General features: G+C 39.1%; 1 protein-coding gene across 1 annotated transcript; it reads left to right on the top strand.

Moving 5' to 3' along the window:
• The first annotated feature begins 10,201 nt into the window (after positions 1-10,201).
• LOC104000591 (alpha-N-acetylglucosaminidase) lies at positions 10,202-84,914 on the top strand. The gene is made up of 19 exons (XM_065137276.1): positions 10,202-10,468; positions 12,894-12,970; positions 13,900-14,111; positions 16,026-16,147; positions 22,724-22,809; positions 22,972-23,066; positions 37,373-37,453; positions 38,552-38,659; positions 39,624-39,654; positions 75,365-75,482; positions 76,177-76,224; positions 77,276-77,384; positions 77,499-77,602; positions 78,661-78,759; positions 79,972-80,082; positions 82,301-82,545; positions 83,781-84,018; positions 84,117-84,195; positions 84,294-84,914. Exons 1-19 carry the CDS (start codon positions 10,217-10,219, stop codon positions 84,599-84,601), a joined length of 2,523 nt encoding a protein of 840 aa, XP_064993348.1. The 5' UTR covers positions 10,202-10,216; the 3' UTR covers positions 84,602-84,914.
• The last annotated feature ends 59,265 nt before the right edge of the window (positions 84,915-144,179 follow it).

A 144,179-nucleotide genomic window follows, 5' to 3' on the forward strand; every position in this document is an offset into this window, starting at 1 on the left:
GGTACAATACCTTCGGGCGCATCAACTAGGTTTCAAACCTTGTTGTAGTACATAGAATCCATCTCAGAATTCATGGCTTCTTGCCACTTCCCGGAGTCTATACTCATAATAGCCTCCTCGTAGGTCTGAGGATCAATATCCTCAATATCCTCTCCTCTAATATGTCCCACATATCTTTCAGGAGGATGGGATACTCTGTCAGACCTACGTAAAGTTGAAACTTATGTATTAGGTACCTGAACAGACTCGGGCTGTAGAGTGGTGCTTGAGCTTGGTTCTCCAACCTCGCTCAACTCTATCATGCTCCCACTATCTCCGCCAAGAATGTGTTCCTTCTCAAGGAACACTGCTCTCTTAGCTACAAAGACATTTTGGTCATCGAGATGATAGAAATAATATCCATAAGTTTCCTTGGGGTATCCCATAAATTTGCATCGCTCTGTCCTCGATTCTAACTTATCGAGGTTGTATCTTTTAACGTGGGCAGGGCAGCCCCAAATCTTAACAACCTTAAGATCAGGCTTCTTCCCTTTCTATATCTCATATGGTGTAGACACTACCGACTTAGTTGGAACTCTGTTCAGAAAGTAAGCTACGGTTTCTAGGGCATATCCCCAGAATGAGATGGGTAGGTCAGCGAAACTCATCATGGACCGTACCATGTCTAATAGCATACGATTTCTCTTTTCAGAGACATCATTGAGCTAAGGTGTATAAGGAGGTGTCCATTGGGATAATATCTCATGGTCCTTGAGGAATTGAATAAACTCTGTACTTAAGTACTCACCTTCTCGATCTGATCGAAGAGTTTTGATACTCTTTCCAATCTGGTTCTCCACCTCATTCTTATACTCTCTGAATTTCTCAAAGGCCTCGGACTTGTATTTCATTAAGTACACATATCCATATCTTGAGAAATCATCAGTAAAGGTAATGAAGTAGGAGTAACCACCAATGGCATGAGTTGATATGGGTCCACATACATCACTATGTATGAGTTCCAACAGCTCAGTGGCTCTCTCCCCAGTTCCACTAAATGGAGAGTTGGTTAGTTTTCCACGAAGGCAAGGCTCGCAAGTTGCATATGACACATAGTCGAATAGATCTAGATATCCATCATTTAGCAACTTTTGAATCCTTCCTTCATGGATGTGACCTAACCTACAATGCCATAGGTATACATTGTTCATCTCATCTCGTTTCCTCTTGGACATATTTACATTCATGATATGTAGAGTAGTGTCTAGCATAAATAAACCATTATGCAATGTTCCTTTCGTGATGATCTTATCATCTAATAATATCGAATAACCATTGTTTTCAAAAACTAATTTATATCCACTAATTGTCAAACATGAAATGGAGATAATGTTTTTGATAATAGAAGGAACAAAATAACATGCATCTAATGCAATAAAAGCTCTACCAGGCAAATGTAGGGCGACCTCGCCAACAGCTACTATAGCAACTTTTGCTCCATTACCCATCTTGAGGTTCATCTCATCTCTCTCTAGTCTCCTAGGCCTTGCTAGAACCTGCAACGAATTGCATATATGATAAGCACTACCGGTATCCAATACCCATGTGTTATCATAAGAGTCTGACAAATGGAGACTGATCATGAATGTACCTGAAGCTTCACCAAGCTTTTGTTTCGCCTTTTCTGCAAGGTACTCTTTGTAGTTCCTCTTCCAATGCCCATCTTTGCCACAGTGGAAGCACTGGTCTTTGTCCTTTGTTGGGTCTTTCTTAGCAACCTTTGCTTTACCTGGTCTGCCCTTGCCATTTCCCTTCTTAAGGGACCTTTCTGCTTTCCTTTTCTTTCTGGTCTCACCAGTGTAGAGAACTGGCTTCTCTTTCTTAATAGTACTCTTTGCCTCCCTCAATATATTAAGGAGCTACGGGAGAGTCACCTCAAGCTTGTTCATATTAAAATTCATTATGAACTGTGAAAAGGAATCTGGTAGGGACTGAAGCACAATGTCCATACATAAGTTATCCTCTAGGACCATTCCTAGACCTGTGAGTTTCTCTATCCACTTAATCATCTTTAGGACATGGTTATGAACCGGTGTCCCCTCAATCATCCTAGCGTGGAAGAGGCTCTTGGATATCTCATATCGCTGAGTCCTTCCCTGTTCCTCAAACAATTTGCGGACATGTAGGAGAATGGATCTGGCATCCATCTTTTCATGTTGTCTCTGTAACTCAGGAGTCATAGAGCCCAACATATAGCACTGAGCAAGAGTGGAGTCATCAATGTACTTCACGTAGCGAGCGATCTCATCCTCGCTTACCCCTTCTTTGGGCGTAGGCATCACTGTATCAAGGACGTACACGATTTTCTCCGTCGTGAGAACAATTCTCAAGTTACGGAGCCAATTCGTATAATTTGGACCAGTGAGGCGATTGACATCAAGTATGCCACGTAAGGGATTTGAAAGCGACATTTTCTAAAAATAAAGATGTAGCAGAAATAAATAACATGCAAATTTTACAAGAAATAAACTATCAAGATATGGACTTCTATCTTAATATGCTCCCACTATTTTACTAGCGAGTCACGCGACACCCTTAGCACATGAAACGGAAGTCTCCGGTAGACTTCTAGTGGGGATCAGGATCCAATCAGCGTCTTAGTGTAACCTTGAGGGACTCAACCAATCACACTAAGCCTAAAAGGTAGGCAACTCTTGTTGATCACAACTCCTTGTGATTCTCATCCTATTCGGCCTCCGAATCACCATGGTCTCGAGGGACTCGACCAACCATGATGCTCGGTTAAGTCAACACCTTCGTTACAAGATGAGTCTGATTTGATGATATACCCTTGAGGGACTCGACCAAGCATACCATGTCCTCGGGTCACCGATGACATCTCTATGTCATAAGCAAGATAGCGAATTACGATATAGGTGAGTCTCGAGGGACTCGACCAACTCAACCTACACCGGGAATCGGTTCCTACTTATAACGATGGAAGGCCACGTGGGTCAATTTAATTGCCTCATGTTTACCGACTTAATATTATCGAGAGAGATGTTTCTATGATTTGGTCTCCTAATATGACATGTCACATATATACATATTTAATATATATTTACATCGCATGCAAATATATATACATATCTAGTATGTGTATAAGCAATCACACTAGATGATCATGGACCACAACCTAATGTGATTAGGCCCGAGCCAGTAGGCCTAATCACTCACATCAAAATCTATGTGTGCAACGGTGCATCTTAATGCCTTGTGATCGTCCATCTCATCCTCGTTGGTTCCGTCGACATCTCGATGCATCTTCATACATCGTGATCGTCCGTCTCGTGGGTCCCGCTATCGCTTCCATGCTCCCGTTGTGCCTCATCTGATGATTACAACTTAATCATAAGCACGCAGGCTCGACAATAAATGAGAAATATAATGGAGGCTCGCAGACACCAATAATAATAATCACAAGTACACACATCACACGGTCCATGATCATCCGTCCACACATCATACATCACATGTATAAATAATCATCATCATGTAGGACTACTATATAATAATAAAAATAGTAATCAACTAAACTTTTTAATTAATTAATATTTTATGAAATCAGGGACATATAGGGAATTTCTTAATTCCTAGGGGTATTTTCATAATTTAGACAAAAGACAAAAGCTAGAATTTCTCAAAATTCGAGGGGCAAAACTGTCAAACCCTAATTGATCCTCCCCTAGTGGGTATTGGATCTGCATCCAATAGGACAAGGGCTCCGTCGGATATCTCATATCCGAACCTCTACTCATCGCAATACCTACCATATGTGTGTGACCCTCTAGGCCCAATATCGAGCTGGCCGTAAGTCATACCTGTCAGAACTCCTTCTAACTTAATGAATTATTATCTCTATAATAATTCACTCGACTCATCGACTACGGACGTATTAGGCCACTACGCCATAGTCCCCAGACGATAGAGGGGAATCCAATCCATTGGACCTGTTTGTCTTCAGTTACCATGTACCTATAGTCCCTCATCCATCTAATATCCTAGAGACCGTATATCGAGCATGGTGCTATCAGACCCATACGGTTTCTACTCGAGTCTCACTCTGATCGGATTCTCCCAGAGAACTCTTTCTCTCTCAACCCGAATGACCTTGGTCAGGGATTTGTCTGAGCAAGAACACATGGGATATTCCTCTCATGACGCCGAGAGTGAATGATCCTCTATCGATACTCAATAACCCTCGTAAGGTCGACTACCACTCCCAATGACTAGCTATACTAGATATGGGACAGCCAAACCTATAAGTCTGGTATCAAAGAGTGGAGCACTCATACAGGACATCCTTAGTGTCTCAAGTCTAAGGACCAGATACACCACTAGGACTACGGAATCGCTGTCTGACAATAAGGTATCATCAACCATCCAGCATTCCGTAAGCGGATCAATCAGTGAACTCATTATCCAATGAGCACCTATACTGTATCCCTAGTGTCCCTACACGAGCAGCTATGAGACCAACTGCATCCATCATATGGACGGGTATACAACACACCAGTCTGTCCGGTTATCACGATGTCCCTCTCGAGTAACCTATGATCGGGATTATTTAGGATCTGTGTTTAAAGGTGAATTGATCTCATTATCGTGATCTCATCACGATCCGATTCCCATTGCACAAATCCAACGACATCACAATATATATATGCATATATGCAATAGTTATAAAGTGATATATGCCAAAATATAATAAGCAAAAAAGATTCTATATCAAGTCACAGGTGCCATCATTCACGTGATTAGCTTGTTGGGCACCTATGACTAGCAAGTTGTGTCTACTTTCGGAAGTTAACTGATGACTCTTTTGTGTATTTGTTGCTTTATGTTGATGACATGCTTATTGCAGTTAAGAATTTGTCAGAAATTCATACTTTGAAAATGCAGCTGAGTAGTGAATTTGAAATGAAAGATTTGGGAGCAGCTAAGAAAATTCTTGGCATGGAGATCAAAAGAGATCGAGGAGTTGGAAAATTATTTCTGACTTAGAAAAATTACCTCAAGAAAGTCTTGGAAAGGTTTGGCATGAAAAATGCTTAGCCAGTGAGTACTCCTCTTGCTAGCCATTTTCGGCTATCTACTGCTCAATCACCATAGTCAGTTGAAGAGAAAGAATATATGGTGCAAGTTCCATATTCCAGTGCCATCGACAGTATTATGTATGTAATGGTTTGTACTCGTCCAGATATTTCATAAGCAGTCAGTGTGGTTAGTAAATATATGTCTCGCCAGGGTAAAATACATTGGCAGGCTGTGAAGTGGATTCTCAGATACTTGCAAGGGACTTCAGATGCTTTTTTGGAGTTTGGAAAAAATCGTGACACTTTGGTTGGTTTCGTCGACTCTGATTATGCTGTAGATCTTGATAAACGGAGATCTTTAACAGGCTATGCTTTTTGCGTTGGCGGTTGTGCAGTTAGTTGGAAAGCTTCCTTACAACCTATCGTGGCTTTATCTACTACAGAGACAAAATATATGGCAGTGATAAAGGCGATCAAAGAAGTTTTATGGTTAAGAGGTTTGTTCGGCGAATTATATCTGCATCAAGGTGTTACTACAATTTACTATGATAGTCAAAGTGCTATTCATTTGACTAAAGACTAGATGTATCACGAGAGGACGAAACACATCGATGTGAAGTTTCATTTTATTCGAGATATCATTGTTGAGGGAAAGGTCCTTGTTCAGAAAATTCATACGAAGGACAATTCAGCTGATATGCTTACGAAACCTCTTCCGATTTATAAGTTTAAGCAGTGCTTGGACTTGGTTGGTGTTCATTGTTGGTGATTGCTCGTTGGGGCTTTTGTGAAGAAGGTGGAGCAAGTATTGTTGGGACATGCCAAGATAGAGATTTGTTAGTTTGACAAGTCCCACATAGTCCCATATCAGGAAAATCAAGTTTGGTATCTTCTGTTTAAACTATAAATAAGGGCCTGGGCTTTGAAGTCAAAGGCACTACAAGAAAAACCTAAGTGTTTGCTTTGGGTTTAAGTCCACACTTAGTTAAATAGTTTGGGCTTATAGTTTGGGTTTTTCTTGTTTAGTATTTTCGGGTGTTTTATGGCCTAGGAACATCTTCCTAAGGCATTTGTAATTGTCCCTCTTTTATAGTAGTAATTTGCTCCTCCTTCGTCCGTGGATGTAGGTCAATTGACCGAACCACGTAAATTTGGTGTTCTTGTCTCTTTTTATATTTCTGATTTATTATCTTTATTGGGTTGCCAAATTACCCTGTGGTAAATTCTTGGGGCCTGCTCTAACAATCTCTATTGGGACATATGTGATAAGAACAATCCGAATCTAAAATCCATTTATTTTTAGACCTCGTCCTATCATTAGTAGCAAAGAAAATATTTCTAAAATTCTCATCAGCTGCTACACTAGCTTCAGCAGACTTAGTAGTTTTCTCAACAAGTTTTCCCTTTTCCTTTAATTTATTTTTTAATTTAAAGCAATCAGCCTTAATGTGCCCCATTTTTTGACAATATCTACACTCCAAATTTTTATGTCTGGATTTAGATCTAGATTTAGATCTACTACTATCAAATTCTCTTTTATCAATTCTATCCCTGACAACCAGACCCTCAACCTGATTCCCTCTACTTTCCCCAGTGATATCCCTGTCTATATGCTCCTTAGATTTTAGTGCAGATTTAATAATTTCCTGATATGAAATTGTTTCTTTTCCATAAATCATAGTATCACGGAACTACTTAAAGGATTGGGGAAGAGAACACAAAAGTAATAGGGCTTTATCCTCGTCATCAATTTTCGTATCTATATTCTCTAAATCCATAACTAAGGAATCAAAATTATCAAAATGTGAGAGTATAGATGTACCTTCAGTCATTACAAACTCTACTTCAAGTAGAGACGATTCTCCAATATCCTCTTTATATACAAGGCTTTAAGTTTGTCCCACATGCTCTTTGCCGTAGTCTCTGTAGCTACCTCTTGTAAAACCTCATCAAAGAGATTTAAAATAATGCTTGATCCGGCCTTCTTATCCATACCCGCAAGCTCTTCTTTTAACATATCATCTGGAATGTTCTCAGCTCCATGTAGTGCAAAATCAACTCCGTCTTATACCAGAATGGCCTGTATCTTGAGTTGCCACATGCCAAAGTTGATATTTCTATCGAATTTCTCGACAACGATCTTTGTTATTATCATCGTTGCCAAAAGATCCCGAAACCAGGCTCTGATACCAGTTTGTTAAAGCTAACCCTAGGAAATTTACCAAAGGGTACTTTGGCAACAAAAAAAAAATAATAAAGCAGAAAAATAAAAGAGACAAGAATACCAGATTTATATGGTTCGGTCAATTGACCTACATCTACGGATGAAGGAAGAGCAAATCACTACTATAAAAGAGGACTATTACAAATGCCTTAGGAAGATGTTCCTAGGCCATAAAACACCTGAAACTACTAAATAAGAAAACCCAAAGCAAACAATTATGTGTTTCTTGTGGTACATTTGACTTCAAAGCCCAGGCCCTTATTTATAGTTTAAACAAGAGATATCAAACTTGATTTTCCTGATGTGGGACTATATGGGACTTGCCAAACTAACACCAACTAAGTCACGTCCTTGACTCCAGGACTTCATTTTGCTTCATGCCTTGCTATCGTAGTTAATCCTGCATATGTAAAACACACTTCGATCTAGACAATTAATACTAAGCAATAATCATGTTGTCCGGCATGTCATTGGTCCCTTGATGCTTCGTCCGATTCTTCGGCGCATCGACCTCTCTTGCGGCCTATTGCCCAATCGGTCAATTGACTCCGCAACTCCGATATTCTTAGCGCAATATCCGCTCTTATTGGCCCGATTCCTGAATCCACCGCCCGAAGCCTTCTGTCGATACGTCGACCGTTCCTCCGGCCCGACGTCTAATCTTCTGACATGTTTTTCCCCGACCCAACATGATTCTTCCTACTTTAATTATCTCATCTTGATCAAAGCATCTTGCGTCAATCAAAACACAGATTAAATCATAAACACATATCAATTGGTTTCATCATCAAAATCCGGGATTCAACATATGTGACTCTCTAGGCCTAATACCAAGCTAGCCATAAGTTGAACCCGTTAGAACTCCTTCTGACTTAGAACTTCTTCTGACTTAGTGAATTATTATCTCCATAATAATTCACTCAACTCATCGACTATGGATATACTAAGCAACTATGGTATAATCTATAGACGGTACAAGAGAATCTAATCCATTGGACCTATCTGTCCTCAATTACTATATATTTAAAGTCTTCAATCCATCTAATATCCTAGAGACTGTATATTGGGCATGGTGTTGTCAGGCCCATATGGGATCCATCCTAGTCTCTTATTGAATTCTCTCAAAGAACTCCTCTCTCAATCCGAAGTGACCCTAGCTAGGGATTTGCTTGATTGAGAATATAGGAGATATTTCTCTGATGATACTAAGAGTGGATGATCCTTTATTGATACCCAATTGCCTTCTAAGGTTGGCTACTATTCCCAATAACGATTTGTACTATATCTGAAACTTCTAAACCTATAAGTCTGGTATCAAAGAATGAAGTACTTAAACAAGATATCCTTGGTACCTCAAGTCTAAGGACTAGATACACAATTTAGACTACGGAATCATTATTTGACGATAAGGTATCATTAACCATTCAACATTCTGTAAGCGAATCATTTAGTAAATTAAGCACTTGCACTATACTCCTAGTGTTCTCACACAAACAACTATGAGACCAATTATCTCCATCGTATGGATAAGTATATAATATATCAGTTTATTCGATTAGATGTCCATAATCTATGACCATAAATATTTAAAATTTATGTTTAAAGATAAATTGATCTAATTAATTATTATGATCTCTTCGTAATCTAATTCTCATTGCATAGTTTCATAAATATCATAATATATTTATTATATAATATAAAGTAAAAAATATCATAACTAAAAGTAACTATAAGAGATTAAGCAGCAAATTAATTGTGGGCTACATATTGTACATCAAATCATTATCAATATATTTTCTTATATAAGTAGAATCTTTAACACTTGTTCCCACAAGCTAATTGGCCTCGGGAGAGTTCACCAGAGTTTTTTCTTTTAGAAATCAGATTTTTATTCTCCCTTGTTTATGATGTAATTAGTTAAATTAATAAATAAATATTTACTTTTTCAAAAAAAATAATTGCAACAAGAAATTGTTTACATTGTCTTCTTGAGGACTTGATGGACTCCTCATGGCTGTTGTTGAGTATTGTAAACATCCTGAGCTTCCTTGAGTCACACAAGGCATGTCAGAATTTTAATACCTCATCTCCTTCGAATGTGTTTACATGCCATGCATTTAGTATTCATTATCGTCAAGAATTTTTATCCTAATATGTGCAATGTTGTCTCTTTTATAATCCTTGTTGTACGTATCCTATCGATGATAATGTAATAATCTAATTATACTCGAATATCAAATTATTCTATTGTAAAAATTAACTTGCTACCATCAATTAAGGGTAAAAAACTTGATATCAGTAGTATTCTGACAAATCCATTATACATATTCAAAGTTTCATAATGAAATATTTGCTCCTATAAAATTTTAATATAATGTATATGTTTACCGTCCCTCCGAACAGGTGGATGAGTGAATTCTATAATTTTAGGGTTTCATCGAATATAGGAAACAATTTGGGCTAACATGATGGATATTAGTGTAATTTTTGAAATGTATTGATTAGATTGGATAAAGTCTTGATAGATCAGTATATGGATAGATCGGATAAAGTCTTGATAGATCAAATCTCATTTTCTGACGTTTATGTTAACAAGAATAAATAAGAATTATGGATATTAAATTATACTTAAATGTAGAGGATGATACAAAAATCCCGAAAACCCTTGCCGGCCTGCGCGGTTCTCTTCTCCTGGCTTATGTAAGCACCGCCTCATCCTACATCCGTATCCAGTGTGAGCCCGGGATACCAAAAGGCAACTTCCGATTGGTTGTTTTTGTGTGGGTCCAACAAAGAGAGTTATGAGGACCTTTCTGGTAGCGCATTCTTTCGTGCATGGTGACTGGGACGGGACACAGGTGACACACCCCTTCCCCACTCACCCACTTAAAAATGCTCCGACCGGCCGGCCATTCCCATGGCTTCTCCTCGCCCGCTACCCCGAGTCCGTCCCCTCTGCGCTCTCTTCCTCTCTCTTCTCTTTCTCGTTTTCCTCCTCCCATGGGCGGCCGGCTCTTCTCCGCTGGAGTTATCCCACCTATATCGAGTCCTCCACGTCCAAGAACGGGAGCGCTTACCGCCCGCCGTCCAGGTGGCCGCCGCCCGTGGCCTTCTCGCCCGCCTCCTCCCATTCCACGTTTCCAGCTTCGAATTCGAGATCGTTTCCAAGGTCGGCAAGTTCTTGATAATGTCTCTTACTAAGACAGACGATCAAATAATATGAATACGTAGAATTTATTTCCTAAACTTGTTGCAGGACTACGCGTTTCTGCAATTCTTGAAAGGTTTGTGTTGAATCGAGGCTTTATGGGTTTGATTCTTGATGTGCTCTGTATGTGCTAGATCGTTGGTTCTTGGATTTCTTTAGGAGGGTTAAATTATCTGGTTTCTGCTGAATTGGTTTCCTTCTTCGTCCGTTTCCCCGAGTCTTGGGTTCCTTCCTCTCTCTCTTGTCTTTCTCCTAGGCCTCGTCGCATGGACGAATGGCTCTTCTCCGCTGGAGTCCTCCAATCTATATAGAGTCTTGTCGACATCCAAGAACGGAGGCCCTCGCCGCCGTCATCCAGGTGGCCGCCGCCCGTGGCCTCCTCGCCCGCCTCCCCCTTTTTCACGTTTCCAACTTCGAGTTTGAGATGGTTTCCAAGGTCGCCGACGTCTTTATTGCTAATTTCTCTTACCTTAGACAGACGATCAAATAATATGATTCCGTAGAATTTATTGCCCAAACTTGTTATAGGACTACGCGGTTCTGCATTTCTTGAAAGGTTTCTGCTGAATTGGGCTTTTATGGATTTGATTCTTGATGTGCTCTAGTGTGCTAGACCGTTGGTTCTTGGATTACTTTAGGAGAGTTGAATTACCTGAATCTTCAAAGGAGGAAAAAATTGACAAGTGGAAGTATTGGCATCATTGTATAGAGGATCATGGTATGTTATTCAAGAAATTCTTGCATTTCCATGCACTTTGGCAACATCTTCCACATTCAAACATGTACAGAAAATTATTACAAATGTTTGACCACCTTGCTTATTTGCCACTTATTGTTAAGGGTGGATTACAGGCAGGAATTTGTATCAACAGTTGATCTCCTGTGTAAGAATAGTAACTAGTGGCTACATAGTATCTAACAGTGACACTTCTGAATATTACAGTGGATTCAGTTAATAGTTAGATTACTTGGAAGCAAGAATGATGTAGGTCATGTAGCACAATTGTTTGTGTCTACAAGGAAAATTCTATGCATCAGTTTAGAACCTGATGACTGTTGATCATTTTAGTTTAGAACCTGATGACTGTTGATCATTTTAGTTTTCGTGATTGACATTAGGATGCATTAACATTTTCCAAGAACTAATTGCAAATAACAGAAAATAATTGCAAATAACATAACTGAAGCTGTTGGATTGTTTCCAAGAACTCTCAGGAACCATTTTTGGTAAGTGCAGAGTCGTTCTTATGATGAACTAAGTAATACATCTAAAATCAACCAACACTATATTGTGTTAAATTGAAAATTTGGACTAGCGACAAGATAGACTGATCAATGAAGCAGCAAATGGTATAGATGCATGAAGAACAAAACAAGCCATCGTCTCATCGAAACATCTGAGAATGCAAAATCTAGGACAGATAATGTGCAGATAACCTGAAAAATTCAGGACTCAGTTCGAAGGTTAAATCGGCTCTAGCATCAAGGTCATAAAGACAAAAATTAGAAGGATAGAGATTTAAGTAACTGTTGTATATGGTTGGGTTATTTTGGTGCTTAGGTCTTCAAATATTCTTTTAGTAATTGATGAGGAACTTTGTTATTTCAAGTGGATGTAGCTACCATGACCTCGTTGATGCAATTGGAAGAAATAGAAAATTAGTAGCAAATGGTCATATCGAAAAACAATCTTGTTGATGTTAAAGTGCTACTGTTAACTTAATTAAAGGAGTCTACAAGTTAGTAAATATTTTGTGGAGAAAAGCAAAAAAGACAATTGTTCAATTTCCATAAGGGAATTGATTTATAGGAGGTTTTTCAGCAAGATACAAAGGACTGGCTTTTGGCTGATAATTAAATTGGATCTGCACTCTTCATTAGTGTATTTTACTAACTCCTTCGTGATTAGACTATATTAAAAGATCTAACATTTTCTGATGTGTCATGGACAATTGAATCTTGCTAATACTCAATGATTATGCCTTTTAAGTGTTCTGCAAACTCATTTATCTTTAGAAAGAAAATTGGGATATGGGTAAGGGAACTTAACATGTGTAACAAGTTCAAGTAGTTAATTCATGTTTAATATATTCTATTCAGTAATAGGTTCAAACAAGTATAAAAACTTTTGCTAGATGAAGGCGAATATAATATCCAATAGAGATACGTGGTAGATGAATACTTGAAATTTTAGAACGTTTAGTTGCATCTATTTGTTGATTGGAGTATTGTGTCAATCCTCTTTCAAAGTTTTATATTAATCAAGATATCTTTTGTATCTATATGATTGTAGTAATTGTCAACATCCAGATCATTTAAATGTTCAATTTTTTCATCACTGTATTCTCTGCTAAGTGGATAACACTTCACTGGACTTATTTTTAAGGAAACATGTGGTGGAGCAGCATGCTTCATTATTAGCAACCATCCATCATTAAGTACAAAAGGATTCCCAGAAATACTGTAAGTACCATTAATTGTTTTTCATATTTATATTGATTCATTCTTTTGTTCATTGATGGTATAGGTTGGTGATTTTGTAAATTGAAGATTAAAGTGCTTATTTGCTTTGTTCTTTTATCAGATTGAACTTCACCGACAAAATATAGAAAAATCCATGAAGACTATGGTCCTCAATGAAATTGCTAAAGTATAAGATTAGTAAAACAAGGCTAGATTGGTAATATTGTTAATTGGCTACTACATTATTGTTTTGTTCTTCCTCAGAAGATGTATGATGGCAACCTCCTTATTTTTGATGGATGCTAATTTTTACTACATTATTATTTTGTTTTTCCTCATAAGATGTGGGAGGGTGACCTTCTTATTCTTGTTGAATGCTAATTTGGCACCAAGTCATCAACCAGGGTGAATAAGTTGGGAGCCAAATTACTTAAATGTAGCTTGGTTGTGTTTTCTGTATGTTCTGTCATTTGTTGTGTTGGATACAGTATGCAGAGGTATTCTTTTGTACTTTGACATTTTTTATTCATTGGGTAAAGATGAAAGGGAGCTTGATTCTTCTATATCTGATTGGTTTTACTTACTGCTTTCCTTAGTCGATGCTGAAAATCCATCTAGTTGGCTTTCTTTCTTCCTTCTAATGGTTCTGTTTGTTAGATTGTGTCCATCAAGATATTGTGTGGGACAACATCTGGATGTCTTGGCCAATAAATTTGTTTCTAATTTATGGAACTACTTTCCATCAAGATTTATGGATATCAGAATTTTGGTACAGAATTATGCTACTATAAGTTTTTGTATATGGTTTTTCATTTTTTTTCTGTTAGTGAAATATGAAAGTATTTAAAAAATACTTCAGATGCTTATCCTGTAATTGTGCCTCCTGGTTTGTGTTCCAATGTTGAAATACTCTGTCAATGTTTTAACAGAATCCAGGGGACAAGTGGTGTTGAACTTTCTGCTGGTCTCCATTGGTACTTAAAACACTGGTGTCTGATACACATATCTTGGGAGAAGACCGGTGGTCTACAGTTGTCATCTGTACCAAAAGTGGGCTCCCTTCCGCATGTTCCTTCGGCTGGTATTTTGGTACAAAGACCTGTTCCGTTGAGTTACTACCAGAATGCTGTTACATCCAGTTGTAAGTTACTTTATTATTTATTTTTTAAGTTGATTTGGCGCTCAATAGCCCCTTTAGTTTGGTCTAGAAGTCTATTAATGTGAGACTGAAGTATCTATTTTCATCTTGATAGCTATTATTTGAAATTCACTTTCTAGTTTTTATATTACTTAAAAGCTACACATAAAGTTGAAACGAGTTTAATCTAGTCTGAAAATCCAAGAAACCAACTTTGATCATGTGTATGTATGAGAGCTAGCATAATGGACATTTTTTCTTTTAGTTTCGTAAATTTTAGTGAATACTACTACAAATTATTTGAGCATCTTATGTACTTCGGTACATTATTTATCCTCAAAAGAAGGGAAATAAATGGATAGTTTCACTGTTTTTACTATGATAATAATTAAGAAAATGGTTCTTAACATTGCTTAGACACCAACTCAAACTACAGTGCAGCAATGGCACAGCTGCCTGATTGTTATTTGAACAACATAGCTATTAGTTAAAATAAAATATGAAAGATGGAACAAAGAGGTAAAATTAACGTGATTATAACCTCCATGAAGTTCCATTCTTTATACCATTCACTTCAGAGCATATAATGGAGGTTCACATTTAAAAATGAAATAGATTTTTTTGTTTGATTTTTTTGGATTAAATTTGCTGAACTGAGTGTTAATTTGCTCCACTTTCTGCTTTATACATGGTTGCTTGTCACCATCTATAAGCATATCAGACTCCATAATTTGTTATAATCTGGCCTCATGATATTTGTGCTTTCTATATGTTTCTAACTGAAATTTGGATGGGCCAGAAAATGTTTGTACTAGATGTGGATTCAGCAGCTACATAGGTGCAGATGTTACATGTACAATCATGGTGGTTGCCTCCAAGTTCTAACTAACATTTTACAATCATAAAAGTTAAACCGACTGAAACATGTGCTAAGAGATAGTCAATCTGTTAGAATGTCATAGTCCTTAAGTCCATCTAGGTCAATTAGCTATTTTTAGTGATTACATTATCTAGAATGTTTCTTCATTATGCATCTAGTAAAAAATTGTTTCGCAAAAGAAATGAGGATATGTTTAATAAATCATTAATTTCATGAATAGATTTCTCTCCACTATTAGTTGGGCAGCAGGAAGTGACATTTTCCAAGAATGGCAAGTTTGAGCCATTTGATTTATAGTCATTTCAGTGTCTTTGGACCATGGAGAGTCATCATCTGTTGTATGCTTAAACTCATCTAAAATATATAGTCAGTTACCATGACATATGTTTGTTGCCATTTAGTTCCATTGCTGGTGACCTCTTGACTGCTGACTACCTGGTTATTGACCCCTCCAGCAACTAGCTACCAAGTTGTCGGTCATCAATAAATAACTATCCATAACTGTTTGGCCATCAACACGTTGTTAGATCAGTGTTGTCAATCCATTTAAATTGTCAGTTAACTTTTTTTAATGCAAATGGTGCAATTTACTTTAAACACTGAATTCTGTCATATAACAACAAGTTCAATTAGTTTATGGTTATATTTTGTAAATGCTTTCACTTCTCCAGCACTTCCTTGGTGCATTGAATGTGTGTGCATGGTGCATTTTAACTGACACATTGCATGAGCTTTTTACTACTTTGCGCTGCCCTTGTACTCGTTTTACATAATGTTGGCATGCCCTTGTGCTAATATTTGTCCATGATGGTAACATTCTAGTGTGAGTTTGTGTTGCTTGTACTTTCGATCCTTGATTTTGCTAGAACCTTTACGGTGTTTGGATAAATTGGCTAAGATATTGATGCATAGTTTATGATGTGAAATGCCAGCCGTTGGAACTGCCTCGGGTGGCATTCTAGGGGATGACACCCCAGTTGTATGCTATTTATATTTGTTTCTTCCGTGTTGTGAACTTTGTTTTTTACTGTGTTAAGATTCATATGCATGGTGGAGTTGGGAAAGATGGGAGAAGGAAATTGATTGGATGGTTCTCCAAGGGGTCAACTTACCACTTGCTTTCAATGGGCAAGAAGCCATTTGGCAGAAAGTTTTTGAGGTACAATACTTTTCTTTTTCTTCTATCAGTGTCCTTTGCTATTAGTTTGTCAAGGTATAATACCTCAATATATGTACCTTTTCTATCAAACATAGAGCAACAAATGATGTTTTGCCTGGACTGGTATGTACATAACAGTCCTGGTGTGTGAACCAGTATGTGGACTGCCCCCGTTTTGGACCAGTTCAACCTGCCCATATAAAATGTAAAAAATATGTTTGCACCTTTGCCCTAATCGTGCACGTCATGACCTCGTACACTGTTGCTTTGCACCACCTTTGCCCTAATCGCATCTCAATCACAAAGGATACATCATGTGATGTCGCCACTCACCATCTCTGCGCACAGCCACCAAGCACATACACCTCTTCTCCTCTTCCTCCACTGCCTCCTATTCTTCCTTCCTTTACTGTGCCTTCTCCTTCATCTTCACTCATACATACCAGTGTACTGGTACCGACCGGTATAGGTCTGGCTAGGGAATGATATGCATCCAGTATGCACTAGATGACGATCCTTTTTATATAGTTTGAGATGTTAGTTCCTTACGGATGCAACTTTGCATGCTGCTTTTTTGTACAAAACAATATTTTACTTCTCATCCTTATACCATAATTTTTAGCTCTCTCATCAGTCCATTGACCATTCAAGACTCTACCAACAATAGGTCAACTATGGAATACAACTCACAATGAGGAGGTTCCTTTGGTGATTTGACAGTATTTGATACTGGCTGTCAATCTAATGTCAATACCCTGAAGCAAGGTTTTAAATACCGGTCCGTACCGACGTATTGAGCTCCGCTCGGTACGGCACGTACCGGTATGTACCGTCGGTACACCAGGGTATACCGATGGTACATCCTAAAACCTTAAAAATACCTGGTATTAGTCTGTACGCCTCGGTACCGGCCTGTCACGGACAAAACTGTAAACAGGGCTTTTAATGTAAGCTTATGTATGTCCGTGTCTTTTGGCTTGTTCATGCGTTGCACAACATGCAGAGGGACAGTCGAAGGCTTAACAATCCCATTTTAGTTGAGTTTGGTGGCTGTTTTAGGCTTGTAAATAAATGTTGTGTCATGTGGACACTTGTGAGAGATATTCGGTATGTAGTGGACCATTTTGGATCCTTTGTTGTGCGACCGTTTAGAGCTTATAAAGTCTGTTTGTAATTTGCATTGGCTATGAAGTGTTTTTCGAAATGTTTGCTTGTGGATCCCGAGTGAGGCGTTTTCTTTGACCCATTTTCTTTTTTATAGGTCCTAAGGGACCATGAGAGGTTTCGGGGAGGCTGACTTTTGCGGATGGACACACAACGATGCTGCACGACTTTGACAAAACCAGCTAAGTCCATGACAGATGGTATCAGAGCGGGACAAGCACTCATAGAAACACTTGGTATGCAAACGTGGGGGTCAATGCAGCCCGCACGCGCGATCGTTTAGGGGAAAGCGGGCATGGAAATGTAGGGAAAATGAGTCACTCAGAGGAGCGGACATCTGAGATTGACATTCAGAGGAATGACCAACCCTTCGCGCAAGAGGCATTACGAGGATAAGCAAGTTGGGAAGAATGTGTAGCGCACAAAGGCTGAGATGGTTGAGTTTGAGCTACGACTCAATGTTGGCAACCATACTTGATGGTGATTAAGGCAAGCGAGACACTTGGTAAAGGATGAGACTATGTAAGGTGGAATGGGTTGTTCAGTGACCGAAAGAGTTGTGCAAAGCTCGAAAAATTCGATACTCATTTAAAGGCTTGTATGCGAACGATGGAGTGTTCGTAGCCATCCTAATGTGATCGAAACTCGGCGCTATGGAGCATTGAAACTTTCTCTTCAGCATGAGAATGATACGTCTGTAGGAGGCTAAAGTGTGCAGCCAGTTCAGCATGTTGCTAGGCCTTGAGGGGTGCAGCGGGGATTGTATTGACGTGGAGTCGCAATCTAGCAAGTGCGTTTACGGGAGGTAGAACAATGCACAATTTGTTCAACAAGGTGGAGTAGTCCAAGGGGATGGTGGTCTCCGAAACTTTCAAAGAGAAGGAAGCGAAAAGAGAAGTTGCTCCAACGGGAGAGATATTTAGGAGGGATAAGTCCCGGCTCTCCAAAGGGAGAACCATGTGTAACGGACCGGACATGTTGAGGAGTACCTCAAAAACAACTTCACAAAGCTCAACGGACCAAGCAAGCGACGAGGAGTCGTTGCATGATCTCGCTTGAAATAATGCATTGGGGAGATGCTTGCGAGATCAAGTGGGGGAGCAATCCAAGGCAACGCAAATGAAGGCACACTTGGAGTCGATATGGAGATCAGACTCAATGGAGGGCTGGCTCGTGGAATGGTGGGCGTGAGGACTATCATCAACTCAATGCAAATCGAGGAGCGGAGCAACTTGGGTGTAGCTTGGCGAAGTACCTAAGCCACATGAAGGGAGCCGACATAGAAGATGAAATATGGAGCGGAGGCACAGAGCTTTCTTTGGATAGAGGACATGAACTCTTGCAGAGGCAAGGGCGGGATTATGTCGTTCCATGGATCCCTCATTCTGATGGAGCAGGCTCATCCTACATGGTGCCAAAGACGAAGGGAGTTTTGAGGCACATACACCTTACCTCAGAGAAGCATTTGATGGAGGCGACTCAACTTGCAAATACGAAGTTGGGTTCAAAAGGCCTTAGCACGGGGCAAGAGGATGCGGTGTACAGCGGAGATTGTGCTAGTAGGGGCAGAGGCCCAGGATCTAAACAATAGTGCACCAATTTTAGCGAAGTCGGTGGACTTCGGAAGCTACTAGGCGATGGACTGTCATAGAGCGGTGCTTCGTCTAGGTGTGACTCGAGAGCGGTGGACGAAGGTTGATTGCCAAATGAGCGAACACAATCGAAGGTGGAAAAGCTTTGCGATGTGTTGGCAAAGGCCACACATGGAGGGATCACAATTCGAGTTCTTCCCACAAGGATCAGAATGCAATGGAGATGTCACCGGGAGGCGACATGGTGCAGCGGATCGTGGTGGAACAATTCGTGGCAATGCGATTCACACGATATAATCCCGTGAGAGACTATCTCATATGGAGGTATGATCGGGAGCTATTGGGAGCTCCACTTCGGTGAACAACACGATGACAAGAAGGGCTATGGATTCAAGGAGTGAAGGCTATGGTACTGTAGAGGCGGGTCTTCCGTGCGTGTATCGAATTTTATATCGGATGAAAGCCTTGGTCATTAGCATATGGGGCTGTGTACTACCGAGAGAAAAGTTCGAATGTAAGTACCAGTGAGTCCCATGGGAGGGACTTGATCATGCAGAGGTATGATCGGAGCGGTTGGAGAGTTGGACTGCTCTAGAGCTCATATTCGCTTAAGGGAGCCCGGCAAGTTAGAGGACAAGGCTGAGTAAGCGAACATTGCTATCAAGGAAGCTAAAGAAAATAGAATCGGTGCGAACCCTGCAACATGATGGCAGAGGCCATGAATGAGAGTTGTAGTCTGTCTTTCCATCGACCAAGGGGAACTACTTGAAGAACACAGAGGTGTTGAAGCAAGGGGTCGAAAGGGGCGAGGAAGCGACGACGAGTTCAAAGAGACTTAGCTACCTAAAACCAAGTATCAGTTAGAATGAAGGTGAACTCGGAGGAATGCCACAGAGGTAGATCTATCGATCGTGAAGAAAGAGATGTAGATGTAAGGCGACGGATAGTAGGGCCATGGGCATGACAGCGCCATGGTACCGTAGCAGCTGGACTTCCGTGAAGTTCTCGATCTCTTGCTCTCATGGAGGGAGAGCGTATGGTCGTGAAAGGGGCCGAGGAGGTGGAGCATGCGGAGGCAAACTCCAAGTACCAAGATAAGGTTGAAGGGCAAAGGCCAAGGAACTTTGTAAGACCGGTGTCAACGAGCTTCTCATCAAGATAGCTGAAAGTGGAGGACTTCGGGTCGATACAAGAGTAGACGACGAAGGAACGAAGCAGGCAGTACACGGTGCTGTACCTTTGCTACTCAGTGGAGTAGGCGACTGTTGATGGAGAAGACGGTACAATCCCAGAGGCGACCAATACTATTAAAGACTTACTCCAAGTTGGGGTGTAAACTTCCTGCATTCCAGAAGTTCGATGGCATTGAGAAGGTGAATCATAGTAACTAACTCAACGCAAGGAGTGCAAACACTTCAAGTGCTTCAGAAGTGTGAGCAAAGAGCAGGTGAAGGTCAGTAACCAGCTCGATGCATGGAGTACAACCCTTGAGGAGCCGGGCGAAGTCAAATAACCTTTGCCTTCTCAACTCTTAAGAGAATGGCCGAAACCGAGTACCCCAATTCTCTTAGCTATCGAGCAGAGGAGCTCTGCATATGTTCAAAGCCCCTTCGAAGAAACAAAATGGAAGACAATAGTTGTCAAATCCTCACCAATAGTGATCAGTGCTACTGAGAGTAGATTATCCGTTTCATTTCCCAAGAGAGTGCCAATCGAAAGCAGAAGTGATGCGAACCTACTTGGAAGTGACAACTAAGTGAAAGAAGAGTCGATGGGCAAAATTTGTAGAGGAAGGACCCGAAAACTTTAAAAGTTTGCGAGGCGATGCTCGTTAAAGCTTCAACAAGCATCCACCCAGTTTAACCAACATGAGGCATTTGAGAGACTGAAGCATAGTAAGGATGGTCTTTTCCTTCATATGAAGGATCCGCAAGAACCAACAGGGATCGACACAACTCAGCCAACCACACACTAGAGTTAGAGTCATTGGCGAGTTGAAGCAGCATGGCGGATCAAAAGTTCGACTACTTAGCAACAACAGCGGAGAGCAGCTGGGAGCCAAGAGATGCATTGCTGTTGGAGCAGAAAATTAAAGACTCAGTAAAGGCAAGGAGTTGTACTGTGTTAGGACTCTAGCTAGGAGAGTCCTAATTGAGAGGGACATTCATGTAAAACCTACCTAAGCCGACCCCTATTAAAGAGGTGAAGAGGCCGGCTAGGGTTAGGAGGTTGTTTCTTAGAGAAGAATTAGGAGTTGTAAAGGAATAGGAGTTTTGAGTAGAAGTCCTATTAGGAATTGGTTAGAAGTAGGAGTCTTGAGTAGGAGTCCTATTAGGAGTTAGGGTTTAAAAACCCTATAAATAGCTATGTATTCCTCATCTTTTGATAAGCAATGGATGAACCTTTTCTGCAGCCTTTGAGCAGCAACTTGGAGGGAGGAACCCGTATAGAGTTCCAAGGAGGCCGATCCCCTAAAGAGATCAATCCCAAGTTTAGAATCTGCAAGGGTTCTAACATAGTGTCGGCAAAGGCTTCGACGAGGACGTCGAAGGAATAAGTGGGGGAGAATGTCACGGACAAAACTGTAAACAAGACTTTTAATGTAATGCTTATGTATGTCCGTGTCTTTTGGTTTGTTCATGCGTTGCACAATATGTAGAGGGACAATCGAAGGCTTAACAGCCCCATTTTAGTTGGGTTTGGTAGTCGTTTTAGGCTTGTAAATAAAGGTTGTGTAATGTGGACACTTATGAGATATGTTCGGTCTGTAGTGGACTATTTTGGATCCTTTATTGTGGGACCGTTCAGAGCTTGTAAAGTCTGTTTGTAATTTGCATTAACTATGAAGTGTTTTCCGAAATGTTTGCTTGTGGATCCCGAGTGAGGCGCTTTCTCTAACCCGTTTTCTCTTTTGTAGGTCCTAAGGGACCATGGGAGGTTTCGGGGAGATTGACCTTTGCGGACGGACACGCAACGGTGCCGCACGACTTAGGCAAAACCAGCTAAGTCCGTGACAGGTCGGTATGCCTCGGTACCGATCAAAACATTGGTACCGCCCGGTAGAGGGTGGTCTGCATACCGATATCTTCTTGGACCGGTATATACCGCCTGTATCGGGCGGTACATATTGAAATTGAGAACCCTGCTCTGAAGTTAGTTTTCCCATTCTACCTATAATACTTCTAGGAAAGAGATTTTCCCTAAAACCTAATAAGCTAGTTAGCATGAAAAAGTAATTATCACACTGATTGTCATTTATCAATTCTTTTCTTGTGCGATCACTGAGCAAGAAGCTGAAACTCTAGATATTAGAGTCTAGAAGTTTACATAGGGAGCAGTTTTGACAAAATAGTGAACAGAAAATCCCTGAATGTGAACCTCTTGTTGTTTTAATAATTATATGCTTGGTGATCTTACTACATGGTATATAGGCAACTCCCTTATAATTTCACAAGCTTCATATGGTTTAATACTTAAAAAAAAAATAAAAACTTCATTGCAAATAATTTCTCCTTGTGATATTCAGCTTGACATGGATAGGATGATATCAATTATTCTTTAATCTCTTCATGTGCTTTTTATTTTGTTATTTTGCTACTTGGTTATTGATGACATGTGATCATCTCTAATCATTTAACCACAAAAGGATACATTTACAATTTATGTTACCATGAATTCCATTAGATGATATTACCTACTTAAGTTTTGTACGAGTTCTTTGTTGTTTGTCTGCATAGTGATTATCAAGATTTGTCACATTGCTCTAGCAGGTAATTGGAATTATTATTAATTTTTAAACAGTCTTCCTACTATTTTTTAGAGGTATAATATCAGCCGTAGAGATCTGGATGATTTTTTCGGGGGGCCTGCATTTCTTTCATGGTCACGTATGGGAAACTTGCATGGGTGAGTTTACTATTTTGTTTAATTTTAGTTTCAGTACATAGTAGAAATGGATTATATACATGGTTTTGATTGGTAATCAAATGTTGTGCAAAATTTATAAGCTTGACCACATACTAATTTAAATTCCTTTATTTTGTATTCTTTTGCTGTGCTTGATACTAGATGGGGTGGACCCTTGCCTCAAAGTTGGCTTGATGATCAACTTGTTCTTCAGAAGAAAATTCTTGCTAGGATGTACTCGTTTGGAATGACTCCGGGTATTTTTAGAAGAAGATTTAAATTCAATCCTCTATATTTGTAGGCATCCTTAAGATCATATTCTTGCATGATAAATAGATACATTTTGAATCTTAGTAAGTTCTCTTAATATAATATTTTAGGTTGGTAACGTCCTTAAGATCACAATCTTGCACAATTAACGGATACATTTTGATTCTAAAAAGTTATATATCTATTTATTGAGAAAAAATTGTTTGCATCACATCTTCGATTATTTTTCATTGTAATGTGAAGTTTATATGTTTAGATTACTTTGTGGTTGATGCTTGTAAATAGCTAAGGTTTTATAACATATTGCGTGATACATGTGACAGACTGCATTAGTTGAGGTTTGGAAACTGAGTGTATGCCCTTCTCTCATATACACGAGGCTGTTTCTCATGACTGTTCAATAATTCTTAACATTGGAATAAATGAGATTAATGTCATGCCCTGCTGCAACTTTACTCACAAAGCCAAGCTGTATTGGACAGGTTAATGTCCATATAATTTTATACAAACAAGTAAACAAATAAAAAATTTATTTATTTTCATTTATTGTCTCAAAATATTTGAGGATAACACTTAATTTGAGTTCAAAACCAATCATATGAACTAAACAAAGTACTATTGTATGACATAAATTCTATTGTATCCTGTCTCAGTTAATTTTACTAAGTCTGTAGCAGAATGAAATGGTATTATAAACAGCATAATTAGCATAGTAATTTGGTACGGAATGTACCAATTGCAAAATTACATAAAGACAAGGGGAATAGATTTGAAGGTATATTTTGAGAATTGCGACAACAAATATAACGTTGTTTTCACTTGTTCATATTACTTATGCCTTCTTACATGCTAGTGGGATTGACAACATAAGTTGATTACTGGAGTCATCAATGGTGTAATGTTGACACCCAGGAATGAACAACAATAAGACAAGGGAAGAGGACATAATTCAAACTCTCTATTTGGTTAACACAAAGTGCTATAGGAACAATCCTTAAATTGGTTTTTTACTAACTAAGGATTGGTTATTGGAAATAACTAGTAATAATGGATATAATAAAATCGTGACTATCTTGATGGTGTTGAGATGTGCCTTGGTGAATGGATATTTAAATTATACAAATATATTAATGATTCAATGGTTCAATGATGATATTGCCACTACTGACTATTTTAACAGAATAGTTAGTGACTAAATTCTAATATTTATTTAATAAGTAATTTGTTTATGATATAGAGTTTATTGATTTGTCTTATCTTAATTTTGTTAATTTTTATAAGAAGATTAGGAAGAAATTTAAAATTTACATTATATTAAATGACGTTCAAGATACTTACACATAGAGTCGAACCGGAGATCCATCAATTGTGCAACAATGCACTAACCATTAGGATGTCAAATCGGAGATCTATCAATTGTGCAATAACGCACTAACCATTAGGATGTCTCAATAGAGCCTCTTGGTCTGAGCTCATGAAGAAAACAAGTCAGTGTGTTGATAACTTTCAATAAAATAATTTGTGCTTTGGACAATCTTTTTCATTTGAAATATCAGGTAAATTTGCATTTGATCACTATTTGATTCAGGTTTTAGAAATCCTCTTATGTGCTAGTGATGGGCTGAAGCAACCTCAAGAATTTTGGCTAGTACTATTACATATTTATATGAAAATGAAGGCCAAACAAGCCTTTATGTTTGGATACCATCTTGATTTAAGCTGTACAACTTTTTTCTTTCTACCATTCCTTCTTTATCCTTTTGCCTAATAGTAAAGCATTGGTGAGCATGGTTTGATGTACTGCCTAAAAGCGTACTAAATGAGCGGTACATATTGCTGATTGGTACGTGGACCAACCATTTTCGGATGGTACAAGATGAGCATTGGTGAGATGGTTTGACATACCAGCTGAAAGGGTACAAGATGAGTGGTATGTATCAGTTCGCCTATTGATTGATACACTGACCAACCATTTTTGGATGGTACACTACAAGGGGGGTGTACCGGATGGTATGCCTCATGTATCACCTGATATGGTCACCATTACTGATCAATACGGGTTGGTAACAGTTGGATTTCAATGGTACCAATTAACATTTGGGTTAAATCAGTTCCAATAGTTAGTTCGATCGTTGTGTCACGAACGATCATCGCGCACTTGAAACAACTTCGTTCAACGAACCGTCCGTCGTTTTTGCATACTTGTACAGAGACATGGCAGCCTGTTTTGCCTTGGTTTTGTGTGTTTTTCTTGTAAAAAAATACATGTTCGAACAGGTTGCAGTGCTACAGTGCAACTGCTCACTGCGCCGGGCCAAAAAGCCCCAAAATGGCTCCGTTTTCGTGTGCCACGGGCTGTTTTCTGCAGCCCGCTGCAGCGCTAAAAAACGTTAGCCATCTCAGCACCCTGGAACCCCTCGGGTGGCATAGGGCTGGATGGGGCTTCGATATATTGTCGAGCGTTGAAAAATCTTCACAAGTTCGCACATTAACTTGACGGGAACTTGCCTTCGCGCTCGGCACCCGGTGAACAGTTGTTTGTGGACTTGCAACTGTTCGTTCTACCTTCTAAAGTCCTTGTTTTCTCCTTCCTCTCTTTTCTCTCTTGCACTCAAGGTGCTTGCTGAATTGCTTGTAAAGCGTCCCTCTTCGCGAGACGCCGGGACTTGTCCGTTGCTCATTTTCAATCTAATCAACTTTCTGTTTTACAGGTCCTTCGGGACTTGTACGAGGTTGCAACTAGGCTGAACCTTTGTGGACGCATGTGTCGTGAGGGCGCCTCATGACTTAGGCAATCCCAGCTAAGTTCGAGAAGTTGGTGCAAGGGTATGTCGCGACTTAGGTAACTCAAGCTAAGTTCGCGACTTGGTCACAAGGGTGCCTCACGACTTAGGCAATTCCAGCTAAGTCCGTGACATTGTGGTATCAGAGCGGGCAAGCAATTCGAGCAAGCAGCGAAGGAACTTCACAATTTCTCCATGACAAAGCATCGTGGCGAATCAAGCAAGACGGGGCAAGCCGGACCCTTGCCCCAAGTAGCCGTAGGTGGGCTGTAAGTGCATACTCTCTCTTATGCTGTTGGAGCTGTTCAGGAGGAGCGTGACAACGAACATGATGAGCGAGAAGTTGGCTACTCTCCGCGAGCGGAGGAGGCGCAATCTGGAGCGCCAACTAGGAAAAAGAGCCATAATGTCACGAACGGTCATCGCGCACTCTCAATAACTTCGTTTAACGAATCGTTCGTCGCCTTTGCATACTTGAACAAAGACATGGCAGCCTGTTTTGTCTTGGTTTTGTGTGTTTTTGCTTGTAAAAATACATGTTCGAACAGGTTGCAGCGCAGAGTGCGATCGCTCACCGTGCTGGGTCAAAAAGCCCTAAAATGGCTCCGTTTTCGCATGCCACAAGCTGTTTTCTGCAGCTCGTTGTAGCGCGCAAAATGTCAGCCATCTTAGCACCCTGGAACCCCCCGGGTGGCATAGGGCTGGATGGGGCTTCGGTATATTGTCGGGCATTGAAAAATCTTCACAAGTTCGCACGTTGACTTGACGGGAACTTGCCTTCGCACTCGGCACCTGGTGAGCAGTTGTTTGTGGACTTGCGACTGTTCGTTCTACCTTCTAAAGTCCTTGGTTTCCTCCTTTCTCTCTTTTCTTCTGTGCACACAAGGTGCTTGCTGAATTGCTTGTAAAGCTTCCCTCTTTACGAGACGTCGGGACTTGTCCGTCGCTCGTTTTCAATCTAATCAACTTTTTGTTTTACAGGTCCTTTGAGACCTGTACGAGGTTGCAACTAGGCTGAACCTTTGCGGATGCATATGTCGCAAGGATGCCTCAAGACTTAGGCAATCCCAGCTAAGTCCGAGAAGTTGCTGCAAGGGTGTGTCGTGACTTATGCAACTCAAGCTAAGTTCGCGTCTTGGCCGCAAGGGTGCCTCACGACTTAGGCAATTCTAGCTAAGTCCGTGACATTGTGGTATCAGAGCAGGCAAGCAATTCGAGCAAGCAGCGAAGGAACTTTGCAATTTCGCCATGGCAAAGCATCGGGGCGAATCAAGCAAGGTGGGGCAAGCCGGACCTTTACCCCAAGCAGCTGCAGGTGGGCTACAAATGCAAACTCGCTCTCATGTCGTTGGAGCCACTTTGGAGGATCGTGGCAGCGAACATGATGAGCGAGAAATTGGCTACTCTCCGCGAGCGGAGGAGGCGCAATCTAGAGCGCCAACCGGGAAGAAGAGCCATAAGGAGAGACTCACAACGGTGGAAACCCTCTTGGATGTTCTTGAAGCGAGCTTGGAGGAACTCTACCAAGGCCAGCGAAGGCTTCTTGGGGTAGAGAGCTCACAAGAAGAAGCTGAATCCTGAATCGACAAGGTTGAGGCCCTAGTCGATCGATTGACGGATGATACTAAAGACTCCATGCAACATTTGTATGAAGTCGTGGCGGATCTCACTTCTAAAGTGACAGCACTCACTAGGGCACTAAATGTGGGAGGGAGAAACACTCGCGTTGCACCACCACAAAATCTAAGGGCACCTGAGCCTCATTGCTATGGAGGTACTAGGGATGCAAAAGAGCTCGAGAATTTCTTCTTTGACATAGAATAGTATTTTCGAGCTACAAGGCCTGATTTTGAAGATACCAAAGTTTCAAAAACAACCATGTATCTGAACGAGGATGCAAAACTTTGGTGGCGAACCCGCTAGGAGGAGATCTAACATAGGTCGGTGTCAGGTGGACACATGGGAGGACTTAAAGCAGGAATTGAGAATTCTGTTTCTATCTGAAAACACAGAGTTCGTCGCAAGGAGGAAACTAAGACAACTCCGTCAAAGTACTTCCATTCGAGACTACGTGAAGTAATTTTCTGCACAAATGCTGGACATACAGGACATGTTTGAAAAGCAAGGTTCGCAATACCGTACCGTACCGGTATTTCGACCTGGGCTAGGTACCGGTACGGTACGGTGTACCGAGCACTGTAGCACTACTACAATGCAGTGCTACAGTGTACTGGTGCACTGTAGCACTGTACACTGTACTACTACAGTGCACTGTATTGCTACAGTGCACTGTATTGCTACAGTGCACTGTACTGCTACAGTGCACTGTACTGCTACAGTGCACTGTACTGCTACAGTGCGAACCGGTACCGGGCGGTCCGTGTACCGCTGGCCTGTCGGACCGGTACGTACCGCCCGTACCGGGCGGTACGATTCGGTACGACAGACATTGTTGAAAAGGATAAACTGTTCAGCTTCCTCGATGGTTTGAAGCCTTGGGCTCAACAAGAACTGCATCGAAGGAATGTCACTGATATGATCGGGGCAATTGCTGTCGCAGAAAGGCTCACCGATTTTGTTACCTCTGAGGACCCGGGAAAAAGGAAACAATCTTCAGGAAATCGCCCTTCAAAATATTCTCAAGGGAAAGAGCCCAAGGGCGAACAAAGGAAGAAGAGTTCCCGCAAAGGGCCAAGCTCAAAAGGCAAGCCCCTGAAGATTGGCGAATGCTTCTTGTGCGGAGGGCCGTACATGGTGAGGGAGTGCCCACAGAAACAGGCACTCAATGCTTTAACAGCTTTCATCCATCCCCCCAAATCGGACAAGGGCAAAGTCGTCGCCCTCAGTTCAAGTAGTTCAGAATCTAGTAGCGACGATGAGGAGTCGCAAGGTCCCCGAATGGGAGCAATGCATTTGTTGAATGCATTACGGGGTCAAGTGGGGGTGAACATGAAGTCAAAGCCATTGAAAGCAGGGAATAACGAGCTGATGTATGTGGACATTAAGCTCAATGGCCAAACAACCCGTGCAATGGTGGACACGGGCGCTACCCATAACTTTATTGCTGATCGAGAAGCAAAGCGACTTGGACTGATCTTGGAGAAAAACCTAAGTCGGATGAAGGCGGTGAACTCGAAGGCTAAGCGGATCTCCGGGTTGGCAAAGGGAGTTCCCATTAAGATCGGAACATGGAGCGGGAGCACAAACATGATGGTGGTGCCACTGGACGACTTCCAAGTGATTCTTCGGATGGAGTTTATGCACGCAGCAAAGTTAGTGCCAATGCCATTCCTAAACTCTCTATGTATGATGGGAGGTAACGACCCCTGTATGGTTACCGTCTCTCGGAGAGGAACCAAGGAACCCCACTAGATTTCGGCATTACAACTGAAGAAAGGGGTACGAAAAGGTGAATTAACATTCGTGGCCGCTATGAAGCTAGAGACACTCGATGAGAAGGCTATTCATGAACCTGCTATGGTGGCTAACGTCCTGAAGGAGTTCACAGACGTTATGCCACCTGAGTTGGCGAAGACTCTACCGCCACGCAGAGGTGTGGATCATTATATCGAGTTGGAGCCAGGAGTGAAGCCTCCAGCGAGACCACCCTACCGCATACCCCCTCTAGAGTTGGCAGAGCTCAGAAAGCAGTTAGGTGAACTGCTAAGCGGTGGTCTCATCCGCAATTCTAAAGCACCATTCGGAGCTCCAGTTCTCTTCCAAAAGAAAAAAGATGGGAGCTTTCGACTATGCGTCGATTATCGAGCCCTCAATAAAGTGATGGTGAAGAACAAGTATCCCATCCCACTCATTGCGGACTTTTTCGATCAATTAGGCAAAGCCAAGTATTTCTATAAACTCGACCTCCGGTCGGGGTACTGGCAGGTGCGCATTGCTGTAGGCGACAAAGCGAAGACTACCTGCGTGACCAGGTATGGAGCGTTTGAGTTCTTGGTGATGCCTTTTGGCTTAACCAACGGTCCGGCCACGTTCTGCACTCTTATGAACCAACTATTCAAAGAGTATTTGGATAAGTTCGTGGTCGTCTACTTGGACGATATCGTCGTCTACAGCCAAACGCTGGCGGAGTATGTCGAGCACCTTCGGATAATTTTCAAGGTTCTTAGGGAAAATACTTTGTTTGTGAAAATGAAGAAGTGCTACTTTGCTCAAACATAGATCTTATTCTTGGGGCATCAAATCGGTGATGGCTCCATTCAAATGGACAAATCGAAGGTGCAAGCTGTTGCGGAATGGTGAACTGTAAAGAAGGTGTCAGATTTAAGATCCATCCTTGGATTCGTTAACTGCTATCGACGCTTCTTAGTGGGGTATGTGAAGCATGCAACTCCATTGACGGAGTTGCTGAAGAAGGAGCAGCCTTGGAGGTGGTCTGATAAATGTGAAGCTGCGTTCCAAGATCTGAAGGCTGTTGTGTTGGAAGAACCGGTGCTCAAATTGCCGGACTATGGGGAGCCCTTCGAAGTCCATACAAATGCTTCAGACTTTGCTATTGGGGGAGTACTCATGCAGGAGGGTCATCTGGTGGCCTATGAGAGCCGTAAGCTCAACGAGACCGAGCAGCGGTATCCGGTGCACGAGAAGGAGATGACAGCGGTGGTCCGCTGTCTATGAGTTTGGCGACACTACCTTCTTGGATCACGATTTGTGCTGAGGACAAACAACATCGCTTTGAGCTATTTCCAAACTCAGAAGAAACTCTCCCTAAAGCAAGCACGATGGTAGGACTTCCTGGTTGAGTTTGATATGGCAATGAAGTACAAGACCGGAAAGGCAAATGTCGTGGTCGATGCATTGAGTCGGAAAGTGGAGCATGTGAATGCCGTACAATTGGAGGGCAGAGGCCAAGTATGTCAGTTGCATTCCAACTTCCTTTCCAGGATCATGGATGGACTGTACAGTGATCCCCAAGCAGTAACCTTGATGCAGCTCATCAAAGAAGGCAAGGCACGACGATTTTAGGTCCAGGAGGGACTCGTTTACAAAAAAGGGAATCGGGTTTATGTCCCTCGAGTGGACAATTTGAGGCGTGAGCTCTTAAGGGAGTGTCACGATTCTCTTTGGGCTGGACATCTGGGTATTCACAGAACCTTGGCTCTCGTAGAGAGGGCCTTCTACTGGCCGAAGATGGGGACTGATGTGGAGGAATATGTTTGAACGTGCCTCACTTGCCAACAAGATAAGATGGAGTAACGGAAGCCTGTAGGACTTTTGGAGCTGTTGACCGTACCAAAAAGACTGTGGTGTCACGGACTTAGTTGTTTTTGCCTAAGTTGTGCGGCACCCTTGCATGTCCGTCCGCAAAGGTCAGCCTCCCCGAAGCCTCCCATGGTCCCTTAGGACCTACAAATGAGAAAACGCATTAGAGAAAACGCCTCACTCGGGATCCACAAGCAAACATTTCCGAAAACACTTTATAGACAATGCAAATTACAAATAGGCTTTACAAGCTCTAAACAGTTGCACAACAAAGGGTCAAAATGGTCAATTACAGATCGAAAATCTCTCACAAGTGTCCACATGACACAACCTTTATTTACAAGCCTAAAGCGGCCACGAAACCCAACTAAAATGGGACTATTAAACCTTCGACCGTCCCTCTACATGCTGTTCAAAGCATGAATAAACAGAAAGACACGAACATACACAAGTATTACATCAAACATTCTATTTAGAACTTTGTTCGTGACATTCTCTCCCATTTATTCTTTCGACGTCCTCGTCGAAGCCTTTGCTGACACTGCAACTGCTCGCTTTTGCTGAGTCTTCAATCTTCTGCTCCAGCTGCAATGTGCCTCTTGGCTCCCAACTGCTCTCCGCTGCTGTTTTTGAGTAGTCGAACCTTTGATCCGCCATATTGCTTCAACTCGCCAATGACTCTAACTCTAGTGTGGGGTTGGTTGAGTTATGTTGATCCCTGTTGGTTCTTGCGGATCCTTCAGATGAAGGAAAAGACTATACTTACTATGCGTCAGTCTCTCAAATGCCTCATGCTGCTTGAACTGGGGGGATGCTTGTTGGAGCTTTAACGAGCATCGCCTCGCAAACTTCTGAAGTTTTGGGTCCTTCCTCCACAAAATTTGTCCATTGACTCTTCTTTCACTTAGTTGTCACTTCCAAGTAGGTTCGCATCACTTCTGCTTTCAATTGGCATTTCGTTGGGAAATGAAGCGGACAATCTACTCTCAGTAGCATTGATCACCGTTGGTGAGGATTTGACAACTATTATCTTCCATTATCTTCGAAGGGTCTTTGAACCTGTGCAGAGCTCCTCTGCTGGATAGATAAGAGAATTGGGGTACTCGGTTTCGCCCTTTCTCTTAAGAGTTGAGAAGGCAAAAGTTACTTGACTTCGCCCGCCTCCTCGAGGTTGTACTCAATGCATCTAGCTGGTTACTGGCTTTTGCCTGCTCTTTGCTCACACTTCTGAAGCACTTGAAGTGTTTGCACTCCTTGCATTGACTTAGTTACTGTGATTCACCTTCTCAATGCCATCGAACTTCCGGAATGCAGGAAGTTTTCACCCCAACTTGGAGTAAGTCTCTAGTAGTTTTAGTTACCTATGGGATTGTACTGTCTTCTCCATCAACCCGGCCGCCTACTCCACTGAGTAGCAAAGGTACAACACCGCGTACTGCCTGCTTCGTTCCTTGGTCGTGCACTCTTGCATGACCCAAAGTCCTTCACTTTCGGCTATCTTGATGAGAAGCTTGTTGACACCGGTCTTACGAAGTTCCTTGACCTCCGCCCTTCAACCTTATCTCGGTACTTAGAGTTTGCCTCTGCATGCTCCACCTCCCAGGCCCCTTTCATGACCAAGCGCTCTCCTTCCATGAGAGCAAGGGATTAATGACTTTCATGGAAGTCCCGCCTCTACGGTACCATGGCGCTGCCATGCCCATAGCCCTACTATCCGTTGCCTCGCATCTACATCCCTTTTCTTCACGATCAGTAGATATGTCTATGTGGCACTCCTCCGAGTCCACCTCCATTCTAACTGATGCTTGATTTTGGGTAGCTAAGTCCCTCTGGACTCGTCGTCGCTTCCTCACCCCTTTCGACCCTCTGTTTTAACACCTCTGTGTTTTCCAAGCAGCTTCCTTTGGTCGATGGAAAGATAGACTGCAACTCCCATGCATGGCCTCTGCCATCACGTTGTAGGATTTGCACCGATTCTGTTCTCCTTAGCTTCCTTGGTAGCAACGTTCGCTTACTCGACCTTGTCCTCTGACTTGCCGGGCTCCGTTAAGCGAATATGGGCTCTGGAGTAGTCCAGCTCTCCAACTGCTTCGATCATACCTCTGCATTATCAAGTCCCTCCCATGGGACTCACTGGTACTTGCATTAGAACTTTTTCCTTGGTGTAACACAGCCCCCATATGCTGATGACCAAGGCTTTCATCCGATGCAAAATTCGATACACGCACGGAAGATCCGCCTCTGCGGTACCATGACCTTCACTCCTTGAATCCATAGCCCTTCTTGCCGTCGTGTTGTTCACTGAAGTGGAGCTTCCAGTAGCTCCCGATCATACCTCCGTATGATCTAGTCCCTCACGGGACTATGTCGTGTGTATCGCATTGTCACAAACTATTCCACCACGATTCGCTGCACCATGTCGTCTCCTGGTGACATCTCCATTGCATTCTGATCCTTGTGGGATGAACTCGAATTGTGATCCCTCCATGTGTGGCCTCTGCCAATACATCGTAGGGTCTCCTTCAACTTTGATTTTGTTCGCTCCTTTGGCAATCGACCTTCATCCACCCACTCTTGGGTCGCACCTAGATGAAGCACTGCTCTAGGACAGTCCGTCGCCTAGTAGCTCCCGAAGTCTATCGACTTCGCTGAAAATGGTGCACCATTGTTTGGATCCTGGGCCTCTGCCCCTACCAGCACAATCTTCGCTGCGCACCGCTTCCTTTATGACAACTTGAATGGCAACACTGTGGCATATTCTTCAAGAGTACCCGCCTCCGCGTCCTCTTGCCCTGTGCCAAGTTTTTCTGAACCCAACTTCACCTACGCAAGTTGAGTCGTCTTAGTTCCTCTAATAAATGCTTCTCCGAGATAAGGTGCATGTGCCCAGAAGCTCCCTTCGTCTTTGGCACCTTGCAAGATGAGTCCACTTCGTCAGAATGAAGGACCCATGGAACAACATGATCTTGCTCTTGTCTCTGCAAGAGTTCATGTCCTTAACCTCTGTCCAAGGAAAGCACTATGCCTTCGCTCCATGCTCCATCTTCTACGCCGGCTCCCTTCATGCGGCTTGGGTACTTTGACAAGTTACACCCAAGTTGCTTCGCTTCTCATTTTTGCATTGAGTTGATGGTGGCCCTCGTGCCCACCATTCCACGGGTCAGCCCTCCCTTGAGTCCGATATCTATATCGATTTCAAGTGTGCCTTCATTTGTGTTGCTTTGAGTTGCTCCCCCACTTGATCTCGCAATGCATCCACCAATGCATTCTCTCAAGCGAGATCATGCGACGACTCCTCGCCGCTTGCTCGGTCCATTAAGCTTCGTGGAGTTGTTGTTTGTTGAGGTACTCTTCCTCAACATGTGCAGTCTGTTGCACATGATTCTCCCTCTGGAGAGCCGAGAATTATCCCTCTTGGATATCTATCCCATTGGAGCAACATCTCTCTTCGTTTCGGAGACCACCATCCCCTTGGACTACTCCGATTTGCTGAACAAACTGCGCATTGTTCTGCCTCCTGCAAACGCACTTGCTAGATTGCGACTCCACGTCAATACAGCCCCCGTTGCACCACTCAAGGCCTAGCAACATGTTGAACTCGCTGCATAATTCAGCCTCCTACGGACGTATCCTTCACATGCCGAAGAGAAAGTTTCAATGCTCCATGGCGCCGAGTTTCAATCGCCTTGGGATGGCCACGAACATTCTATCGTCCGCATACAAGCCCTTGCATGAGAACCGAATTCTTTGAGTTAGCAATTCTCCTCACCTCTGTGAGCTTTGCACAACTCTTTCGGTCGTTGAGCAATTCATTCCACCTTGCATGGTCTCATCCTTTACCAAGCGCCTCGCTTGCCTTGAGCACCATCAAGTATAGTTGTCAACGTTGAGCCGTAGCTCAAACTAAGCCATCCTAACCTTTGTGTGCTCTGCATTCTTCCCAGCTTGCTTGTCCTCGTGGTGCCTCTTGCACAAAGGGTTGGCTATTCGTCTGAATGTCACTCTCAGATGCCCGCTCTTCCGAGCGACTCCTTTTTCCTACATCTCCATGCTCGTTTTCCCCCAAACGATCGCGTGTGTGCTGACTGCCCTCAACGCAGCCCCGCTAGGTCCCTCACGTTTGCATGCCAAGTGTTTCTATGAGTGCTTGTCCCACTCTGATACCATGTGTCACGGACTTAGCTGGTTTTGCCTAAGTCGTGCGGCACCCTTGCGTGTCCGTCCGCAAAGGTCAGCTTCCCCGAAGCCTCCCATGGTCCCTTAGGACCTACAAACGAGAAAACGGTTTAGAGAAAACGCCTCACTCGGGATCCACAAGCAAACATTTCCGAAAACACTTCATAGACAATGCAAATTACAAACAGACTTTACAAGCTCTGAACAGTTGCATAACAAAGGGTCAAAAGTTCGACTACTCAACAACAGCAGCGTAGAGCAACTGGGAGCCAAGAGGTCTATTGCAGCTGGAGCAGAAGATTGAAGACTTAGCAAAGGTGATAAGTTACAGTGTCGGCAAAGGCTTCGACTATGACGTTGAAGGAATGGGTGGGGGAGAATGTTACGGATAAACTTCTAAACAGGATGTTTGATGTAATGCTTATGTATGTTCGTATCTTTTGTTTTGTTAATGCTTTGCACAGTATGTAGAGGGACGGTCGAAGGTTTAACAACCCCAGTTTAGTTGGGATTGGTGGCTGTTTTATGTTTGTAAATGAAGGTTGTGTCATGTGGACGGATACGCAAGGGTGCCGCACGACTTAGGCAAAACCAGCTAAGTCCGTGACAATAGTGATAAATTTGGCTGGTTGACACGAGAGGACATTCCTTGCTAGCAAGAAAGTTTTATATTGAAATCAAAATTGGTAATGAACTTAAAGGATTGTATGGGCTTCATTATCAACTAAACGACAACTAAATGAGTGATGTTTTACTTGCCGAGAATTGAGTACCTTAGTGCTTAATTATCCTTTTCATTCTCACTAGTAATATTTTTCTCTTATGCTTTTGTGATGCAATCTTGTACAACTCAAGCTAATTTGGTATTTCAGATCTGAACTTCAGGTTAGTGTGGGTTCCACGTTTGGCGTACTGCCTGAAACAATATGAAAAGGGTCAAGTTTGACCCCAATGGTCAATTTGACCGTTGGGCCCTCTTTTGGGGCTTTAAATCCCCCCTCCTTCGCCCTTCTTTCACTCACTCTCATTAGCTCTCTCATTCTCACTCTCTTTCAGACTCTTTCTCACACTCTCGCTTGTGATTAAAGCTTCTAATCGATGATTTGTAGTAATTAAGCTATTGATTTAGATAAAAGAGGGATTCAAATTTGGGATCTGATGGAGTTCCTCTCTAATTTTAAGGTATTTAGCTTCTTTTTATGTTTTCTTTATCATTTCATATAATTAGAGGCATATCATTGCATATTTATAAAGATTAAAGATGGTTAAGGTCATTCTCTTGCGGTAGTCCCAATTAGGTCTACTGTCTTACATTTAGGCCCAAATTTGGGGCATTTAGACTTAATCACAGCCTTATACATTATTTATGGCTCATACACACAATATTCTTTGTTAAATACGATAAAATTGCCATTAATTTAGGATAAAAAACCTAAAAAGAGATTTTTTGAATTTATAAAAAATTTCAGTTTTTTTCTAAAATCGATATATCCCAATGTACGATATGCTGGTACCAATCGGTATGTACTGGTCTACCCATGACCAATACCATCAGTCAGCACGATACGATGGACCTAGCTTTTGTATGAGAAATCCTTTTTATATACATAATTTTTTATTTTTTAGAAAAAGGATTTAAGACAAGAGTCCTCAATCCAATTAATGATTTATTATGCTGTATGAAAATAGGTGAACTGTTAAAATTGAGTCAAATTGTTTCAGCAATGGTCAGAGAAGGTCTTAATCTCGATGCGCCACCATCTTATTTGACATGCAGTTGTCTGTTCACTTTACTTTTTTAAACTGGACATTTGTTCTTCCTTCCCTACTTAATGGTAAAATGTTGTAGCAATTGTTATTAATTATCAGCCATTTTTGGGTCCTAAACATAGAGAATCATTGGACTTGTGCAGAAACAATTGAAGCTAGTTTATAATTTCGGTAAAGTTTCTTCTCGTGGTTACCTTATGCATTCATGTTGGGCCATTTATGAACTTGTTTATAAAAATATCATGACTTAATTTATAATGTGCCTTTGTATTGGTTTATATATTTTTCTTATTCTGCAGTTTAAAGTTTTCAATACTGTAAGTTTGCAACAATTTTACTTGCAGTTCTTCCTGCCTTTTCTGGGAATGTTCCTTCGGTGTTGAAATCCAAATTTCCTTCAGCTAAAATTACTCACCTTGGAAATTGGTATGATTTATGACCTAAATACTGTTTTACCTATTATCCGAGATATGGTTTTAGATTGCAATTTGATCATTGTTAATCTTCGTAATTTGAGAAGTACCATGTCATTCCTTTTTTTTGGTACAATGGCAGCTTGTCATTTTCTCTTTTTTTTTTTTCCTATATGATCTTGATATTTATCAGACAGTATTTTGTTGGGTGTCTGCACTACTGTATCATTCATCTCCGTCCACTTTCTATGATGAACCTATTTATGTTGATGATGTATTAGATAAATCAAAATTTTGAAATGCTCTTTCTGCTTTTCTATGAAGTTGTTGTGATCAGTAATTAGATTGTTGCCTAAAATTGTGTAATCTAATGATCAACCTATGATCAATAAGCAGCTAGCCTAGACTTGCTAGCAAAATAATTAAACCTTTCAGATTTACCAAGTCTAAAAGAATATAAAGTTTTTGCTAACAGTTATTTATGCAAAACAAAACCAATGATGAATCATATAAAAGAAAACACTGGGTATTAATGCATTATCATTCCTTATTATTTGTATGATACGAAAGAAAAAATGTAAATATTGGTCTAATGTCAGTTTTTGTAACCAATAAATCTGATATGGTACCAGCACACTGGGTGATATACTGACCTGTACCTTTCAGTCTCATGATAAAAAATAAATAAAGACATTGGTACTGATCAATAAGATCTGGAATTGGTCCTCGGTCAGACTGATAATACTGGAGGTCTATATCAACTGTTATAACCAAAATTTTGTTCCATCTCTAATAGTAGTTTGGATCTTAAAGATTAATTTCTTCGCATTCAACCACTACTTCAGAAACTCAAGTAAAAGAACTGCTGTGAATGGATATAGATTATTTAAGAAACTATGTTATGAGAATTTTTAACCTTAAGTAAAATGTAATCTTTTCCTTGCAGTATGTCTTAATTGTCGTTTTTCTTCTAAGTAGGTTTCAATAATGCAACTTATGCATCTTTTTTTGTTTGCAGTGTTGTATCAGTTGCTTCATACAAAGAATTTTTGTTCATAACATTTTTGCATTTGATTGTAGGGTGATATTTTGTTTTCTTCTTTGGCTACGGGTTTACAGTTCATAGTGATCCAAGGTGGTGTTGTACATATCTTTTAGATGCAACTGATCCTTTGTTTATAGAAATTGGAAAGGCATTTATGGAACAACAACTTAAAGGTACTACTTTATATTCGTATCTTGATTGGTGGGATAGAAATATGGATGTTAGTCATCGATAATCTCAATAGTATAGACTTTGAGGGCCTTGTAAGCTTTAAAAAATTGGACCATGTAATTCTTTGCACTTGAATTAGGTTTGCGATGCTCTGTTTATCAGCATCATCATTTTTTTCATTTAGCAAAGCCTATATTTTTCTGTGTCAGTATCAATACTGTCAGAAAAATCTTCCATTTAAATAGCGTTTTAGTATGAATTCTGAAATATACACATTTGGTGTTAAGGAACTTCTCCTTTGTAGTTTTATCTAAAGATCAGCGTAAAATAAATGCTTTATCTTGACAGAATTAGTGTGGGGCTATCGCACCAATTCCATAAGGCTTTTTTATCGTGGTTCTAATCACATTATTTTTATATATTAGGGAGATTATCAATACGATTTAAAAGTAGGTATTCACTAATCTATTTTGGCAGCGAGTAATTGGCACATCCTGGCATCTTATTGGCTTAAATAAGGTTTTTTTAATTTGTGCAACTGAGATGTTGTTTTCTTGGTTTGCTTGTTCTTTTGTTGGGTTGACTTGGTGTTAGTGATATTTTTTAGCTTACTCTTCATGTTGCTCTTTTACGTGAACTATTTCTTCCAGATTTGGCTGGATCTCTTTTTTCTATTCCATCTCATAAATGAAAGAGAAGTAGTCATTCACTTTTATTAAAATAATGTAAATTAGCAACTGTCAATTATTTAATATCTTTTCTGGTATACTTGCTTTTTCTTTTTCGTAAGGGTTGCATCCACCACTGTCATATTTTAATGTTTTCTGAGAAATTATGTACCCTTTCATGTCATCGCAGAAGATAATATTATAATCCATAAATTGATTAAATTTAATTGTGACCTTCCTCCAGTAATGCAACAAATTACTCATTTAAGATTTGAAACAATGTTCACTTATTCTGCAGAATATGGCAGGAGAAGTCACATATACAATTGGTACATTTCTCTTTCCATCTTCTGAGAAACCTTTATTCATGCTGCTAGTAATTTCTTTTATATGCAAGCTCTTATGTTAATTCCAAGGACTGAGCATATCCATGGGTAATGCAGATACTGCTAATACAATTCTTATAATCAAGCCTTACTAACAAAGAAAATATAACATAGCACAAATATTCCTACTGGAGAACTTAGTGTTAGCTCTTCAACAGCAGAAGTGGTCCTTTTCTTTACCAGGTGTTTTTTGTCTTCGTAACTTAATTTGATGTTATTCTTCTCATATATAAATATAAATAAATAAATAAATAAATATACAACGATTGAAATTTTGTATCGTATCGGAATTTCGAGATTTGCTCGATACGGTACAGTACTGTATACCAAGCGATATATTTCGGTATATCGCTCGGTATATATATATATATATATATATATATATATATATATATATATATATATATATATATATATATATATATATATATATATATATATATATATATATATAAAAGAGGTAAACTACTCGGTATACCTCTCTTCTCCCCACGCGGGGCACCATCGCCGAGGCGATGTCACCTCTCTTCTCGGGCGACATCGTAGGAAAAAAAAAGTTTTGCGACGTTGCCTCTCTTAGGCAGCGTCGTAGAAAAAAAAAAAATTTTTTTTTGCGATGTTGCTGAGGTGACGTCGCAGAAAAAAAGAAATTTCGCTGAGGTATCGCCTCGCTTTGCCTCGCGATGTCGATACTCTTCTCCCCGTGCGCGGATGAGAAGTCACCGTAGATGAGGATAGCGACGTCGATCTCAGATTCTCCTTTTTTTTCTTGTTTTTCCTATTTCTTTCTTCCCCTTTTGCCTCTTCTTCTCCCTCTTTCTTCTCCCTCGGTCACCGTCGACTCCCTCTTTCTTCTCCTTTGGTCACCGTCGATGATAATAGCCTTAATCGACACTACCGCTTGGTAAAGGATGGTTCGTGTACCGGTCTGTTGATGGACCGATACATACCGCCCAGTACCGGCGGTATCATTCGGTGTTGCAAACCTTGTATATATATACATATATATATATATATCTATATGTGTATATGTATATATCTATATATTAATATGTATATATATACACATATATCTCTGTATATATATGTATATGCATATATATACATATATACATATCGTGGGTTATGAGGTTGCATCTTTTTCCTGGATCCCTAAAACAGTCAGATTCTACTACAGAAATTAGGCTTTTCTTTTTCATATATACATATACATATACATATACATGTATATGTATATATGTATATATGGATATACATATATATACATATATATATACATATATACATATATGCATATATGTATATATATGTATATACGTATATGTATATATGTATATGTGTATATGTATTTAAATACATATAATACATTTACACATATACATATATATATATATATACATATATATATAAATATATGTATATACATACATATATATAAATATACATATATATATGTGTGTGTATATATATATATATTTATATTATATGCAAGGTTCGTAATTTCGTACCGTACTAGAGTATCGAGTTCAGTTCGGTACGGTACGTTATGTTTATACATGTATACACATATATTTACACATATATACATATATACATATATATATACAAATATATATATATATATACACATATATATACATATATATTTATATTTGTGTGTATATATATACATATTAATATGTATACATATGTGTGTGTGTATATATATGTATGCACATACATATATATTTACATATATATACATATACATAAACACACACACACACACACATATATACATATATACACATATACACACACACACATATATATATATATATATATGTGTGTGTGTGTGTATATATATATGTACATATACATACATATATATCAATATAAATCACATTGATATATGTATGTGTATACACATACTTATACATACATACACTCACCTATATATCAATATAAATCACATTGATATATGTGATGAGTTATTTTTATATAACCAAAGATGTTCTTGTTTGCAATATGCGTTGTAACCAACATTAGGGTGATCAAATTTATGTAACCAATCTTTTATAGATATAGAAAATTTCAAGGTCTTCAATTTCATACACTCACCTATATATCAATATAAATCACATTGATATATGTGATGCGTTATTTTTATGTAACCAAAGATGTTCTTGTTTGCAATATGAGTTGTAACCGACATTAGGGTGATCAAATTTATGTAACCAATCTTTTATAGATATAGAAAATTTCAAGGTCTTCAATTTCAAATAATTCCACCCAGTACGATCGGTACGTACCGGTTCGTCAACAGACCAATACACGGACCGCCCGTTACTAGGCGATATATATATATATATATATATATATATATATATATATATATATATATATATATATATATATTATAAAAGGCGATGTCGCGTTGCGTTTCCCTTCTCCAATGCGGGGCGACGTCGCCTCGCCTAGGGAGAAGAGAGAGGCAATATCGTTGAATTTTTATTTTGTTATATATACACACACACACACCGAACGGTATATCACTCGGTATACAGTATCGTACCGTACCGAGTGAATGTCGAAACTCTGGTACGGTACGATATTTCAATCTTTGGAAAATTTAGTAAGAAGCATAGGAGCATACATCATGTAACCAATCATTTTACATATAAAGGCTATCGGTGCTTTGTCATCATTTGATTTAAACTTAGTAGCTCTATTATAGATTCTCCTTTTGTCATTTTCATGAATAATTAATTACAATTGTAATGTATTATCTTTTCATTTGTTGCATGAAATAACAATTATAATTGTTTATTGTACTTACTTTTATATGCTTATTTTATAGTTTTTATTGTTCTTTTATCAAAATGTCTAGTTTTAAGAGGGAAAAAAATGCTCCTAGAAATCAATCAAATATTTGAAGAGTATGCTATAAAACTTGAAAACAATAGAAGTAAAATCATATGTAACTTATGTGAAAAGACCATCTCAGTTGGGATATGGTACAAGCAAGGTTCGTTGTATCGATCTGTACTAGTGTATCGATTATGCATCGATATGGTACACATATATACACATATATATACATACATACATATATAAAAAGTAATTTCTTGCTCGCGTTGGTACAAGAAACCGAGGTTTCCTTCTCCCCATGAAAAAAAGGGTGACGAGGCGATGTCGCCGCCTCATCGCCTCGTTTCTTCTGCCCATGTGGGGAGAAGAAATGTTGCCTCCACGATGCTCGGTTTTTTCTCCCCACGACGTCGTTGAGGCTTCTTCTCCCCGCACGGATGAGGAGTTATTGCCGATGATGCCGATGCCTCTTCGCCTTAGATGAGGAGGAGGTGACATCTCATCTGCGGCGTCCGACGAGGGAGGGCTGCGATGGATCGGGATCATCGAGGGAGAGCGGCATCGGATCTCTAGGTTCTCCCTTTTCTTCTCCCCCTTCTTTCTTCTACCTCAGCTAATACCACCCGATAGCAGGCGGCGACAGTCGAAATCGATCGTCATCGATTGATTTAGGGTGGTAGCAGAAACAGCCCCAATCGACGATATTGGCTGGTAGCGGTTGGTCAACGTACCAGTACGTACCACCCGGTACGGGTGGTATTATTCAAAATTAAAATCCTTGATGGTATGTATGGTACATGTATTGATACTGTAGTGATGCACGAGTACTAGTGCCAAGATCCGTATTGATATCATCGCTATGACCCTCGTATTCATCATAAAACTGTTCCTACGTAGCATGTATGTATTCTTCCTATTCCTTGGCTTTTTTTTGAATTGTATCATTGCTTACCTATTGTAGCTTATTTTTAAATAATTAATGGATCTTCGTTGAAAACTTTTTGCATTTTACAATATTGGGATAGCTATAGGTCAAATGTTGCTTCAACCGAGTGATTCCTCTATCCCGACCAGTGTAGTCACAATGTTCGCACCGCTAATGATGACGGTTGTTGTCCAAACAGTAGGCATGATCCTAAGCATTATCATATACCTATTCCTTTGGTGTAATGTTCCTATAAAAATTTATTAAATTAATAAGCTACGATTAGCCCTAATTTCCATCGAATTTAAAATAACAAGCTGTGATTATTTGTAATGAATCTCACCTTGCCATTATAAATATGTTAATCATCTTAATATTGGATTAAATACATAAAATTGACCCAATATTGGTTAAATTACAATGAAATCATTATTAAGCCAATCAATAAAGTCATCAACATTAATTTTACCTTCAAACTCTGGAATATCCAATCTTGGGTTGTATTTGTTCTTCCACTCGTTTTGGACACCATGTCTTGCTCGGAATCTTCTCGACTCCCTTGGATGAGGAGGTGTATTATTATCAGAAGTAAATTCATGGACATCATTTTCATGCTGGTTGTGTCTACTTTGAAGTTCTTCGATTATTTCATTTTTTTCTTGTAGACTACGCAGCAATCTTCGTAGTTGTAGCCTCAATGACTCAGCATCATCTTCATGGCAATCACCTTCACCAATTATATCTTTTTCATTCCGCCTTGCATTATCTTTAACCTTTAGCTCTGATACCAAACTGATACCGAGGGTGATGCAGAATAGGGTGATAAAGCAGAATAGATTTTGATAGAAAACCGATAGCAGAGCTATATTTGCTTGAATGAGTATTTTGATTAGAAAAGTCACTGTAGATGAGGAATGAACTCTCGAAGAAAAGTCGCAGTACAGTTGTATTTGCTAGAATGAGTGTTTTGGATAGAAAAAGAACGAACTCACGATAAAACTTAAATAAGATCGAAAAATAGCTCACCACTAAGTTAAAATCACAAAGGGATATAGAAAGTTCACCACCCTAAGGATTATAAACGAGGATATAGAACTGAAATAAAAAACTCAACACTTAAGGATGCATCCAAGAGATACAGTTTTTGTGAGTACTTCAAGAGAGCTTCTGCCATAATATTATCAGTTTTAAAAGTCCTTTCTAAGCTCTAAACACCAAAATAAGTACTAGTGCATGAAACAACCATTCATGCATAAGGAATTTCAAAAATTAAGTGTTTTACCACTGCAAACCAACTCCTTAAATGCATTCCTTGGTCATGAATAAAAGCACCATGAAACAACTTTATCTTTATGTAGGGAATATGCTGATGAGCTATCATATTTGAGTGGGCTGAGTTTAAGGTTATGAGGCAACATTGTTGGCTTAAAAAAATACCATTTCATCAGTAAGGTCCATATGATTAGATTGTAGCAAATTAGACAATCCCGTGTTAATGTTCGATTGGTTTTTTGCGCACCATCTCGAAAGTTTAAAATATTGGCCATTTACAAAAAAAAATGTGACGGTTATAAAGTTTGCGCAAAGTCGAGGTTCGATCAGTTTTTTATGCAACGTCTCGATTTATTTGAAATATTGACCATTCCAAACATATTAGCTCTAGGGAAGTTGTTTAAGCTAAGTTTTGCCAAAAGACATGATGGTGATCAGGTTTGCAAAGAGTCAAGGTTCGATAGGGTTTTTGCCCTTCCTCTCAAAAATTTAAAATATTGACCATTCCCAATATATTTGCCTTCAGGAAGTCGTATATGCTGGGCTTCGTAAAAATACGTGGCAGTCATAAATTTTACACAAAGTCATGGTTTGATAGGTTCTTTGTTAACAATCTCAAAAATTCAAAAAATTAATCATTCCCAATGTATTTGCCCTAGGGAAGTCCTATGAGAATGGTTTCACGGAAAAACATGACGGTCATAAAGATTGCGGAAAGTCGTGGTTCAATCGGTATTTTACGCACCATCTCCAAATTATAAAATATTGACTATTCCTAACATATTAGCCTTAAGGAAGTTGTATAAGCTTAGTTTTGCAAAAAAAATGTGAAGGTTATAAACTTTGCGCAAAGTTGAGGTTCGAATAATTTTTTTCGCACCATCTCGAAAAGTTAAAATATTGACCATTCCCAACATATTAGCTCAAGAAAATTTGTACAAGCCAAGTAGGTAGCCCTAGGGAGAAGCAACCATTACCCCTGCCCTAAGTCGCCCTCGCACTAGCCATTGAGGGCATGGGAGCATGTGTTGCCCGTGAGGTGCCCTTTGCCCTTAGTCGCTTCTCGTCGCCTATTGTAAGGGTCGCCTCCCGGCCTCTTCTCTGGCAGAGAACTATCGATCATTGGGATATTAGCCTTGGGGAAGTTGTATAAGCTTGGATTCACGGAAAAAATATGACCGTTAGAAAGTTTCTGCAAAGTCGAGGTTCGATTGGTTTTTTGTGCACCATCTCGAATATTTAAAATATTGACCATTCCTAACATATTTGCCTAAAGGAATTTGTATAAGCTTAGTTTCGCAAAAAAAAAATAACTATCATAAAGATCGCCCAAAGTTGAGATTCAATTGTTTTCTTATGGGCCCTCTAAAAAATTTACAATATTGACCATTCCTCATATATTAGCTTTCGAGAAGTTGTATAAGCTTACTTTCGTAAGAAAACATGGTCGTCATAAAGTTTGTGCAAAGTCGGGGTTTGATCGGTTTTTTGCGTAGTCTCAAAAATTCAAAAAATTGATCATTATCAACTTATTTGCCCTAGCGAAGTCGTTTGTGCATGGTTTCACAAAAAATTATGTAAGTCATAAAGTTTGCACAAAGTTAAGGTTCAATTGGTTTCTGCGCCCCATCTCAAAAATTCAAAATGTTGACCATTCCCAGCATATTAGCATTATAGAAGTTGTATGAGCCTAGTTTCGTAAAAAAACATTACGATCATAAAGTGTGTGCAAAGTCAAGGTTCGGTAGGTTTTTTTAGCTCCATCTCAAAAATTCAAAATATTGATCATGCATAATGTATTAGACTTATGGAAGTTGTATAAGTCAGTTTTCGCAAAAAAAATAATGGTCATAACATTTGTGTAAAGTCGAGGTTCGAATAGTTTTTGCGCACCATCTTGAAAATTCAAAATATTAACCATTCTTAACATATTAGCCCTAAGGAAGTTGTATAAGCTTGGTTTTAGAGACAAACTTACAGTCATAAATTTTGCGTAAAGTTGATGTTGGATCGGTTTTCTACGCACCGTCTCGAAAATTCAAAAAATTGATCATTCCAAACATATTTGTCCATGAGCTGTTGTACGAGCATAGTTTAAAAAAAAAAAACGTGGTATTTATTAAGTGTTTGCAATGTCGAGATTCGATCGGTTTTTTGCACACCATCTTAAAAATTCAAAAAATTGATCACTCCAAACATATTTTCCCTACGGTAGTCTGTATAAGCATAGTTTTGGAAAAATCGTGACAGTCATAAACTTTGCAAAAAATCGAAGTTCGATTGGTTTTTTGTGCACCATCTCGAAAATTCAAAATATTGACCATTCCCAACATATTAGCTCCATGGAAGTTGTTTAAGCTTGGTTTTGTAAAAAAATGTGACGGTTATAAAGTTTGCGCAAAGTCAAGGTTCGATCAGTTTTTTGTGCACCGTCTCGAATATTTGAAATATTGACCATTCCAAACATATTACCTGTAGGGAAGTTGTTTAAACTGGGTTTTGCTATAAGACGTGACGGTCATAGGTTTGCAAAGCTTCAAGGTTCGATCGGTTTTTTGTGCTCCCTCTAAAAAATTTAAAATATTGACCATTCCCAATATATTTGTCTCCGTGAAATCGTATAAATTGGGCTTTGTAAAAAAACGTGGTAGCCATGAATTTTGCGCATAGTCAAGGTTTGATAGGTTTTAGAAACAAACTTATAGTTATAAATTTTGCATAAAGTTGATTACTCCCAACATATTTGCACTAGGGTAGTCAGTATAAGCATAGTTCCGGAAAAAAACGTGACAGTCATAAACTTTACGGAATATCGAAGTTTGATTGGTCGAAAATTCAAAATATTGACCATTCCCAACATATTAGCTCCATGGAAGTTGGTTTAGCTTGGTTTTGCAAAAAAAATGTGACGGTGATAAAGTTTGTGCAAAGCCGAGGTTCGATCAGTTTTTTGTGCACCGACTCAAATATTCGAAATGTTGACCATTCTAAACGTATTCGAAATATTCGAAATGTTGACCATTCTAAAAATATCATCAGGTTTGCAAAGCTTCAAGGTTCGATCGGTTTTTTGTGCTCCCTCTTAAAAATTTAAAATACTAACCATTCCCAGTTTATTTGCCTTGGGAAGTCGTATATGCTGGGCTTCGTAAGAAAACGTGGCAGTCATGAATTTTATGTAAAGTCAAGGTTTGATAAGTTCTTTGTTCACCATCTCAAAAATTCAAAAAATTGATCATTCCCAACATATTTACGCTAGGAAAATCCTATTAGAATGGTTTCATGGAAAAACATGATGGTCATAAAGCTTGCACAAAGTCAAGGTTCAATCGATTTTTTATGCATTGTCTCCAAATTTTACTGACCATTCCTAACATATTAGTCATAGGGAAGTTGTATAAGTCTGGTTTCGTAAAAAAATGTGACGGTTATAAAGTTTACGCAAAGTTGAGATTCGAATGATTTTTTGCGCACCATCTCGAAATATCAAAATATTAACCATTCCCAACATATTAGCCCAAGAAAATTTGTATGAGCCAAGTAGGTAGCCCTAGGGAGAAGCAACCATCGCCCCTGCCCCAGGTCGCCCTCGCAATAGCCATTGAGGGTACAGGAGTGCGTGCTGCCCGCGAGGTGCCCTTGCCCTTAGTCGTTTCTCGTTGCCTATCACAAGGGTCACCTCCTTGCCTCTTCTCTGGTGGAGAACTATTGATCATTAGGATATTAGCCCTAGGGAAGTTGTATAAGCCTGGATTCACGAAAAAAATATGACGGTTATAAAGACTGCCCAAAGCCGAGATTCGATTAGTTTTTTGTGCACTATCTCGAAAATTTAAAATATTGACCATTCCCAACACATTTATCCAAGGGAAGTTTTATAAGCTTAGTTTCGCAAAAACAAATGACGGTTATAAAGACTGCTCAAAGCCGAGATTCGATTGTTTTCTAGTGGACTCTCTAAAAAATTTACAATATTGACCATTCCACATATATTAGCTTTTGGGAAGTTGTATAAGCTTAGTTTTACACGAAAACATGGCCGTTATAAAGTTTGTGGAAAGTCGGGGTCTGATCGGTTTTTTACGCAGTCTCAAAAATGCAAAAAATTGATCATTATCAACTTATTTGCCTTGGCGAAGTCGTTTGTGCATGGTTTCAAAAAAAATTATGTCAGTCATAAAGTTTGCGCAAAGTAAAGGTTCAATTGGTTTTCTACGCACCATCTCAAAAATTCAAAATATTGATCATTCCCTGCATATTAGCATTATAGAAGTTGTAAGGGCCTGGTTTCGCAAAAAAACAAGACAATCATAAAGTTTGTGCAAAGTCGAGGTTCGATCTTTTTTTTTTAGCACAATCTCAAAAATTCAAAATATTAATAATGCCCAACATATTAGACCTATGGAAGTTGTATAAGCCAATTTTCGTAAAAAAAGTAACGGTCATAAAGTTACGCAAAATCGAGGTTCGAACAGTTTTTGTGCATCATCTTGAAAATTCAAAATACCCAAGACAGTTTTTGTGTATAAGCTTGGTTTTATAAACAAACTTACAGTCATAAATTTTGCATAAAGTCGATGTTGGATCAGTTTTCTATGCACCGTCTCGAAAATTCAAAAAATTGATCATTCCAAACATATTTGTCCATGAGATGTCGTGCTAGCATAGTTTCAAAAAAAAAAAAAACATGATAGTTTTAAAGTTTTTGCAATGTTGAGGTTCGATCAGTTTCTACGCACCATATCAAAAATTCAAAAAATTAATCACTCTCAACATATTTACCCTAGGTTAGTAAGTATAAGCATAGTTTCGGAAAAAGCATGACATTCATAAACTTTGCAGAAAATAGAAGTTCGATTGGTTTTTTGCGGACCATCTAGAAAATTCAAAATATTGACCATTCCCAACATATTAGCTCCATGGAAGTTGTTTAAGCTTGGTTTTGCAAAAAAAATATGATAGTTACAAAGTTTGCGCAAAGTCGAGGTTCGATAATTTTTTGTGCACCATCTCGAATATTCGAAATATTGATCATTCCAAACATATTAGCTCTAGGGAAGTTGTTTAAGCTAAGTTTTACCAAAAGATATGACGGTCATCAGGTTTGAAAAGCGTCAAGGTTCGATCGGTTTTTTGAGCTCCCTATCAAAAATTCAAAATATTGACCATTCCCAATATATTTGCCTTCGAGAAGTCGTATATGATGGGCTTCGTAAAAAAACACGGTAGTCATAAATTTTGTGCAAATCAAGGTTCGATAGGTTCTTTGTGCACCATCTCAAAAATTCAAAAAATTGATCATTTCCAACATATTTGCTCTACGGATGTTCTATGAGAATGGTTTCGCAAAAAAAAAGACAATCATAAAGTTTGTGTAAAGTCGTGGTTCGGTCGAATTTTTGAGCACCATCTAAAAAATTTAAAATATTGATTATGCTCAACATATTAGACCTATGAAAGTTGTATAAGCCAGTTTTTGCAAAAAAAGTAACGGTCATAAAATTTTCGTTTACAAAGTTTGCACAAAGTCAAGGTTCGATTAGTTTTTTGTGCATCGTCTCGAATATTCGAAATATTGACCATTCAAAACATACTAACTCTAGGGAAGTTGTTTAAGCTGGGTTTTGCCAAAAGATTATTGTATCTGGGATTTTGATAATGAAATCAATTGATAGTGTTTATGATATTGATTTGCGTTTTGAGTGACGCAAGAAGCTTCGATCAAGGAGAGATAATTAAAGCAGGAAGAATCATGTTGGGCCAGAGAGAAACATGTCAGAAGATTGGATGTCGAACCGAAGGATCGGTTGACATATCGATAGAAAGCTTCGAGCCATGAGTTCGGGCATCGGACCAAGAAGAGCGGAATTTGTACCAACGAAATTGGAGTTGCGGAGGTCAATTGGCCGATTGGACAAAAGGCCATAAGAGAGGATGATGCATCGAAGAATCGGACGAAGCGTCGATAAACCAATGACATGCCGGACAATATGATTCAAGCTTTGTAATAATTATCTAGATCAAAGTAGGTTTTATTTGTGCAGGATTAACTACGATAGTGATCAAGGCATAAAGCAAAATAAAGTATCGGAGTCAAGAACGAGATTTCGTTAGGAGTTCGAGAGTTCGTAGGAAGTTCGAACGTTCGTCGGAAGTTCTGCCGGAATTGACAGAGAAGTCCAGGAGCTTGTGAAAGAAGCTCATCGGAACTTGCCAAGAAGATCGTCATGAAGTCCATGAGCTTGCTGGGAGTCCGCTAGAATATTACCGAGAGATCATCGGAAGTTCGCCGGAAGATCGCCGGAAGCTTGTCGAAAGAAACCTAGACTAATTGGATCTGATATGCTTAGTGTATGCCTTAAATGTCGAAAGAAACCAAGTTTGGCTTGTGTTGGGCCAAGTGAAAGGCCAAATAGTGACCCAACGGGTGAAACCGTCGTGGCACAGTCTCCGAGACTCGGTGGTACCACCCAGACACAGTCTTCCAAGCAGTAGTATCGCCAGATTAGGCGATGGTACCACCTAGTGTCAGTGTTGCAGGCGGTGGTACCGCCTAGCACAGGCAGTGGTACCGTCGGTACCCGGGAAACCCGGGATGAGATATTTTTAGGCTCAAAGTTTGAATCCACTTGAGGCCTATAAATACCTCTCTCATCCCTAGTTAACATACACAAGCACAAAGAGTTTAAAAGTGAGAAAATGTTGTAGTAATCACTTGAGAAAAACCCTCCTATAGTTCTAACTTTAGAATTCTGTTTAGGGAGGAGGGTGTGCTTGTAAAGGCTGTCTCCTAAACCAGTGAAAAGGAGAATAGGGGTGTAAAAGGGTAGTTGATCTTTGCCTATTGAAAGATCGGTAGTGGAAGCCGGTGGCCTCGATAGAAGAGGAATCTGGAGTGGATGTAGGTCACGATGACCGAACCACTATAAAAATCTTGTTTGCATTTCGTTTTGAGTAATTTACCTTTACTGCAAACTGCTTTACCTTCTTATTGCTTTCACTATGCTCCTATACGCTTTCAAGTTAATATCTTTACGAAACGGTTTTCGTCAGAATTGGGTTTAAACGAAACGAAGGTTTTTGAAATCGGTAATTTTTCCGCTGCACTAATTCACCCCCCCCCCCCCCCCCCCCTCTTAGTGCCTACTTGATCCTAACAAAGATGTGACGGTCATCAGATTTGCAAAAAGTCAAGGTTCGATCAGTTTTTTGTTTTCACTTTCAAAATTTTAACATATTGACCATTCCCAATATATTTGCTTTCGGGAAGTCGTAAATACTAGGCTTCGTAAAAAAACATGGCAATTATAAATTTTGCACAAAGTCAAGGTTTGATAGGTTCTTTGTCCACTATCTCAAAAATTCAAAAAATTGATCATTCCCAACTTATTTGCCATAGGGAAATCCTATGAGAATGGTTTTACGGAAAAACATAACGGTCATAAAGATTGTGCAAAGTCGAGGTTCAATCGGTTTTTTATATACCATCTCTAAATTTTATTGACCATTCCCAACATATTAACCTTAAGGTAGTTGTATAAGCTTGGTTTCGTAAAAAAAATGTGACGGTTATAAAGTTTGCACAAAGTTGAGGTTTGAATGATTTTTTGCGCACATCTCAAAAAGTCAATATATTGACCATTCCCAACATATTAGCCCAAGAAAATTTGTACGAGCCAAGTAGGTAGCCCTAGGAAGAAGCAACCATCGCCCATGCCCCAAGTCGCCCTCACACTCGCCATTGAGGGCACGGGAGTGTGTGCTGCCCGCGAGGTGCCCTTGTTCTTAGTCGCTTCTCGCCACCTATCGCAAGGGTCGCCTCCCTACCTCTTTTCTAGCAGAGAACTATCGATCATTAGGATATTAGCCCTAGGGAAGTTGTATAAGCCTGGATTCAAGGAAAAAATAAGACGGTCATAAAGTTTATGCAAAGGCGAGGTTCGATTGGTTTGTTGTGCACCATCTCAAAAATTTAAAATATTGACCATTCCCAACATATTTGCCCAAGGGAAGTTGTATAAGTTTAGTTTTGCAAAAAAATATGACGCTCATAAAGTTTTTCCAAAGCCGAGATTCGATTGTTTTCTTGTGGGCCCTCTAAAAAATTTATAATATTGACTATTCCCCTTATATTTGCTTTCGGAAAGTTGTATAAGCTTAGTTTCACAAGAAAACATGGTCGTCATAAAATTTGTACAAAGTCGGGGTTTAATCGATTTTTTGCGCAGTCTCGAAATTCAAAAAATTGATGATTATCAACTTATTTGCCCTGGCATAGTCGGTTGTGCATGGTTTCACAAAAACTTATGTAAATAAAGTTTGCGCAAAGTCAAGGTTCAATAGGTTTTTTGCGCACCATCTTAAAAATTCAAAATTTTGACCATTCCCTGTATATTAGCATTATGGAAGTTGTATGAGCCTGGTTTCACAAAAAAACTTACGATCATAAAGTTTGCGTAAAGTCTAGGTTCGATCAGTTTTTTTAGCACCATCTCAAAAATTCAAAATATTGATCATGCCTAACATATTAGACCTATGGAAGTTGTATAAGCAAGTTTTCGCAAAAAAAAGTAACGGTCATAAAGTTTGCGCAAAGTCAAGATTCAAATAGTTTTTACGCATAATCTTGAAAATTCAGAATATTAACCATTTTCAACATATTAGACCTAAGGAAGTTGTATAAGCTTGGTTTCAGAAACAAACTTACAATCATAAATTTTGCATAAAGTCAATGTTGGAACGGTTTTTTACGCACTGTCTCGAAAATTCAAAAAATTGATCATTCCAAACATATTTGTCTATGGGATATCGTACGAGCATAGCTAAAAAAAAACAACGTGATAGTTATAAAGTTTTTGCAATGTCAAGGTTCGATCGTTTTTTTGCGCACCGTGCCACGAGAGTATCTAATTTACTACAATCTGATCATATGGATCTTGCTAATGATATGGGAATTTTTTTAGCCAACAATGTTGCCTCACAATCTTAAACTCAGCCCACTCAAATATGACAGCTCATCAGCATATTCCCTACACAAAGTTAAAACTGTTTCAAGGTGCTTTTCTTCATGACCAAGGAATGCATTAAAGGAGTTGGTTAGCAGTTGTAAAACACTTAATTTCGAAATTCCCTATACATGAAGGGTTGTTTCATGCACTAGTACTTATTTTTGTGTTTAGGGCTTAGAAAGGACTTTAGAAATTAATAATATTTTGGCAGAAGCTCTCTCGGAATACTCCCTTAAACTCTGTATCTCTTGGATGCATCCTTGAGTGGTGAGTCTTTTGTTTTCATTTTTGTATTCGCGTTTATAATCCTTGGGGTGGTGAACTTTCTGTATCCCTTTGTGATTTTAACTTGGTGGTGAGCTATTTTTCGATCTTATTTAAGTTTTACAGTGAGTTCGTGCCTTTTCTATTTAAAACACTCATTCCAGCAAATACAACTGTACTGCGACTTTTCTTCGAGAGTTCGTTCCTTATTTATTGTGACTTTTCTTTTCGAAATTCTCATTCTAGCAAATACAGCTCTACTATCGATTTTTTGTCAAAATCTATTCAACTTTATCTCCCCATTCTGCATCACCCCCGGTATTAGTTTGGTATCAGAGCTAAAGTTTAGAGATCATTACAAGGCGGAATGGAAAAGATATAGTTGGAGAAGGTAGTTGCCATGAAGATGATACTGAGTCATTGAGGCTGCAGCTACGAAGATTGCTGCGTAGTCTACAAGAAAAAATAAAATAATCGAAGAACTTCAAAGTAAACACAACCAGCTTGAAAATGATGTTCATGAATTTACTTCTATTGATGATATATCTCCTCATCAAAGGGAGTTGAGAAGATTTCGGGCAAGACATAGAGTCCAAGATGAGTGGCAGAACAAATACAACCCAAGATTGGATATTCCAAAGTTTGAAGGTAAAATTAATGTTAATGATTTATTGATTGGCTTAATATAGTGGAAAGAATTTTCGATTTTCATGAACCACTAGAACAAAGGAAGGTAAAACTTGTGGCACTTAAACTTAGACGAAATGCATCTTTTTGGTGGAAAAATCTAAAGAAACAGAACGTTATGTCACGTACAAACTTCTAAATAGGATGTTTGATGTAATGCAACTGTTCAGAGCTTGTAAAGTCTGTTTGTAATTTATATTGTCTATGAAGTGTTTCCTGGAATGTTTGCTTGTGGATCCCAAGTGAGACGTTCTCTCTAACATGTTTTCAATTTTGTGGGTCCTGAGGGACCATGGGAGGCTTCGGGGAAGCTGACTTTTGCGGACGGACACGCAAGGGTGCCGCACGACTTAGGCAAAACCAGCTAAGTCCGTGATAGATGGTATCAGAGCGGGACAAGCACTTATTGAAACACTTAGCATGCAAACGTGGGGGACCTAGCTGGGCTGCGTTGAGGGCAATCAGCACACGTGCGATCGTTTGGGGGAAAACGAGCATAGAGATATAAGGAAATGGAGTCGCTCGGAGGAGTGAGCATCTGAGATTGGCATTCAGAGGAATGGCCAACCCTTCGCGTAAGAGGCACCACGAGAACAGACAAGCTTGGAAGAATGTGGATCACACAAAGGTTGGGATGGCTGAGTTTGAGCTATGGCTCAACGTTGACAACTATACTTGATGGTGCTCAAGGCAAGCGAGGCGCTTGGTAAAGGATGAGACCATGCAAGGTGGAATGAGTTGCTCAGCGACTGAAAGAGTTGTGCAAAGCTCGCAGAGGTGAGGGGAATTACTAACTCAAAGAATTCAGTACTCATACATGGGCTAGTATGCGGACGATGGAATGTTTGCGGCTATCCCAAGGCGATCGAAACTCGGCGCCATGGAGCATTGAAACTTTCTCTTCGGCATATAAAGGATACGTCCGTAGGAGGCTGAAGTGTGCAATAAGTTCAGTATGTTGCTAGGCTTTGAGTGGTGCAGCGGGGGTTGTATTGACATGGAGTCGCAATCTAGCAAGTGTGTTTGCAGGAGGCAGAACAATGCATAGTTTGTTCAGCAAATCGGAGTAGTCCAACGGGATGGTAGTCTCCGAAACGAAGAGAGATGTTGCTCCAACGGGATAGTTATCCAGGAGGGATAAGTCCCGGCTCTCCAAAGGGAGAATCATGTGGGACGGACCTCACATGTTGAGGAGTACCTCAACAAATAACTCCACGAAGCTCAATGGACTGAGTAAGCGGCGAGGAGTCGTCGTATGATCTCGCTCGAGAGAATGCATTGGTGGATGCATTGCGAGATCAAGTGGGGAAGCGACCCAACGCAACACAAATGAAGGGACACTTGGAGTCGATATGGAGATCGGACTCAAGGGAGGGTTGACCCGTGGAATGGTGGGCGTGAGGGCCACCATCAACTCAATGCAAAAACGAGGAGCGGAGCAACTTGGGTGTAACTTGGTGAAGTACCCAAGCCGCATGAAGGGAGCCAGCATAAAAGATGAAATATGGAGCAGAGGCATAGTGCTTTCCTTGGACAGAGGTCAAGGATATGAACTCTTGCAGAGGCAAGAGCAGGATCATGTTGTTCCATGGGTCCTTCATTCTGATGGAGCAGACTCATCTTGCATGGTGCCAAAGACGAAGGGAGCTTCTGGGAACAAGCACCTTATCTCGGAAAAGCATTTAATGGAGGATCTAAGGCGACTCAATTTGCGGAGGCGAAGTTGGGTTTAGAAGGCCTTGGCACGGGGCAAGAGGACACGGAGGCGGGTACTCTTGAAGAATATGCCACAATGTTGCCATTCAAGTTGTCATAAAGGAAGCGGTGCGCAGCAGAAATTGTGCTGGTAGGGGCAGAGGCCCAGGATCCAGATAATGGTGCACTAATTGCAGCGAAGTCGGGGGATTTCGGGAGCTACTAGGCGACGGACTGTCCTAGAGCGGTGCTTCATCTAAGTGTGACCCAAGAGTGGGTGGATGAAGGTCGATTGGCAAAGGAACGAACAAAATCGAAGGTGGAAGAGACCCTGTGATGTATTGGCAGAGGCCACACATGGAGGGATCACAATTCGAGTTCATCCCACAAGGATCAGAATGCAATGAAGATGTCACCAGGAGGTGACATGGTGCAGCAGATCGTGGTGGAACAGTTCGTGGCAATGCGATACACATGAATGTGTCCCGTGAGGGACTAGATCATATGGAGGTATGATCGGGAGCTACTGGAAGCTCCACTTCGGTGAACAACACGACGGTAAGAAGGGCTATGGATTCATGGAGTGAAGGCCATGGTACTGCAGAGGCGGGTCTTCCGTGCGTGCATCGAATTTTGCATCGGATGAAAGTTTTGTTCATCAGCATATAGGGGCTGTGTTCCACCAAGGGAAAAGTTCGAATGCAAGTACCAGTGAGTCCTATGAGAGAGACTTGATCATACAGAGGTATGATCGAAGCAGCTGGAGAGTTAGACTGCTCCAGAGTTCATATTCGCTTAAGGGAGCCCGGCAAGTCAGAGGACAAGGTCGAGTAAGCAAACGTTGCTACCAAGGAAGCTAAGGAGAACAAAATTGGTGCAAACCCTATAACGTGATGGCAGAGGCCATGCATGGGAGTTGCAATCTGCCTTTCCATCGACCAAAGGGAGCTGCTTGGAGAACACGGAGGTGTCGAAGCAGGGGGTCGAAAGGGGCGAGGAAGCGACGATGAGTCCAGAGGGACTTACCTACCTAAAATCAAGCATCAGTTAGAATGAAGGTGGACTCGGAGGAGTGCCACAGAGACATATCTACTGATTGTGACAAAAAGGGATGCAGATGCGTGGCGACGGATAGTAGGGCCATGGGCATGGCAATGCTATGGTACCGTAGAGGCGGGACTTCCGCGAAAGTCATTGATTCCTTGCTCTAATGGAGGGAGAGCGTTTGGTCATGAAAGGCGCCGAAAAGGTGGAGCATGCAGAGGCAAACTCCAAGTACCGAGACAAGGCTGAAGGGCAGAGGCCAAGGGACTTCGTAAGATTGGTGTTAATAAGCTTCTCATCAAGATAGCCGAAAGTGAAGGACTTCGGGTTATGCAAGAGTGCATGACTAAGGAACGAAGCAGGCAGTACGCGGTGCTGTACCTTTGCTACTCAAGGGAGTAGGAGGTAGGGTTGATGGAGAAGACGGTACAATCCCAGAGGCAACCAAATCTATTAGAGAATTACTCCAAGTTGGGGTGAAAACTTCTTGCATTCTAGAAGTTCGATGGCATTGAGAAGGTTAATCACAGTAGCTAACTCAACGCAAGGAGTGCAAACACTTCAAGTGCTTCAGAAGTGTGAGCAAAGAGCAGGCGAAGGCCAGTAACCAACTCGATGCATGGAGTACAACCTCGAGGAGGCGGGCGAAGTCAAGTAACCTTTGCCTTCTCAACCCTTAAGAGAATTGACGAAATCAAGTACCCCAATTCTCTTATCTATTCAGTAGAGGAGCTCTGCACAAGTTCAAAGACCCTTCGAAGATAATGGAAGACAATAGTTGTCAAATCCTCACCAACGGTGATCAGTGCTACTGAGAGTAGATTGTCCGCTTCATTCCCCAACGAAATACCAATCGAAAGTGGAAGTGATGCGAACCTACTTGGAAGTGACAACTAAGTGAAAGAAGAGTCAATGGGCAAATTTTGTGGAGGAAGGACCCAAAACTTCAGAAGTTTTCGAGACGATGCTCGTTAAAGCTCCAACAAGCATCCACCCAGTCTAAGCAGCATGAGGCATTTGAGAGACTAGCGCAGTAAGGATGGTCTTTTCATTCATCTGGAGGATCCGCAGGAACTAACAGGGATCAAGACAACTCAGTCAACCCCACACTAGAGTCAGAGTCATTGGCCAGTTGAAGCAGCATGGCGGATCAAAGGTTCGACTACTCAAAAACAGCAGCGGAGAGCAGTTGGGAGCTAGGAGGCGCATTGTAGTTGGAGCAGAAGATTGAAGACTCAGCAAAGGCAAGGAGTTGCAGTGTCGGCAAAGGCTTCGACGAGGACGTCGTAGGAATAAGTGGGGGAGAATGTCATTGACAAACTTCTAAACAGGATGTTTGATGTAATGCTTATGTATGTCCGTGTCTTTTGGTATGTTTATGCTTTGCACAGCATGTAGAGGGACGACCGAAGGCTTAATAGTCCCATTTTAGTTGGGTTGGTGGCCGCTTTAGGCTTGTAAATAAAGGTTGTGTCATGTGGACACTTGTGAGAGATTTTCGGTCTGTAATGGACCATTTTGACCCTTTGTTGTGCAACTGTTCAGAGCTTGTAAAGTCTATTTGTAATTTATATTGTCTATGAAGTGTTTCCTGGAATGTTTGCTTGTGGATCCCGAGTGAGACGTTCTCTCTAACCCGTTTTCTCTTTTGTGGGTCCTGAGGGACCATGTGAGGCTTCGGGGAGGCTGATCTTTGCGGACGTACACGCAAGGGTGCCGCACGACTTAGACAAACCAGCTAAGTCCGTGACAGTTAGGGGAAGAGTAAGATCGTGACATGGGAAAAAATGAAAAGGGAGTTGAAGAGAAAATATTTACCTGACAATTATCGGCAAGAGATTTTTATCAAAATCCATGATTTTAAGCAAAAATATCTTAGTATGGAAGAGTAATAGCAGAATTCGATAATCTAATGTTAAAAAGAGAGCTTATGGAACCGGAAGAGCAAACCATTGAAAGATTCTTAGGTGGTCTGAAGTATGAGATTGCTAAAATTGTTTAACTGCAGCCATATTAGTTTTTAAATAATGTGAGCAAGTTGGCATTAAAAGTTGAAAAGCAATAGAAGTTTGAAAAGAGTTCTCAGTATGGTTCAAAAGAAGGCTATATAAAAGGAGGAAGTTCTAAGCCTACTGTCCAAAGCAAGGTGATATCGAAGGTACAAGAAAAAGGTGAAGAATCTACTAGCAGCAAAAAAACACCTAATTCTGCTACCCCAAGTGGTCGAAAATGCTTCAAATGTCATGGTTTTGAGCATAATGCTTCAGATTGTCCAAATAGGAGGATTGTAAATTTGATTGAAGATCATAGTGATGGAGGAGAAGATAAAGCCGACAACGAACCAAAATATGATGAAGATGAGGAAGAGGTTACTTATGCAGATCATGGTTTGTCTATTGTATTGCAAAGTAGCTGACAAGTGTCTTATGTGGCCGAGGATGAAAGTTGGGTGAGAAAAAACGTGTTTCACACTAAATGCACTTCTCTTGGCAAGGTGTGCTTGGTGATCATCGACAGCGGCTACTTTGAGAATGTGGTATCTTTTGAGAAGGTGCAGAAGCTAAAGTTGGACACAATCCCTCATCTACATCCGTACCAATTATGTTGGTTGCAAAAAGGAAATGACATCAAGGTAAATAAAAGATGTTTAGTTTAATTTTCTATTGGCAAGTATTATAAAGACGAAGTATGGTGTGATGTTGCTTTAATCGACGCTTGTCATTTGTTGTTGGGAAGACCTTGGCATTATGAAAGAAGGGTGTTGTATGACGGCTACAAACATACTTATTCTTTTAAAGTGAATGAAAAGAAGATTATCTTAGCTCATTACAACCTTCCGAAATCAGTGCACCAAAGAAGGAAGTTAGCGCTTTTATATCCTATGGTGAATGCAAAGTTGAATTAGACAAGGGTGGTCATGTTATGGCTCTAGTAGTAGTAAAGAAAAAAGAACAACACAAGGAGACACTAGCAATCATAAAATAAATCCTGGAGGAGTTTAAAGATGTTATACCAGAAGAGATTCCACATGGCCTTTCACCTTTGAGAGACATCCAACATCATATTGATCTTATTCCGGGGGCTATTCTACCTAACAAGGCAACCTACAGAATGAGTCCCAAGGAGCATGGAGAACTTCAAAGACAAGTGGATGAGTTGATAAAAAATGTGTTAATTCGGGAGAGCACGAGTCCTTGAGCGGTTCCAGCTTTGTTGGTGCCTAAGAAGGATGGTTCTTGGAGAATGTGTATGGACTATCGCACTATCAACAAAATCATAGTGGACTATCATTTTCCTATTCCAAGGTTAGCTGATTTACTTGATCAATCGTGTGGTTCTTATATTTTCTCTAAAATTGATTTGAGGAATGACTATCACCAAATAAGAATGAGGCCCGGAGACGAGTGGAAAACAACATTTAAAACTAGAGAAGGCTTATATGAATGGTTGGTTATGTCATTTGGGCTATCTAATGCTCTTAGCACTTTCATGATATTTATGAATCACATACTTAAGCCATGCATTGGAATATTTGTTGTAGATTACTTTGACGATATATCAGTGTACAACAAGAGTGAAGAGGAATATATGAATCATCTAAAATAGATATTTCTTATTTTGAGACAGCAAAAGCTTTATGCTAATATAAAGAAGTGTGATTTCTTTACTTCTAGTGTTGTGTTTTTGGGGTCTATTGTTTCAAAAGATGGAATCATGATGGATCAAAGTAAGGCAGAAGCTATTCTCAATTGGCCAACACCTGCTTCATTGCATGATGTGAGGAGTTTCCATGGCTTAACCTCCTTTTACAGAAGATTCAACAAGGGTTTCAGCTCTATTGTCGCTCCAATTATCGCATGTCTGAAATGTGATAAATTCAAATGGACTAGTGAGGTTAATGATGCTTTTGAGCTTTTAAAAAGAAAGGTGACTGAAGCTCCTATCTTAGTTCTACCAAATTTTGACATTGTGTTTGAGGTTTAATGTGATGCATCTAACGTGAGATGGTGCTATTTTTAGTCAAGATGGAAAGCCCATTGCATTTTTTAGTGAAAAGCTGAATGATACAGGAAAAAATATTCTACTTATGACAAGGAGTTTTATATCATTTATCGAGCTTTATCTCATTGGAATCAATATCTTTTTGCCAAGCCATTTGTCCTATATTTTGATCATATGGCATTAAAGTTCATTAATCACTAGCACAAGCTAAACAAGAGGCATGCAGCTTGGGTGGAGTTTTTACAATCTTATAACTTTATAATCAAGCACAAATCTGGTGTTCAAAATGTAGTTGCTGACGTATTTGGCAGAAAACATTCGTTATTATCAACAATGGAAGTCAAAGTGGTTGGATTTGAAACATTCCAAGATCTCTATGAGAATGATGTGGATTTCAGCTCAATATGGCAGAATTGCAAATCAAGTTCCTTTCAACAATTTTTTATCTTTAATGGTTTTCTTTTTCGAGCTAATGCTTTATATGTTCTATCTTGTTCTTCGAGACAAGTAATTCTAGCTGAAGCTCACAGTGGTATTTTATGTGGACATTTCAGTAGAGACAAGACTCTAACTCTTATTCAATCAAACTTCTATTGGGCCTAAGATGTTTAGAGATGTGGAGAGACATGTAAAGCAATGTCGAGTGTGTCATTTGGCAAAAACAAGAAGTCAAAATTCTGGATTGTACACTCCATTGCCTGTGCCAAATGCTCCATGAGAGGATGTGAGTCTTGATTTCGTTTTGGGACTGCCAAGAACTCAAAGGAACTAGGATTCTATCATGGTCATTGTTGACAGATTTTCAAAAATGTCTCATTATGTTCCCTGTAATAAATCGAATGATGCATCTCATATTGTTGATTTGTATTTTAAGGAGATTGCTAAATTGTATGGTATTCCAAAAACTAAAGTGTATGATCGAGATTCAAAATTTTTTAGTCATTTTTGGAGAACTCTTTGGAGGAAGCTGGGTACTTCTTTGAATTTCAGTAGCTCGCATCATCCACAAACCGATGGGCAAATTGAGGTAACGAATAGAAGCTTGGGAAATTTGCTTAGATGTTATGTTGGCAAGAATATTAAGCAGTAGGATCTCATTATTCCACAAATTGAGTTTGCCTACAATCATTCTATGCATCATAGTATTGGTAAGAGTCCTTTGAGGTTGCTTATGGTGCTAATCCTACTAGTCCTTTGGACATCGTCCTACATTCGACAACTAAGCAATTTAGTGGAGATGCTGATGAGAGCGTAAAGCAGATAAAGAAGCTACATGAGGGGGTTAAATCAAATATAGAAAAGCAAAATAAGAGGTACATAGAAGCTGCCAACAAACACAAAAAACATATAGAGTTTAATGTTGGTGATTTGGTTTGGATTCATCAAAGGAAGGAGAGGTTTCCACCTGGCAAATTTGGAAAATTGAAACCAAAGGCTGATGGTCCATTCAAAGTGTTTAAGAGAATTGGCAAAAATACTTATAAGGTCAAGCTACCTGAAGATTACGGAGTGTCCCCAACATTTAATGTTGTTAATTTAAGTCATTTTCACAATCATATTGACGAAACAAACAAGGACTTGAGGACAAGTCTTTTTCAACCAGGGGAGATTGACACGAGAGTGTCTAATTTGCTATAATCTAATCATATGGACCTTGCTAATGATATTGTATTTTTTTCAGCCAACAATGTTGCCTCATAATCTTCTACTCAGCCCACGCAAATATGACAGCTCATTAGTATATTTCCTCCATAAAGTTTAAACTGTTTCAAGGTGATTTTCTTCGAGACTAAGGAATGCATTAAAAGAATTGGTTAGCAGTTGTAAAATACTTAATTTCGAAATTCCATATGCATGAAGGGTTTTTTTCATGCACTAGTACTTATTTTGGTGTTTAAGTCTTAGGAAAGAGTTTAGAAATTGTTGATATTTTGGCAGAAGCACTCTTGGAGTACTCCCTTAAACTCTGTATCTCTTAGATGCGTCCTTGAGTGGTAGGTCTTTTGTTTTCAGTTTTGTATCCTCGTTTATAATCCTTTGGGTGGTAAACTTTCTGTATCCCTTTATGATTTTAACTTGGTGGTGAGCTATTTTTTAATCTTATTTAAGTTTTATCGTGAGTTCATGCCTTTTCTATTCAAAACACTTATTCCAGCAAATACAAATTCTCATTCCTTCGAGAGTTCGTTCCTTGTCTACTATGATTTTTCTATCTTAAATTCTCATTCCAGCAAATATAGCTATACTATCGGTTTTGTGTCAAAATCTATTCTGCTTTATCCCCCCATTCTGCATCACCCCCGGTATCACACCGTCTCAAAATTTTAAAAAATTGATCACTCCCAACATATTTGCCCTAGGGTAGTCAGTATAAGCATAGTTTCGGAAAAAAACGTGATAGTCATAAACTTTGCGGAAAATCAAAGTTTGATTGGTTTTTTGGGCACTATATCAAAAATTCAAAATATTGATCATTCCCAACATATTAGCTCTATGGAAGTTGTTTAAGCTTGGATTTGCAAAAAAATATGACAATTATAAAGTTTGCGCAAAGTCGAGGTTCGATCAGTTTTTTGTGCACTGTCTCGAATATTCGAAATATTGACTATTCCAAACATATTAGCTCTTGGGAAGTTGTTTAAAATTCGTTTTGTCAAAAGACGCGATGGTCATCAGGTTTGCAAAGAGTCAAGGTTCGATCGATTTTTTGTGCTCCCACTAAAAAATTTAAAATATTGATCATTCCCAATATATTTATCTTCGGGAAGTCATATATGTTGGGTTTCGTAAAAAAACGTGGCAGTCATAAATTTTACGTAAAGTCAAGGTTTGATAGGTTCTTTGTGCACCATCTAAAAAATCTAAAAAATTGATCATTCCCAACATATTTGCCCTAGGGAAGTCCTATGAGAATGGTTTTACGGAAAAACATGACGGTAAAAATGATTGTACAAAGTCGTGGTTCAATCGGTTTTTTATGCATCATATCTAAATTTTATTGATTATTCCCAAGATATTAGCCTTAGTGAAGTTGTATAAGCCTGATTTTACAAAACAAATGTGACGGTTATAAAGTTTACGCAAAGTTGAGATTCGAATGATTTTTTGTGCACCATCTTAAAAAGTCAATATTGACCATTCCCAACATATTAGACCAAGAAAATTTCTACGAGCCAAGTAGGTAGCACTATGGAGAAGCAATCGTCGCCCCTACCCTACGTCGCCCTTCACTCACCATTGAGGGCACGGGAGCGCGTGCTGCTGCGAGGTGCCCTTGCCCTCAGTCGCTTCTCGCTGCCTATCGCAAGGGTCGCCTCCCTGCCTCTTCTATGGCATAGAACTATTGATCATTGGGATATTAGCCCTAGGAAAGTTGTATAAGCCTAGATTCACAAAAAAAATATGACGGTTATAAAGTTTCTACAACGTCGAGGTTCGATTAGATTTTTGTACACATTCGCCTATGGGAAGTTGTATAAGCTTAGTTTCGTAAAAACAAATGACGATTATAAAGATTGCCCAAAGCCGAGATTCAATTGTTTTTGGTGGACCATCTAAAAAAATTACAATATTGACCATTACCCATATATTAGCTTTCGGGAAGTTGTATAAGCTTAGTTTCGCAAGAAATATGGCCGTCATAAAGTTTGTGCAATGTCGGGGTTTGATCGGTTTTTTGCACAGTCTCGAAAATTCAAAAAATTTATCATTATTAACTTATTTGCCCTAGCAAAATTGTTTGTGCATTGTTTCACTAAAAATTATGTCAGTCATTAAGTTTGCGGAAAGTCAAGGTTCAATTGGTTTTCTACGCACCATCTCAAAAATTCAAAATATTGACCATTCCCATCATATTAGCATTATGGAAGTTGTATGAGCCTGGTTTCACAAAAAAAACATGATGATCATAAAGTTTACGCATAGTCCAGGTTCGGTCGGTTTTTTTAGCACCATCTCAAAAATTCAAAATATTGATCACGCTTAACATATTAAACCTATGGAAGTTGTATAAGCCAGTTTTCGCAAAAATAAGTACGGTCATAAAGTTTGCGTAAAGTCGAGGTTCGAACAGTTTTTCCACACCGTCTTGAAAATTCAAAATATTAATCATTCCAAACATATTAGCCCTAAGGAAATTGTAAAAGCTTGGTTTTAGAAACAAACTTATAGTCATAAATTTTGCATAAAGTCGATGTTGGAAAGGTTTTCTATTCACCATCTCGAAAATTCTAAAAAATGATCATTCCAAACATATTTGTCCATGAGATGTCGTACGAGCAAAGTTTCAGAAAAAAAATGTGATAGATATAATGTTTTTGCAATGTTTAGGTTCGATCGGTTTTTTGCGTATCGTCTCAAAAATTCAAAATATTGATCACTCCCAACATATTTGCCCTAGGGTAGTCAGTATAAGCTTAGTTTGGGAAAAAAATATGACAGTCATAAACTTTGCGAAAACTCGAAGTTCGATTGGTTTTTTGCATACCATCTCGAAAATTCAAAATATTAACCATTCCCAAGATATTAGCTCCATGGAAGTTGTTTAAGCCTGGTTATGCAACAAAATTTGGCGGTTATAAAGTTTACGCAGAGTTGAGGTTCGATCAGTTTTTTGTGCATCGTCTCGAATATTCGAAATATTGATCATTCCAAACATATTAGCTCTAGGGAAATTGTTTAAGCTGGGTTTTGCCAAAAGACGTGACGGTCATCAAGTTTGCAAAGAGTGAAGGTTCGATCGGTTTTTTGTACTCCCTCTCAAAAATTTAAAATATTGATAATTCCTAATATATTTGCCTTCGGGAAGTTGTATATATTGGGCTTCGTAAAAAAACGTAGCAGTCATAAATTTTATGTAAAGTCAAAGTTTTATAGGTTCTTTGTGCACCATATCAAAAATTCAAAAAAATGATCATTCCCAACATATTTACCCTAGGGAAGTCCTATGAGAATGGTTTTATAGTAAAGCGGGTCATAAAGATTATGCAAAGTCAAGGTTCAATCGATTTTTTATGCACCGTCTACAAATTTTATTGACCATTCCCAATATTTTTGCCTTAGGGAAGTTGTATAAGCCTGGTTTCGCAAAAAAAATATGACGGTTATAAAGTTTGCACAAAGTTGAGGTTCGAATGTTTTATTTGCACTATCTCGAAAAGTCAAAATATTGACCATTCCCAATATATTAGCCCAAGAAAATTCGCACGAGCCAAGTAGGTAGCCCTAGGGAGAAGCAACCATCGTCCCTGCCACAAGTAACCCTCGCACTCGCCATTGAGGGCACGGGAACGCGTGCTGCCCATGAGGTGCCCTTACCCTCAGTCGGTTCTCGCCGCCTATCGCGAGGGTCACCTCCCTACCTCTTCTCTGGCAGAGAACTATCAATCATTGGGATATTAGCCCTAGGGAAGTTGTAAAAGCTTGGATTCACAAAAAAAATATGACGATCATAAAGTTTCTGCAAAGTCGAAGCTCGATTGGTTTTTTGTGCACCATCTCGAAAATTTAAAATATAGACTATTCCCAACACATTTTCCCAAGGGAAGTTGTATAAGCTTAGTTTCATAAAAACAAAATGACGGTCATAAAGATTGCCCGAAGCTGAGATTTGGTTGTTTTTTGTGGACCCTTGAAAAAATTTACAATATTGACAATTTCCTTTATATTAGCTTTCGGGAAGTTGTATAAGCTTGGTTTCGCAAGAAAACATGGCCATCATAAAGTTTGAGCAAAGTCGGGGTTTGATCGATTTTTTATGCAATCTCAAAAATTCAAAAAATTGATCATTATCAACTTATTTGCTTTAGCGAAGTCGTTTGTGCATGGTTTCAAAAAAAATTATATCAGTCAAAAAGTTTGCACAAAGTCAAGGTTCAATTGGCTTTCTATGCACCATCTCAAAAATTCAAAATATTAACCATTCCCTACATATTAGCATTATGGAAGTTGTATGAGCCTGATTTCACAAAAAAACATGATGATCATAATGTTTGTGCAAAGTCAAGGTTTGATCGTTTTTTTTAGCACCATCTAAAAATTTAAAAATATTGATCATGCCCAAAATATTAGACCTACGAAAGTTGTATAAGCCAGTTTTCATAAAAAAAGTAACGGTCATAAAGTTTTCGCAAAGTCGAGGTTCGAATAGTTTTTCCACACCATCTTGAACGTTCAAAATATTAATAATTCCCAACATATTAGCCCTAAGGAAGTTGTATAAGCTTGGTTTCAGAAACAAACATACAGTCATAAATTTTGCATAAAGTCGATGTTGGATCGGTTTTCTACGCACTATCATGAAAATTCAAAAAATTGATCATTCTAAACATATTTGTCCAAGAGATGTCGTACGAGCATAGTTTCAGAAAAAAAACATGATAGCTATAAAGTTTTTGCAATGTCGAGGTTCGATCGGTTTTTTGTGCACCGTCTCAAAAATTCAAAAAATTGATCACTCCCAACATATTTGCCCAAGGGGAGTCAGTATAAGCATAGTTTCGGAAAAAAAACGTGGTAGTCTTAAAATTTACAAAAAATCAAAGTTCGATTGGTTTTTTGCACACCATCTCGAAAATTTAAAATATTAACCATTTCCAACATATTAACTCCAATGGAAGTTGTTTAAGATTGGTTTTTCAAAAAAATGTGGTAGTTATAAAGTTTGCGCAAAGTCGAGATTCGATTAGATTTTTGTGCATCGTCTCGAATATTCGAAATATTGACCATTCCAAACATATTAGCTCTAGGGAAGTTGTTTAAGCTGGTTTTGCCGAAAGACGCGATGGCCATCAAGTTTGCAAAGTCGATCAATTTTTTGCGCTCCCTCTCAAAAATTTTAAATATTGACCATTCCCAATATATTTGCCTTCGGGAGGTTATATATGCTAGGCTTCGTAAAAAAACGTGGCAGTCATAAATTTTGCGCAAAGTCATGGTTTGATATGTTTTTTGTGCATCATCTCAAAAATTCAAAAAATTGATCATTCCAACATATTTGCCCTAGGGAAGTCCTATGAGAATGATTTCACAGAAAAAACATGACGGTCATAAAAACTACGCAAAGTTGAGGCTCAATCGGTTTTTTATGCACCGCCTCCAAATTTTAAAATCTTGACCATTCCCAACATATTAGCCTTAGGGAAGTTGTATAAGCCTGGTTTCGTAAAAAAAATGTGATGGTTATAAAGTTTCCGCAAAGTTATGTTTCGAATGATTTTTTGCACACAATCTCGAAAAGTCAAAATATTGACCATTCCCAACATATTAGCCCAAGAAAATCTGTACGAGCCAAGTAGCCTAAAGGAGAAGCAACCGTCGCCCCTGCCCCAAGTCGCCCTTGCACTCGCCATTAAGGGCACGGGAGCGCGTGCTGCCTACGAGGTGCCCTTGCCCTCAGTCGCTTCTCGCTGCCTATCACAAGGGTCGCCTCCCTACCTCTTCTCTGGCAGAGAACTATCGATTATTGGGATATTATTCCTAGGGAAGTTGTATAAGCCTGGATTCACGTAAAAAATATTACGGTCATAATGTTTCTACAAAGTCGATGTTCAATTATTTTTTTGTGCATAATCTCGAAAATTTAAAATATTGACCATTCCCAACACATTTGCTCAAGGAAAGTTGTATAAGCTTTGTTTTACAAAAAAAAAAGACGGTCATAAAGATTGCCCAAAGCCGAGATTCGATTGTTTTCTTGTGGACCTTATCAAAAATTTACAATATTGACCATTCCCCATATATTAGCTTTCGGGAAGCTTTATAAGCTTAGTTTCACAAGAAAACATGGCCGTCATAAATTTTGAGCAAAGTCGGTGTTTGATCGATTTTTTGCGTAGTCTCAAAAATTTTAAAAATTGATCATTATCAAATTATTTGCCCTAGCAAAGTCGGTTGTGCATGGTTTTACAAAAAATTATATCAGTCAAAAAAGTTTACGCAAAGTCAAGGTTCAATTGGTTTTCTGCACACCATCTCAAAAATTTAAAATATTAACCATTCCCTACATATTAGCATTATGGAAGTTGTATGAGCCTGCTTTCGCAAAAAAACATGATGATAATAAAGTTTGTGCAAAGTCACGGTTTGATCGATTTTTTTAGAACCATCTCAAAATTTCAAAATATTGATCATGCCCAACATTTTAAACCTACGGAAGTTTTATAAGCCAATTTTCATAAAAAAAGGAACGGTCATAAAGTTTGCGTAAAGTCGAGGTTCGAATAGTTTTGGCACACCATCTTGAAAATTCAAAATATTAACCATTACAAACATATTAACCCTAAGGAAGTTGTATAAGCTTAGTTTCAGAAACAAATTTACTATCATAAATTGTGCATAAAGTCGATGTTTGATCGGTTTTCTACACACCATCATGAAAATTCAAAAAATTGATCATTCCAAACATATTTGTCCATGAGATGTCGTACGAGCATAGTTTGAGAAAAAAACGTGATAGTTATAAAGTTTTTGCAATGTCGAGGTTCGATCAGTTTTTTACGCACCATCTCAAAAATTCAAAAAATTGATCACACCCAACATATTTGTCGTAGGGTAGTCAGTATAAGCATTGTTTCGGAAAAAAAATGTGATAGTCATAAACTATGCGAAAAATCAAAGTTCGATTGCTCTTGTGCGCACCATCTCGAAAATTCAAAATTTTGACCATTCCCAACATATTAGCTCAATAGAAGATGTTTAAGCTTGGTTTTTCAAAAAAATGTGACGATTATAAAGTTTGCGCAAAGTCGAGGTTCGATCAAGTTTTTGTGCACCTTCTCGAATATTCGAAATATTGACCATTCCAAACATATTAGCTCTAGGGAAGTTGTTCAAGCTGGTTTTGCAAAAAGACATGACGGTCATCAGATTTGCAAAGCGGCAAGGTTCGATCGGTTTTTTACGATCCCTCAAAAATTTAAAATATTGACCGTTCCCAATATATTTGCCTTCGGGAAGTCATATATGCTAGGCTTCGTAAAAAAACGTGGCAGTCATAAATTTTGTGCAAAGTCATGGTTTGATAGGTTCGTTGTGCACCATCTCAAAAATTCAAAAAATTAATCATTCCTAACGTATTTGCCCTAGGGAATTCCTATGAGATTGGTTTCACGGAAAAACATGATGGTCATAAAGATTGCGCAAAGTCGAGGTTCAATCAGTTTTTTATGCACCGTCTCCAAATTTTAAAATATTGACCATTCCTAACATATTAGCCTTAGGGAAGTTGTATAAGCCTGGTTTCGCAAAAAAAATGTGATGGTTATAAAGTTTGTGCAAAGTTAAGTTTCGAATGATTTTTTTGCGCACAATCTCGAAAAGTCAAAATATTGATCATTCCTAACATATTAGCCCAATAAAATTTGTATGAGCCAAGTAGCCCAAGGAAGAAGCAACCGTCGTCCCTACCCTAAGCTGCCCTCGCACTCGCCATTGAGGGCACAGGAGCGCGTGCTGCCCGCGAGGTGCCCTTGCCCTCAGTCGCTTCTCACCGCCTATCTCAAGGGTCGCCTCCCTACCTCTTCTCTGGAAGAGAATTATCGATCTTTGGGATATTAGCCCTAGAGAAGTTGTATAAGCTTAGATTCACGTAAAAAATATGACGGTCATAAAATTTCTGCAAAGTCGAGGTTCTATTGTTTTTTTGTACACCATCTCAAAATTTTAAAATATTTGACTATTCCCAACACATTTGCCCAATGGAAGTTGTAAAACCTTAGTTTCGCAAAAAAAAAAAAATGATGGTCATAAAGATTGTCTAAAGCCGAGATTCGATTGTTTTCTTGTGGACCCTCTCAAAAATTTACAATATTGACCATTCCCCATATATTAGCTTTTGGGAAGTTGTATGAGCTTAGTTTCGTAAGAAAACATGATCGTCATAAAGTTTGAGCAAAGTCGAGGTTTGATCGATTTTTTGCGCAATCACAAAAATTCAAAAATTTGATCATTATCAACTTATTTACCCTAGCGAAGTCGTTTGTGCATGGTTTTACACAAAAATATGTCAATCAAAAAGTTTGCGCAAAGTCAAGGTTCAATTGGTTTTCTACGCACCATCTCAAAAATTCAAAATATTGATAATTCCCTACATATTTGCATTATGGAAGTTGTATGAGCCTAGTTTCACAAAAAAACATAACGATCATAAAGTTTGTGCAAAGTGAAGGTTAGATCGGTTTTTTAAGCATCATCTAAAAAATTCAAAATATTGATCATGCCCAACATATTAAACCTACGAAAGTTGTATAAGCCAGTTTTCATAAAAAAAGTAACGATCATAAAGTTTGTGCAAAGTCGAGGTTCGAATAGTTTTTGCACACCATCTTGAAAATTCAAAATATTTACCATTCTCAACATATTAGCCCTAAGATAGTTGTATAAGCTTGGTTTCAGAAACAAACTTACAGTCATAAATTTTGCATAAAGTCGATGTTGGATCAGTTTTCTACGCACTATCATGAAAATTCAAAAAATTGATCATTCCAAACATATTTGTCCATGAGATGCCGTACGAGCATAGTTTCAGAAAAAAAACATGATAGTTATAAAGTTTTTGCAATGTCAAGGTTCGATCGGTTTTTTGCGCATCGTCTCAAAAATTCAAAAAATTGATCACTCCCAACATATTTACCCTAGGATAGTCATTATAAGTATAGTTTCAAAAAAAAACGTGACAGTCATAAACTTTGCGGAAAATCGAAGTTTCAGACCAAGGGTGATGTAGAATAGGTGGACAAAGCAGAATACATTTTGACGAAAAACCAATAGTAGAGCTGTATTTGCTGGAATGAGTATTTCGGATAGAAAGTCACAATAGATAAGGAATGAACTCTCGAAGAAAAGTCACAATACAGTTGTATTTGTTGGAATGAGTGTTTTGGATAGAAAAGACACGAATTCGCGATAAAACTTAAATAAGATCGAAAAATAGCTCACCACTAAGTTAAAATCACAAAGAGATACAGAAAGTTCGTCACCCCAAGGATTATAAATGAGGATACAGGACTGAAATCAAAAGACTCACCACTCAAGGACACATCCAAGAGATACAGAGTTTAAGGGAGTACTCAAAGAGAGCTTCTACCAAAATATCATATGTTTCTAAAGTCCTTTCTAAGCCCTAAATACCAAAATAAGTACTAGTGCATGAAATAACACTTCATGCATAGGGAATTTCGAAATTAAGTGTTTTACAACTACTAACAAACTCCTTGATAAGACCCTAGGGTCTTATCATCAAAGAAAAGAAGGGAAAAGGGATGATCACTTCGAGGGGATCGGCCTCCGAGGGTTTGTCAAAAGACTAAATAATATTTCCCTGATTGCCAAAAGAAACAGCTACATCTCTATTTATAGAGTTCTGATTCTAACTGAACTAAAACGACTCAATAAATATTATTTAAAAGCTCAGAAAATAAAAGGACCCTAACATTTCCTCTTTCAATTCAGCCTTGTCCTCAAGGCTGAGCAACATCAAATTATGGAAACTTCTCTTTTAGTGCTCTGTAGGACTCCCTAGCGGCATCTTCCTTTGGTAAATTAGCCCATTGCACCAGCACTTCACTCACGGGATGTCTGCGGTACATTACAACTCGTCGATCAAGTATGGCTTGTGGTTGAGCTTGAACTTTCCTAGTAGTAGAGGTATCTGGCAAATGGTGCTGCACTATCTCATCTTCACCCAACTTCCTCTTAAGGTATGAAACATAAAAAACTGAATGTATTTTAGAGCTAGCAGGCAAATCCAAACGGTAGGCAACTGGTCCAATATGTTCTAATACCTTATAAGGTCCAAAAAATCGAGGAGACAGCTTCATGGAAGATCAGACCGAAAGCTAAATCGTCACCGCCCGCTACTAGGTGGATTTAATCGAGGGAGAAGAAAGAAGAGGTGAACCTAGAGATCGGCGTCGATACCAAGGTCTCATCTGAGGCGATGAGACCTTGGTATCGTCGGCGACTTCTCATCCGCGAGAGGAGAAGAATCCTCGGCATCGCGTGGAGAAGAAACTGAGCATCGAGGCGGCGTTTCTTCTCCCCATGCAAGTAGAAGAAATGAGGCGACGAGGCAGAAGGAAATGGTTTCTTCTCCCCACCTTTTTCACACGGGCAGAAAAGAGGTAACGTCACAGAAAATGGTTTTCTTTTATATATATATACCGAGTAGGGAGAAGAAATCGAGGTTTCTTCTCCCCACGTGCCAAAAAGGGTGACGAGGCAGTCACCCCTTTTTTTTAAAACTTATATACATATATATATATATATATATATATATATATATATATATATATATATATATATATATATATATATATATATATATATATATACAAGGTATGCAATTTCGTACCGTACCGGAGTTTCGACGTTCGCTCGGTACGGTATAAAACTGTATATCGAGCGATATATCGTTCGGTATATCGCTCGGTATATATATATATATATATATATATATATATAATTTTTTTTATTTTTTATAAAAGGCGATGTCGCATCGCCTCAGCGACGTCGTCGAGGCAACACGACGACGCCTCGTTTTTATATATATATTTATATATAAAATATTTTTATAAAAGGTGATGTCGCATCGCCGAGGCGACGTCGCCTCGTTTATATATATATATTTATATATATATATATATATTTATTTATATATATATATATATATTTATTTATATATAAATATTCTTATATATAAGGCGACATCGCGTCGCCTCGGCGACGTCGCCAATAAAGGCGACGCGACGTCACCTTTTATAAAATATTTATATATTAATTTATATATATATATATATATATATTTCGTTCCGTTCGGTAATCGGCGGTCCGTGTACCGGTAAACTGACGGACCGGTACGTACCACCCGTACCGGGCGGTATTATTCGAAATTGCATACCTTGTACATATACATATACATATACATATATGCACATATATAAAACGAGGTGACGTCGCCTCGGTTTTCTATCCACGTGGGGAGAAGAAATCGAGGTGTCTTCTCTCCACGCACCAAAAAAGGTGACAAGGCACTCGTCCCTTTTTTTTTTAGCGGTATACCGAAATCTACCGCTCAGTATACAGTATTGTATCGTATTAAGCGAATCTCGAAACTCCGGTATGGTACGAAATTTTAATCCTTGCGTTGAATAGTGTTTTCCAACTTAAAACCCGTAATATAATTTTATTTTATTTTTCAGAAATTTTTGGAGCTATTTTTTATCATTTTCCTATGTCGTTGGTATGCCCCGCCGTATCTACACATGGTACACTAGTATAGGGCAGTACATATCGTATTGCTGGTCAGTTGGTACACTGGTTTGGACCAAGAAGGTGAACCCTGGTTTGAATAATGTCTACCTTTGCACTTTGGTGAAGATGTTTGAGATGTGTGCAAAGAGCATTGCAATTCTACAATTTGCAGATTATGTTGTAGAAAAGAGGAAAAAAAAAGATCAGACATAGTATTGTTCTTTTTTTTAGATTTGTTCTTTCCCTAATTGCAAAAGATATACCGAAAGCTCTTTTGGTTCATTGAACAAAATATGACAGCTTTAATACCTTAACAAGAAATCTAAAAATCCAATAGAGTGATAGACTAATAGTAGAGTTGAACTATTTTGTGAAACATGACACCACCCAGAAAGATGATCAATCAAGAATGCAAAGTTCTATTTGTGTTCTCCTTTTTCTTATTGTTGCTAGGAGAGACTAATTAAAGTTGTTAATTCTTCTAATTTATAAAAAAATAAAAAAATATGCACACCTAGTTATGTGCTCTTATTGTTGATAGATAATTTATAAATTGTGCAAAAATGTATTAGTTTCAAAGATATCAATATACTTATTTTTTTTACTTCAAAAGAAGTTCTGATCTTAATTACCTTCTGTTTCTTTTTGGTCTCTACAGTGATACATTTGATGAGAACACTCCACCTGTAGATGATCCAAAGTATATATCTTCCTTGGGTTCTGCAATATATAAAGGAATGCAAAGTGGTGATGATGATGCAATATGGCTCATGCAGGTATCATAAATTAGTTATTTCATAGGCACCATAGGTTGATATTATTCATCCTTTAATTACTCCAACACATGAATGAGGAGTTGACATCTTGAAGAGGGTTCTTTTTAAGTGTAGATATTGGTGGTCAATTTTTACAATTTAACAATTGATTAGTTTGGCAAACTTGGAAACTTGGTTTTAGATTTAATACATGTTAGCTAAAGCTGGGTTTCAGAACAAATAGATAGTTTTCTTAATTTTTATCCCTGTTTCGATTGATCCAATTTGAACACTAGGAACTTATGTATCATGTAATAGATATTTTGTCATTAGAAAGAATTTCAAGGTTATTGTTGAAGATGCATGCTATTGTACCATATTGGTTGCCAATGAATATTAAGCATTAAACAATCCTAGAGTAGGAAGCTTTTCCTATTTCAGTTAGATGATGCCTAGTGATTATTTGAGTTTCTTGTGGTTTTATAATAAACAGATATCAACATTTTATGAGGCATGATACCCTCATTATCATGTGTGCGCACCTTGTTGGGGTGATACATACTACTTTGCATTAGCCAACATGTACAATATGCCAGTTCCTTTAATTTTTTTTTCCATGAATTAATAGATTTTAGGGCTTCTTTCAAGGTCAAGCGTGATGCTCTTGGTTTCACAGTAACATCAAATAATCTTTTTGTGTTCTAAACTTCTACAGGGTTGGTTATTTTCATATGACCCGTTCTGGAAACCACCTCAGATGAAGGTAGTGTTTTTGTTGACCTGCTAGTTTAGATTTTATTAATACTTATCTCCGTCATTATCTTATTATTTACTTGAAATTCTGTGTTCATGTCCATTTTATACCAAATACGTTTGATACCTATGTTAATCCTTATAATAAAGTTTTCCTTGATTTGCAATTATGTTGCAAATGTTCTTGTATATGGAGGTTGGCAAAATCATGGGATCAATTTAGAAATATCATGTGTGCTTATTTAATATACTATGACAACAAATAAAATGGCATATGATTTGAGAATTTGTTTTATGATGATCATTTGTATAAATTTTAGTAGGCCATCTTTTGAACTGATTTATAGGTTTATAACTAGGATGAGATTGTAAATAAGATGTTCTCAAGAAGTGAGAGATCGGCATTGAAGAATGCTTATCAAGTATCTCTGGATTGATTTAATTGAAGGCAAACAAGAAAAGAAAGCATATGGTCCTATCAACTGCAAAACTGCATCACACAATGTAATATTGAATAACTATTTGGGATTGAATTTGTCGATCATTTCATGTCACTTGACTATATAGAGTTTTCTTTAACTACATCAACGCTATTGTTTCTGGCAAGGTTCGCAATACCGTACCGTACCGGTGTTTCGACCGGCGCTCGGTACCGGTACGGTACGGTATACCGCTCGGTACACCTGGGTGTACCGAGCGGTATAATCAGGTGTGCCGAGTACTGTAGCTGCTACAGTACTCGGCACGGTAACAGGTGGTCCGCGTACCGGCAACGTATCGGACCGGTACGTACCGCCCGTACCGGGCGGTACGGGTCGGTACTGCAAACCTTGGTTTCTGGTGCATCAAAACTTTTTTTTCTCGATATTGGCACAATTTTTTATAGTTATCTGCACCACATTTTGACAGTAGAAGTGATGTTAAACTTATACTATCATCAGAACTAGTTACTTCTAAGTTGTTAGCATTGTTAGGCTTATACCATCATAAGATGTTAAACTTATAAATTGTTGCCACAATTTGGTTCAGAACCTGCGATTTAACTTTTCTTTTATTGTTAGGCTCTCTTGCATTCAGTTCCAATTGGGCGGATGGTAGTTCTTGATCTATTCGCTGAAGTAAAACCAATATGGATTACATCAAAACAGTTTTACGGTGTTCCATACATCTGGAAAGTTCTCTGTTTCTCAAAATGTTGGTTTTCGTTAATTTTCTTGTAGCAATATGTAAAGATTCCTTTTTTCCATAATCTTGATCAGCAGCAACTTATATTAATTTTCTACAGGTGCATGCTACACAATTTTGCTGGAAATATTGAGATGTATGGTATTCTCGATGCAATTGCACTTGGACCTATTGAAGCTCGTACAAGTGAAAATTCAACCATGGTTAGTTGCCTTTTTGTGGTACTTAAAATATAATTTATTATGTGCAGCTTATTTTGTGATACATGGTACCTAGTCCCAGGGTTTTTAATTTCAAATAATACTGCCTGGTACGGACGATACGTACCGGTCTGATAGCATACCGGTACATGGACCGTCCGCTATCGGGCGGAACACTCAATATGGCCCGTATCGGGTGATACAGGGGCATATCAAACGGTAACAATTGAAATTTCAATCATTATCGCCCGACACAGTTACTGCTCGACATAGCACGATAACGGTTGATTTCGACAGTTACCTACATTTTTTTTTCCTTTCTAACCATTATTTGGGCTAGTTCCACATTGTGAATTTGCTGGTTGTGCCAAATGTCATCAAGGTTCAACAACATAAAACATATCGTTACAGTGGTTAGTGTTGTGCTTCTGACCAGTGATATAGGATTGTTGGAATTTGTTATTTTAGTTCACTAGTGAGTTAAAATTATTCCTTAATCTAGGTGTGGTAGTCATAATTTATTTATATAGTTTATTATATTATTTCTTGCATCTCTAGAAAATTATTAGGAAATGTTTGAATATATAAACACCATTTTATGACAGTGTTCACAATTTTAATTTTGTACAATCTGTAGTGAATCACATTTCACGTTTTCACTATGAAAATGATTGGTGAAGCACGAACAAAATCTGTGCTATCTGTTAAAGGAACTCTTATAAACTGGTAGTGTCAATCTTTTTCTCAAACGTATCTTTATTATTCAAAAAATATATTTTTCGGTGTTGAAGCCTTTTTGTGAGCATCAAAGGATATGAGTTTGACTACTTGGATAAAGTAAGTTTGTTTTTGCGGATTTAAAATTTTTATTTTTAGCTAAAAAAATGTTCCCTGTCTCTTTCACAACAAGTAAAAGTTGTAGCAAAATTTGTTGTGATTTCTGTTATAAGTTATGGAATTTAGAAGGAGCTATATATTAATATCATCTCTTAATCCATATATATCCTTGAGGAATATCATTGGTATGTTTTATGTTTGTCTAATATTTCGTTGGTCTAAAGGTTAGCGTTGGAATGTCTATGGAAGGCATCGAGCAAAATCCTGTTGTTTATGATCTGATGTCTGAAATGGCATTTCATCATAAACCAGTAGATGTCAAGGTAATATTTACTTTTGTGTACCCATCTCTTTACCTTATTGAATACCATCCACATGTTTTAAGCTATAATTTCCCTTTCTCGCCTCCTATATGGTGTAATATATAAATTGAAGATATCCTATAGGTTAGTTACATAGAATAAGTTCAAATAGTTTTCCCAAACAGGTACATATATAATTTAAGATTCTTTTTTCGGTTCAGCGGTTAAGTAGTTCCTGCTTCAATGGCAGATTAAGTCTAGTAATCTATAAACTAGAATAGTAGCACTAGAAAAGAAATTTAATTAAAATTTGGAACTTTGTGAAGGACAGTATCAAGTTAAATGCATTTTTGTTGTATTGGGCAAATAGGAATTTAATTTTGATTTGTTTATTGTAGGTCAAATTGCATTAGCTGTAGATTAAACCTTGCCTTGTGAACAAAATTTTGGCCAAATGTGATCTCAGATGGAGCATGTTTCTTTTCTTTGTGCATGTGTTTTGATTATACAAATGTGATTTGCGTATCTGTTTATGGGTTTTCACTTCTTCACTTTGCCTACTTTCTTTTTTATCCTTCATTTAACCTTTGTTAGGTCGGATACATTTAAATATGTTCAGCTGGCAAGGTACTTGACCTATTTCTGGGTTTTTATGCATCATTTTAATATTGAGGAGCTTAGGTGGTCAGTTTTTGGTAGAACAAAATGTAGCATTTTCTTTCTGTTCTAGGATATATAATCCGCTTATTGCCATTCTTCCAATTATGTAGCAAGATATAGTTTCTTAGTCATCATGCAAACTCAGCAAAATAGTTTGTTCCATCAATTCAGGACAGCTTAGTAATTGGATTTCAGAATCTGATAATAGTTAAAAGCATGCCTATTTTTACTTGTGGAAAAAGAATAATGGAACTAGAAGCTCAATGAGGAGGAATCACAATGTGAAAAAAGATTCATATTTCACTTTTAGCAGATTTATTTGGTAGAAATAATTAGATCATCTAGTTTGATTGTTGCCTAAATTTCCTACAACTAACATTCTCTTTTGTTCTTTGTCAATAAACAATTTTAGTTGAGAAGTAAATTTGATGGAATTTTAATGATGTAGAATTCATTATATACATTGTTAAGTGATAAACATATGAAAGCTTGATTTACTGACTGATTATTTCAAAATTTAGATCAGACCCATCAAGAAATGTTTTGGCTTTTCTTTTATCATTTTCTTTTCAGATCTGGGTTGACTTATATGCAACAAGGAGATATGGAAGGTTTGTTCCAGCACTACAAGACGCCTGGCAGATACTATATCATACTCTATATAATTGCACAGATGGTGCCTATGTGAGTTTAATCTTTGTTTTCTCTATTGTAGGCTAATTTATGACTCATAGTGGATCCTCATTATCCACATATAAACTTCATATTCATCTAAAGGTTTTCAGAGTCGAATCTTCTTGCTTGAAATGTGGTGCATTGTGGCTTTAGAAAATTAACCATTCTGAGTGTTCACCAAAAATAGGGTTTAGTTAAGTCTTCATGACCAAAGTTGACGGCTTTGGGAGGGATATAATTGTTCATAGGAGGTTACAATCTAGGATTGCAAAAAGAGAGTTCAAATACAAATAATTCTTCTTCCATAATTTTGTCAATTGCCAATAGAAGTCACAGTCTATGAATGCCAAAGATCATTTGTATGCATGCAACCAAGAAAGTAAATGTCCATAAGGACTCCATATTTCTTTTACTTTCTTTAAAATTAGGATCAGGAAAAGCAAATACAATTGTCTTCTTTTGATAATAAGAAACTTGACAGTTGACACAATAACACCAAATAAGTCAAAAGACGAAGATATTGTGAAAGCTTGCCACCATTGGTGGTGATCACATTGAAGTGATCAAGAACCATAAAGGTACCAGTAAGAAAAATCTTTTAATATTTGATCACTTGAATTAATCATTACTCTGTCAATTGGTTCAATAATAGCACAATTAGATATTACCCTATATTGACTTTTTAGTTCAAAAGATCATGATGTTTTAAGCTGCTTTAGTTGCAGCATCACTACTGGTAACTTCAATGTTTTCTATCCTTATTGGGTTTGGTATTCAGAGAAACACTTGGATTTTAGTAAAAAAGGAGATCTACACTCTTCCTCTCTTACAACAGCAGAAAGAGTGCTGCAACTTAAGTCCGAGGAATCAAAGAGATTTTACCATTGATGTTGATAATACATCAATGATGGTACTTACAAACCTGGCTTTAGATTAATTACTTTCTAGATAAAGGTTGATGAGCAAATTATAACGAAAACTATTTTCATTTGGAAAGCAAATATCAAAGGCATGAAAAAAAAAGAACCAGCTTTTGGATGTTTTATATAATTATGCGAAGGTTATTCAGTTTTTGAGGTAATGGTAGCTTTCATTTACGAAATTATTTCTTGATTTGTACAAAACCTAGTACTCTAGAATTTTCTTATTGAAGAACAAAATAAAAGAAACATAAAATCCTATTTTCCTAATCGTAGTTGTCTCATTTGATAATCTTTGAATTACTTCTACTCAAGGATCACCGTTTGGGTACTGGACCCATTTTGGTAATATGCTCAGACTAGTACATATCAATCAGTACTGGTGTACTGTGTGTATCGGTGTTCTGAAGAAGAAAAAGGAGAAGAAGGGGTGGTAGAGGAAGAGGAGGGAGGAGGAAGGAGGTAGGAGGAAAGAAGAAGAGGAGATGGTGAAGAGGAGGAAGAGGAAGAGGAAAATGGGCATTCCTATGAGAAGCAATTAGGCCAAAGGTGGTGTTTGGTGGTGGTATACAGTGAGGCCATGGTGTGCCTGAGAAGTGGAGGTCACATTGAGAAGCAAAGGTTGCGCTGTGCGTGAGAAACAATTAGGGTAGTTTCCTTATATATGGATGAACTGAATCGCCGTAAACAGGGGCGGTCTACATACCACATACCAGTTGATGTCTGAACCAGTATGTACTGCCTGTTTCGTATCAGTCTAAGTGAAACACGTCATTTGCTTCTACATCTTTTCATCTGTTTTCTTATTCTCTTTATTATCATTTTACTTTTCTTCCTTATCTTCTTTGTTACGGCCTTCATCTGTACTATCGGTCATGATGGTTAATGTCCCAGCAGAGCATTAGAAATCTTTGGCCGCTTTTATGGCTTCAAGACTATGAATTAAGTCCCAGATAAAAATAGTTTGATAAGCAGAGGCAAAGAAAGAGGTGCTGAGAGCTAAAAGACCAAAGAGAGAGAATTTCATGATCAAGGGCATTAGAAACTTAAAGTTTGCTTGTGATTGGATTGCGCAACTAGACCATAGTCCAAATTGAAGTGGTTCAAGCTAAGCTTTCTTCCAGATTCTAATGGGTAAACCATTGCTTGAATTGGTTTAAATTTCCACATGAAATTACAGTTTTACCTCTTTGAGATTATTATCAATAATTAAGTGCATCACTTTTGGTGCTTTCATGCATTTACTTACCAGTTATTAGTTCTAATGCTTTTTGATGTATCTATATGTCTCAACCGCTCAACAACAGGACAAAAATCGAGATGTAATTGTTGCATTTCCAGATGTTGATCCATCTGTCATATTGATACCAGAGATATCTGAAGAGAGAAAGCTTGTGCATTTTAGTCGACAATTATCAGAAAGAGAGCCACTGAAGGAAACAGCTAATTCTTATGATCAACCACATTTATGGTATTCAACTGCTGATGTCACACGCGCATTAGTTCTTTTCCTAGAAAATGGGTATGATGTATCAGATAGCCAGACTTTCAGGTGATTTGCGATTCATTTGTTTTTGCGTAAAGCTTGCCATGACTAGAGCAAGGAATTGAAACACACACTGATAGTTATCTGCTTATATGTTAGACTTGCATAATGCTGGTATCTATCTCTTCCATCCACATCTCTGACATATTACTGGTATTTATATGCTAGACTGCATAAAGCTTGCCATGACTAGAGCAAGGAATTCAAACACACTGTGTTAGTTATTTGCTTATATGTTAGACTTGCATATTGTTGGTATTCATCGCTTCCATCTAAATCAGCATATTTGCATCTTAATATTAGTTTCAAAAGCAGCTGAAATTTGACTGATGGTAGTGGCAAAATCCAAGTAGAGTTCTGATTTGACAGGTTTAAGCAATGTACATTGGTAGACGGTTGTGGTTCTGTAACTGCAAAATTATGATGAGTCAATTGCTCAGTGAAACTTTTGGATGAAGTCAGTATATTTTCCTTTCCTTCTTATTCCCCCTCTTTTTGTCTTTTTATCTCTTATTTGTTCTATTTTTCCAATTACTAAGTGACTAAGATGTCTTTGTTTCTAAAACAAGATCTTGTACATGTTGCTAGAGAATGAGGTTTTGCATGTGAATTTGGTCTTTGGTCCTTAGCAGGTGTGAAACTGGCATGATATGCAACATTGAGGCTTAGATCGTCCCAACCACTTACTAAATCATTGTCCAATGACCAATTTTCTTTTATGGTTAAAGATACTTCCTTTCCCATGTAAATTTACATTGTTCATACTTCATATTGCTCTCAATGTCCATGATTGCAAGTTCTTTATCCAGTTGTATATTATTTTATGACAATGAAAGCTTATCAAGTTATAACCCATATAAAGCAGTCTAGACTACAGCTCCATGACTAGAATTGGCTTGTGTTTGTTATGATACATGTAAATTTTTGCTGCTTCAATGGGTATGACTCTTTCTATCAATTCTTGTTGTTCTCATGTGATAAACTAAACGGATAATTATATAAAATGATAAATATTGTAAATTATCTGCATCCTTATCCATTTTTTCTCCCTTTCTTCCACATAAAAATATTATACAGTTCAATATTATCTTAAAGTCAGCTACAAACAATATTATACAGTTCAAATATTTAATCCCATCAAGAATAATTTTTTATAAATCATGTCAATATTAGGAGCTTTTAACATGCTGCTATATTTTGATAATGGATCTTATATAAATCTCGTGGATCTATTATTCCAGATATGATCTTGTGGATCTCACCCGTCAGGCATTAGCAAAGTATGCAAACAAAGTATTCTTGAAGATTATAGAAGGGTACAAACTTAGTAATTTAAAACAAGCGACCATATATAGCCAGCACTTTCTTGACCTTGTGAAAGATCTGGACATGCTTTTGTCATGCCATGATGGTTTTCTGCTTGGCCCCTGGTTGGAAAGTGCCAAGCGCCTTGCAAGAGACCCAGAACAGGAGCAACAGGTAAGATTCTTGTTGTCACCTGTTTGCCCTCCTCAAATTTGAATACTTGTATGCCTATTTAAGTAGGATTCTGTCATTGTCATGCTTCTATGGTGCAGTTTGAATGGAATGCAAGGACTCAAGTAACCATGTGGTTTGATAACACTGAGACTGAAGCTAGTTTGCTTCGTGATTATGGTACATACCAATGCAGAAGCAATTTGCTTTATACCCTTTACTTTGGTGTCATCAATCTGTTTTAATGTAATACTCTTGCGACAATCTCAATTGTGCAGGAAACAAGTACTGGAGTGGTCTTCTACTAGACTACTATGGGCCAAGAGCATCTATATATTTCAAGTACATGATAGACAGCTTGGTGAAGGGGGAGAGTTTCCCATTAGAAGACTGGAGGAGGGACTGGATAGGCCTTACCAACAAGTGGCAAAGCAGTAGAAATTTGTTTCCAGTAAAAGCTTCTGGTGATGCTCTAAATATATCTCGATGGCTATATGACAAGTATTTATGTAGTGATAACTTGCAATCACTTTATATGGGTTCAAACTATGATGAAGCTGCTAATTTTGTGAGCTTCTATGTTTGACACAATCTCCTGATGATAATTTCGTTCCCGAAGTTCAAAAGAATCTTATTGCCTTGGGCTTTTTATCAAAACAATTATGTTATGAGTTGTTTGTTCCATAATGGATTCCTAATTTATTTGTCAAGAAGGCATTGTCTAGGCAATGATATGTCAATTTGCCACAAATTGAGTTTCTTATTACTCTGTAACACCAGAGTCAACTTAGTACTTAATATGTTTGGTGTTCCCACTGTTTATGGACTATGGATATTTCAAAATATATTAATGGGAACTTTTAGTACCAAACAAGAAGATCATCATTTTTGACGATAAATGCTATTGTTGACTACTGTAATAATTTTAATTTCTTTGAGTTTCCTGACACCTGAACCGACATTGACCAAACTTACCAGAATTGTCATGGGCACTGTCAAGCTACAGCACTTTTAATTCAGTTTTCAAAGCATACTTGTGACTTCTGGGCATAAATATTACGATTTACACGTGAAAATATTAAGTTCAAGTCGGCTTCTAGGGTAGTGCCTTCTCAAGCTGGAAATTTATCTAAGCATCGTCTAGTTCCTGGCAGAAATCCTTGTGAACTTAATTAGCTAGTGATTGTAGTTTTGTAGCCACCTCAAATTTAATCTTTCGAGCCATAATTTAACCTTTTCTTGGTTCTCTCCAGTCCTGACTCAAAATGCAAGAGAAAGTATCAAACCATGACAAGTCAGCTTGGTTACAAGGTCACTGAGTACGTATTTCAATGATTTCCAAAAGATGCTGATTTCAATACTGCCTGACGGCTTTGTTTGGACATACTCTTCAGGTTCAACTTTTTGAGTTCGATGCAAGGGTCAACTCAGAAGATTTCCGATTCCTCAATTCTCGAAAGGTAACATTTTTATTATTCACATTCTTCACAAGGCAAAAAGAAATTAAAATATAATATGCTCAACATATTGTCAGATGAAGAGTGGTGACAAGAAACCCCTAGAGACTAGAAAAGTAGGGTATGATGGTTTCTATATTATTACATGAAACATGCCTTGAATCATGTTAGCTTCTTAGTTTCCTCTCACTATCTTGTCATAATTAACGATCATAGATGGACTAAGTAGCCCTAATTAACACAAACAGGTAGCAGCAACAAGGAAAAGCTTAGGTTATCTTCCATCCATACGATACCATCTCTTGAATGAAAATTTTTGACAGAGGAGTTAAACTTATTTTGCAATAAAAATAACTTAGAATGAAAAATTAATCCACTCTTACTATGAACTTAAAAGCACCTAAAATAAATAAAAAAAAAAAATAAAAATAAAAACTAAAGCAAAGAGTTTTCAAGCGATAATCGCTCGAAAGTTCTGTTCCACATATGTAGATAGATCATAACAGAATGCTTCCTATCCGTTCTTCTTTTCTTTCCTCCTCTCACCAATCCAACAGCATCTCTAATAGGGGCTGTAAAAGGGATGTCCTCTATCAAGGTTGCTTTTGCGTCTTCGGACATCAAAGTTGCTTTTGTGTCTTTGGACGTTGAGGATGAAGATGAAATAGTACTAAATAAAGTATCTCTTGATAGAATCGATTATTGCTGGCCTGGGTGCTACTTTGCTAGGATCTTCGTTATCAAGACCTCCTCTTGAGGCTAGGATAGAGGGGTAGAAAGATGTTTAGATCGTAGACTTACTAAAAGAGTCATAGATGAGGGCCTCCAATAGTTCACAGCGAAATAGGTGTTAGGATCTCAATGGCACTTGCGGGGGGAGTGGTGAATTAGTGTTATAGAAATTTTTAACCGATTTAAAGCTTGATCGTAAAATCTATATCGAAAATATAATTAACCAAATACTGAGAGCAAGTAAGGTTTGCAAGTAAAGTGAATAATAATAAGTAAGCAATCACAAACAAAATAATTGATGAGTTTATGGACTAATATGCTTTTAAGATAAGTAACATAGAAAATACTTTCGATCACAAACTCGAACCATTGAAGGACAAATTATTGAAGCAATAGAATCGGATGTTATGTCGAGAAAGGTATCATATTGGAAATTGGATATCGAGCCAAATGATTAGTCGATGTGCCAAAGATTAGACTTCGTATTATAAGTTCAAGTATCGTGTTAGAAGATCGAATATTGCACTAAAAGATCGAATGTCATGGAAAAGTCGAAATGTCAATAGATTGGGTGATATACTGAAGGAAAGGACAATGTGCCGGAGGTTTGGATAAAATATCGAAAGATCAAACGACATGCTAAAATGGCATACAATATGCTGAAAGCTTCATAATTATGCCAGATATGTGGTTGGATTGTTAAAGTTTTGATCAAAGTCTTTTTGGATCAAATTGTGTTGGTGTGAAAACCATCCCAACTTATCGAGAAAGCTAATAGGCTTGGACTAGGGTTGAACTAGGTCCGTTAGAAGGCCAAAATAGTGGCCTTGAGTAGGCTTAGACAGTGGTACTGCCTGAGTCAACCGACAGACAATATCAGCATTATCGATAGTGGTACCACCTAGGGCGATGGTGGTACCACCCAGAAATTAAATTTTGCTGTGGTGGTACCACCCAAAAGTTCAAAATTATGACGTCAAAAGTTGTGGTTGCAGTATCACCCATATCCCAAAATTTTCAATGATTTAAATTATTTGGCTCTATTTTGAATCCTTTTGGGGCCTATAAATACCCCACTAAGACTTGGTTGAGGCGTGAATCAAGTTGTGAAGTTTATGAAGGGTTAGAGCATTATTTGTCTCTTCCTCCTCATTGAGTTTAGAGGTGATTTTGAGTTATAGGAGATAAAATCTCTTATAAAAGAGTGAGTGTAGAGGTTTTCTCCTAAGCTTATTAAAAGAAAAAAAGTTAAAATAAGGGTAGTTGATCTTCACCCATTGGAAAGAAGATCGGTAGTGAAAGCCGATGGCCTCAAGGGAAGAAGAATCGAGAGTGGACATAGATCAGGAAAATCGAACCACTATAAATCGATTTGCATCCTTTCTTTTACCTTTGATTTGTTATTGCTTACTCATTTAATTTACTTGTAACCCTTACTTGTAGTTTTTGTTAATCGTATTTTCAATATGAATTTATCGATCGAACTTTAAAATTGGATAAAATTTGTTATAACACTAATTCACCCTCCCTCTTAGTGCCATAACGATTCTAATAATTAATATCAGGGCTTAGTTCTCTTAGTTGGATTAACACTTAAGAGAGATCTAATGACTTTTTCAAGTAACCAAGAGGGTTACTCCATTATTCATCCTCCTATGTTCAATGGGACGGACTACACCTATTGGAAAACGTGAATATAGATTTTCTTGCTCTATATGGATTTTGATCTATGGAACATTATCAAGTTTAGTTTTCAAAAATCTTCTAAACCGATGAGTGAATAAAATGATTTTGAAAAGAAAATATTTTCTTTAAATGCTAAAGCTATGAATGCTTTATTTTGTGCTTTAGATAAAAATGAGTTTAATTAAGTTTCTACTTGTGACATCGCATATGATATTTTACACATACTTGAAGTTACTCATAAAGGCACAAATAGAGTAAAAGTATCTAAAATTAATTTTTTGATACATAGTTATGAATAATTTAAAATAAACCAAGTAAATTCATTGGTGATGGGTTGAATCAATGTCTATCCAAATGAACAATAACCAGATATACTGATGTACTAAATACCCATCCATATGATGTAGGTAGCTATTCTCATAACTGCTTGTGTGGGAATACTAGGGACATAGTGCAGGTACTCATTAGAGAATGAGTTCACTGAATGATTCGCTTACGGAATGCTAGTTGATTAATAATACCTTATCGTCAAACAACAATTTCGTAGTCCAAATTATGCATCTGGTCCTTAGACTTAAGATACTAAGGATGCCATGTATGAGTACTCCACTCTTTGAAAACAAAACTTATAGGTTTGGAGGTTCCAGATCTAGCATAGTCAGTTGTAGCCAACCTTATGATGACAATTGAGGGTCAATAGAAGATTATCCACTCTCAATATCATGAGAGAAATATCTCATATACTCTCACTCAGGCAAATCCCTAGCTAGAGTCGATCATATCATGATAAATCTAATAAGCATGAAATTCGAATTGAGAAAGAAGTTCTTCGGAAGAATCCAATTAGAGTGAGACTCAAATAAATTTTATATAGGCCTGACAATGCCATGTCTAGTATACGATCTCTGAGATATTAGATGAATAAGGGACTATAGACATACGGTAACTAAGGGTAGACAAGTTCAATGGATTAGATCCGCGTATATTGTCTAGGAACTATGGCATAGTGGCCTAATACGTCCATAATCGATGAGTTGAGTGAATTATTATGGGGATAATAATTCACTAAATTAAAAAGAGTTATGATAGGTGCAACTCATAGCCAACTCGGTATTGAGCCTAGAGGGTCACACACATATAGTGAATGACGCAACAAAAAGAGGATTGAATATGTGATATCCAATAAGCCCCTGGTTTATTGGATTTATTGGGTGAAACCCAATAAGAGCTTATAGTGGATATTTGGATAGAGATCTAATTTTCATTAAGCTAGGGATAATTGGATAGAGATCCAGTATCCAATATGCCAGGGTAATTGGATGAAAATCCAACACTCAATAAGGCAGAATCTATTAGGGTCAAGTTAAGAGGGCTCTCTATAAATAGGATATGAACAAGATGTTTAAGTATCATACCATTATTGTTACTGAAAAATATAAGGGTGGCATACCAAAGAATGTGAACAAGATGTTTGAGTATTAGATTACGAGGAATATTGAAGTGTCTATAGATGACATGATAGTCGGTTTCAATTTAATCACACCGTCTAACTCTTCTATTTCAATCACATAAGAAAAATTAGCACCAAAAAACCTAGCTTTGATACCACTTTGTTGGGAAAAACTATTATAGTGGAATAATTCTTTTCCCTCTATGTATCAAAATGGATTCCTCACCAAAATATCAATTTATTACCAAAAGAAATATTAACTAAAGTACCATAAATAATAGAACAATGAATCAATCACAAAGTGAGATAAATTTTTATATGAAAAATCCAATGTGGGAAAAACTACGGGAACATAGTCCACTTCAAACCTCTACTATCACCAATAATGATAATAGGTTTATAATAAGTCTTCTCCAGAATAAATAAAGGATCACAATAACATCAAGAACATAAATCTTAGCTCAACAATAACATATCATCATCACCATAGATTTCATCAAAGAAAAGGTTTAGGTCTCACTAAGTGAGTATATCATAAAAACACCTTAGAGAGGACAAATCATAGATTAGCAATTGTAGAGCTTGTTGTAAGGATTCTCCACATAAAATTTGGGCTAAACCTGATGAAATTTAGCTGCTTGATCATCTAGTAAAAACCTCAAAACCCTAGCTTTCTCTCTCCTCACTCACTCACTCTCTCTCTCTCTCTCTCTCTCTCTTTGTTTTGTTTTCTATATCGTTCTTTTTCCGTTCGCCCACCTTTGATGTCGCACATGACCTTACTTTTTTTCTTCCTTTTCTTTTTTTAAATAATTGATCAGATTTGGGCTCAATGCCCCTATTGTCCAGTCAAAGCCCACCTAGGGCTAGACCTAAACATTCTCCCCCTCTAGCTCATATGGTGGGCTGTACTAAACTTGCTCGTCGCCTGCATGCTTTAAGCTTCTCCTTAAGCAAAGATTTTATCAACATATCTGACTCATTCTCATCGGTATGCATATTTTCTAAATACAATTCTTTTATCTCAAGTACATTATGAATCCAATGATATCTTATGTCAATATGCTTGGATCTAAAATGGTATGTTGAATTCTTGAATATGTGAATGACACTCTGACTGTCATAGTAAATAATATATCCTTTCTGTTTCAAGTCCAATTCCTATAGAAACTTTTTAATCCATAAAGCTTCCTTGCATACTTCAGTAATTGCTATGTATTCTGCTTCTGTGGATGATAGAGCAACACAATTATGTAACTTAGACTACTCCCCCTGCAAACGTCATCAAGAACCCCAAAGTGGACTTCTTAGAATTAGTATTACTTGCCATGTCTGTATTTGTGTACCCCTCTAGCATAGGTTCACCATTGCCAAAACATAAACACAACTTGGAAGCATATTTTATATATCTTAATATCTATTTCACTACTGCCCAATGTTTCTTACCAGGATTAAAGAGAAATCAATTGACAACTCCAACTGCATGAGCTATATCTTACCTAATACAAACTATAGTACACATCAAACTGCCTACTACATATGAGTAAGGCATTCTGGATATTTCTTCTTTTTCTTTCTCACTTATAGGATATTGTTTTGAACTAAGTTTGAAATAATCTGTAAGTGGAGAACAAACTACTTTGGCTTTACTCATATGGAATCTTCTAAGAACCTTTTCAATATAGGTCTCCCACGATAGCCAAATCTTCTCATTATTCCTATCATAGAATTTCCATGCCAAGTATTTATTTTATCGATCCCAAGCCTTTCATGGCAAAAGACTCACTTAACTATTTTTTAAGCTTCTTAATTTTATTATCATCATGGCTAACAATCAGCATATCATCAACATATAGTAGGAGAATAATGAAATCATTATCTGAAAACTTCTTTGTAAACTCACAATGATCAAATTGTTGGGAAATCATGGGGGCGACATCACATGCGCAGCGGAAGAACAAGAAAACAAAAATCTCCGATTCCCAAAAAGATGTTCGTCGTCATGCGAAGATTGGTGCGCAAAAATTCGCGAAACTCAAAACTGCGTATAGAGTAGATTGTGTTACCTAGGGAGATCGTATATCCCTGTTTCCTTGCAGATCCTTAGGAGAGGGTGAAGGAGGTCAAGCGTCCTCCTCTCTAGCGGTGATCCACACAGCAGGGTTGCGACGATGCTCCTCAAAACTCCAGGCCTGCTCTGAGGTGGAGAGGGAGAGAAGAATAGGAAAGGCAAGCAAAGACTCTAGCCTATGAGGCTGTGAATCCCTCCTATTTATAGAGGTCCCGTGTCAAACCCTAATGGGTCCTCCCCTAATGGGTATTGGATCTGCATCCAATAAGACAAGGGCTCCATCAGATATCTCATATCTGAATCTCTACTCATCGCAATGCCTACCATATGTGTGTGACCCTCTAGGCCCAATATCTAGCTGGCCGTGAGTCATACCTGTCAGAACTCCTTCTAACTCAGTGAATTATTATCTCTGTAATAATTCACTCGACTCATCGACTACAGACGTACTAGGCCACTACACCGTAGTCCCCAAACGATACAGGGGAATCCAATCCATTGGACCTGTCTGTCCTCAGTTACCGTGTACCTATAGTCCCTCATCCATCTAATATCCCAGAGACCGTATATCGAGCATGGTGCTGTCAGACCCATATGGTTTCTACTCGAGTCTCGCTCTAATCGGATTCTCCCGGAGAACTCTTTCTCTCTCAACCCGAATGACCCTGGCCAGGGATTTGTCTGAGCAATAACACATGGGATATTCCTCTCATGACGCCGAGAGTGGATGATCCTCTATCGACACTCAATAGCCCTCGTAAGGTCGACTACCACTCCCAATGACCAGCTGTACTAGATCTGGGACAGCCAAACCTATAAGTCTGGTATCAAAGAGTGGAGCACTCATACAGGACATCCTTGGTGTCTCAAGTATAAGGACCAGATACACCACTAGGACTACGGAATCGCTGTCTAACAATAAGGCATCATCAACCATCCAGTATTCCGTAAGCGGATTAATCAGTGAACTCATTCTCCAATGAGCACCTGTACTGTATCCCTAGTGTCCCTACACGAGCAGCTATGAGACCAACTGCATCCATCATATGGACGGGTATACAGCACTCCAGTCTATCCGATTATCACGATTTCCCTCTCGAGTAACCTATGACCGAGATTATTTAGGATATGTGTTTAAAGGTGAATCGATCTCATTATCGTGATCTCATCACGATCCGATTCCCATTGCACAAATCCAAGGACATCACAATATATATATGCATTTATGCAATAGTTATAAAGTGATATATGCCAAAATATAATAAACAAAAAGATTCTGTATCAAGTCACACGTGCCATCACTCACGTGATTGGCTTGCCGGGCATCTATGACTAGCAATCTCCCACTTGACCTAAAGCCAATCACCTATGTGTCTGATCCCCATCAGACCCCTGTGACGCTCAAAGACAATCTGAGACAACGGCTTTGTCAGTGGATCTACAATGTTATCTTCGGATGGAACTCTTTCCACTGCTACATCTCCTCGGGTTACGATCTCTCTGATAAGCTGGAACCTACTCAGAACACTTCTGATGAGACCCGGGTTCCCTTATTTGAGTAATCGCCCCATAATTGGCGCAATATAAGGAAGTCGACTTCTCGCTATCCGAAACGACTCCCAAATCTGTGATGAACATCTTCAACCAGACTCCCTCCTTTGCTGCATCTGATGCAGCAATGTACTCCGCCTCTGTGGTCGAGTCAGTAGTGGTATCTTGCTTGGAACTCTTCCAGCACACTGCTCCTCCATTCAAGGTATACACATACCCTGAATTCAACTTGTTATCATCGACATCAGACTGAAAACTTGAGTCAGTGAAGCCTTCAACCTTAAGGCTATTTCCTCCATATACTACTAAAAGATCCTTAGTCCTTCTCAAGTACTTAAGGATACACTTTACTGCTTTCCAGTGCTCCAAGCCTGGATCCGCCTGATACCTGCTCGTGACACTCAGAGCATGCGCTATATCAGGCCTAGTACATAGCATGACATACATGATAGACCCTATTGCTGAGGCATAAGGTATCATATTCATGTTCGCCCTTTCTTCTGGAGTCTTTGGGGACATACTCGTAGAAAGCGATATCCCATGTCTCATCGGTATGAGACCTCTCTTGGAATTTTCCATGCCAAACCTTTTGACAATGGTTTCTATGTACCTGGACTGGGACAAGCCAAGCATCCTCTTGGATCTATCTCTATAGATTCTAATCCCCAAGATATAAGATGCTTCCCCCAAGTCCTTCATGGAGAATTGTCTAGATAACCAAGCCTTTATTGTGGATAGCATTCCTACGTCATTCCCAATGATGAGGATGTCATCCACATATAATACCAAAAAGGTGATAACGCTCCCACTTACCTTTCTGTATACACAAGGCTCATCTTCGTTCTTAACGAAGTCATAAGATCTGATTGCCTCATCAAATCTTATGTTCCAACTTCGGGAAGCTTGCTTTAGTCCATAAATGGATCTAAGCAACCTACACACCTTATCTGGGCAGTTCTTGGACACGAATCCCTCAGGTTGCATCATATACACCTCCTCCTCGAGGTTCCCATTGAGGAATGCGGTTTTCACATCCATCTGCCAGATCTCATAATCATAGTGTGCTGCAATAGCCAATAGAATTCTGATGGATTTTAGCATTGCTATGGGTGAGAAGGTTTCCTCATAATCAACATCTTGCCTTTGACGATACCCCTTAGCCACTAGCCTTGCTTTATAGGTCTCTACCTTTCCATCTACTCCGATCTTTTTCTTAAAGATCCACTTGCAACCGATGGGTACAATACCTTCAGGCGCATCAACTAGGTTCCAAACCTTATTGGAGTACATAGAATCCATCTCAGAATTCATGGCTTCTTACCACTTCCCGGAGTCTATACTCATAATAGCCTCCTCGTAGGTCTGAGGATCAATATCCTCAACATCCTCTCCTCTAATATGTCCCACATATCTCTCAGGAGGATGGGATACTCTATCAGACCTGCGTAAAGTTGAAACTTGTGTATTAGGTACCTGAACAGACTCGGGCTGTAGAGTGGTGCTTAAGCTTGATTCTCCAACCTCGCTCAACTCTATCATTCTCCCACTATCTCCGCCAAGAATGTGTTCCTTCTCAAGGAACACTACTCTCTTAGCTACAAAGACCTTTTGGTCCTCGAGATGATAGAAATAATACCCACAAGTTTCCTTGGGGTGTCCCACAAATTTGCATCGCTCTGTCCTTGATTCTAACTTATCGGGGTTGTGTCTTTTAATGTGGGCAGGGCAGCCCCAAATCTTAACAACCTTAAGATCAGGCTTCTTCCCTTTCCATATCTCATATGGTGTAGACACTATCGACTTGGTTGGAACTCTGTTCAGAAGGTAAGCTGCGGTCTCTATGGCATATCCCTAGAATAAGATGGGTAGGTCAGCGAAACTCATCATGGACCGTACCATATCTACTAACGTACGTTTTCTCCTTTCAGAGACACCATTGAGCTGAGGTGTATAAAGAGGTGTCCATTGGGATAATATCACATGGTCCTTGAGGAACTGAGTAAACTCTGTACTTAAGTACTCACCTCCATCTGATCGAAGAGTTTTGATACTCTTTCCAGTCTGGTTCTCCACCTCATTCTTATACTCTCTGAATTTCTCAAAGGCCTCAGACTTGTACTTCATTAAGTACACATATTCATACCTTGAGAAATCATCTGTAAATATAATGAAGTAGGAGTAACCACCAATTGCATGAGTTGACATGGGTCCACATACATCACTATGTATGAATTCCAACAACTCAGTGGCTCTCTCTCCAGTTCCACTAAATGGAGAGTTGGTCAATTTTCCATGAAGGCAAAGCTCGCAAGTTGCATATGACACATAGTCAAATGGATCTAGATATCCATCATTTAACAACTTTTGAATCATTCCCTCATGGATATGACCTAGCCTGCAATGTCATAGGTATGCACTGTTCACCTCATCTCGTTTCCTCTTAGACACTTACATTCATGATATGTGGAGTAGTGTCTTGCATAAACAAACCTTTATGTAATATTCCTCTCGTCAATCTCCCCTTGGCTTTGCTAGAATTTACAATAAATTGTAGATGTAATAAGCAATACTAGTATCCAATACCAATGCACTATCACAAAAATCTGACAATTGGAGATTGATCATGAATGTACCTGAAGCTTCTCCAAGCTTCTATTTCGCCTTTTCTACAAGGTACTCTTTGCAGTTCCTCTTCCAGTGCCCATCTTTACCACAGTGGAAGCATTGGCCTTTATCCTTTGTTGGGTCTTTCTTAGCAACCTTTGCTTTACCTGGTTTGCCCTTGCCCTTTCCCTTCTTAAGGGACCTTTCTGTTTTCCTTTTCTTTCTGGTCTCACCAGTGTAGAGAACTGGCTTCTCTTTCTTAATAGTACTCTCTGCCTCCCTCAACATATTGAGGAGCTCTGGGAGAGTCACCTCAAGCTTGTTCATATTAAAATTCATTATGAACTGTGAAAAGGAATCTGGTAGGGACTGAAGCACAATGTCCACACACAAGTTATCCTCTAGGAGCATTCCTAGACCTGTGAGTTTCTCTATCCACTCAATCATCTTTAGGACATGGTTCTGAACCGATGTCCCCTCAGTCATCCTAGCACGGAAAAGGCTCTTGGATATCTCATATCGTTGAGTCCTTCCCTGTTCCTCAAACAATTTGCGGACATGTAGGAGAATGGATCTGGCATCCATCTTTTTATGTTGTCTCTGTAACTCAGGAGTCATAGAGCCCAACATATAGCACTGAGTAAGAGTGGAGTCATCAATGTACTTCACGTAGCGAGCGATCTCATCCTCGTTTGCCCCTTCTTCGGGCGTAGGCATCACTGTATCAAGGACGTACACGATTTTCTCCGCTGTGAGAACAATTCTCAAGTTACGGAGCCAATCCGTATAATTTGGACCAGTGAGGCGGTTGACATCAAGTATGCCACATAAGGGATTTAAAAGCGACATTTTTTGAAAATAAAGATGCAGCAGAAATGAATAACATACAGATTTTGCAAGAAATAAACTATCAAGATATGGACTTCTATCTTAATATGCTCCCACTATTTTATTAACGAGTCACGGGACACCCTCAGCACGTGAAACGGAAGTCTCCGGCAGACTTCTAGTGGGGATCAGGATCCAATCAGCGTCTTAGTGTAACCTCGAGGGACTCGACCAATCACACTAAGCCTAAAAGGTAGGCAACTCTTGCCGATCACAACTCCTTGTGATTCCTGTCCTGTTCGGCCTCCGAATCACCATGGCCTCGAGGGACTCGACCAACCATGATGCTCGGTTAAGTCAACACCTTCGTTACAAGATGAGTATGATTTGATGATATACCCTCGAGGGACTCGACCAAGCATACCATGCCCTCAGGTCACCGGTGACATCTCTATGTCGTAAGCAAGATAGCGAATCGCGATATAGGTGAGTCTCGAGGGACTCGACCAACTCAACCTACACCGGGAATCGATTCCTACTTATAACGATGGAAGGCCACGTGGGTCAATCTAATTGCCTCACGTTTACCGACTTAATATTATCGAGAGATGTTTCTATGACATGTCACACATATACATATTTAATATATATCTACATCGCATGCAAATATATATACATATCTAGTATGTGTATAAGCAATCACACTAGATGATCATGGACCACAACCTAATATGATTAGGCCCGAGCCAGTAGGCCTAATCACTCACATCAAGATCTATGTGTGCAACGGTGCATCTCCATGCCCTGTGATCGTCCATCTCGTCCTCGTCGGTTCCGTCGACATCTTGATGCATCTCCATGCATCACGATCGTCTGTCTCGTGGGTCCCGTTATCGCATCCACGCTCCCGCTGCACCTCCTCATGTGATTACAACTTAATCATAGGCACGCAGGCCCGACAATAAACGAGAAATATAATGGAGGTTCGCAGACCTCAATAATAATAATCACAAGTACACACATCACACGGTCAATGATCATCCGTCCACACATCATACATCACATGTATAAATAATCATCATCATGTAGGACTACTAGATAATAATAAAAATAATAATCAACTAAACCTTTTAATTAATTAATATTTTCTGAAATCAGGGATATATAGGGAATTTCTCAATGCCTAAGGGTATTTTCATAATTTTGATAAAAGACAGAAACTGGAATTTCTTAAATTCACAAGGGCAAAACTGTCTTTTTGCCCAAAACCCTAATTCACTCTTACTGCTGCCGCTGCCGCCGCCGCCACCCTGCTGGCAGCGGCCTGTGCGGCGGGGCAAGGGCGCTGCCCTCGCCTGCAGGCGGCACGCCCGCTGGCGGCGCTGCCGCTGCAGGTGGGCTCCCCCTTCGGGCGCCGCTGCCTCCGCAGGCGGTGCTGTCCCGCCGGGCGATCGCCCCTGTGGGGGGGGTTTCGCCTGCGGGAGCAGCGGCGGCAGGCGCCGTTGCCCTGCGGCGCCTCTGCCCGTGGGCTGCCAGCCCCGCCGGCAGCAAGCCTGCTGCAAGCAGGCCGCCGGCCGGCTGCTGCAGACGCAGCCCCTGTGCTGCCCGCCTTCGGCTGCGCTTCACGTACGCAGATCGAGGGCAGCAACTGTTGCTGCCCTTTCTCGCTTTTGCGTCAACGATTTTGATGTCAATATTCTTCCTAAACACAACTCACGCAATTCAAAACCAATCATTCGCACGAACAACCTGGCTCTGATACCACTGTTGGGAAATCATGGGGGCGACATCACATGCGCAGCGGAAGAACAAGAAAACAAAAATCCCCGATTCCCAAAAAGATGTTCGTCGTCGTGCGAAGATTGGTGCGCAAAAATCCGCGAAACTCAAAACTGCGTATAGAGTAGATTGTGTTACCTAGGGAGATCGTATATCCCTGTTTCCTTGCAGATCCTTAGGAGAGGGTGAAGGAGGTCAAGCGTCCTCCTCTCTAGCGGTGATCCACACAGCAGGGTTGCGACGATGCTCCTCAAAACTCCAGGCCTGCTCTGAGGTGGAGAGGGAGAGAAGAATAGGAAAGGCAAGCAAAGACTCTAGCCTATGAGGCTGTAAATCCCTCCTATTTATAGAGGTCCCGTGTCAAACCCTAATAGGTCCTCCCCTAATGGGTATTGGATCTGCATCCAATAAGACAAGGGCTCCATCAGATATCTCATATCTGAATCTCTACTCATCGCAATGCCTACCATATGTGTGTGACCCTCTAGGCCCAATATCGAGCTGGCCGTGAGTCATACCTGTTAGAACTCCTTCTAACTCAGTGAATTATTATCTCTGTAATAATTCACTCGACTCATCGACTACAGACGTACTAGGCCACTACGCCGTAGTCCCCAGACGATACAGGGGAATCCAATCTATTGGACCTGTCTGTCCTCAGTTACCGTGTACCTATAGTCCCTCATCCATCTAATATCCCAGAGACCGTATATCGAGCATGGTGCTGTCAGACCCATACGGTTTCTACTCGAGTCTCGCTCTAATCGGATTCTCCCGGAGAACTCTTTCTCTCTCAACCCGAATGACCCTGGCCAGGGATTTGTCTGAGCAATAACACATGGGATATTCCTCTCATGACGCCGAGAGTGGATGATCCTCTATCGACACTCAATAGCCCTCGTAAGGTCGACTACCACTCCCAATGACCAGCTGTACTAGAAATGGGACAGCCAAACCTATAAGTTTGGTATCAAAGAGTGGAGCACTCATATAGGACATCCTTGGTGTCTCAAGTCTAAGGACCAGATACACCACTAGGACTACGGAATCGCTGTCTGACAATAAGGCATCATCAACCATCCAGCATTCCGTAAGCGGATCAATCAGTGAACTCATTCTCCAATGAGCACCTGTACTGTATCCCTAGTGTCCCTACACGAGCAGCTATGAGACCAGCTACATCCATCATATGGACGGGTATACAGCACACCAGTCTATCCGGTTATCACGATTTCCCTCTCGAGTAACCTATGACCGAGATTATTTAGGATATGTGTTTAAATGTGAATCGATCTCATTATCGTGATCTCATCACGATCCGATTCCCATTGCACAAATCCAAGGACATCACAATATATATATATATGCATTTATGCAATAGTTATAAAGTGATATACGCCAAAATATAATAAGCAAAAAGATTCTGTATCAAGTCACACATGCCATCACTCACGTGATTGGCTTGCCGGGCATCTATGACTAGCACAAATATGGTTCTATTGTACCCTTAGCTTGTCATAAAGAAATCAGACTTCATGTACCACTGTCTAGATGCTTGTTTGAGTCCATATAAGCTTTTCCTAAGCTTCACACTATATTTTCTTTTCTCTTGACCCTAAAACCTTCTTATTGCTCCATGTAAATTTCTTCTTCTAAGTCACCATAAAGAAATACAGTTTTCACATCAAGTTACTCAACTTCTAAGTTCAAGTAGGTAGCCACACCAAGAAAAACTCAGATAAAGGATATTTACACCACATAAGAAAATATTTCTTCAAAGTCAATATATTTCTTCTAATTGAACCCTTTCATAACTAGTCATGCCTTGTATCTTTTTTGTGAGCTATTATTTTCAGTCTTTAATTTATAAACTCATTTATTCTTGAGAGTTTTCTTCCCTTTAGGCAACTTTACTAAGTCATAGGTTTTCAAGCAAGAATCTTATTTTATTTTGTATAGTTTTAACCCACTAATTCTTGTGCTGATATATAATTTCTTGGTAAGTTTTTGGGGCTCCCCCATTAGTAAGCATAATATACTCATGTGGAGGATATCTTGTAAATGGTTGTCGCTCTCTTATGGATCTTCTCAATGGAATCTCAATTGGTGGTGGAGGTGCTTACTCAAATTATTCAATTGGTTCAACATTATCAATTATAGGAGCATCATCACTGATATTCTCACCACAATCTTCTACTGGTCATAGGTGCCCTGCAAGCTAATCACATAAGTGATGGCACGTGTGACATGATATGCATTCTTTCTACTTATTATTATCTGACATTTTATTACTTTATATTGCCTGTTTCATGAATATATTCTGATGTCCATGGATCTGTGCAATAGGAATCGGATCATAATGAGATCACGATAATGAGATCGATTCACCTTTAAACACAGATCCTAAATAATCCTAGTCATAGGTTACTCGAGAGGGATATCGAGATAACCAGACATACTGGTGTACTGTATACCCGTACATATGATGGAGGCGGTTGATCATAATAGCAGATAAGATTTTTTAGGATCCGTGTTGAGGGAAATCCTCCCTGCTAACATGTATAAATATGGAGAACATATCAATGAGGAATACAACTTCTTCTATCTTTAATTTCTATCATCTATCTTCTATCATGGTATCAGAGCAATTCTTGCATTAGAAATTCATCTTCTTCTCGATCCGCGACACTATTCTTTTCCTCTTCAATCGCGAACCTCACTCCACCGTGACTCCCCACTGTTGCTGCCATTGTAACCCTGAAGTCTTTCGCTCTGTCAAGTTCTCCTGTGGTCTCAGGCTCGTCGTCGCACTCGCTGGCACCCCCGATCAGCACTATAGTCGGTTGACAACCCTCTCATCAGCCACAAAAGTCGCTGCCGACTTTGCTGGTGTCCTCGGATACCTCCTAAGATGCAGATCCCAGATCTACAGATCTAAGATCTCCTGAAGCTAGAGTGTTCCCCACAACTTACCGGAGATGATTTCTCAGTGCCCCCGTAAGCATGACACTATCTTTATTATCTTCTTTTGATGTTCCAATTACCGTTTCTATAGGGAATCATAGTACTTCTCTACATGCAGGACTTATCTCCATTAATGTTGCCACGCTAATCCCTTTTCAAGTTATCAAATGGTGACAACTATGCATCCTGGCGAGCCTAGTTTTCTAATCTCATATTTGGATATGACTTATTAGGCTACGTTAATAGCTCTCTTAGTTGTCCACTAGACATGATCAACATCCCCGAAGAACCCAGTCCAGCACCAAATCCAACTTACAAACTATGGTTACGTCAAGATCATCTCACCCTCCAAGCTATTCAAGCCTTAATTGCTGGATCCGTCGCCCCATTGATATCTTCATATGCGACTGCTGCAGAAGCATGGTATACTACAAATAACCTTAGCGAATCATTTGCATACTCGTAAGCTCAATCTTCTATCCAGTCTAATGAAAATAAAATAAGAGGAAAGTATTATTACTAATTATCTACAAAATATCAAAGTTATCATTGATAACTTGGCTTTGATAGGTCGTTCCGTATATGACGAAGAAGTCATCATCTATACCCTTAATGACCTCGGAGATGAGTACAAGGAATTGGCAACCGCAATCCGGGCACGTGACTCACCAATATCATTTGAAGAACTCTATGACAAGTTGACTGGCTATGAGATGTATTTGAAGCGCTAGGACAAATTGCCCGGACCAACCATCACAGCTCAAGTCAGTCAAAAGTCCAAGAGGAAGAGCAACCAGTACATAAACACGTCAACAAATATTTGGCCAAGATATCTCTTGACCCTATGGGTCCCAAGCAAACCCCCCCTTATCCTCATCATCAATATTTCTCGCAAAGTGGTAACTCCAATAACCATCAGCCTTGGCATCTACTAGTCATAGGTGCCCTACAAGCCAATCACATGAGTGATGGCACGTGTGACTTGACATGCAGTCTTTTTGCTTATTATATTTTGGCATTTATTACTTTATATTACTTGTTGCATATATGTATATATATATTGTGATATCCTTGGATTTGTGCAATGAGAATCGGATCATGATGAGATCACGATAATGAAACCGATTCACCATTAAACACAGATCCTAAATAATCCCGGTCATAAGTTACTCGAGAGGGACATCGAGATAACTGGACAGACTAGTGTGTTATATACCCATCCATATGATAGATGTAGCTGGTCTCATAGCTGCTCATGTGGGGACACTAGGGATTCAATACATATGCTCATTGAAGAATGAGTTCACTAATTGATCCGCTTATGAAATCCTAAATAGTTGATGATGCCTTATTGTCAAACAGTAATTTCGTAGTCCCAGTGGTGTATCTGATCCTTAGACTTGAGACACCAAGGATGTCTTGTATGAGTGCTCCACTCTTTGATACCGGACTTATAGGTTTGGGTGCCCCAGATCTAGCACAACCGGTCATCGGGAGTGGTAGTCAACTTTACGAGGGCTATTGAGTGCCGATAGAGGATTATCCACTCTTGGTGTCATGAGAGGAATGTCCTATGTGTTCTTGCTCAGACAAATCCCTAGCCAGGGTCATTCTATTGAGAGAGAAAGAGTTCTCTAGGAGAATTTGATTAGAGCAAGACTCGAGTTGAAACCATATGGGTCTGACAACATCATGCCCGGTATACGGTCTCTGGGATATTAGATGGATGAGGGACTATAGGTACATGGTAACTGAGGACAAACAGGTCCAATGTATTGAATTCCCTTGTAACGTCTAGGGACTGCGGCGTAGTAGCCTAGTACGTCCGCAATCGATGAATCGACTGAATTATTATGGAGATAATAATTCACTGAGCCAGAATGAGTTCTGACAGATATGACTCACGGCCAGCTCAATATTGGGCCTAGAGGGTCACACACATATGGTAGGCATTGTGATGAGTAGAGGTTCAGATATGAGATATCCGTCGGAGCTCCTATCTTATTGGATATCCAATAAGCCCCTAAATTATTGGATCCTATGGATGAGATCCAATAAGAGCCCATGAGAGATTATTGGAAAGAGATCAACTAATCTAAGAGGCTTAGGTAGTTGGATGGAGATCCAATACCTAATAGGGGAGGATCCATTAGGGTTAAGTTGATAGGGTACCTCTAAAAATAGGAGGGATTCAATAGTTTATAGGTTAGAACCTTTTGCTTCCTCTCTTATTCTCCTCCCCCTCTCCACCTTAGAGCAGGCCTGGAGTTTTGAGGAGCGTCATCGCAGCCCTGTTGTGTGGATCACCGCTAGAGATGAGGGCGCTTGACCTCCTTCACCCTCTCCTAAAGATCTGCAGGAATTCAAGGATATACGATCTCCTTAGGAAACATAATCTATCTCACACGTGGTTTTCTATTTCACAGATTTTTACGCACCAATCTTCGCACGACGACAAACATATCTTTGGGAATTAGGGATTTTGTTTTATGTTCATCCGTTGCGCATGTGATGTCGCCCCCAAGATTTTCCAACAATGGTATCAAAGCTAGGTTGTTCGTATGAAAATTGGTTTTGAACTATGTGTTATGTTTTGGAGAAGGATTTGATGTCAAAATCGTTGACGCAAAAGCGAGAAAGGACATCAACTGTTGCTGCCCTTGTTACCCTCGCATATGGTAGCTTGTTGCCACCTGCGTGCGTGCAGCCGTTGCAGTGGTGGCCGTAGGCAAGCAGCACAGCGCCAGCACATGCGCAGGCGCTATGCTTGCAGCAAGCCTGTGGCCGACGACAGGGAGGGGGCTGGCAGCCCGCAGGTGCCCCACCCGCGGGTAGAACCTGTGGGCACAGCGCTTACAGGAGCGATGCCGCCTGCGGACGCACCTTGCAAGAATAGCACTTGCAGGGGCGACCTGCTCACAAGGACGGCTCCTGCGAGTGGCACAGCGCCCGCAAGAGGGGGGCTCCGCCCGTAGGGGCGCCACCCACAGGGGTGCCCACCCACGAGGGTGCCGCCTACGGGCACTACACCCATGGGCACAGTGCTCGCGAGGTGCAGTACCACCCATAGTGGCGTCCACCCATGGGGGCGCCCATCTATAGGGGCGGCACCGCCCGAGGGCAAGCCACCCGTAAGTAGGGGCGGCGCCCTCGCCCCCCATCGCAGAGGGCTGCCACTAGTAGGGTGGTGGTGACCACAGCAGTAGGGGAGAGGGAGAAGGGCTTAGGGCTTTTTTCGAATAAAAGATAGTTTTGCCCCTCGAAATTTCAGAAATTCCAGATTCTGTCCTTTATCCAAATTATGAAAATGCCCCTCAGAATTTAAAACATTTCCTACATGTCCTTGATTTCAGAAAATATTAATTAATTAAAAAGATTAATTGATTATTATTTTTTTATTATTATCTAGTAGTCCTACATGATGATGATTTATACATGTGATGTATGATATGTGGATGGATGATCATGGACCGTGTGATTTGTGTACTTGTGATTATTATTATTGGGGCCTACGAGCCTCCATTTTATTTCTCATTTATTGTTGGGCTTGCGTGCCTATGATTAAGTTGTAATCACACGAGGAGGCGTAGCTTGAGCGTGAAAGCGATAGCGAGACCCATGAGACGGACGATCGCGATGCATGGAGATGTGTCGAGATGTCGACGGAACCGACGAGGATGAGATGGACGATCATATGGTATGGAGATACACCGATGCACACATAAATCTTGATGTAAGTGATTAGGCCCACTGGCTCGGGCCTGATGACATTAGACTGTGGTCCATGATCATCTGGTGTAATTGCTCATGTGATATATGATTATTTATATACCTACTATATACGTATATATATATTTACATGTGATGTAGATATATATTAAATATGTATATGTGTGACATGCCGAGACCAAATCAAAGAAACCTCTCTCTTGACAATATTAAATCAGTAAACATGAGGCAATTAGATTGACCCATGTGGCCTTCCATCATTATAGGAATGGATCGATTCTCGGTGTAGGTTGAGTTGGTCGAGTCCCTCGATGCTTACCTATGTCGCGATTCACTATCTTGCATATGACATAGAGATGTCACCAGTGACCTAAGGACATGGTATGCTTGGTCGAGTCCCTCGAGGGTATATTATCGAATTATACCATATTGTAACGATGGTGTTGACTTAACTAAACATCATGGTTGGTCGAGTCCCTCGAGACCATGATGATTCAGAGGCTGAATAGGATGGAAATCATAAGTTGTGATTAGCAAGAGTTGCTTACCTTTCGGGCTTAGTGTGATTGGTCGAGTCCCTCGAAGTTACACTAAGACGCTGATTGGATCCCGATCCTCACTAGAAGTCTGTCGGAGACTTCCGTTTCACATGCTGAGGGTGTTGCGTGACTTGCCAGTAAAATAGTGATAACATATTAAGATAGAAGTCCATATCTTGATTGTTAATTTTGTAAAATCTGCATGTTATTTATTTTTGCTGCATCTTTATTTTCAGAAAATGTCGCTTTCAAATCCCTTACGTGACATACTTTATGTTAACCACCTCACTTGTCCAAATTATACAGATTGGCTCCGTAATTTAAGAATTGTTCTCACGGCGAAAAAAATCGCATATGTCCTTGATACAGTGATGTCAACGCCCGAGGAAAGGGCAAGTGATGATGAGATCGCTCACTACATAAAGTACATTGATGACTCCACTCTTACTCAATGTTATATGTTGGGCTCTATGACTCCTAAGTTACAGAGACAACATGAAAAGATGGATGTCAGATTCATTCTCCTACATGTCCACAAACTGTTTGAGGAATAGAGAATGACTCAACGATATGAGATTGGAAGAAAACTATTGAAGCCAACTTGTGTTTCTAAATCATTATAATAGAAACACAATAAAATTAATGCGGAAATAAAATAGCATACCTCCAGCCATTGTTGTCAAGAATTTTTGCGGAGGTTTCTTCTTGAACTTTGGCACTTCTCGGCTTAGAACTCTCGCTTTAAATGGTGTAGGAAAGCCTTTTTTGCTTCAAAGAGATGATTGAGCCCACGGACCAAAATCCTCATATATATAGATGTTCTCCCATCAAGAACATTTATCATCACCAATTCATAACGTTCAAGAATTAATTCAAATTTTAACGTTTGGACCATAATGAAGAACTTTAATGATATTAAATATTTAATTTAATAATAACGGTTTCATGTATAAAGAATAAAAAATTAAAATCATTTAAATCTTAATTAATAAAGAAATTCATGATAATGAATTATGAATCTTAATGAGAACGGTTACATTATTATTAAATATAATATTTAATAATAACGGTTACATTCTCCCACTTGGTCCATACGTTTAGCTTAATAATTTGAATTAATATTTCTCGATTAACTTTCTTAAGAAATAAATACACAAATCATAGCGATAAGTCCTCTATGAGTGAGTATTATCATCCATGTATCACGATGTATTTAGTTTCTTAATCTCAATGTGGTAATATTACTTAATGAATAAACCTTATGTTTATTCTTGGTCCAGTAACAATATATTTTCTCAAAATAATGTGCACATGAATGAGAAAATTTCATAATATATAAGAGTTTCAATATCATTACAAAGTGAAACCAAGTCTCATTTTCTCTACATGATCCTTGAATATCAGAGGTGGCATGCCTTTAGTCAAAGGATCAACAATCATCAATTCAGTGCTAATATGCTCAATGACCACTTTCTTTTCTTTTATACGTTCTCTTATGGCTAAATACTTAATATCGATGTGTTTACTTCGACTTCGACTTTTATTATTTTTAGCCATAAAGACAGCAGCTGAATTGTCACAGAAAATTCTTAATGGCCTAGAAATAGAATCCATGATTCTAAGCCCAGAAATGAAACTCTTAATCCATACACCATGTGAAGTAGCCTCAAAACAGGAGACAAACTCAACTTTCATGGTAGAAGTAGCAATCAAGGTCTGCTTAGCGCTTCTCCAAGAAATAGCTCCACCAGCCATTATAAAAATATATCCTGATGTTGATTTACGAGAATCAACATAACCGGCGAAGTCTGAATTTGAGTAACCAATCACATCCAGATTGTTTGTATGTCTATACATAAGCATATAAACTTTGGCTCCTTGTAGATACCACATCACTTTCTTTACAGTTCTCCAGTGGTCCGGATAAGACCCTAAAGTCTTATCATAAAAAAGAAGAAGAGAAAGGGGATGATCACTTCGAGGGGATCGGCCTCCTAGGGTTTGCCAAAAGACAGAATAGTATTTTTCATAGATAACTGAAAAGAAGTAGTTACATCCCTATTTATAGAGTTCCACCTAGAGTCCATCAGGACTTGAACTTTAATAATAAATAAATATTAAATAAACCTCTACTTGACTCTAATTAAACTAAACCGACTCAATAAACAACTGGACTAAACAGACTCAATAAACATTATTCAAAAGCTCAGAAAAATGGTCCTAATAGTTCCTCCCTCTTCAAATCAGCCTTATCCTCAAGGCTGAGCAGCATCAATCTCGGGGAGCTTCTCTTTCAACACTTTAGCCATAGACTATCTGCAACGCATTACAACCCGTTGATCAAGTAAGTATGGTCTCCACTTTTTGATAGTGTAAGCAACGGGTCGATCTTTCAGTGTAGTAATCATTGCATAAAATTTCTGGCCCTGTATAATCAATTTTATCTTTGAACATTTGCTATCACAAGTGAAAATCCATCCATCAACGATCTTTACTTCGAATCTGTCATAGTCTTCAATGTGGTGGGCCAATCGATCAATAGTCTCACTGTCCATAAAATTATTAGTGCTGCACGTATCAATCAAAATAGTGACAGGCTGATGCTTCAAAGTTCCTCTGATTTTCATAGTTTGTGAGTTAGTATAGTCGGCCAATGCATGCACTGTATATGTGATGGGTTCAATATCTTCATTAGTTTTCACACCTTCATAATCGGAGTCTAACTCTTCTGCTTTCGGTTCCTCTCTAATTGGCTGAATCATTAGATGTTGCCCTTGGTTACATTGGTGCTCCATACTCCACTTTTCATTATAGTGCAAACCCCTTGCTGATCTTTCCTTACTAATTTTTTTCTCATGTAGATGTGCAAATGAGATCACAGCTATCATAGTGCGGGGTTGACGAGCCTTAACTTCACACTGGATCTCCGGATTAAGCCCTTCAATAAATGTATTCAGAAGTTATCGTTCTGACCAATCTCTAGCTTGATTTGACAATCTTTCAAACCTACTCTGATATTCCAACACTATAGAAGTTTGAAAAATTTTGGTGAGCTAGCCATCAACATTCTCATATTCGGATGGGCCAAATCGAACAAGAAGCCCTCTTTTGAACTTCTCCCATGAAGGAACTCCGTAAACAGATTCATACCAATCGTACCACTGGAGTGCATCTTCATCGAGCTGGATTGAGGCTATTTCCACCTTGGATTCTTCTAGAGTTCTATGAAAATGGAAAAAAATTTCTGCCCTAGAGATCCAACTAGTCAGATCTCCATCTTTCCATCTCAAAAATTCCACCTTCATGTATAAGTAGTTTGTGTCACAATCTTGGGGCCTTTTTCCTGTATTTTCATATCTGTGCAACATAGAACTTGAGCCCCCATTTTGTTGAAATTTACTAAGACTCTCCAGTAGGCTCTTTTTGAAATCATTAAGTGTTTCTCGCAATCGGTTCTCAATTCTGATTTCTAATACTTCCATTTGTGCTTTCACCGAGTTATCAGTAGCCATTGTGTAAGACTGCAAATCTATAATCTCAACTCCTGTTTTTGGTGTCGATCAAGGGCATCAACACTGTCGATGCAAAGTTGCCGAGGAGGTGGACACCAAGGGCAGTGCTGTAGTCGCTGTGTTGGAGGAAGAGTAGCTGCCCTATTTCTATCGCTACGTAGGGTGAGAGCGGTGGGGTTGGAAGGCGACTGCGTTGATGTGGCTGCAGTTGCTGCGACCCAAGGGGCGATCGCTGAGCAATGGGGTTGAGGCTGCGGTGATTGCAACCTGTGGTGATGGCAACCTATGGTTGTGGTAGAATATACTAAGCAAGGGGGAGGCGGCGTTGATGCGACCGAGGTTGAGAAGAGGAATCGGTGTTGCGTGCGCTGTTGGGGTTGAGGCAAGGCAGCGTACTTGCTGCGGTTGCTGCGTTCGCTGTTGGAGGGCGGCTGCTGCAGAACGAGGGGTTGGTCGTTGGCCAGGAGCGATGACGGTGGTTACAATCGATGGCTGCGGCAGCAGAGGGTGCCACTGTTTTTGTTACTGCGTGGTGGTTGCTGCATACTCTATTTTTGTCGCACCACCAAAGGAGTTGGCCGGAAGGATCACGAGCGGTTGAGGAGAAGGCTGCGATGGCTGGCAGCAGCGGTGGTTGCTGGTCGGAGCGCAGCATTGGCAGTGGAGAAGGAGGCAGCGAGGGTTGTGGCCAGGATCGACGGGGGCTGCAGCAACAAAGGAAGCTCTGTTTCTGTAACCGTTGCAACGAGGGCTGTGGCAACCGGTGGCTATGGCTGCAACCCAAGGGGGGGGGGGGCGGGGCCACGGCGAGGGTTGCGGTTGGGAGGCGGGCGGCGGTGATCGAGCGATCAGGAAGCGACGGCGGCGGTGGAGAAAAAGGCAACGAGCGTCGTCGCTGGCCAAGAAGTTGCGATGCTGGAGATGGGAAACAGGGTGCTCTATTTCTATCGCACCATAGCCGGAGCCACTGGCATTGCTAGCAACAGCGGTGCGGTGGTGATCATGCGGCCGAGAAGCAGCGGTAGCGGTGGAGAAGGAGGAGTCGGCGGTGTCACGGTTGGGAACAAGGGCAACCGGTGAGTTGCCCTATTTCTGGCACTACAGATGCAAAGCAAGGAGGATCGACTGCTAGGAGGTTTGCGGCGGTCATCGCACGGTGGCTGGCAGCGGTGGTGGCTCGGCAACGAAGGAGAGGGGTGGCGTTGAAGTGGCCGAGAAATAGCGGCGGCGGTAGAGGCAACCGGCGCCTGTGGCAGCAGAGGGATCGGCGGCTGCTTTGTTTCTATCGCACCATAGAAACAGCGACGCCGACAGATCGCATGGCCAAAGCTGCAACCAAGGGAAGGCAGCAATGGCGGTGCGGCTAGGGCAGCATCGCTGACTGTAGAAGCAGCGATGGGTGGTCCGCTGGCTGGGAAACGACAGCCGTGGCCCTTCTCGCTCGAGCGAGATGTGGGCAGCGAGGAGGCGAGGTGAGAAGGTTGCTGGCTGGGGCACAATGGCAGCGGTGGGCGCTGGCCAGGGAGCAGCGCGGTGGAGGAGAAGGAAAGCAAGGGTGGTCGGCGCCGGGAAGCAAATGTTCCTTCTTGGTTGAGAAGGAACAGCGTGCGTGACTGCCGACTTCGCACTCACAAATTTTTTTTTTTTGAGATGACAAACTACAGGGAGAACGCCGAGGATCGCTGCTCTGATACCAATTGATAAGACCCTAAATTCTTATCATAAAAAAGAAGAAGAGAAAGGGGATGATCACTTCGAGGGGCGGCCTCCTTGATCGCTTCGAGGGGATCGACCTCCTAGGGTTTGTCAAAAGACAGAATAGTATTTTTTATAGATAACTGAAAAGAAGCAGTTACATCCCTATTTATAGAGTTCCACCTAGAGTCCATTAGGACTTGAACTCTAATAATAAATAAATATTAAATAAACCTCTACTTGACTCTAACTGAACTAAACCGACTCAATAAACAACTGGACTAAACATACTCAATAAACATTATTCAAATGCTCAGAAAAAGGGTCCTAACAGGTCCATACCTGGATTACTTTGATATCGACCTAGCATCCCCACAATAAATGCAATATCAAGTCTAGTACAGACCTGAGCATACATAAGGCTTCCTACGATAGAAGCATATGGGATATTTTTCATTGATTCCCTTTCAAAGTTGTTCTTTGGGCATTGGTTCAAATTGAACCTATCATCTTTCACAATGGAAGCAACACTTGGTGAACAATCCTTCATCCGAAATCTTTCTAAAAGTTTATCGATATATATTTCTTGTGATAGACCTAAAATACCTCGATGTCTATCTCTATGGATCTTAATGCCAATGACATAAGATGCTTCACCCATATCCTTAATGTCAAAATTTTTAGAAATGAATTGTTTCACCTCATGCAGCAAACCCTTATCGTTGGTTGCAAGCAAAATATCATCTACGTATAAAACAAGGAAATATATCTTACTCCCACTAACCTTCTGGTATATGCATTGATCCATGGGATTTTCAACAAATCTGAATGAAGAAATTACTTCATGAAATTTAAAATACCATTGGCGGTAGGCTTGTTTTAAGCTGTATATAGACTTCCTAAGCTTGCAAACCAAGTGTTCACCAACACTAGAAGAGAAACCTTCAGGTTGTTTCAAATAAACCTCTTCCTCTAGATCTCCATTAAGAAATGTCATTTTCACATCCATTTGTTGCAACTCAAGGTTAAAATGAGCAACTAATGCCAAAATAATACGTAGAGAATCTTTCATAGATATAGGAGAAAACGTCTCCGTATAATCGATTCCCTCTTTTTGAGTAAATCCCTTTGCAACAAGTCTTGCCTTGTATCTCTCAATGTTGCCTAATGAATCTTTCTTAGTTTTAAAGACTCATTTGCAACCAATAGCCTTTGCTTCATTAGACAACTCTACAAGATCCCAAACTCCTTTGCTCATCATGGAATTCATCTCTTCTTTCATGGCATCATGCCATAAATTTGATTCTTTGCAACTCATGGCTTGTGAAAATGTTTCAGGATCATTTTTGGCTCCAATATTATAATCAAATTCTTGTAGATATATAACATAATCACTAGGAATTGCTGATCTTTTATTTCTAGTAGATCTTCTTAATGTTGTACCAATGGTTCCTTGAGAAACTTGTAGTTCAACTAGTTGTTCAGGAGCTTGTTGTAATTCCTGAACTGTTTGATCTATTAGAATACTATCAACAACTTGTGGAATTTCAATGATTGGTTGTTCAGTACTAGTTTGTACTTGAGGAGTGCTATGAACTATAACCAATCTATCATTTGATATGGAAGATTGAGATTCTATATGATCATGTGCGGAAACTATTTTCTTGAAATGATCGCTCCCACTAATCACATCATCCTCAAGAAATTTAGCGTTTCTTGATTCCACAATCCTAGTTATGTGAGATGGACAATAGAATCTGTAACCTTTGGACTTTTCGGCATATCCAATGAAATACCCACTAATTGTCCTCAGGTCCAGTTTCTTCTCTTATGGATTATATATCCTGACTTCAGACGGACATCCCCAAACGCGCATATGTCGCAAACTCGGTTTCCAACCTTTCCATAATTCAAATGGTGTCTTGTGGACAGCCTTGATTGGAACTCGGTTTAATATATACACAACCATCTTTAGTGCTTCAGTCCACAAGAACTTAGGAAGATTGGAGTTGCTAAGCATACTCTGCACCATGTCTAATAATGTTCGGTTTCTTCTTTCTGCAACACCATTCTGGTCTACTGAACCAGGCATAGTGTATTGGGCAACAATCCCATGTTTTCGAATAAACTTAGCAAAAGGACCAGGTGCTTGTCCATTTTCAATATATCTACCATAATATTCTCCACCCCTATCTGATCTCACAATTTTAATTTGCTTACCACATTGGTTTTCAACTTCAGCCTTAAAGACTTTGAAGGTATCCAATGCTTCATTTTTATTATGAAGCAAATATATATACATATATTGTGAGAAATCATCTATAAAGGAGATGAAGTATTTCTGACCATGTATGTCCATGTCTGGACAACATATATCAGTATGAATTATCTCTAATAAGTCTGAACTCCTATTAGCACTCTTTTTGGACTTATTGATTTACTTTCCCTTAATACAGTCCACACATGTCTTAAAATTAGTAAAATCAAGAGTCCTAAGTACCTCATCTTTAACTAATCTTTTAATTCTCTTTATGGAGATATGTCCTAATCTCCGATGCCATAATATAGAGGAGTCCTCATTAATATTACACCTCTTAATGCCAGTGTGAACATGTATTGAACTTTGAGTATTATCATTTTGTAATAAAACACGGTAAAGACCATCAGACAAAATACCATTCCCAACACAATCAGATTTATGTAATAAATGAAATGATGTGTCTTTAAAATTAAAGGAATACCCAAATGGTACAAGTCTGGAAACAGAAATTAAGTTTCGTGAGAAACTTGGTACATAAAAGGTCCTTTCTAATTTTAAAACAAAACCACTACTTAAAGTTAAAATGCATGTTCCAATTGCCTCCACATGTGAGCCCATCTTATTTCCCGATAAGATGCTTTGCTCACTTCCCACTAGCTTTCTTAGGTTTTGCATACCCTACAAAGAGTTTGCAATATGGATTGTTGATATAGAGTCAATCCACCAAATGTTAATATTAGCATTGACCATATTATATTCATAACATACATTTGAGGTTGGTTTACCTTTCTTTTCAAGCCACTGTTGAAATTTCGTGCATTCCTTCTTCATGTGTCCCTTTCTTTTACAAAAGAAACACCTTGCTTCTTTCTTGATATCAGCTTGGGGTGGTATTTTACCTTTTCCCTGCTGATGAGCTTTCTGATTGGCTTGATGTTTGTTAGTTTTGTTCTTCCCGCAAGTTGTTACTATCAATGCACTCTCACCCAATTCCATCACTAGCCTCTCTTCTTCTTGAACACACATGGTCATTAATTCATTGATTGACCATTTGTCCTTATATGTATTGTATGAAATTTTAAAAGGGCCATGTTGAGGTGGAAGAGTGTTCAAAATATAGTGCACCAAGAAGGATTCCGACATATTAACCTTAAGTTTCTTAAGTTGAGCCGCAATATCTCGCATTTGCATTATGTGCTCATGCACACCCTTTATGTTAGTGAGTCTAAAGGATGAAAATTTCATTATAAGGGTACTTGCTAATGCCTTATCCGAAGTGATGAATTGTTCATCAATAGCTTTTAGCAAGTCTCGGACATTTTCATGCTGGTCAACAGAACCACGTATGCCAGTAGTCATCTTAGTTTTGATAAACATCACGCTGAGCCGATTGAATCGCTCCCATCGCTCATATAACGTGATCTCAGTTGGAGTGATTGTATTAATGACTATAGGTGGTTCGTCTTTTCTTATAGCATAAATGGAGGAGAACCCTCTCCTTCCATATCTTATAGTTATCACCATTAAGTTCGGAGATATCATATCGAATATCAGAGAAATTAACAGTTTGAGAAACTACATAAAATCAAACATGCTTGTGTCAAAATTTGAAGCTTAATAGACTAAATTACATGTTTTACCAATGTGAAACATGCCAAAAATATGAATCTCATGACATAAAAATTGCTTGTGGGCTGAATTCTTAATTCAAATATATTCAAATGGTCTTTATGATAATCCCTATGGGTAAATTACGAAAATAATCTGATATTTTATCCTGATTAATTATATTAAATATAATAAAAGATCCTGTAGGATAACAATTATTATATGAAATATCATCAATCACAATATGCTGTCTAATTACTTATGTGATCCTTATTTTAACTTTATATATAATTTTAATTAATTAAGGATGTTGTGGCTAATTCTTAATTAATTAAGATTATATGGATCACTAGACATTTTGAACATAAAAAATTTGTCATAAGCATAATTTTATATAACTAAATATGCATACATAATATGAGCATTTTATCGACTAAAAATATTGAAAATGATATTTCCTCATGATTTTCAACAAAATACATCAAGAAGTTTCCAAGAAGAAACCAAAATCAAATCATTTTAATGGCATAAAAATGAAAACTATTTCATATCAAGGTAGAGGTGAAAAGGCTCTGATATCAAATGTAAGAAAACCATTGAAGCCAACTTGTGTTTCTAAATCATTATAATAGAAACACAATAAAACTAATGCGGAAATAAAAATAGCGTACCTCCAGCCATTGTTGTCAAGAATTTCTGCAGAGGTTTTTTCTTAAACTTTGGCACTTCTCGGCTCAGAACTCTCGCTTTAGATGGTGTAGGAAAGTTTTTTTGCTTCAAAGAGATGATTGAGCCCAGGGACCAAATGCTAGTCATAGGTGCCCGGCAAGCCAATCACGTGAGTGATGGCACGTGTGACTTGATACAGAATCTTTTTGCTTATTATATTTTGGCGTATATCACTTTATAACTATTGCATAAATGCATATATATATTGTGATGTCCTTGGATTTGTGCAATGGGAATCGGATCGTGATGAGATCACGATAATGAGATCGATTCACCTTTAAACACATATCCTAAATAATCCCGGTCATAGGTTACTCGAAAGGGACATCGTGATAATCGGATAGACTGGTGTGCTGTATACCCGTCCATATGATAGATGCAGCTAGTCTCATAGCTGCTCGTGTAGGGACACTAGGGATACAGTACAGGTGCTCATTGGAGAATGAGTTCACTGATTGATCCGCTTACGGAATGCTGGATGGTTGATGATGACTTATTGTCAGATAGTGATTCCGTAGTCCTAGTGGTGTATTTGGTCCTTAGACTTGAGACACCAAGGATGTCCTGTATGAGTGCTCCACTCTTTGATACCAGACTTATAGGTTTGGCTGTCCCAGATCTAGTACAGCTGGTCATTGGGAGTGGTAGTCGACCTTACGAGGGCTATTGAGTGTCGATAGCGGATCATCCACTCTCGGCGTCATAAGAGGAATATCCCATGTGTTCTTGCTCAGACAAATCCCTGGCCATGGTCATTCGAGTTGAGAGAGAAAGAGTTCTCCGGGAGAATCCGATTAGAGCGAGACTCGAGTAGAAACCATATGGGTCTGACAGCACCATGCTCGTTATACGGTCTTTGGGATATTAGATGGATGAGGGATTATAGTTACACGGTAACTGAGGACAGACAGGTCCAATGGATTGGATTCCCCTGTATCGTCTGGGGACTACGGCGTAGTGGTCTAGTACGTCCGTAGTCGATGAGTCGAGTGAATTATTACAGAGATAATAATTCACTCAGTTAGAAGGAGTTCTGACAGGTATGACTCACGGCCAGCTCGATATTGGGCCTAGAGGGTCACACACATATGGTAGGCATTGCGATGAGTAGAGGTTCGGATATGAGATATCCGACGGAGCCCTTGTCTTATTGGATGCAGATCCAATACCCATTAGGGGAGGACCCATTAGGGTTTGACAGGGGATCTCTATAAATAGGAGGGATTCATAGCCTCATAGGCTAGAGTCTTTGCTTGCCTTTCCTATTCTCCTCTTCCTCTCCACCTCAAAGCAGGCCTGGAGTCTTGAGGAGCGTCGTCGCAACCCTGCTGTGTGGATCACCGCTAGAGAGGAGGACGCTTGACCTCCTTCACCCTCTCCTAAGGATCTGCAAGGAAACAGGGATATACGATCTCCCTAGGTAACACAATCTACTCTATATGCAGTTTCATGTTTCGCGGACTTTTGCGCACCAATCTTCGCACGACGAACATCTCTTTGGGAATCGGGGATTTTGTTTTCTTGTTCTTCCGCTGCGCATGTGATGTCGCCCCCATGATTTCCCAACAGTGGTATCAGAGCCAGGTTGTTCGTGCGAATGATTGGTTTTGAACTGCGTGTGTTGTGTTTAGGAAGAATATTGACGTCAAAATCGTTGACGCAAAAGCGAGAAAGGGCAGCAACAGTTGCTACCCTCTATCTACGTGCGTGAAGCGCAGCCGAAGGCGGGCAGCACAGGGGCTGCGTCTGCAGCAGCCGGTCGGCGGCCTGCTTGCAGCAGGCTTGCTGCCGGCGGGGCTGGCAGCCCACGGGCAGAGGCGCCTTCCGCCGCAGGGCAGCGGCGCCTTCTGCCGCAAGGAAGCAGCGCTTGCCACCGCAGGGCAGCGACGCCTGCCGCCGCTGCTCCCACGGGCGAAACTCCCCCCCCCACAAGGGCGGCCGCCCGGCGGGACAGTACCGCCTGCGGAGGCAGCGGCGCCCAAAGGGGGCGCCCACCCGCAGCGGCATCGCCGCCAGCGGGCGTGCCGCCTGCAGGCGAGGGCAGTGCCCTCGCCCCGCCGCACAGGCCGCCGCCAGCAGGGTGGCGACGGCGACAGCAGCGAAAGGGGGAAAGGGCATTAGGGTTTTCTGGGCAAAAGATAGTTTTGCCCCTCGGAATTTGAGAAATTCCAGTTTCTGTCTTTTGTCTAAATTATGAAAATACCCCTATAAATTCAGAAATTTCCTACATGTCCCTAATTTCAGAAAATATTAATTAATTAAATGGTTTAGTTGATTATTATTTTTATTATTATCTAGTAGTCTTACATGATGATGATTATTTATACATGTGATGTATGATGTGTTGACGGATGATCATGGACCGTGTGATGTGTGTACTTGTGATTATAATTATTGAGGTCTGCGAGCCTCCATTATATTTCTCGTTTATTGTCGGGCCTGCGTGCCTATGATTAAGTTGTAATTACATGAGGAGGCGCAGCGGGAGTGTGGATGCAATAGCGGGACCCACGAGACGGACGATCGTGATGCATGGAGATGCATCAAGATGTCGACGTAATCGACAAGGATGAGATGGACGATCACAGGGCATGGAGATGCACCGTTGCACACATAGATCTTGATGTGAGTGATTAGGCCTACTGGCTCGGGCCTAATCATATTAGGTTGTGGTCCATGATCATCTGGTGTGATTGCTTATACACATACTAGATATGTATATATATTTGCATGCGATGTAGATATATATTAAATATGTATATGTGTGATATGTCATATTAGGAGACCAAATCATAGAAACATCTCTCGATAATATTAAGTCGGTAAACGTGAGGCAATTAGATTGACCCACGTGGCCTTCCATCGTTATGAGTAGGAACCGATTCCCGGTGTAGGTTGAGTTGGTCGAGTCCCTCGAGACTCACCTATATCGCAATTCGCTATCTTGCTTACGACATAGAGATGTCACCGGTGACCTGAGGGCATGGTATGCTTGGTCGAGTCCCTCGAGGGTATATCATCAAATCAGACTCATCTTGTAACGAAGGTGTTGACTTAACCGAGCATCATGGTTGGTCGAGTCCCTCGAGGCCATGGTGATTCGGAGGCCGAACAGGACGGGAATCACAAGGAGTTGTGATCGGCAAGAGTTGCCTACCTTTTAGGCTTAGTGTGATTGGTCGAGTCCCTCGAGGTTATACTAAGACGCTGATTGGATCCTGATCCCCACTAGAAGTCTGCCGGAGACTTCCGTTTCACGTGCTGAGGGTGTCGCGTGACTCGTTAGTAAAATAGTGAGAGCATATTAAGATAGAAGTCCATATCTTGATAGTTTATTTCTTGCAAAATCTGCATGTTATTCATTTCTGCTACATCTTTATTTTTAGAAAATGTCGCTTTTAAATCCCTTATGTGGCATACTTGATGTCAACCGCCTCACTGGTCTAAATTATACGGATTGGCTCCGTAACTTGAGAATTGTTCTCACAGCGAAGAAAATCGTGTACGTCCTTGATACAGTGATGCCTACGCCCGAAGAAGGGGCAAACGCGGATGAGATCACTCACTACGTGAAGTACATTGATGACTCCACTCTTGCTCAGTGCTATATGTTGGGCTCTATGACTCCTGAGTTACAGAGACAATATGAAAAGATGGATGCCAGATCCATTCTCCTACATGTCCGTAAATTGTTTGAGGAATAGGGAAGGACTCAGCGATATGAGATATCTAAGAGCCTCTTCCGCGCTAGGATGACTGAGGGGACACTGGTTCAGAACCATGTCCTAAAGATGATTGAGTGGATAGAGAAACTCACAGGTCTAGGAATGGTCCTAGAGGATAACTTATGTGTGGACATTGTACTTCAGTCCCTACCAGATTCCTTTTCATAGTTCATAATGGATTTTAATATGAACAAGCTTGAGGTGACTGTCCCTCCTCAATATGTTGAGGGAGGCAGAGAGTACTATTAAGAAAGAGAAGCCAATTCTCTACACTGGTGAGACCAGAAAGAAAAGGAAAGTAGAAAGGTCCCTTGAGAAGGGAAACGGCAAGGGCAAACCAGGTAAAGCAAAGGTTGCTAAGAAAGACCCAACAAAGGACAAAGGCCAGTGCTTCCATTGTGGTAAAGATGGGCACTGGAAGAGGAACTGCAAAGAGTACCTTGCAGAAAGGGTGAAACAAGAAGCTTGGTGAAGCTTCAGGTACATTCATGATCAATCTCCAATTGGCAGATTTTTGTGATAGTGCATTGGTATTGGATACCAGTATTGCTTATTACATCTACAATTTATTGTAAATTCTAGCAAAGCCGAGGGGAGATTGACGAGAGGAATATTGCATAAAGGTTTGTTTATGCAAGACACTACTCCACATATCATGAATGTAAGTGTCTAAGAGGAAACGAGATGAGGTGAACAGTGCATACCTATAGCATTGTAGGCTAGGTCACATCCATGAAAGAAGGATTCAAAAGTTGCTAAATAATGGATATCTAAATCCATTCGACTATGTGTCATATGTAACTTGTGAGCCTTACATTCGTGGAAAACTGACCAACTCTCCATTTAGTGGAACTGGAGAGAGAGCCACTGAGTTGTTGGAACTCATACATAGTGATGTATGTGGACCCATGTCAACTCATGCCATTGGAGGTTACTCCTACTTCATTACATTTACTGGTGATTTCTCAAGGTATGGATATGTGTACTTAATGAAGTACAAGTCCGAGGCCTTTGAGAAATTCAGAGAGTATAAGAATGAGGTGGAGAACCAAACTGGAAAGAGTATCAAAACTCTTCGATCAGATCGAGGAGGTGAGTACTTAAGTACAGAGTTTACTCAGTTCCTCAAGGACCATGGGATATTATCCCAATGGACACCTTCTTACACACCTCAGCTCAATGGTGTCTCTGAAAGGAGAAATCGTACGTTATTAGATATGGTACGGTCCATGATGAGTTTCGCTGACCTACTCATCTCATTCTGGGGATATGCCCTAGAAACCACAGCTTACCTTCTGAACAGAGTTCCAACTAAGTCGGTAGTGTCTACACCATATGAGATATGGAAAGGGAAGAAGCCTGATCTTAAGGTTGTTAAGATTTGGGGCTGCCTTACCCACGTTAAAAGATACAACTCCGATAAGTTAGAATCAAGGACAGAGCGATGCAAATTTACGGGATACCCCAAGGAAACTTGTGGGTATTATTTCTATCATCTCGAGGATCAAAAGGTCTTTGTAGCTAAGAGAGCAGTGTTCCTTGAGAAGGAACACATTCTTGGCGGAGACAGTGGGAGAATGATAGAGTTGAGCGAGGTTGGAGAACCAAGCTCAAGCACCACTCTATAGCCCGAGTCTGTTCAGGTACCTAATACACAAGTTTCAACTTTACGCAGGCCTGATAGAGTATCTCATCCTCCTGAGAGATATGTGGGACATATTAGAGGAGAGGATGTTGAGGATATTGATCCTCAGACCTACGAGGAGGCTATTATGAGTATAGACTCCGGGAAGTGGCAAGAAGCCATGAATTCTGAGATGGATTCTATGTACTCCAATAAGGTTTGGAACCTAGTTGATGCGCCCGAAGGTATTGTACCCATCGGTTGCAAGTGGATCTTTAAGAAAAAGATCGGAGTAGATGGAAAGGTAGAGACCTATAAAGCAAGGCTAGTGGCTAAGGGGTATCGTCAAAGGCAAGATGTTGACTATGATGAAACTTTCTCACCCGTAGCAATGCTAAAATCCATCAGAATTCTATTGGCTATTGCAGCACACTATGATTATGAGATCTGGCAGATGGATGTGAAAACCGCATTCCTCAATGGGAACCTCGAGGAGGAGGTGTATATGATGCAACCTGAGGGATTCGTGTCCAAGAACTGCCCAGATAGGGTGTGTAGGTTGCTTAGATCCATTTATGGACTAAAGCAAGCTTCCCGAAGTTAGAACATAAGATTTGATGAGGCAATCAGATCTTATGACTTCGTTAAGAACGAAGATGAGCCTTGTGTGTACAGGAAGGTAAGTGGGAGCGCTATCACCTTTTTTTGGTGTTATATGTGGATAACATCCTGATCATTGGGAATGACGTAGGAATGCTATCCACGGTAAAGGCTTGGTTATCTAGACATTTCTCCATGAAGGACTTAGGGGAAGCATCCTATATCTTGGGGATTAGAATCTATAGAGATAGATCCAAGAGGATGCTTGGCTTGTCCCAGTCCAGGTACATAGAAACCATTGTCAAAAGGTTTGACATGAAAAATTCTAAGAAAGGGCGAACATGGATATGATACCTTATGCCTAAGCAATAGGGTCTATCATGTATGCCATGCTATGTACTAGGCCTGATATAGTGCATGCTCTGAGTGTCACGAGCAGGTATCAGGCGGATCCAGGCTTGGAGCACTGGAAAGCAGTAAAGTGTATCCTTAAGTACTTGAGAAGGACTAAGGATCTTTTACTAGTATATGGAGGTAATAGCCTTAAGGTTGAAGGCTTCACTGACTCAAGTTTTTAGTCTGATGTCGATGATAACAAGTCGAATTCAGGGTATGTGTACACCTTGAATGGAGGAGCAGTGTGCTGGAAGAGTTCCAAGCAAGATACCACTATTGACTCAACCACAGAGGCGGAGTACATTGCTGCATCAGATGCAGCAAAGGAGGGAGTCTGGTTGAAGATGTTCATCACAGATTTGGGAGTCGTTTCGGATAGCGAGAAGTCGACTTCCTTATATTGCGACAATTATGGGGTGATTACTCAAATAAGGGAACCCGGGTCTCATCAGAAGTGTTCTGAGTAGGTTCCAGCTTATCAGAGAGATCGTAACCCGAGGAGATGTAGCAGTGGAAAGAGTTCCATCCGAAGATAACATTGCAGATCCACTAACAAAGCCATTATCTCAGATTGTCTTTGAGCGTCACAGGAGTCTGATGGGGATCAGACACATAGGTGATTGGCTTTAGGTCAAGTGGGAGATTACTAGTCATAGGTGCCCGGCAAGCCAATCACGTGAGTGATGGCACGTGTGACTTGATACAGAATCTTTTTGCTTATTATGTTTTGGCGTATATCACTTTATAACTATTGCATAAATGCATATATATATTGTGATGTCCTTGGATTTGTGCAATGGGAATCGGATCATGATGAGATCACGATAATGAGATCGATTCACCTTTAAACACATATCCTAAATAATCCCGGTCATAGGTTACTCGAGAGGGACATCGTGATAACCGGATAGACTGGTGTGCTGTATACCCGTCCATATGATGGATGCAGCTGGTCTCATAGCTGCTCGTGTAGGGATACTAGGGATACAGTACAGGTGCTCATTGGAGAATGAGTTCACTGATTGATCCGCTTACGGAATGCTGGATGGTTGATGATGCCTTATTGTCAGACAGCGATTCCGTAGTCCTAGTGGTGTATCTGGTCCTTAGACTTGAGACACCAAGGATGTCCTATATGTGTGCTCCACTCTTTGATACCAGACTTATAGGTTTGGCTGTCCCAGATCTAGTACAGCTGGTCATTGGGAGTGGTAGTCGACCTTACGAGGGCTATTGAGTGTCGATAGAGGATCATCCACTCTCGGCGTCATGAGAGGAATATCCCATGTGTTCTTGCTCAAACAAATCCCTGGCCAGGGTCATTCGGGTTGAGAGAGAAAGAGTTCTCCGGGAGAATCCGATTAGAGCGAGACTCGAGTAGAAATCGTATGGGTCTGACAGCACCATGCTCGATATACGGTCTGTGGGATATTAGATGGATGAGGGATTATAGGTACACGGTAACTGAGGACAGACAGGTCCAATGGATTGGATTCCCCTGTATCGTCTGGGGACTACGGCGTAGTGGCCTAGTACGTCCGTAGTCGATGAGTCGAGTGAATTATTACAGAGATAATAATTCACTCGGTTAGAAGGAGTTCTGACAGGTATGACTCATGGCCAGCTCGATATTGGGCCTAGAGGGTCACACACATATGGTAGGCATTGTGATGAGTAGAGGTTCGGATATGAGATATCCGACGGAGCCCTTGTCTTATTAGATGCAGATCCAATACCCATTAGGGGAGGACCCATTAGGGTTTGACAGGGGATCTCTATAAATAGGAGGGATTCACAGCCTCATAGGCTAGAGTCTTTGCTTGCCTTTCCTATTCTCCTCTTCCTCTCCACCTCAGAGCAGGCCTGGAGTCTTGAGGAGCGTCGTCGCAACCCTGCTGTGTGGATCACCGCTAGAGAGGAGGACGCTTGACCTCCTTCACCCTCTCCTAAGGATCTGCAAGGAAACAGGGATATACGATCTCCCTAGGTAACACAATCTACTCTATACGCAGTTTCATGTTTCGCGGACTTTTGCGCACCAATCTTCGCACGACGACGAACATCTCTTTGGGAATCGGGGATTTTGTTTTCTTGTTCTTCCGCTGCACATGTGATGTAGCCCCCATGATTTCCCAACACCAAAATCCTCATATATATAGATGTTCTCCCATCAAGAACATTTATCATCACCAATTCATAACGTTCAAGAATTAATTCAAATTTGTAACGTTTGGACCATAATGAAGAACTTTAATAATATTAAATATTTAATTTAATAATAACAGTTTCATGTATAAAGAATAAAAAACTGAAATCATTTAAATCATAATTAATGAAGAAATTCATGATAATGAATTATGAATCTTAATGAGAACGGTTACATTATTATTAAATTAGATATTTAATAATAACGGTTACATTCTCCCACTTGGTCCATACGTTTATCTTAATAATTTAAATTAATCTTTCTCAAACAACATTCTTAAGAAATAAATACATGAATCAGAGCGATAAGTCCTCTAAGAGCGAGTATTATCATCCATGTATCACGATGTATTTAGTTTCTTAATCTCAATTTGGTAATATTACTTAATGAATAAACCTTATGTTTATTCTTGGTTCAGTAACAATATATTTTCTCAAAATAATGTGCACATGAATGAGAAATTTTCTTAATATATAAGAGTTTCAATTTCATTAAAAAGTGGAACCAAGTCCCATTTTCTCTACATGATCCTTGAATTTCAGAGGTGGCATGCTTTTAGTCAAAGGATCAGCAATCATCAATTCAGTGCTAATATGCTCAATGACCACTTTCTTTTCTTTTATACGTTCTCTTATGGCTAAATACTTAATGTCGATGTGTTTACTTCGACTTCGACTTTTATTGTTTTTAGCTATAAAGACAGTAGCTGAATTATCACAAAAAATTCTTAATGGCCTAGAAATAGAATCCATGATTCTAAGCCCAAAAATGAAACTCTTAATCCATACACCATGTGAAATAGCCTCAAAACAAGAGACAAACTCAGCTTCCATGGTAGAAGTAGCAGTCAAGGTCTTCTTAGCGCTTCTCCAAGAAATAGCTCCACCAGCCATTATAAAAATTTATCCTGAAGTTGATTTATGAGAATCAACACAAACGGCGAAGTCTCAATCGGAGTAACCAATCACATCCAGATTGTCTGTATGTTTATAAATAAGCATGTAATCTTTGGTTCCTTGTAGATACCTCATCACTTTCTTTGCAGTTCTCCAATGGTCCATACTTGGATTACTTTGATATCGACCTAGCATCCCCATAATAAATGCAATATCAGGTCTAGTACAGACCTGAGCATACATAAGGCTTCCTACGACAAAAGCATATGGGATGTTTTTCATTAATTCCCTTTCAAAGTTGTTCTTTGGGCATTGGTTCAAATTGAATCTATCATCTTTCACAATGGGAGTAACACTTAGTGAACAATCCTTCATTCGAAATCTTTCTAAAAGTTTATCGATATAGGTTTCTTGTGATAGACCTAAAATGCCTCGATGTCTATCTCTATGGATCTTAAGGCCAATGACATAAGATGCTTCACCCATATCCTTCATGTTAAAATTTTTAGAAAGGAATTGTTTCACCTCATGCAGCAAACCCTTATCGTTGGTTGCAAGCAAAATATCATCTACGTATAAAATAAGGAAACATATTTTTCTCCCACTAACCTTCTGGTATATGCATTGATCCATGGGATTTTCAACAAATCCAAATGAAGAAATTACTTCATGAAATTTAAAATATCATTAGCAGGAGGCTTGTTTTAAGCCGTATATAGACTTCCTAAGCTTGCAAACCAAGTGTTCACCAACACTAGAGGAGAAACCTTTAAGTTGTTTCATATAAACCTCTTTCTCTAGATCTCCTTTAAGAAATATCGTTTTCACATCCATTTGTTGCAACTCAAGGTCAAAATGAGCAACTAATGCCAAAATAATACATAGAGAATCTTTCTTAGATATAGGAGAAAACGTCTCCGTATAATCGATTCCCTCTTTTTGAGTAAATCCCTTTGCAACAAGTCTTGTCTTGAATCTCTCAATGTTGCCTAACGAATCTTTCTTAATTTTAAAGACCCATTTGCAACCAATAGCCTTTGCTTCATTAGGCAACTCTACAAGATCCCAGACTCCATCGCGCATCATGGAATTCATCTCTTCTTTCATGGCATCATGCCACAAATTTGATTCTTTGCAACTCATGGCTTGTGAAAATGTTTCAGGATCATTTTTGGCTCTAATATTATAATCAGATTCTTGTAGATATATAACATAATCACTAGGAATTGCTGATCTTTTATTTCTAGTAGATCTTCTTAATGTTATACCAATGGTTCCTTGAGGAACTTGTGGTTCAACTAGTTGTTCAGGAGCTTGTTGTAATTCATGAACTGCTTGATCTATTAGAATACTATCAACAACTTGTGGAATTTCAATGATTGGTTGTTCAGCACTAGTTTGTACTTGAGAAGTGCTATGAACTATAACCAATTTATCATTTGATATGGAAGGTTGAGATTCTATATGATCATGTGCGGAAACTATGTTCCTAAAATGATCGCTCCCACTAATCACATCATCCTCAAGAAATTTAGCGTTTGTTGATTCCACAATCCTAGTTGTGTGAGATGGACAATAGAATCTGTAACCTTTGGACTTTTTGACATATCCAATGAAACACCCACTAATAGTCCTCGGGTCCAGTTTCTTCTCTTGTGGATTATATATCCTGACTTCATATGGATATCCCCAAATGCGTATATGTCGCAAACTCGGTTTCCAACCTTTCTATAATTTAAATAGTGTCTTTTGGACAGCCTTGATTGGAACTCGGTTTAATATATACACAGTCATTGTTAGTTCTTTAGTCCACAAGAACTTAGGAAGATTGGAGCATACTCCGGACCATGTCTAATAATGTTCGGTTTCTTCTTTCTACAACACAAGAACCAGGCATAATGTATTAGGCAACAATCCCATGTTCTTAAAGAAACTTAGCAAAAGGACCAGGTGCTTGTCCATTTTCAATATATCTACCATAATATTCTCCACTCCTATCTGATCTCACAATTTTAATTTGCCTACCACATTGGTTCTCAACTTTAGCCTTAAAGACATTAAAGGGATCCAATGCTTCATTTTTTTTATGAAGAAAATATATATACATGTATCGTGAGTAATCATCTATAAAGGAGATGAAGTATTTCTGACCATGTATGTCCATGTCTGGACAACATATATCAGTATGAATTATCTCTAATAAGTCTGAACTCCTATTAGCACCCTTTTTGGACTTATTGGTCAGCTTTCCCTTAATACAGTCCACACATGTCTTAAAATTAGTAAAATCAAGAGTCCTAAGTATCCCATCTTTAACTAATCTTTTAATTCTCTATACGGAGATATATCCTAATCTTCGATGCCATAATATAGAGGAGTCCTCATTAATATTACACCTCTTAATGCCAGCGTGAATATGCATTGAACTTTGAGTATTATCATTTTGTAATAAAATACGGTGAAGACCATCAAACAAAATATCATTCCCAACACAATCAGATTTATGTAATAAACGAAATGATATGTCTTTAAAATTAAAGGAATACCCAAATTGTATGAGTCTGGAAACAGAAATTATGTTTTGTGAGAAACTTGGTACATAAAAGGTCCTTTCTAATTTTAAAACAAAACCACTACTTAAAGTTAAAATGCATGTTCCAATTGCCTCCACATGTGAGCCCATCTTATTTCCTGATAAGATGCTTTGCTCACTTCCCACTAGCTTCCTTAAGTTTTACATATCCTGCAAAGAGTTTGCAATATGGATTGTTGATCCAGAGTCAATCCACCAGGTGTTAATATTAACATTGACCATATTAGATTAATAGCATACATATGAGGTTGGTTTACCTTTCTTTTCAGACCACCGTTCGAATTTTGTGCATTCCTTCTTCATGTGTCCCTTTTTTTTACAAAAGAAACACCTTGCTTTTTTCTTGATATCAGCTTGGGGTGGTATTTTACCTTTTCCTTGCTGATGAGCTTTCTGATTGGCTTGATGTTTGTTAGTTTTGTTCTTCCCGCGAGTGGTTCCTACCAATGCACTCTCACCCAATTTCATCACTAGCCTCTCTTCTTCTTGAACACACATGGTCATTAATTCATTGATTGACCATTTGTCCTTATGTGTATTGTATAAAATTTTAAAATGGCGATATTCAGGTGGAAGGGCATTCAGAATATAGTGCACCAGGAAGGATTCAGACATATTAACCTTAAGTTTCTTAAGTTGAGCCGCAATATCTCACATTTGCATTATGTGCTCACGCACACCCTTTATGTTAGTGAGTCTAAGGGATAAAAATTTCATTATAAGGGTACTTGCTAATGTCTTATTTGAAGTGACGAATTGTTCATCAATAGCTTTTAGCAAGTCTCGGACATTTTCATGCTGGTCAACAGAACCACGTATGCCAGTAGTCATCTTAGTTTTGATAAAATCACGCTGAGCCGATTGGATTGCTCCCATCGTTCATATAACGTGATCTCAGTTGGAGTGCTGGTATTAGTGACTATAAGTGGTTCGTTTTTTTTATAGCATAATCGATATCCATCCACCCTAAATGGAGGAGAACCCTCTCCTTCCATATCTTATAGTTATCACCATTAAGTTCGGGAATATTACATCGAATATCAGAGAAATTAACAGTTTGAGAAACTGCATAAAATCAAACATGCTTATGTCAAAATTTTAAGCTTAATAGATTAAATTACATGTTTTACCAATGTGAAACATGTCAAAAATATGAATCTCATGACATAAAAATTGCCTATGGGTTAAATTCTTAATTCAAATAGATTCAAATGGTCTTTATAATAAAACTATCAAATTATATTCTAATTCATAATCCCTGTGGGTAAATTATGAAAATAATTTGATATTTTATCCTGATTAATTATATTAAATATAATAAAAGATCCTATGGGATAACAATTATTATATGAAATATAATCAATCACAATATGCTATCTAATTACTTATGTGATCCTTATTTTAACTTTATATATAATTTTAATTAATCAAGGATGTTGTGGCTAATTTTTAATTAATTAAGATTATATGGATCACTAGACATTTTAAACATAAAAAATTTGCTCATAAGCATAATTTTGTATAACTAAATATGCATACGTAATATGAGCATTTTACCGACTAAAAATATTGAAAATGATATTTCCTCATGATTTTCAACAAAATGCATCAAGAAGATTCCAAGAAGAAACCAAAATCAAATCATTTTCATGGCATAAAAATGAAAACTATTTCATATCAAGACAGAGGTCAAAAGGCTCTGATACCAAATGTAAGAAAACTATTGAAGCCAACTTGTGTTTCTAAATCATTATAATAGAAACATAATAAAACTAATACGGAAATAAAATAGCGTACCTTCAGCCATTGTTGTCAAGAATTTCTGTAGAGATTTCTTCTTCAACTTTGGCACTTCTCAGCTCAGAACTCTCACTTTAGATGGTGTAGGAAAGTTTTTTTTGCTTCAAAGAGATGATTAAGCCCAGGGACCAAAATCCTCATATATATAGATGTTCTCCCATCAAGAACATTTATCATCACCAATTCATAACATTCAAGAATTAATTCAAATTTGTAACGTTTGGACCATAATGAAGAACTTTAATGATATTAAATATTTAATTTAATAATAACGGTTTCATGTATAAAGAATAAAAAACTGAAATCATTTAAATCATAATTAATAAAGAAATTCATGATAATGAATTATGAATTTTAATAAGAACGGTTACATTATTATTAAATATAATATTTAATAATAACGGTTATAGAGATATCTAAGAGCCTCTTACGCGTTAGGATGATTGAGGGGACACCGGTTTATAAACATGTCCTAAAGATTATTGATTGGAAAGAGAAACTCACAGGTTTAGGAATGATCCTAGAGGATAACATATCTATGGATCTTGTGCTTCAGTTCCTACCAGATTCCTTTTCATAGTTCATAATGAATTTTAATATGAACAAGCTTGAGGTGACTCTCCCGGAGCTCCTCAATATGTTGATGGAGGCATAGAGCACTATCAAGAAAAAGAAGCTAGTTCTCTATACTAGTGAGACCAAAAAGAAAAGAAAAGCATAAAAGTCCCTTAAGAAGGGCAAGGGCAAACCAGGTAAAGCAAAGGTTGCCAAGAAAGACCCGGCAAAGGACAAAGGTCAGTGCTTCCACTACGGAAAAGATAGGCATTGGAAGATGAACTACAAAAGTACCTTGCAGAGAGGGTGAAACAGAAGCTTCGAGAAGCTTTAGATACATTCATGATTTGTCTCTATTTGTCAAACTCTTATGATAACACATGGGTATTAGATACCGATAGTCTTTACCATATTAATAATTCTTTACAGGTTCTGGCAAGGCCTAGGAGACTGGCGAGAGGCGAGATGGACCTCAAGATGGGCAATGGAGCAAAAATTGCTGTAGTAGCTATTGACGAGGTTGCCCTACATTTGCTTGGTGGAGCTATTATTGCATTGGATGTATGTTATTTTGTTCCTTCTATTATCAAAAATATTATTTCAATTTCATATTTGACAATTAGTGAATATAAATTAGTTTTTGAGAACAATGGTTGTTCAATATTATTAGATGATGAGATCATCACGAGAGAAATATTGCATAATAGTTTATTTATGCTATACACTACTCCACATATCATGAATGTAAGTGTGTCTAAGAGGAAACGAGATGAGGTGAATAGTGCATACCTGTGGCATTGTAGGCTAGGTCACATCCATGAGGGAAGGATTCAAAAGTTGCTAAAAGATGGATATCTAGATCTATTTGACTATGAGTCATATGCAACTTGTGAGCCTTGCCTTCATGGAAAACTAACCAACTCTTCATTTAGTGGAATTGGAGAAAGAGCTACTGAGCTACTAGAACTCATACATAGTGATGTATGTGGACCCATGTCAACTCATGCTATTGGTGGTTACTCCTACTTCATTACCTTTACTAATGATTTCTCAAGGTATGGACATGTGTACTTAATGAAGTACAAGTCCGAGGCCTTTAAGAAATTTAGAGAATATAAGAATAAAGCGGAGAACCAAACTGGAAAGAGTATCAAGAATCTTCGATCAGATCGAGGAGGTGAGTACTTAAGTATAGAGTTTACTTAGTTCCTCAAAGACCATGGGATTCTATCCCAATAGACACCTCCTTATACACCTCAGCTCAATGGTGTATCTGAAAGGAGGAATCGTACATTATTAGACATGGTACGGTCCATGATGAGTTTCGGTGACCTACCCATCTCATTTTGGGGATATGCCCTAGAGACCGTAGCTTACATTTTGAATAGAGTTCCAACTAAGTCAGTAGTGTCTACACCATATGAGATATAGAAAGGGAAGAAGCTCGATCTTAAAGTTGTTAAGATTTGGGGCTACCCTGCCCACGTTAAATACACAACCCCGATAAGTTGGAATCAAGGATGGAGCAGTGCAAGTTCATGGGATAACCTAAGGAAACTTATGGGTATTATTTCTATCATCTTGATGATCAAAAGGTCTTTGTAGCCAAGAGAAATGTGTTTCTTGAGAAGGAACATATTCTTAGTAGAGACAGTGGGAGCATGATAGAGTTGAGCGAGGTTGGAGAACCTAGCTCAAACACCACTCTACAGCCCGAGTATATTCAGGTACATAACACACTAGTTACAACTTTACATAGGTCCGGTAGAGTATCCTATCCTCCTGAGAGATATGTGGGACATATTAGATGAGAGGATGTTAAGGATATTGATCCTCAAACCTATGAGGAAGCTATTATGAGTATAAACTCCAGGAAGTGGCAAGAAGCCATGAATTCTGAGATGGATTCCATGTACTCCAACAAGGTTTGGAACCTAGTTGATGCGCTCGAGGGTATTCTATCTATCGGTTGCAAGTGGATCTTCAAGAAAAATATCATAGTAGATGGAAAAATAGAGACCTATAAAGCAAGACTAGTTGCTAAGGGGTATTGTCAAAGGCAAGGTGTTGACTATTACGAAACCTTCTCACCTCATGCTAAAATCTGAATTCTATTGGCTATTGCAGCATACTATAATTATGAGATCTGACAGATGAACGTAAAAATCGTATTCCTCAATAGCAACCTCAAGGAGGAGGTATATATGATATAGCCCAAGGGATTCGTGTCCAAGGACTACCCAGATAAGGTGTGCAGGTTGCTTAGATCCATTTATGGACTAAAGCAAGCTTCCCGAAGTTATAACATAAGGTATGATGAGGTAATTAGATCTTATGACTTCGTTAAGAACGAAAATGAGCCTTGTGTGTATAGGAAGGTAAGTGAGAGCACTATCACCTTCTTGGTGTTATATGTGGATGACATCCTGATCATTGGGAATGATGTAGGAATGCTATCCATAGTAAAGGCTTGGTTATCTAGATACTTCTCCATAAAGGACTTAGGGGAAGCATCTTATATCTTGGGGATTCAGATCTATAGAGATAAATCCAAGAGGATGCTTGGCTTGTCCTAGTCCAGGTACATAGACATTATTGTCAAAAGATTTGGCATGAAAAATTCCAAGAGAGATCTCATACCGATGAGACATAGGATATCGCTTTCTAGGAGTATATCCCCAAAGACTCCTGAAGAAAGGGAGAACATGGATATGATACTCTATGCCTCAACAATAGGGTCTATTATGTATGTCATGCTATGTACCAGGCCTAATATAGCGCATGCTCTAATATGTATGCGATTTTTTCCATTGTGAGAACGATTCTCAGGTTACGAAACCAATCCGTATAATTTAGACCAGTGAGGCGATTGACATCAAGTATGCCACATAAGGGATTTGAAAGTAACATGTTTCTAACAAATAAAAGATATAGCAGAAATAAATAACATGTAGATTTTGCATAAAAGTAAACAATCAAGATATGGACTTCTATCTTAATCTACTCCTACTATTTTTCTCACGAAACACACAACACTCTCTAGTATGTGAATTGGAGACCCCTAGCGGATCTCTAATGGAGATCGAGATCCAATTAGCATCTTAGTGTAACCTCGAGAGATTCGACTAATCACACTAAGCCCAAAAAGGTAGGCAACTCTTGTCGATCACAACTCTTTGTGATTCCCATCCTATTCGGCCTCTGAATCATCATGGCCTCGAGGGACTTAACCAATCATGATGTTCGGTTAAGTCATCACTATTGTTATAAGATGAGATTGATTCGATGATATACCCTCGAGAGATTTGACCAAGCATACCACATCCTTAGATCACCGATGACATCTCTAGATTATAGGCAAGATCTTAAATCGCAATATAGGTGGTGTTAGGACTGAAAACAACACTAAGAGGGGGGTTGAATTAGTGCTTTCATAAAAATATCAGTTTGAAAACTTTCGTTCGATAAAAACAAATATTGAAAGTGTGTTTGACTTAGAATAAGTGTAATAAGCAATTAAATCAGAAAGCAATCTCAATAAAGAGCAGAAAGTAAATGTAAACTAAGTTTATAGTGGATCGGTCATTGTGACCTACGTCCACTCTCAATTGCTCTTCCGTCAAGGTCACTGGCATTCACTGACAATCTTTTTTTAATGGGTGAAGACCAACTACCCTCTTATAACTCTTTCTCTTTTTTCACGGGCTCAAGAAAGAACCTTCACACCTCTCTTTTACAATGGACCTCAATCCTCCCTTAGAAAACTTCTAACTCTAAGAGGAAGAGACTCTAAACTTTAGAGAGATTGTAACTTTTTTTCCTTAAGTATTCTTTCCCCTTTCTACTCTTATTCTTACTTACCCAAGTAGGAATTAGTGGGGTATTTATAGACCTAAATGGCTTCAAAAAATGGAACCAAATTCAAATCCCTAGGATTTCGGGGTACTGGTGGTACCACCACTTGTGCTGGGCGGTACCACCACCTGCAACACTGATACTAAGTAGTACCAACGCCCAACACTAGTGGTATACTGCCGCCTTACACTAGCGGTACCACCATCAGATCTTCGAAAAGAAGTACATTTTGTACTTTTCTAGCTTATAGGCGATTCCACCACTTGACCCAACTTTGGGTCATTGAATGGACCTCCTAATAGGCCAAACTCAGCCCCAATTAAGGCTCAATGGCCTTCTCATTGAGTTAGCATGATTACACCCAAAACTAACTCAATTAAGACCTGACTATGACTAATTAAGACACATGATTACAAGACTAGAATTATATGTTGTCTAACATATCATTGGCTCATCTGACGCTTCGTTCGATCCTTCAGCACATCATCATTTTCTTCGGTGTATTGCCCAACCATCGACATGTTGACCTCTCACAACATCCGATTTTTTTAGTGCAATATCCGATCCTTCTAGCCCGATGCCTGAACTCATGGCACAAAGTCCTTCCAGCACATCGACCAGTCCTCCGGCCCAATGTTTGATTTTTCCTGCTTCAATCAATTTGTCTTTCTGTGATTGAAGTTAGTCCTACATTACTCAAATACTAATTAGATCATAACTTCATCAATTAATTTCATCATCAAAATCTGAATTCAAAGAGTGAGCCTCGAGGGACTTGACCAACTCAACGTTCGTTGAGAATCGATTTCTCCCTATAACGATGGAAGGCCATGTGGGTCAATCTAATTGCCTCGTGCTTACCAACTGAATAGTATCGTGAGAGGAGATTTTAATTCAATCTCTTAATATGATATGTCACATGCATACGTATTATATATATATATATATATATATATACATCGCATGAGTAATCACACTAGATGATCATGGACCACAACCTAATATGATCAAGCCCAAGCCAATGGGCTCGATCACTCACATAAAGATCTATGTGTGCATTGGTGCATCTCCATGCCTTGTGATCATCCATCTCATACTCATCGATTCTACCAGTATCTGTACACATCTCCATGTGTCGCGATTGTCCGTCTCGACCTCGTGGGTCCCGTTGTCACCTACACGCTCCTACCGTGTCTCCTCATGCAATTACAACATAATCCAAGCATGGAAGCCCAATAATAAAGAGAAAAAATAGAGGCTTGCAAACCTAAATAATAATAATAATCACATCACGTATACACATACATTACATCACACGGTCCATGATCATCCGTTCACATCATACATCATATATATACATCATAGGACTACTAGATAATAATAATAATAATAATAATAATAATAATAATATTATTATTATTATTATTATTATTATTATTATTTTATATATTTTTGGGGTATCCTACCTAAGGGTGCCTCATGCGGTTAGGAAACCCTAACCGTTAGGATTACCCCTACGACTAGGAATCCCTGTCCATATGATAGCCTTGGGAAGCTAAGGAACACTAGCCCCCAAGGTCTCCTCTATAGCCAAGAAACCCTAGTTGCAAGGTGTCCATGGGTGATTAGAAAACCCTGGCCACTTGCTTGTCCCATGTGGCTAAAAACCCCTAGCTATAGGTGACCCAAATCGCAGGGCAGCAATAGTTGCTGCCCTTTTTCCTCTATTATGTGATAATAATATTGGCAATAAAACATTAATCTAAAGTACCTTTAAACAGAGAGTAGAGGCATTGTCCAGATTTGAGAACTAACAAAAATTACAGCAATCGTGTATAAAACAATTCTACATGATTCATTAACACATGTAGTTTAAAAATTAATCATCACACGAATCAACCTGGCTTTCATACTATTATTGGAAAATCTGATCAGAGCATCACATGCACAATGAAAGAATAGAAAATAAAAAATACATATTTTCCAAAAAAAGTATCAAGTGAGATTTGTTACCTAGGGAGATCGTATATCCCTGAAAAATCTCATATCTATAGGAGTAGATAAAGGAGGTCAACTGTCCTCCTCTCTAGTAGTGATCCATAAGGTAGATGTGGTGAAGACACTCCTCAAATCATCGTATAGTCTTCCTCTCCACACGCAGCACATGATCAAGAAGGAGCAAACCCTTCTTACTGTCCACACGCCCTCAATTGGGGTCGTTGGCTTAGGAGAAGAGGAGAGGGAGGAGAATAGGGGGGACAGCCTAGAGGTGACTAGCCTATACCACCTTTTGGCCCTTTCTATTTATAAAGATTTCTGCCACTTTACCCTAATGGATCATGCCCTATTGGGTATTGGATCTTTATCTAATTACCTAAGCCAATTAGTGGATCTCTACCCAATAATCTCTCATTAGCTCTTATTGGTTCTTATTCATAGGATCCAATAATTCATTGGCTTATTGGATATCCAATAAGATAGGAGCTCCAATAGATATCTCATATCTGAACCTCTACTCGTCACACCACCTACCATATGTGTGTGACCCTCTAGGCCCAATATCGAGTTGGTTATGAGTCGTACCTATCAAAACTCCTTCTAACTCAATGTATTATTATCTCTATAATAATTCACTCGACTCATCGACTACAGACGTACTATGCCACTACGGGGTAGTCCCCAAATGATATAGAGTAATTCAATCTATTGGACCTATCTATCCTTGGTTATCATGTATTTATAATCTCTCATCTATCTAATATCTCAAATATCATACATTGGGCATGGTGCTATAAGGCCCACATGGAATCTACTCAAGTCTCGCTCTAATCTAATTCTCCTAGAGAACTCTTTCTCTCTCAATTCGAATGACCTTGGCTAGGGATTTGTCAAAGTAAGAATATATAGGATATTCCTCTCATGACATCGGGAGCAAATGATTCTCTATCGAGACTTAATTGCCCTCATAAAGTTGGCTACCACTCTTAATGACTAGTTGTGTTAGATGTAGAACTTCTAGACCTATAAGTCTGGTATCAAAGAGTGGAGCACTCATACAGGATATCCATGGTGTCTCAAGTCTAAGGAGCAGACACAATTGGAATCATGAAATTACTGTATGACAATAAGGTATCATCAACCATCCAATATTCTATGAGTGGATCAATCAGTAAACTCATTCTCCAATGAGCACCTGCACTATATCCCTAGTGTCCCCAAATGAGTAGCTATGAGACCAACCATCTCCATCATATGAACGGGTATATAGCACACTAGTCTGTTCGATTATTTTGATATCCCTCTCAAGTAATCTATGATCGAGATTATTTAGGGTATGTGTTTAAAGGCGAATCAGTCTCATTATCGTGATCTCATCATGATCTGATTCTTATTGTATAGATCCATGGACATCACAATATATGTAACATGCAACAGAAAGTGAGAAAATATTAATAAATAATAATAAGCAAAAAGATAGTGTATTGTATCACACATGACATCACTCATGTGATTGGTTTACAAGGCACCTATGACTAGCACTCCTAGTACTGGTCTCCACGCAAATATCTCCAATACCCACAATCTTATATATATCACTATTTTTCATTTTAACATTGTCAAAATTACCAGCAGTGTAAGATCTGAAGAAATCACCTTAAGAAGTAATATGGACTGAAGCACCAGAGTTAATTACCTAATTACTATCCTGAGCTACAAGATTGACACATTCGTCATCACAAATAATAATGATATCATATTTAGCAATAAATGTAGTTGTCTCTTTTTTATTTTTCTTCCTTTCATTCTATTCTCGCTTCCAAAACCTACCCTCTTTCTTCATGTGACCTGGCCTATTGTAGTGGAAACACTTGATATCTCTTCTAGACTTAGATCTTCCTCTATAATCATATGGATTTTTATTATGAGTTCTTTTACGTCTTTCTTATTTTTCAATAACAAGTGCATTAGAAGAAGATTCTCCTTGTTCTTTCCTTCTGGCATCTTCATTTAGCAAACTATTTTTAACTATGTTTATAGTTATAGTCTCCTCTGGCATGGAGTTAGAAATTGTCACCATATAGGTTTCTCAACTTTTTGATAAATAGCTAAAAAGTAATAATCCTTGCATATCATCATCTATATTCATTTTCATAGTAACCAGCTTATTTGCAAGACTTTGAAACGAGCTTATGTGCTCAACAATGTTACTACCATCTTTATATTTTAAATTGATAAGCTTTTGAGGAGAGAAATTTTATTTCTCGGTGCCTTTTTCACAAAGATATTTTCTAACATTTATCAAATAACATTAGCTTTGATTTTATCAAAAATATGCTCTTGCAAATTTATATCCATCCATCTTCTAATATAGGCAATAGCTTTTCTATGTTGAATCTCTCATTTCCCATCTTTCAATGCAAAATTTTTTCTTTAATTTTGATAGGATTATACAAATCTTTACAATATAGCAAATCTTCCATCATAGACCTCAAAGTGGAATATGTTACCCAAAACAAATATTAACCAAAGCAACATAAATAGTAGAATAATGAATCAATCATAAAGTGAGACACTAAATTTTTACGTGAAAAGCCCAATGCGGGAGAAATCACAAGACCGTAGTCCACTTCAAATCTCCACTGTCACCAATAATGATAATAGGTTTACAATAAGTATTCTCTAAAATAACTAGAGGATCATAATAACATCAAGAATACAGATCTTGGCTCAATAATAATATATCATCATTGCCATATATGAATTTCATCAAAGGAAAGGTTTAAGTCTCACCAAGTGAGTATATCAAAAAAGCACTTCGGAGAGGACAAATCGTAGATTAGCACCATTAGGATTGTAGAGTTTATTATAAGGATTCTCTATATAAGCTAAAGTCGATGAAATTTAATCACTTGATCAAATGCCTCAAAACCAAGCTTTCTCTCTCCTCTAACTTTCTTTTGTTTATTAAGTAGATCTTTTTCCGTTGGCCCACCTCTTATGCCATTCACGACCTTACTTTTTTTCTTTTTTAATAACTGATTAGATTTAGGCTCAATGCTCCTATTGTCCGGTTCAAGCCCGGGTTAGATCTAATAATATTTTAATTATCTAAGTTGAGAGTTTATTCGAAGTAAACTGAGAAACTTCTTCTAAATTGATCCCAAGTTAATTTCTATTAACATCGAATAAATTAGACTCCAATTATGCCCAACCTTGTAAAATTAGGTCAAGATATTTTCAACAATACTCCTCTGCTTAAGTTAGTAGACGATTTAGAGGATTCAACTAGCATTATAAGAGAAAAGATTATGTAAAATGTGAGATGTCTATTATCTAATATTGAAATATTGGTCACTTAGATACTAGAATATCAACTACCCGAGGATCCAGCGCTGAGATGATGCCAACCATATTAGTATTTCTCTTTCACCATTAAATCACCTCTTCAACTGGTCCGTTTGCAAAGAGAATCACTCTAGAGGTTTCACGTTTAACAGCTATGACAAGCCTTAATGGTAACTAATAGTCAAATAACCTACTAAACTGCTACTAATAGCATCAAAATTAAAAGGAGGGCATACTACATACCTGGACATGTCTCAGTTGCAGATGACACTACAAACTTAGACTCTTACTTGTGATAAAAGGGAAAGGAAAAACTGAGTTAACTTTATCAAATCATATTTCAAACAAGAAAAATATAAATTTCAACTCCACCAGAACATAGTCGGTATTAAAGTACATTTTACTTCTTTTGCTTAAGCTCCAAAGTAAGCACCAAAAAGAAAGAAATAGGACAATAAAGTGTTTGAATTTCTAATTTTGATGATAAAATCAATTGATAGAGTTAATGATCTAATCTACGTTTTGAATGATGCAGGACTAGCTTCAATCATGAAGAGATAATTAAAATAAAAAGAATCAATGTTGGGCTAGAGTGGAACATGTTAGAAGATTGGACGTCGAGTCGGATGATCAATCAACGTATTGGCAGAAGGCTTCATACCATGAGTTCAGGTAATGGGCCAAGAAGATTGGACATTGCGCCAAGGAGATCGGATGTTGCGAGAAGGTAACATGCCGATTGGGTAATACGTCGAAGGAGAAGATGATGCGTCGAAGGGTCAGACGAAGCATCGAATGAACCAATGACATGTTGGACAACATGTGATTAATGCTTTGTAATAAGTCTAGAGCACAGTAGTTTTAGTTCTAATTAGGTTGGTTTAGAATGTAATTAGGCCTACTCAATTAGGGGCCCATTGAGCCTGAGTTGAGATTATTTTGGGCCAAGTAGAAGACTCATTCGGTCACCCAAGGTTAGATAGAACCACCCATGAGCTGAAAAAGTTAAAAGCACACTTTTCCATGCTATCAAATATGGTACCGCCCAATGCAGGTATTGGTACCACTCGTGTTTTCGGGGATTTGAATTTTGGTTCCAAGTTTTGAAGTCATTTTGGGTCTATAAATACCCCACAAATTTTTGCTATGAATACACATGAAAATAGAGCAAAAACTTTGTGATTCCAAGATTGTAAAACTCTTTTAAGTATAGAGTCCTTCCTCTAAGAGCTTAGTAATAATCCTAAGAGAGGTGTTTGAGGGAACACTTATAAAAAAAGGGTGTAAATGTTCTCTCCTGAACTTGAATAAAGGAGAAAGAGTGTAAGGGTAATTAATATTCACCCATTGGAAAGAAGATCGATAGTGGAAGCTGGTGGCCTCGAGTGAAGCGGAATCGAGGGTGGAGGTAGGTCACGACGACCGAACCACTATGAATTGGTTTGCATTTCTGTTTTACTATTTACCTTTATTGCAAACTGCTTTACTTTCTCATTACTTTAGCTGTACACTCTTATGAACATTTTTAAAGTTGAACACTCCTTGATACGGTTTATCGTACGAAGATTTCTAATTCGACGTAATTTTTACATATGCACTAATTCACCCCCCCCCCCTCTTAGTGCCGACTTGATCCTAACAGTTGTTATCAGAGCCACATTTTTTCTCGTTTGGTTTAACACCTAAGAGTAATGGCTCTTTTCGGCTTTCAAGATGTTCACTCTATCATTCATTCTCCTATGTTTAATGGGATAGACCACACTTATTGAAAAACTCGGATGAGAGTTTTCTTGCCTTCATTGAACCTCAATTTATAAAATATTATTAAAAATAATTTTTAAAAATTTTCTAAACCAATGAACGAATGAAATGATTTGGAGAAGAATATTTTTTCTTTAAATACTAGAGCTATGAACGCTGTATTTTGTGCTTTGGATAAAAATAAGTTTAATTGTATTTATTTATGTAAAACTACACATAAGATTCGGCATACACTAGAAGTAACTCATGAAGGTATGCATAGAGTAAAAGAGTCTATAATAAATCTTTTGATGCATGATTTTGAGGTATTTCGAATGAAGCCAAGCGAAATTTTTGTTGACATGTACACCTGGTTTACGGATGTCATCAATAGTTTAAAAGTACTTAGTAAAAGTTTTTTTAACTTTGAACTTTTAAACAAAATTTTACAATATCTTCTTAAAAATTGGGATCTTAAAGTAATGACTATTTAAGAAGTAAAGGATTTGAACTATTTTTCACTTGATAAATTTATCGGGTCTTTAATGACTTATGAAATGACTTGTATCGAACATAATGTACTTGATAACAACCTTCGAAAGAATAAGCAGGATTTGGCACTTCGAACAATAGAAGACTACTTGAGTGATAAATCAAGTGATGATGATGATGACATAAAACTCCTCACTATAAAATTTAAAAAGTTCATGAAATAAGAATCAAATAATAAAAATAAACTTAAAAAGAACACAACTACTTGCTACGAATGCAAGAAACTAGGGTACTCTAAAGATGAGTATATAAAACTGAAGAAGAAGTTGTCAAAGAAGAAAAAAGCACTCAAGGACGAATCGAGCACGTCCGAAGACGATGAGCAAACCTTTGGATCGACTTTCCATTCAAGCTTTTCCCATGCAAAACCTTTTCTCCACCGAGAACCCTAATCCAAAAAAAGGCGAGGTAGATTAAGTGCCTAAATTCCCACAAAACATATCATTGCCTTCATCATTAGCTTGGGGTTTAGGCCTCAACTCAGATCTTTGAATCAAAGATCAGTGCTCACCTTTTCAACTTTTCTAACACCCTTTTCATGTCCATAAAGCAACCATGTTCAGCATCCATCATCATCCCTCCATCATTTACTCTTACCTTTGATATGCGTTTTTTTGCACCTCAGGTGGTCTTTCCCGTGCGTCCTAATCCAAGATTACGTAGATAATATGGTTCATGATTACTTTTGTGAATTAAGATGGCATCAGAGCAGCAGCTTCAACACCAATACCCTTAGGCATATAAATGGAAGTTGAAGAAATCATAGAAGCTATGATTGAGAGAGCCCAAGGATTCTGCAAGTGATGAAGATTTCGAGCTGCTTGATGCTAATTTCTTTTCCTTGGGTTGCTCGCCGCCTAGGTTTAGTTCAGTCCTTTACTTTGTAAAAATTTTGGCACTTGAAACAATCTCTTTGATCCTGACAATGCATGGCAGACGGCAACATGCCCTCGGGCGTGCCCTTGAGAAGACCACCAACGATGTTGGCAAGCACATGATGGAGAACAAAAAGGCATGCCAAGCTACAGTCGCTGCTTCGACAGCAGGTTTTGTCGACCATCCCTTCTCTCACTGCACGGCGAACAAACTTCACGTCATGCAAAGAGAATGTATGAATGAACAAAACGTTGAGGTTGATGGGTGTGACAATCTAGGCCATGGGCGTTATCAGTTGGTCCAACTTTATGTGCCCTTTCATTCCCTGAAACAAGGGGGAGAAAGTTCTGTTGCTTTGAAACGAAAGGAGCCTTTCGTGCAAGACCGGGATTTGTTTTGCACCACTTGGGGATTTCTGTTTTGCGTTTGACCATTATCTTTTTCGTCTTGCTTTGCTCCAAGTTCTGGAAACTTTGTGCTTGCTTTGGTGCACCGGCGCCTGTTTGACCATCGTTTTGCTTGTTTCACTGGCTTTCCTTGGGGTCAAAATACATTGATGAGCTGTGACATGAGTTTGTTTTGGTATGTCTTATAAATATATATATATATATATATATATCCATAGGTCGGCCGGCAATTGTTGACGAAGGAAATGGAGGAGGCAATAATCAGTGGGCAATGGAGAAGAGTGGGCTGTGGAGTTATCTGCTGATTTAAATAACAGGCAACTTGTTCTTGTTGGTAATGCCTTCAAGAAGGGGGTAATTGGCATCTTGTTCTTGTTGGTGCACAGGCCCTTGTTTTGACTCAGGGGTGGATGGAGTTATCTGCTCCTGATTGAGATGGTTTAGGAAGTTTAGGTATCTAAACTCAATTGGCATCTTTCTCAAGAGGTTGGATTTATCTCGACCCTTTTGTTTGAGTACATGACTAATTCTAAGAAATTATCTATAATCCTTTTCGTATATTTAAAAGAGACTCTTCACCACCCGATTCGAACTTGACTCTGGTATTCTTACTTTATATTTTCTGGTTATCGTAGTTAATCTTACACACTTAACTCAATAATATGGATTAGATCAATTAATCCATCAATTGATTTTATCATCAAAATCCGAGATTCAACAGTAAAAACTAGCCCATACAGAACCATCGCCCTCGCCCTCGCGTTGACTCTGGAGTGGATGAAGTTCTCTGCAAGAGAGGATATCAAAACCTGCCCATACGGAGCCCTTGTGTTGACTCGGGAGTGGATGGAGTTATCTGCATAATCCTGATTGAAATGGTTTACGAAGTTTAGTTATCTAAACTCAATTGGCATCTTTCTCAAGAGGCTGGATTTATCTCGACCCTTTTGTTTGAGTATATGGCTAATTCTTCCACGTAAGAAATTGTCTATAATCCTTTTCGTATACTTAAAAGAGACTCTTCACCTGACCCGATTCGAGTCCCAGAAGACTGAGCCTCCATGGGCTCGATCCGAGCTGGGCTTGTCCAAATCCATATCCGACCCAAGCTGGGCCGGTCCAATTCGGACCTGCTGTTTTTCTTTTCTTCTTTTTTGTCACAGAATAATAATTACTTGAAATACTATAATCCAAAAATTAGATGTATGAATTTTAAATTATTAAATCAAGATTGCATCTCATACTGGATAATTTACTGACACCATCTAACTCTGAAAACAAACCAAATTTAATAAGATTGATTATTTTGGATTCCATCTTAAATTTATTTTCTTGTTTTTATAAATCCAAAATTAGTAGAAAATTACAACATTATTAAATCATGATTCCATACCATAATTTCATGAATATCTTATATGATGCCTTCATAAAATTGTAAAATTGTATCAAAATTTTTGAAACAACTAATATGATATCATCTAAAAGAAAAAATAATTAAATACAAAATTAATAATTATTAAATACAGATAACTTATATCTAGACCTAGCTGCCCTTTCTCCTCCAAGCTCCCAAAACCCAAGCCAATTTGTGCAAGGAAAGGGTGTGTGAGTCAGGGTTTATGGTCTTAGAAGAATTTTTCCCCAACATCATCCCAGAACATGGATGATCTACATTTCCTTCCATACAAGGCTTCAATTGGTGCCATCTAGATACCAGAATAAAAATTATTATTATAAATAAATTTACTAAATGCAAATGTCCCTCATAACCCCTTAAGAGATCCTTTAATATGACAAAT

The sequence above is a fragment of the Musa acuminata genome, chromosome BXJ3-1, assembly GCF_036884655.1.
Source record: "Musa acuminata AAA Group cultivar baxijiao chromosome BXJ3-1, Cavendish_Baxijiao_AAA, whole genome shotgun sequence".
Lineage (NCBI taxonomy): Eukaryota > Viridiplantae > Streptophyta > Magnoliopsida > Zingiberales > Musaceae > Musa > Musa acuminata.

Coding starts and splice junctions, on each gene's coding strand:
- LOC104000591 (XM_065137276.1), top strand. CDS start 10,217: ATGGCTTCTCCTCGCCCGCTACCCCGAGTCCGTCCCCTCTGCGCTCTC. Junction 16,148..22,723: donor TTTGGCAGAAAGTTTTTGAG/GTACAATACTTT, acceptor ACTATTTTTTAG/AGGTATAATATCAGCCGTAG. Junction 84,196..84,293: donor TAGTTTGCTTCGTGATTATG/GTACATACCAAT, acceptor TCAATTGTGCAG/GAAACAAGTACTGGAGTGGT.